We start from the raw sequence: 141,840 nt of genomic DNA on the forward strand, positions 1-141,840 counted from the left end.
TACTGTGGAACTGGGTACTGCACTGTTGAACTAGGTCCTAAACTGTGAAACTAGGTCCTGAACTGTGGAACTGGGTCCTGAACTGTGGAACTGGGTACTGCACTGTGGAACTAGGTCCTGAACTGTGGATTCTATGTGGAACTAGGAGCTGAATGATATGCATAATAGAAGTATACCTGTGAGTCAGTTGTAAGTGGGGTATAACCAGTCATCAGATAATGTAATCTCGGAGTAGGAATTAACGGAGCGATCAATCCGATCAGATCATTGTTCATGTAACCCGGGTAACGTAACGTCGTCGTACTAACGGACATCACCGTGGAAACGAGTTGATTGATTTGGGCGAACGTCGGGTTCTCGATGTGGAGCCGGTCGGCGGCGATACGGTGCAAAGCCGTGTTGTCCAATACTACCTGAAATACATTCAAACAAACATCTTCACTTCTGATCCTAGTACAGTAAACCATGCCTGAACTTGGGACTAACTGGGGCCGCCAATATTGGTTCTAGTTAAGCAAATATCGATAAGAAAAACAAGATAAGAAATAATCTTGTTTCTGAGATGGGCGAGGACTCCTGGGGCCGGTTGCACAGTCATGGCTTAGACTTAGAGAGACCAGTCTACGACCAACTTAGTTCTAAAGCCAATCTAACAACTTAAGACCAGTCTAAGACCAACTTAGTTCTATAGCCAATCTAACAACTTAAGACCAGTCTACGACCAACTTAGTTCTATAGCCAATCTAACAATTTAAGACCAGTCTACGACCAACTTAGTTCTATAGCCAATCTAACAACTTAAGACCAGTCTACGACCAACTTAGTTCTATAGCCAATCTAACAACTTAAGACCAGTCTTAAGATTTAAGACCACTTTGGGACTGAAGTCACGACTGTGCAACTGGGTCCAGTAATCTAAATTCTACGAAATTAACTATGGAATTGATTCTAGAACTATTTTTCTTAACTCAATTGAGTAGAAACTCAATTGTACAGCTTTAAAACGTATCGGTGCGGTTCTGATCCTAGAATTGGAAGTTATGTTTTCTTTCTTTGTAACAGCTCCGATATTGACACTTACGACACAGTCAGCGTTCAACGTCAATCGTTTAAGGGTTAATATTGAATTGTACGGCTGAACAACTACATCGCTCATTTCATCCTGATTCGGGAAAACTGAATACGCTTGAATCAACTTCTTCGGAAATCTGAATATATATACGAAATGACATCTAAACAATTCATACCAATACTCACGATAACTTTGGTCCCTAACGTATTTGACATAAAAAATAATAGTTTAATTGAATGTAATTAGTAATAATTCTAGGCCCAGTTGCTTTAAGATAGCCAGCCGATAAATACTTTAGTAACAATGAACTTTCAACTGTCATTATGTCAACTATCCACTGGTTTTAACTCTAACCGACAAATATCTTTATACTCAGAACTGTGGAACTGGATCAAAGCGTGCAGGGTTTCAGTATTAACCTGGACCCAGTTACACAGTTATGAGTTAACTAAGAGTTGAAATCAGTTCATTTTCAATGAGTTAATGTAATGCAGAGTCAAATCTTAAAATCTTCAAACCGTGGAAATGGATCTAGATCTGTCGAGGAACTGGGTATGGAAAATAATCTTACCTATCGTTTAGATTCTCAAGAATATATGATCCCATACCGGAGCCCGTACCACCGGCAATAGAATGACAAACCACAAAACCCTGAACAAAAAAAAATATAAAGCATTTCGACGTGATGACAGTTTGCAGCAGGTTTTTAAGAAAGGATAGGTTTAAATAATAGGAACCAGTAACCATTTAAGAAAACAGAAGGTGACAAATAGGATCTCATTAAAATCCGACCCAGGCTAAAGAATTGGTTTGAACCGTCAACCCAAAGGTCTGTTTCATCAAAAAGTCCAAGCATAAAACGGTTAAGTTCGAATTGTTGTCCTCATTCGACATAAGTAGTTTAACTGGACTGCGCCTGAACTAAGACAACCACCACAGGAATTTCAAACTAGGAACCTCAAGACTATCACATTTTACATGTTGTTTAACCCTTTCAGTGCTGACTAATCAATACCCTATAGTGCTGGAGATAAATTTGAAATTTCAAAAAATTCCACCCAAGCGTGCTGAATAACGGGAATACCTCTATAGTGCGTCTACACCGCGGCGCGGTATATCGTTAGTTACTAGTATTTCTCTATGTTTGACAGGTGCTGCCATCTTTTCAGGAGAGATAATTACTAATTACATCAATACACCGCAGTTTAGTATTTAGCAAAATAGCTAACTAACTAGCAAAATCCATCACTGATTAATTCACACTGAAAGGGTTAACCGGACTCCACCTAAATTAAAGAGATTTTCAAACTAAGAACCTCTAGACTGTCGCTGCCGTCTGCTTCGCGGTCAATAATATCGAACACCTCCTCGTGAAGTTTCCCGGCCTGACAGTAGCCGCTCGCCCAGTTATTACCGGCTCCACCGCCGTGTTTCGACAGGTAGATATTCTCGGGGTTATACAGATTCGCGTACGGCGAAGACATGATCGAATTGATAACACGTGGCTCGAGATCGAGAAGGACGGCGCGCGGGATATAGTGTTCATCATCGGCCTGAAATATAAACATTTACTAATTATTACTGGTTTAATTAATTTGAGGTTTAGATTTAAAACCAGTCCAAGCTTATTTTGGTTTTATAGCCAATATAACAACTTGAGACCAGTCTATGCTCATTTTAGTTATAGCCAATCTAATAACTTAAGACCAGTCTCTAAGCTCATTTTGGTTCTTTAGCCAATCTAACAACTCAAGACCAGTCTAAACTCATTCTGGTTCTATAACCAATCTAACAACCTAAGACCAGTCTGAGCTCATTCTGGTTCTATTATAGCCAATCTAACAACCTAAGACCAGTCTGAGCTCATTTTGGTTCTATCATAGCCAATCTAACAACCTAAGACCAGTCTGAGCTCATTTTGGTTTTATAGCCAATCTATAAACAACTTAAGCTCATTTCGGTGTATAACCACAACACAAGCCTGTTAGTTTATACCTGATAGAAGAAAACATCTTTACGATCAGTGCCTTCAGTAGCGTATGATTCTAATATTCCCTCTGAAATTCAATAACAAATATCATCGTTTTTCTCAGTAACAACAACAAACATTATATTCTCAAAACACAATAAGCGTCTATTTGTGGAATATCGGGTTTAAAAACGTTCCGAATTGTCTCTTACCTGGATTGATGCCGTGTTCAGCGCAAAGCTGCTTCCAAAATTCCATTCCAACTAAACAAAAAAAAAAATAATCACACAACATCATTAATTAACAAGTGGAAATAATTAATTGAATTGAATTGCGGAAGAAAATGACGGAGAAAGTTTAGAGTGAAGAAAGTTTTTTTTTTTTAAACTGACTTTGATTTCCACATTGTCCCAGTTGAAGGGTGATGATTTCACGCGGCATCTCGTTCAGAAAAGTCTCGCCGTTCGCGAGTTCCCTCTCAACTGTATCTTACTCCCGTTTCTAGATGAGTAAATTACGAATTGTCGCCTGAATTCTTCGCAAAACTTCGTTTGAACAGCAATATGGCGGGCTGAGCGCTAATTACCGATTGGAACCGTCGATGTATTCGATCTATTCCGAATGTGTAGATTAAGAAAATGCCGTTTTATTTCCTAGTTTTACAATCTGAAATCATAAATCTGTTGAAAGACGTCGAATTGATCTGAATAGAATTCGTAAGCTCGATAAATTTGGGTTTTGAAAAGTTTTAAATGTTATATCTGTGTGCGTTTGTACTTAGCATAACTAACCAGGAAGTGTTGGGTTGTTTCCCGATGCAATTCTTTATCGGTAGATTTTCGCTAGGTAGCGCTGCAAAAATCTTCGACGAAGCCTACGATGACGGAGCTCGAATCCTCCCGCCTAGACTACGATGGAGTACGAACATTTCGCGGGCTTGCGCGAAGTTCCACGTTAGTTAACTCTTCATCGATCTACAGTGCAAAAGGAGCGCACCACACCAGCTGTACACTACTGTTTAAAGATGGATCGTCTAAAATCGGTGAGTTCAACTTCGAACTCTTAAATCATAATTGAATTCTGACAGTTTTGTCTGAGGTAGGTCTTAAGCGTTGATGGAGGAGACAAACGAGAGTCGCTTCAACAGGTTTTCTGAACTTCGTTCCACCACAGGCACTTGAATATGGGCTTTGATAATGGATAAATATTTGATAATTTACCAGCGATACGTTAATCCTACTTTAATAGATCGCCATGTTTTATAATAAATTTACCCATGATGCAACGCGCGCCAGTCGTTTAGCTATACTATACAGAAAGGCTGGAAACGATCCTATCTCCGTAATGCTTTAATCTACCCGCAGTTATCGGGACAGATGACGTCACAGCAATCCCGAAGAGGCATCGCGAATTTTCAAAAATCAATTTTGTTGCCATTTAAAATCTTTAATGGAGCTAAAACAGTGTCAATGTTTCCAAAAAAATCATCTACAATTGAAATTATGGGCGCTCCTATATTTCAGGATTAAAATTGACACTAAGGACGTACTTCGGCAATCATCGGCAGTGTTCGGCTGTCCCGATAACTGCGGGTAGATTTAAGCATTACGGAGATAGGATCGTTTCCAGCCTTTCTGTATAGTATAGCTAAACGACCGGCGCGCGTTGCATCATGGGTAAATTTATTATAAAACATGGCGATCTATTAAAGTAGGATTAACGTATCGCTGGTAAATTATCAAATATTTATCCATTATCAAAGCCCATATTCAAGTGCCTGTGGTTCCACCTTGAATCATGAATGATAATAATCATAAGGGTTCACTTGTTAAATATTGATTGAAGAGAGATGTGTCTGCTGTGGCTTCCCTAATAAACTCCAGCCAAGTACTACTGCTAGTTAACTGCCCTGGGCCTGCTGTGGCACCTGGACCGTGGGCACTGACTGTGTTGTAATGTCTATTTATTAATTGATGAGACCTGTTTTTCTTGGATATTTTGCTTACTTTTTGGGGTACATACCTCATTTATGTCTTAACAGAATGCCAAAAATCGCGGACAACAACTGAATATCCGATATATTTCCAGATCTGTACAAATTAGATGGATTGGCAAAAAGACTCCTTAAGTCCAATTGAATGAGAGAGAAAATCCTCCATTTTGTCAAATTATTTAATTTTTTTCCATTGTCACCATGCCTACGAAATGAAGTTATTTTTCTTGTGGGGTCTCAACAACTAAATCAGGGTGGCGTAGGCATGGTAACAATGTTCAAATCCAAGAAATTTGACAAAATGGAGGATTTTCTCTCTCATTCAACTGGACTTAAGGAGTCTTTTTGCCAATCCATCTAATTGGTACAGAACTGGAAATATATCGGATATTCAGTTGTTGTCCGCGATTTTTGGCATTCTGTTAAGACATAAATGAGGTATGTACCCCAAAAAGTGAGCAAAATATCCAAGAAAAACAGGTCTCATCAATTAATAAATAGACATTAGTGTATCTCATTGCATGATGTGGTCATAGGTTTTTTAAATGTTTGACAAATGATGATTTTTTCCTCCTTTTTTCAGAAATTGAGCGAATATGAACTCGAACGTTTGGAAAATATTCGTGAAAATAAAGAATTGGTTCGTTGTCCATTATTCATATATTTATTGTGGTTCATAGTATTCACTTCTAGTCCTGATGTTGGTCTTTAATTGAATTGTGTATTTCGTTCTTATTTCTAGCTGTCGAGATTGATGGCTGATTTAGACACTTACGAGTTTAAACAAAGCGTAAGTTAATAGGAAAAAATTTTGAAACATTATTTCTTATTTTACTCTCACCACGTGCGGTTACAGCGTAGCTATAGGCGATCGTCAAAATCTCCTACGGGTGATGGGTACATGTCTGGTCCTGCTAATCTTTAAAATCATGACTAGATATCTACTCATCGTCTGTGGGCTAGATAGTAGTTACCACTGGACGAAATTCGAAACCATCATTCTAATGAGACCGTGGTGAAAATTGATGAATTTGGCCCCCACATTCTGATTTCTAGTTAAACGGGAGTAATTTCAAAGACTTCTTAAATGTGCCTTGAACTTTGATTTAAGCTAGAGACACCTTCATTTTTGAGATATGAAAAAATGCTTTATAGAAGATGTTTAGATTGGTACAGTTGGGACCAGGATTTGTGTTTATCCCCGATCAGACAGTTACCAAATTAGAATTACAATTTAGTTGTGTAAGGATGAAAATTTGCTTACAAACCGTACAGATTTTTTGGGAGCCTACGCCATTTGATTCATTGCAAAAAAAGTGATACCAACTCGCGGAAAATTTGAAGTTATCTCTTTGAAAACTTTTTATATCCAGAAATAACTGTAGGGAAACAGTTTTAAATCCCTTTGATTCTTCTACAGATGATGAAAGCGAAGCCGCAGAAAACTCAGAAACGTTCGAAGCGCGCGTCGTACGAAGCAGACGGACGAACGGCGTCTGCTCGTGTCCGTCGTCTCGTCATGACCGACCGCAGTCCGCCGAGAACCCGGTCCCGTGCGAAGAATCCCGATTTAAACGGCGACCATAGCGACGATCAATCCGATGAGAAAACTGAAAACGTGCGTTTAGATCAAAATTTTGAAATTCGGATTACAGAAAACTTCGGTTGAATAATTGGCGCACGTTGTATATTTTGAATTCTAGAGAATGGTGATTAAATTAGGATTTTTCGGTTCGACGAAGAGGAAATTCGATAGCGATGATGATAATTCGAATGATTCTTGGGACGGAGTGGTAAGTGGCCGTTATAAAGCTGTCGTCCTTAAAATTCCACACTTCACTCGACGCCAACATTTTTCAGCGAACAAAATTACTCGATCAAATCAGAATTTATTTTGAATTCGTTAATTTATGGCTTAATAACAGGACTTTTTCTCTGGATTAAAGAACAAGTTTTGATGGTTTCCATAGACAAGTGGCTGTCCAATATCAATAGTTGACAAAAACCCACGATAAAAAGAAAAACTATCTGATAGTTTGACGTTTCGACTCAAATCTATGAGCCATTTTCAAAAACTATTTTTTGAAAATGGCTCATAGATTTGAGTTGAAACGTCAAACTACCAGATAGTTTTTCTTTTTATTGTGGCTTTTTGTCAACTAACAAGTTTTCACTTGAAACTGAGAAACTGTTGACTTGCTTCATCATATTCTTTCACAGTTTGATGCGATGATCTATTAATAAATGAACTCGTTTAATTGTAGAGTCCCCCGAAGCGAATTCGTGTCACGATCGAACGCGACTTTCGATCGGCAGACGACATCACTCAGGACGACCTCGACATGGTCGCAGACGTCGTATCGGTAAAAAAATACGACCATATTCGCGTAAGTGTGCTAATTTAGAATTAGTTCATTTTCAATCAGTTAACTACGAGTCAAATCTTAACTCAAAACTGTGAAACTGAGTCCGTGGTATCCTCCTCAGGGAGTTGATCGTGTCCTTGGTATCCTCCTCAGGGAGTTGATCGTGTCCTTGGTATCCTCATCAGGGAGTTGATCGTGTCTTTGGTATCCTCATCAGGGAGTTGATCATGTCCTTGGTATCCTCCTCAGGGAGTTGATCGTGTCCTTGGTAGCCTCCTCAGGGTGTTGATCATTTGAATTGATTTTGATTATTTCAGGGTACGACTTGTCATCAATGTCGACAGAAAACGTTCGATATGAAAACGATTTGCAGATCTCCGCAATGCGTCGGCGTCCGAGGCCAGGTACGTGAGAGAGCGGAGAATTTTAAACTCGGTTATTGCGAGGAGAATTAAGCATTAGTAATGAATTTCAATGTGTTATTTTCAGTTTTGTGGAGTTTGTTTACGCAATAGATACGGTGAAGATGCGAAGGAAGCGTTGAAGAATTCAGTGAGTATTTTCTGACAACTACTTGCATTCACTAAGACCTTTTTAGTGAAGTGCATAGACTACTACATCTCAATCAATAGGGGCCAGGATTGCTGGCCAATTAGGCGGTTACCAAATTGAATAGAGGAATTTGCTTACAAAACCACCAAATTAATGGTTTAGCGAGGTAAAACCTGAGGAGTCTACTCAAATTGAGGCATGCTAGTGATGTAGATGCTTTGTCAAAATTTGAAATTTTCTCCTTTAAATCTCATTAAAAACTCCTTATATCCAGGAACGAGCGATCTGTAGAGACCCTGCGTTCATCTGAACTAACTTTTGAGTGGATTCTATTTTATTCGATAATGAACTCGCGAACTGTTGTGAAATCGACTAAATAGAATGAGTAATTATCGTGGTTTGTTTGTGTATTTATAAAAGGAATGGCATTGTCCGCCGTGTCGTGGTATTTGTAACTGTTCGATCTGTCGTCGTCGAGCTGGTGTTTGTTGTACCGGTATCCTAGTGCCGTTGGCGCGTGAACGAGGATTCAAAGACGTCAACGCTTACTTACAAAGGTACCGATCTTCTATCGCATTGTCTCTCTCATTAGAATATTATTTGATCGGACTTAACTAAACTGGGTGGCCTCTGACCTTGGAAACTAAGGGAATCAGAAAATTCGAGAAGAATTCGGATAATGTTATTGACCACGCGTTTCTAATCTTTATCAATGAAAAATGAATGAATTATAACATTTTACGTCTAGAATATTCTCTGATTCACTGTAATCAAACCAGGGAAAACTTAAGGGATTCGTGAGCTGGGCGGAAAGTGGCGCCACCCTGCTCGAATCAAATTAAATCTAGGTGCCTAGATGTATCTTGCTTGGTATTGGCTGATAAGTATGCCAAGTATTCTATTGGTGCTGTTCTATGTATCAATTAGGTTTTCGTTAAAAAATGACCCTCGAATTTGGTGATCATACCCTCAAAAGCCCCTCAAATTTCATATCGATGATTCTGTAGGAACCATGTATGTTGGAATTGATCAGATTTCTTCTCTTCTGACTGATTGAATTGTGTATTTATTCAACAGACCCCAAATTAATAATTCTTTCATATTTTCAGTTTAAGAGGTTGAAAAATCCGGAGACTTTAGCGGCTATTGGTGGATGATTAGTTACGGTTATTGATATTTTTGTCGTTAAGAGAATTGATCAATTATTGTTAAACGTTATACTCTCAAAAATGCACAAGCACGCAATTTGTATAGTTAGAGGCTATTCATGAAATACATAGACCGATAGTTTGGAAATATCCGGTATGAAATTACCAAAATCATCTGGACTCGGTATTCTAGGTTTGTAATAAGCGATGAATCGTTATAATGAGGTTCCACTGTCGTATTCTTTTAAACACAAGTCTTAGAACGCTGCATACAGAATGTGAATTAAAATTCCACTGTCTAAATCGAATAACATCGCAAATCACTGGGCCAAATTGATACGAGTTGAATGTACTTTAATGAATAGCCGTTTATTGCTTTTATGGTGATTAGTTTGATGCAAGCATTTATACTTAATTAATTAAACCTACCAGAACAATGCATTTCTTTATAGGTACTAGATTATATTGTATAGTTATGATTATAAGGGCTGGGAAGATTTTTGATCATAGGTAGTGTCGCGATATACTCCTTACTGATGAAATGAAATAAATATTTGGAGGAGTGTATAACTACAGCATAATGTTCGAGCTGGGCTTTGACTAAATATGATATATATAATGAGGTCTTGCACCGTTTAAATCAAGTGATTTTGTTTTTAAAAAAAAGATTTTAAATATGGAACAAATTTTGATAATTATTCCATTCGGACTTCGATGATTTATTTTACTCGTGTGATTATTATGCCACTATATTTTTGTACTTACGATTTTAAAAATCAGATGAAATAAATAATAAATTGTTAACGCTTATTAGAAAAGTCAGTTTTGTCATTCCTTTGGGATATTGTCGCCACCCATCCCTGATCTCTTGATGTGGCGATCTCTGTAGTCTGAATTCCTACAACCCGTTGTTTGGGGAGGGAACAACGGCTACGTACTAGACTAGCATCTATGGGGCTTAACTCGGGAACGTGCCGTCGCACCCATTACTTTAATCGGTAACCTATCTGTCGTGGTTTAGTTTCACGATCGGATATTTTCACAAACCACATATTGGTATAAGCCCATCCAATTATAAAAAGCTTACCACCAAAGATTAGGTAAATCGTTGGTGGTAAGCTTTTTATAATCGGATGGGCTTATACCAATATGTGGTTTGTGAAAATATCCGATCGTGAAACTAAACCACGACAAACAGGTTACTGACTATGACTACCATTACTTACTTAAGCCAGATCATCAAGTGCTTGACACAACTTAACTTGGCCCCTAATTAGTTCAGGCCTAATGGTACTGTCTCAGAAGGTCACCCAGTTCAGACAGACATTAGAAACATTTTCCCCAGGACACTGGCTACGATTCTGAATGAGGGAGTTACCAGTGCTTTTAGGCTAATAAAGTTTAATTTGAATTTTTTAGCAAGCCCTTGCACGCGAGGTTAATCATTTTCGGTTTCGAAGATTGAGTCACGCGATATTACCTATTCAGTGGGGGCATTATCATTGACTTCCGGGTTCGAAAATTGCGTAAGTGAAATTAACCTATTTCAGTTAATTTAGGTAATTAGGAGGGAACTAATTAGTGATTATTTGTGGATTTATGGAAGGCTATAGACGGGGAAGCAAACAGTCTGTCAGATTGTCACTGACAGTGACAAGCTGTCACTCTTCTGTCACTGACAGACTGTCAGTAGTGACAGTGACAAGTTCAAGTTGTCACTCTATCTAGACAGTCTGTCAGTGTTTTCTTTGCTTGTCGTTGTTGAAAAAGTAAATTTCTGCCATTTGTTGATAGCTTCACACCTCACAAAAATCATCTCACTTGTGGCTATGGTGACCGACAGACGCACCCTCGGCTCAACAACCAGTTAACTGATCATGTCACTTTCTCTTGAAGCCGATGTTTTGCTTGAAAAATGTGATGACTGGTTAAGTCTAATGTCTATTTCAACTTGACTTGAGAGGACATCAGGTGGCCTAGCTCGCTCAGTTTTGATTGATGTCTATTTCATCTTTGAATTTCACTTTCAGGTTTTTCAACTCACGTACAGATACTTCGGATAAAAGTCAATAAAGAGATGCGCGATGGCTTCCTACATCAGCAACATGCTGAAACGCCCGAAAAACCGGGAAGCAATCGCCGTAGTAACGAGATACCCGTCGCCGGGCTCGTGTAAAACGAAATTGATTCCTGCGATCGGCGGTCGAGGAGCGGCGAGAGCTCAGTTATTGATGGTCAGTTTATTTTAACTGGATTTACTTCGATTTAAGCAATCCACCCTGACAGCGGGAACAGGGTGGTGCCGATAATCTGGAGAACTCAAGGAATCAGAAAAATCCCGAATGAATCCAGGCTAACTCGGGGAATTCGACAAATTTAACCAAAAACTTGAAAAAACTCAGGGAATTTGGATAATGTTATTGACCACATGTTTCTTTATCAATACATGATTCAAAGAAAAATTAATGAATGCATTTTCAACCTGGAAATCTCTCTGGTTCACTCAGGGAAAATCGGATTTGTAAATAGGCAGAAAGTGGCGCCACCTTGAGGAAGTATCCTCACTTGCCGCAGTAGCTTACGATGTTCCCAACTAATTTCTGTTCTCATTTCAGACGGAACATCTTCTGTCGGAAGTCCAGACGGTGAAATTATCGAAACCCGATCTCCAAGTGTTCGTGTATTATTGCGGAGCGACCATTGATGACATGCGATATTGGTTCGATCGTAAATACCCGGGATTATCGCCGATCTTTAAACAACAAACCGGGCTAAACCTCGGTGAAATCATCGCGAATATCTTCAAACAGACTTTCGCAGCCGGCAATGAACGCACTATAGTCGTAGGTAACAACACCAAAAAACATTCGCTTTTCTGCTCTTCGTGTTTAGATTAGTTTTCATATTGATAGTTGTTTTATGTCTCGGAAAACGAGATGATTTTAACCCCTTTTCTGGTTTCCATTTTCCCATGGTTTCAATATAAATAAAATGTTTTCGTAAAAATTCTGCCGTACATGAAGCAGCTGTGGTTGTTTCGAATGAAGACCCTAACGATGACTCCTAGTGGATCCTCACTTGCCACTTGTGGAAACCTCTATCGCTATACAGTAGTTGATATCCTACTGCACACTAGCGACACCTGGTGGATCCTCACTTGCCACTTGTGGAAACCTCTATCGCTATACAGTAGTTGATATCCTACTGCACACTAGCGACACCTGGTGGATCCTCACTTGCCACTTGTGGAAACCTCTATCGCTATACAGTAGTTGATATCCTACTGCACACTAGCGACACCTGGTGAATCCCTGCTTGCCATGAGCAGAATCCTCTATTGTTGCAGTAGTTGGTGTCCTACTGCACACTAGCGACGCCTGGTGGATGGTCGCTGTAGCGTTCAAGTTTCCCCATTTCTAATCTGTTGTTGTTTTTGTTTTTTCTTGCAACGTAGGTAGTGACATTCCTGGAGTTAATTATAACATTCTCGAAGATGCGTTGAGTTTGTTGAAATGGGATGAAAACGACGTTACGATCGGTAAAGCGCTTGACGGAGGCTACTATCTGATTGGTTTAAACCGCAGAACCAGCGCGTTGATTGGTCAGTTTAAATTTTAACTAGTCATTTTTCGAAAAGTTTGAATTGTTTAGCTGTAAATGGTAGAATGGGGGGCAGATCCAGATGCCAATTTAAACTTGCTTGTTACATCCCAAAAAGGCACTTCGGTGTCCCAAAAGGCATTCTTAGGTATAGGCGTAATCCCACACTGATGGGCTAATTGTAAAGAATTTGTCAAGTTCCAAAGGGCACTTTGAGGTCCAAAAGGTAGTATTAAGTGCAGGCATACCCCTGCACTGAAATGCATGAATTATTGTTGTTGACAAAATTATCAAAAGGGCGCTAAAAAATTTGATGAACTTTGTACACAAGCTCATAAGTCTCCCTGGATCGGGCCCTGTGAGTGATTGTTGAGTCTCCCTGGATCGAGCCCTGTGAGTGATTGTTGAGTCTCCCTGGATCGGGCTCTGTGAGTGATTGTTGAGTCTCCCTGGATCGAGCCCTGTGAGTGATTGTTGAGTCTCCCTGGATCGAGCCCTGTGAGTGATTGTTGAGTCTCCCTGGATCGGGCCCTGTGAGTGATTGTTGAGTCTCCCTGGATCGGGCTCTGTGAGTGATTGTTGAGTCTCCCTGGATCGAGCCCTGTGAGTGATTGTTGAGTCTCCCTGGATCGGGCCCTGTGAGTGATTGTTGAGTCTCCCTGGATCGGGCCCTGTGAGTGATTGTTGAGTCTCCCTGGATCGGGCCCTGTGAGTGATTGTTGAGTCTCCCTGGATCGGGCCCAGTGAGTGATTGTTGAGTCTCCCTGGATCGGGCCCTGTGAGTGATTGTTAAGTCTCCCTGGATCGGGCCCTGTGAGTGATTGTTGAGTCTCCCTGGATCGAGCCCTGTGAGTGATTGTTGAGTCTTCCTGGATCGGGCCCAGTGAGTGATTGTTGAGTCTCCCTGGATCGAGCCCTGTGAGTGATTGTTGAGTCTCCCTGGATCGGGCCCTGTGAGTGATTGTTGAGTCTCCCTGGATCGGGCCCTGTGAGTGATTGTTGAGTCTCCCTGGATCGGGCCCTGTGAGTGATTGTTGAGTCTCCCTGGATCGGGCCCAGTGAGTGATTGTTGAGTCTCCCTGGATCGGGCCCTGTGAGTGATTGTTAAGTCTCCCTGGATCGAGCCCTGTGAGTGATTGTTGAGTCTCCCTGGATCGAGCCCTGTGAGTGATTGTTGAGTCTCCCTGGATCGGGCCCTGTGAGTGATTGTTGAGTCCCCCTGGATCGGGCTCTGTGAGTGATTGTTGAGTCTCCCTGGATCGAGCCCTGTGAGTGATTGTTGAGTCCCCCTGGATCGGGCTCTGTGAGTGATTGTTGAGTCTCCCTGGATCGAGCCCTGTGAGTGATTGTTGAGTCATCCTGGATCGGGCCCTGTGAGTGATTGTTGAGTCTCCCTGGATCGGGCTTTGTGAGTGATTGTTGAGTCTCCCTGGATCGGGCCCTGTGAGTGATTGTTGAGTCTCCCTGGATCGGGCCCTGTGAGTGATTGTTGAGTCTCCCTGGATCGGGCCCTGTGAGTGATTGTTGAGTCTCCCTGGATCGAGCCCTGTGAGTGATTGTTGAGTCTTCCTGGATCGGGCCCTGTGAGTGATTGTTAAGTCTCCCTGGATCGGGCCCTATGAGTGATTGTTAAGTCTCCCTGGATCGGGCCCTGTGAGTGATTGTTGAGTCTCCCTGGATCGGGCCCTGTGAGTGATTGTTGAGTCTTCCTGGATCGGGCCCTGTGAGTGATTGTTGATTTTCTCTGCTGTAGAACCGTTGTTCATGAAGGGGATAGAGTGGGGAACGGAACGCGTTTACACTCAACAGATCGAAGCCGCCGAATTCCTCTCGTTGAAAGTCGCCACTTTAGAACAGCAACTTTCAGACGTGGTAATTATTCACTAACGACTGAGAAATCATTACGAGATTCTGAGTTTGATATTGTTTCATACCTCAGGATCCAGTTCCAAAGTTCCGGGGCTGTGTTGCACAGACACGACCAGTCTAAAAGTACCCGCCAGTCTTAAATCTAGAGAACAGTGACTGCAATTAACTGATATCTATCTATCTCAGTGTAGAGTTAACAAATAAAAACCCACAGTTAGATCTATAAAAACAGTTTATTTTCCTTACAGTTTCGAGGCTTTAATTAAACCTCATCAGAGGAACAAGTGTTTTTTGTTCCTCTGATGATGAGGCTTAGTTGAAGCCTCAAAACTGTAAGGAAAATAAACTCTTTTAACAGATCTAACTTAGGGTTTTTATTTGTTAGCTGAAGAATGGTCTTTAAGTTCTTAGATTGGTTATAGAACCAAAGTGAGCTTAGACTGGTCTTTAAGTTGTTAGATTGGTTATAGAACCAAAGTGAGCTTAGACTGGTCTTTAAGTTGTTAGATTGGTTATAGAACTAAGATTGTCTTTAGACTGGTCTTTAGAATGTAAGCCATGACTGTGCAACAGACCCTGCGGATTATTACGACCTGATCTGTGAATCGTGTTCTAACTGTCGAACTGTGGTCCGTCGTGTCGTTTTGCAGGATGTCGCTGATGATTTGAGAGTTTTAGAGGATTGTTTATCGGTAACGACGGATGAATTAGTCAATCCTCAGTGGTCGATTATAATTCCTGTGTTCAACGAAGAAGACGTCATCGCCGAAACTCTGGATACGCTCTTTCAGGTATTTCGCAATACGTTCTTCTAAAACGATCGACCGACCCGTAAATTATTGATGCTTTAAGTTGAGCGTATTCATTGAGATTTTCCTAACTGATACGCAGTTAACTCTCCATCTTGTGTGAAGATTATGAATTCGCTGATCAGAGCAAGTGGTCAGATTGATCAAAAGCGATGAAAATGTGTGTAAAAATTTGAGAAATTTCATATGAAGACATATGATCAGTAACCGCTTGCGTTATTGTGCCTTGCTCATCGAAAAAAATCGAAAAATCCTGGGGCTGATTTTACAGACTGGTATTACCTTTTACTCGGGGGCTTGCTCAACTCATTTTCAATTGAGTTAGCCCCTGGTTTAAGGGTAATACCGGTCTATAAAACCGGGCCCTCGTATTATGTTGTTAACAAATGTGAATAAAGCTGATGAGAAGATGTGAGATCATCAATCTGAGTCTCGCAGTCAATTATAAAAAGGTAGTTCATCTTCGTCTGAATTCATGGTCAGCGTTGGTATCTATTGTCAGCAACGCTGTCTTGATTTTGTTCCACCCTAGCCACCCCTCTCCCTCCCCGCCCTTCTCTCCCTCCCCCACCTCTCTCTATTTTCACCCCTCTCACTTCCTGCCCCTCTCTCTCCCTGCCCCTCTCCCTCCCTGCCCCTCTCCCTCCCTGCCCTTCTCACCCTCCCCACCTCTCTCACTCCCTGCCCCTCTCTTTCCCTGCCCCTCTCCCTCCCCGCCCTGCTCTCCTTCCCCGCCTCTCTCACTCCCTGCCCCTCTCTTTCCCTGCCCCTCTCTCCCTGCCCCTCTCACTCCCTGCCCCTCTCTCCCTGCCCCTCTTTTTCCCTGCCCCTCTCTCTCCCTGCTGCTCTCCCCCTGTTTTCAGTGTATGATTTTGTTGATTGTTAGAATATCGATGGCAGTAACAGTATAGAAGTGATAGTAGCAGACGGAGGAAGCACGGACTCGACGATCGATAAAGTGAAACAAGTGATGAGTAATCATCCGGAAGCTAAATTCTCGCTCATGGAAACGAAAGCTTGTAAGTATTTTTCATACCGGTATCGTAGAGATGTGGAGACAGATAGCACGGCGGTCAATAATCGGTCTAACTCTCGTCTTGAAAATATGAACCGGTCTTATTACCTCAGAAAGATCATTTCATGTTTGTGCGAGTTAGTGAAAAGTCTGAGTTGGCTATGTCCGAGTAATTTTCATCGGAGTTGGCTATGTCTGAATAAGGCAAGACATTAGCAGGATTAGCAATCTTCTTATGCGTCTCAGTAGTTTTTCTCGTGCTGAGAACTTTAAACGTTATGTGTGTGTGTTTGTAGGTCGAGGTCACCAGCAGAAGATCGGAGCAGATGGCGCTACCGGTGATATTCTACTGTTTTTGCACGCTGATACGCTGTTACCGCCGAACTATAACACGCTGGCCAGCGATTGTCTGTGGACGCCGGGCAACGTCGCCGGAGCATTTCAATTCAGTGTTTCGAAAACTGAGTGAGTTTTGAAAATATCCGGGAATCAAAAGGACTAGGGGTCCAGGGACACCGTGCCCACTTGGGAAAAAATTTCTATATTCCATGCCCCCTGGTGAACATATACTAAACCAATGACCTGGAAACTCACCACAATCATAGAAAATATCATGAGCTACAATATGCAATGGATTGTGGTAACAAAATATGTATAGGTATCAATATAAATAGACACATAGTATATGACTCCAATATTTAACTGCCCCTGGCGGCAAGAGCAATAAATTTGGTGATCCCAGATTCCTTGTGAGGAGATGTATCCTATCACTCTGCTAATTGATAATCAAATATAAAGTCTATAAGTTAAAACATGTTGATTTTCCACCTACGACTGAGGACTGATGACACTAAGATGGCCGGCAATTACGTGATATTTGACTGATCACAAAACCCATCTCACTTGCTGAAGATCCCTTCTTGCCATTTTCTGATTTCAGATCATCTACCAAGTTCCAAGATTTTCAAATAAAAATGTTAGAATGGGGAACGAATTGCAGATCAAAGTATGTCGGTATGTGTTATCAGATTATCTTCTTCCTGAGACTTTCCGAGTCTGACTGACTTCTTCCTGAGACTTTCCGAGTCTGACTGACTTCTTCCTGAGACTTTCTGAGTCTGACTGATGTCTTCCTGAGACTTTCTGAGTCTGACTGACTTCTTCCTGAGACTTTCTGAGTCTGACTGACTTCTTCCTGAGACTTTCTGAGTCTGACTGACTTCTTCCTGAGACTTTCCCAGTCTGACTGACTTCTTCCTGAGACTTTTTGAGTCTGACTGACTTCTTCCTGAGACTTTCTGAGCCTGACTGAGACTATTGGACTGATATTGTTTCCGTTCTATACATGTTACTGCTAATTTTTTTTAGAATTACCGTATGGAGATCAAGCTCTGTTCATCCGTAGATGTTATTACGATAAAATCGGAGGAATCCCCGACCATCGGCTGTTCGAGGATTTTGTTATGGTGAGTTTATTGCAAACGTCGGAACAAACGAGCAAAAGAAATACGGGGTGGCGCCACTTACCTGGAGATCGGGGAACAGTCAGGGAATATTCTTTTCTTTTAAAAAGTCGGGGAATTTTGTAACAAAGGACTCGAAGTTAGGGAAATTTGCTGAGAAAGTTAGATTGCATGTAAAATCATTGCGAGTAAAATCAAACGGTCTCTGTCTATGTCTTACATGATGTTGATTGATTGAATTCTTAGCAGATCAAGTCAGGGAAAAGTCAGGGAATAGTCTGATCAAAAGTGGCTGACCTGAGAAAAGAATGATTTTAACATTTAACTGAATTCGTCCTGGCCTGCACCTCCCCTCTTCAGCAGCCTCAAAAACTCAGATTCAATGGATTTTGATTTTAGGTAGAAGCGGCAAAGAGAATCGGTCACATTGGAATAGTAGCTGCACCGTGTCAGACTTCCGCTCGTAGATATCAACGCAATGGCTTTTGGCGGGTGAGAATTTCTAATAAATGGCAATATGCTCGGTCTACTGTACAAAAAACCGCATTTCTTTGTGAATTTGGTCGTCAATGAGCAAAACTAACAGTCGATGAGGGATCATTTATTTATTCTGACATTTTTAAAGTTTTGATATTGGTAGAATTTTAATTTCATCGCGATTTATTTTCAGAACACATGTTTAAACAGCGCGATGATCGCGGCCTATAAATTCGGATATCACCCGAACGATATCGCTAACTGGTACTACGGGAAACCACCGACGGACACAGATCATCGCGAACTCGGCGAAGACAAATCCTCATCAGCAGACGATGACAGTCGTGGCGAGGAGGAGAGAGAGGAGACGACCGGTAGTCAGGTGACGGTAGACGCATCGACTCCAGATAGCCGGGTAGGGGAAGCAGACGTCAGCCGGGGTGGGCAAATTGATGTCAGCCGGGGAGGGGAAGCAGACGTTAGCCGGGTTGGGGAAACAGATGTCGTCCAGGGAGGGGAAGCAGACGTTAGCCGGGGTGGGGAAACAGATGTCGTCCAGGGAGGGGAAACAGACGTCAGCCGTGTAGGGGAAGCAGACGTCACTTCCAATTAATCTATTATTGTACTTAAACTAGAATTTCAAAAGATTGATCAGATTTGTTACCTGGGTCCGCAGACCCCTCATTGATTACCGACAAAATATATTTCAACTCGTAAACGATCACATTTTCCAAGCAATTGATCAAATGAAAAGGATGATTAATCAAGAGTTCAATGTAAAATGATACGAAGTGTTCACATGAAGAATTGGCATGGAATCAATTAACGGTACTAGTTTCAATTTCTCTTCTGCGATCAAATGTTGTGAAGATTGTTTGTTAGATGTAAATAGATGCATTCAGCAATATCTCGTCGATTTGAATACGGCCCCCCATCATGTTCAGCGGGAGTTTACGATATGCGCGTGGCATTTGCAATTCGCTGAACGTTTGATATCTAAAAATCTATTCCACAACAATTTCATGGCTTATCATTCGTAGTTCCCGACGTCCAATCTCGGTTGTGATTAACCTGCATTTTGTGGCCATCAAACCGCTCAAGATAATTACACCACTCAATAATTAGTTCAAAACTACAGCTTTTCTATACGTATGTTTGTATGTTTGTATGTGTGTTTTTTGTGCCATAAGGATTTTTGCTTGCAATTCGTCAAAGCTTTCCTTTTCACTCTACCGTGTATATCTGCCAACTATAGACTTATCGACCTACCATAGGCTTGTATGCCGACTTGTCTGCCTACTGGTACATTTCTGTTCGTACCTCGCTCAAAATTATGAAAAATACCCTTCGAATATTGAACTTGTTTCGACTAGTTTTACGTAAATGACAATAAACCCTGGCTCCTTGGGTTCCATGATGTAGCCTATTATGTATGTTCGCGTAGAAGGCAAGTCTCTGGAGCAAGGGGTCATTCATTTATTACGTACGCATTAGGGGGGGAGGGATCAGTGCTTTTGTGCACTGTAATGCTTAATGTAAACGAAAGAATGGTCGAATGGTATACGAAAGAATGCGTGCAGTGGGTGAGGGGGTGAAAAATTCAAATTTTATGCGTACGTAATAAATGAATGATCCCCGATCTGACAATTCTGCAAAAAATCATTCCTTAAAGACAGGAAAAAACGGTTAAAATCATGTTATTCTGATAATTAGATTATAATTTGATATCATTGTAAATATATGTAGTATATTTAATAATAATACGTGCTTTTCATTGATATTTTTATTAAGTTTATCGAAGAAATTTCGGGTCGTTTATTTAAATAAAGAAAAAATGACAAAATAATATAATTTTGTATATCGTATATTCGTGTAAATTGTTCACTCGTTAAAAATGGGAGAAATAAAGATTTAATTTAAATAGTTGAATGAATTTTTACGGATTATTTTCCTTCTTTCGAAGGGAGCCGGTTCAAATTTAACCGTTTAAACTTCAGATAGATTTTTGGACCACTGAATATTTGCAAGGAGGATTCGGACAATAGTTTATTAGATCTAGGGAAGCTGGGTGGAAGGGTGGAATAATGATGTCATATGGTGAATTACGATTCCTATCAACGTGGAAATAATAGATTGCAATGCATCGAGGTAAGTTTGAAAAATGGTTTCTGAACCATTAATTGTAAAGTCTATGCAGGTTTAATTGTGATATGTATTTTAATTTCAGAATGATAACATCATGCTGTAATCAAAGAGAATATAAGCATAGGGGCTCGTATCAGAGTTGTAGGTAATGTAAAAACGATAATCTGTTAATCCAATGTATATATAAAATAATTATTTTATATATACTATATACATTGGATTAACAGATTATCGTTTTTACATTACCAACAACTCTGATACGAGCCCCTGTGAATATAAGAATCAGCACTAGCTGTCATGAAATGAGATTCCAAATAACAGGCGGTGAAACTCCTTGATTCTGATAAACTCCGAGTACCAGGTAAATTATCAGCGGATTTATCTGATACTTACAGCAATTAATGTCTTGCCGTCCATTGTAAAGGGCAATTTTGATATCGCTCGAAGCTATGCAGATTCGAAGAGACGCCATCTTAACAAGGAAGTAACTTACTACTTTACATGTTTGGCCTTACTTGACAATTCAATTCAATATATCTTTATTATTCCGTAATGCTTTATATTATTGGTTTTGCACAATAAAGATGAGAAAAAAAGATGAAAAACAGTATAAAATATTAGAAATTCCTTAACAGTTTTTACTTTTTGTACATGATAGGAAATTATATACATATCTGGCATAGTTACTAGTAAGTGTGACCGGCCTTATTTCCTCTATCGAATGACAGCAACCGATCGATTTCGGGGTTCTGGAGATCCACTTCTACAGCTGTGTTTCGCCGACTCCTCACGGTCCGAGACCAACAATAGCCAAGACAACGATCGACAAACCTGCGGCAACAGGAATAAACAATATATAAGTTTATTAACACACATAGGTGTTGTCGGGGCTCCTACTAAAAGCCGACCAGCGCCGACCAGCGCCGACCAGCGCCGACCAGCGCCGACCAGCGCCGACCAGCTATCAAAAGCGCCGACCAGATACGCTTACCAAAACGGATAACAAATTCTTAAATTGAAATAATAACTTTTATTTTTATCTTTTTACTTTTATCTATTTAACACGATTAACTCGATTGATCGTTTAAACTAGTGTGTCGGCATCAAAAGTCAAAAACAAGATACTTAGAGCTACAATACATTTGCAAAGAAATACTTATTTAACTTTTTTCATTGAATTAAATAACAGAAATATACCAATATACAAATTTACATGTTAACAATTTACATTCAGGCTTATATTCACTATATTTCTCAGATCTGAAATTTACAACGGTTGATAGTCTGATAGTTTGAACTTTGTCATCAAAAACATGTTGAGCTACAATAGCAATACTTTAACTTTTTCAGTGAATTATTAATTACAAAAATATATACAAATTTACAAGTTTACAATTTACATTAGGACTATTTCACTATTATAGTGAAATAGTCCTAAAATTATACACGTTAACACATATCACTGATATTTCTATTAACCTAACCTTAATTTTCGACTTTTTGAATTTTCCGATTCGCCGTTCTTTCACTTTTTACGCGTTTCCTCTGACCTGGTTTTTTTGCAATATTTCCGGTTTTAGGAATAGTCAGCAGACCATCTGTTGATGTCATTGTATTAATTGGTTTTGTTGGCCTTATCGTGGCTTTCATGAATTTCTCAAATAGTTTTTTTTTTATCGTTTTCAGTTTTTTGAGTCCAAATGGCATGGCTGACAGTATAGCTTTTTAATTTTGATACGATTTCGAAGTTTCCTTGGTTGTGAATAGCTCTGCGAATATCGATATATTGTAGTTTCACCATTTTATGTAATTCCTCGATTAAGTCCGGAATCTTTAATATCTTCCATTTGGTTGAAAGTTTTATGATACTGTTAATTGTCTCGCAATTGTTGTTGGTCCAACCGATTGAATGGACCTTTTTCACGACTGACGGAAAGAACACATACTGCTTTAGTCGCGGTTCCAGTTTGTTGAAATAGGCTATAAACTCTGGTGCTGATTCCATTATGTCTGCCTTTGTTTCAATCATTTTTTGTTCGTATTTGAATTCGTCATCCTGATGCAGCGCTCTACTTTTACCGAATATCGCATCGACTATTCTATCTTTAACTTTATCGTTGACACCAGTTTTGTGCAACAAATGTCTTTTTACATTTTCGATAAGATGCCGGTAACACAATATTTGATTAGCGGAGGGGAATGCCTCTTTTACCGCCTTAAGCAACGCTTTTTCTTCATCAGAACCGAAAGTCAGAGATTCACTGTAGGCGATTTCAGTCGTTGTGACTTCCGAGTCAAGCTTCCCTTTGATGTGTGCGAAGAAATGCTGATAGGTTTCGGTTTCCCCGTCCCAATGTAAAAACAGAGGGCCGATGAATATCGGGTGTTCCTGAGTTTCCCGGCGAAGTAAATGTGTATTCTTAAAAACGGTAATTGTCAAAAAACACGCACCAACGTTAAATGTCCTGTCAACACCAAGGATAGATCCAGACTGTACACAGAATGTACGAATGTCTTTAATTTGTTGGTCTGTATATAGAATAGCCATTGGTGGTTTTCCTTTCAATGCGAACACTTCTCGTACAAAATCGTTTTCATGAAGCATATTAAAGAGTTGTTGAATGTCATCGGCGACATTTTTCCTAGTCAATTAGTCAATGGAATTGATATATTTATAAGTTTATTTTATGTCCATTAATCTTAAAGTCAATTGGTCAACGGGTCATTGTTTTAACAGATCAAAAGAATTACTCAATTGGTTTTTGATGACAAGCCCAGTAAAATTCAAACGGTTTAAGTAATTATATCTTAAAGTTGCGTGTGTCGAATGATTGCACACATCTAATTAGTGGATGATCACAGTTATTTTATTCCTTTCATCAGTAATTCCTTTCTTTTATTTAATTGAGAAGTGCGTTCTTGACTTCAGTTCACATGCTACTTCCCCTGGACCAATGATCAAAGCTGTTATGAACGTCCTTATTAATTTTAGCGCGTGTACGTGACGAGAGTAGTCTTGCGTAAAAATCTATTAGGCAAATATCATACGAGATGTATGATATACACATAAACATACATGAAAAAGAAAGAAAGATTTTAAGTTGTTTGCATTTTCTTTTATTTCAAATAACGATAGTATATGAAATCCCAGTCATATTTAATGCAAGCTTAACATGAAAAAATAAACCTGATCAATATACCAATTTCAATTTAATTTTGCCATATGAAATTATAAATCTAAAAGTACATCAGACAGCAGAATACATTTTAACGAATATTGTCTTGGACATGAAAACTCAGTAAAAAATTAACACGAACACAATGCAATCCAAGTAAATATAACCATTTGAATCTAATTTTGCATGTAGTCATAGGTAAGACAGCAGCATACATTTTTAACGAATTGTCTAGGAAATCGGGGCTTGGACGGCGCCGGTCGGCGCTTGGACGGCGCTGGTCGGCGCTTGGACGGCGCTGGTCGGCGCTAGTGGGCGCTGGTCGGCGCTGGTCGGCGCTAGTGGGCGCTGGTCGGCGCTGGTCGGCTTTTAGTAGGAGCGGTTGTCGGTAAGGACAACAAACAATGAATAATTGCCGCGAAAAACCAGAACGCCACCTACTTAGAAAAAGGATGGCAGCACTGTACGGAACGGTTTCCCCTACAAGTTCACCCGGTTACATAAGTATTGTTTCTTTATTTACAGCGGGTTTGTTTTGCTAAGCCAAATATATTTGCCAAGGTTATGAGGCATCAGGGGTGAAGACATAATGGTGATAAATTAGTTTTCAGGGGTTGTAAATTTCTGTTCGGAAAAATGGGTATCAAAACATTTAATTAGTTCAACTCTGTAGCTATCAAATTTGGTACACTGCATAATAAAATGACATGCATGGAACAAGCCCGGAGTTGTCTGGTTTCCAAACATGTAGACGTTGACCCTTGACTAATCCCTTAGGAATTTACTATTGTCTTGAAAACTAAATCCAAAATATTTCTAATTAATCCGAGACATACGTACACTGAACCTGTACCAAAAGCAAATTATGAAACGTTAAATGATCGTTAAGCCAAAACTTGTCCGTTTGTGAATTCCTAGTGAACAATAGCAAATATAAATCATTAGTCGAAACATGCCCGTTTAGGAATTCCCAGTGAATAGACTTGTATGTCTTATGAACATACAACTGCTATCGATTTACGCACGTTTTATAAATATCAAAATTTGCCTATCATAACAATACAGTCCTACTTTCATATTCGAGGGGATCACCGATTGATGTTATTACATATCGGGGAACTTTGGTTACTGATTGCCTTCAGCCAGTTTTGATTGCATTGACATAATGAAATGAAAATGGCGACGCGGTGTATTTGAGTGCAGCGTATAACAACATCAGACGATGAAGTTTTGGCCTTTACCATTTTCTAATATTCTTGCTTATCTTTTTCATTTCTGATCAATACCATCCGATAAATTAACTATTCAAGTGTGAAAAAACCATTTTTTTTTCAATTAAAATGAGTGTATCTAATGACCTATCGAAACTGGGATAGTGTACTAAGGAACATTTGCTGTTATGAACCGTATAGCAGAGCGGGTTCATTTCTGTTCGATCTGTCATTACACATCCCGATTACTATTCATTGGTTTCTGCTCCTTCGTTTTTCTCTTCCCGAGTAACTATAGAATGTTGCCGGAATAATGATTAAGAGGCGATGTTCAATCTTTATTCAACCCTGAAGCCGCTTAAACGTCAACACGCCAACGAATCCGATCTATCGTCGCCGGCACCAGTTGAGACAACGACACCAAGAGAATTTGCAATACGGAAGCGATAAGGGGCCTCGAGTTGTCGCGTTCCAACTCGACAAGTCGCCATATTTGTGTCGACATATCGCGATATATCGCATCAAGTCGACATGAATATGTCGACATATTGTGACGTTTACATGACAAATTTCGCTTTTTTGCCCATTTTCCTCGGGACAAGCCGTCATTTGAAGACATGTGTAAATGTAAGATGAGGACACCAGTAATATGACGACTGAGTTTCAAGTCGTCATGAATATGTCGACTTGTCGCGAGGAAAGTCGTCGAAAAAACGAAATATGTCGTGAAAACGTCACGATATATCGACATACTCATATCGACTTGACGCGATATATCGCGGTATGTCGACATAAATATGACGACTTGTCGAGTTGGAACGCGACATCTCGAGGCCCCTTATCGCTTCCGTTCCGTAATACATAAACAGCGATACATCACAATAATTATAATATGCATTCAATTTTATTATCCTAGTTTCTCGTAACATTCGTAACATTTCTTTAATATCTGTGTACATAATTCAGAATATGAATTAGTAGCATGGAGTAATTGCGTATAAAATCATATCCAGTAACATTTCGACACATTTCCCATACCGCGATATATGTAATCTCAACAACATTTTTTTCGTGTGTTTAAGGCCTTGAAAGTACGTGTTACAATGTACCTCCAATGATGTCTGAAGCGCCGAGAGCACTTCTGGTTTCGTTTTCATTATCGTTACCACAACTTTAAATTTAGACAGAATTCACGACTTAAGATTTAGACAGAATTTACCCGAATATACAGCTTTTTACGGAAGCGATAAGGGGCCTCGAGATGTCGCGTTCCAACTCGACAAGTCGCCATATTTATGTCGACATACCGCGATATATCGCGTCAAGTCGACATGAATATGTCGATATATCGTGACGTTTTGACGACATATTTCGTTTTCACGACCACTTTCCTCGCGACAAGTCGACATATTCATGACGACTTACAACTCAGTCGTCATATCACTGGTGTCCTCATCTTGCATTTAGACATGTCTTCAAATGACGGCTTGTCCCGTGGAAAATGGGCGAAAAAGCGAAATTTGTCGTGAAAACGTCACGATATGTCGACATATTCATGTCGACTTGACGCGATATATCGCGATATGTCGACATAAATATGACGACTTGTCGAGCTGGAACGCGACATCTCGAGGCCCTTTATCGCTTCCGTAGCTTTTCATAAATGTAAACAGCAGCATAGCAGATTCTAAATGGTATTGAATTTTAGTTGGATTCCTTTTTGACACATGTTTCTTGTACATGAATCTCATTTTCGATTTCCTGCAAACTCGATGGTGTACTATCGTTTTGACTAAAGGTACCGTATTCGTTTTTTAGAGATCCACCCGCTTTTTCGAATAATTTAATACGTTCAGTATAAACGTTTCCGTCGCAAGCGATCCAAATAATCCCACCTAAACAAACGATATAGATTGCTGCTTCAATGACAAACGCCATTCCCGGGAATATCTGGAAAGTTACGGAGTATAGATTTGTGAAGATGATTGCCCCTAGTAGATTCGAGGCCGTCTCGCCACTCGAAAGCAAAGAGAATATTTTACCAATTTCATCTTCATCAACCAACTTACTAATGATTGATTTTGAACCGGATACAATCATACCGCTGACTGAACCGACTATTACTCCAACAAAAATCATCCATGTTTGGTCGCTGACTGATACGAAAACTAACCGGGAAGTTTTGAAAACTATACCGATGATAACTAAATTCACATCTTGAATCCTAAATATAACCGATAATAGTGGTAAGAGCAAACACAAAGCTAACCCTAGACTTGCGTAATCGACGGCTAACAAGTAACCGTACAATGATTTGGACCAACTCAACGGGTAATATCTCACAAAAAGTAAAGTTACATCGATTTCTCCAGCTTTACAAATCTGATTCGCGATAACTACGAAAAAAACGACAACAAGGTGAAATCGCGAATGCCCCTGTCTCGGTTTGATAAGTACTTCCACCGAATCGCGAATGTTAACCGGGTTGAATAAGAATGGTTTACCGTTCTTCTTCGTCGGTTCTATTTCGGGATAAATGTCGTTAGATTCGATTCCGGGCACACTTTCCTTCAAAAACATAAGCAGTACTATTACGCACGCGGCCAATATAGCCATAACGATGAGGAAAATGAAGTTAAAACTGAGTCTATCCAGAAGTGAACCGGCCAACAATGACCCGAGAAAAAGTCCGAAAAAATTCATCGCCAAAAGTTTACTCAGTTTTTTGGTTCGGTTTTCCTTACTGCTCACATCCGAAACGTAGCTGTATACAGCCATACTAAGTACAGCGCTTTTTCCAAAACAGCCATTGATGGCCGCTCCGATTAAAACAAATGCAAGAGCGGACGATTGAGGTAGCATGCCAAACATATAAAACAAGCACGCAATGATGGCGCCTACGCAAGGAAGAATCATCAGCAACTTTCTTCCAACTATGTCGCTCCAAGCTCCGCAAAATAATCCAAGAACAATCGCTGGAAAATTTAGCAAAATCTTATAATACATTATGTAATATGCCGAGAGTATTTGGACGTGGGTCTCTTCAGTCGGGTGTTTGCGTAAACTATAACATAAGCCATGATCCTGATACTCGATTAAACATACTTCTTGATAAATGAGTAACTTGACAGTTGGTTCTAACAGTGACTCAGCCGATTTGTACATTAAAAACACCATTTCGGCAACGATTGCACCACTTTTTATGCACTCCATCGACGAACAAGGAAAGCACGATTTAGGCCTACTGTCCTTGGCGCCCATTTTCCCAAATTGGCGATAAGAGTTGAAATCCGCTTTTTATGAAGTATAAGCAACTTTGAGACGGATTCGGTAATATATCACAAGTTATATAATTCGTACGGCACAATCGAAATTTTCAGAAGAGATTTTCCAGTTATCGCCCAAAATCGACTACAGTAACAGTACGTCTACTGATGAATGCACACACGTTGGACGGTACTGATTTCCGTGTCGTTGGAGATTACTTGTCCAACAGCAATCTAATCTGATTTCCAGTTTGAAAGCTCTCGCGACGTGTCTGGTAGACTGGTCGCCTAGTAGACTAGTCTGCCCTTAATTGCTGGTCACTCAGATATTAGTACCAATTTAAATAATGGCTTTTCTCCACATAATTCCCTTCTTTCTAAGTATATTACTTCATGCCTCGCCAAACACTAATTATTTACTCACTCACCAATCAATTAACCTGTCCTCCTCTGTATATATACCCCTGTTTTTAATCTATATCCATAGAACTATAACGGAATATAGTTCGGTTATAGTTCTATGCTATATCTTACACCTGACGATGATCTCTAGGGTGAGATCGAAACGTCGTGTCTTTTATATATTTTTGATTGAATAAATGAATTCTGGTTTTTAAATTCGTTTAATCTGTAAATAGTGGGATTTTATCTTATTGGTCGCCGGTCTCTACCTTTCAGCTACTATTTTGACTGCGAATGCAGGTGGCGCAGAATTGGACAGGCGACCAGTCTAGTCTATGAAATACACTCGCTAGACTAGACTGGTTGCCTGTCCCATTTTGAAGCTAGATCAGTTGGGTGGCGGGCCGGGAATGGACTGAAAAATCCCAAAATTCTCACAATACTACGCACTGAAACTACGAAACTGCCATAATTAGTTTAACCATCTTTGAAAAGATAAATTCAGCAGGCTTTTTATTTTATAAGTATACTATAAGTCGTGCAGGAGGTGTCGCCTCTACCGGTCATTTCGAGCACTAAATCGCCATTACCAGGAAGTAAACTGTGATGGGAGTTGTTTGATAAAAAATTCGATTTATTTCACCGAAATTCTCAGAAATTCAGCGACCGCGAAACGAGATGAGAATCTCAGATTAATTAGCGAGATTCGATAGGGGATATCAGTAAAACAGGTGAGTGAGACAAGCCGTCACTAATCGGTGACTGAGACCTTAAACCCTGCCAAAAAGGCAAAAATCAACACAGTTGTGAACCAGGGTCGCAGCACCACAAGTCAGACATTGACGGCTCATCCCTATAGTTTCAATTACTGTTACTCTCAGCATGTTAGTAATCAGAAGGGTGATATTATTATTGTTCTCATATTGGATTTGTTTGTACTAATATTAGGCTTTTTAAAGCAGGCTATTAGTCCCGGGCTATTAGTCCCGGCCCATTAGTCCTCTGCGGTGTCTGTCAAACAGAGAGGTCATAAGTCAATCATATGAATAATGAACTCGGTCGGGTCCTGTGAGAAAGAGAGAGAGTTGGGCTTGTTTTTCACAACGGCCCCCTCTTCACCCCCTCTGCTGCATGCATGTCTAACTTATGTATAAAGGGTATATATGATATTTAAATGACTTGTTTTATCAATAGGCCTAGGCTATAGGTCTATAGTGAGGATTATGGGGGCCAAATGTTGCCTTATGTTTTCTTACTTTCTACATTAAGGCAGGATGTCAACATCTTTTCTTCCTAGTTGTAAAAGTAGCAAATAACGAAGTTAATTAGCCTAATTAGAATTTTCACCAATGGAAAGCTCTCCGCTTAACATAAGTCTGTTAGACCTAATTATGATAATTTAGGTCTATTTACATTCCTATTTACATAATGTATGTGGACGGTTCCGTACTTAATAACCTTCACGTCGTCCATTTCCATAGCAACAATTATTGAATTTCGTCTTATATTTTTTGTAGATTTCGATTTTGAGAAAAATTTGCCTGCGTTTTGCACCACGCCGGAGATCGGAATAGAGGAAGGACGACGACGACATGCCAGGGCCTCCTCCTCCGCCCCCGCCACCCCCGGGGCCACCACCGCCTCCAATGCCCGGTAAGGGCTCGTCCGGGCCGCCCTCGTCGAAGGATCGCAGCGCGTTGCTGTCGTCGATTCACGGAGGAATGAAATTGAAGAAAACCGTCACTAATGACCGCAGCTCTCCGCTCGTCGGAGGTAAGAATCTATCGCGAGTTTAAACATTTTTCCATTATTTATTCTTAATAGAAAATCAAGTCATCACCGATTTACAGCGGATTCGTTTATTCAGCTATCACTGGATCATACGTAGTTTAAAACCTCACCAGGGGCCAGTTGTACAGTCGTGACTTAAGTCAAAAAGTGGTCTTAAATCTTAAGACTGGCCTTAAGTTGTTAGATTGGCTATAGAGCTACGTTGGTCTTAGACTTGTCTTAAGTCTAAGTCATGACTATGCAACCGGCCCCTGAAACCATTCCCTACTAAAACAATTCATTCAAGTAATAACCATTTTAAAACTAGTTTCTCCATTAGATTCATTCTTAATCGAACTAGAGCTTGGATTTACGACGCGGCTGAGTTTCATAGATGTGACGGTAAAATAATCCGAGCTAGGAACGTTTCAAAATTTGTCCGATGTTATCATGGTTTCTCGTTGTTACTTCGGTTGAGAATTTATTCCGTGGGGTAACTTTGATTTGATACCCGATCGATGAAACTGGGCCCAGGTTCTGGATTTCCCCCCCCCGGGTTTAACTCTTAAATCGATTTAATTTCTTCATTAATTCAGTTTATCTTAAATCGATTTAGGCCTTTAATCCTTTTCGTGAAACTGGGCCCAGGCCCGGTTTGAGGATTTACCCGCGGTCTATGAAACCAGGCCGAGGTCTATTTCTTCAGCTTGTACCCTGCACCCTCTAAGACATCCATCCTTACATTTTCACATCGGTACTTCACCTGAGACTTCTTAAACTAAGCTACCAAGATAATGAACTACAAACACCAGACATCAGACATTTTATCTGCAAACTTTCAAAAACTAATCGTCAAGAACTCATGCTATAATTGTGAATGTTTCAATGGGTGCAGGTATCAGGCTTAATAAACCAGGTCCGCTTTTATTAACCGGTATTACCTTTAACCTGCGGGTTAACTCAATTCATTTTCAATAAATCTAGCCCCTGGGTTAAAGGTAATACCGATGTATAAAACTGGCTCCAGAATATCTTATAGCGGTTCGATATATTTTTCATCCTCTGCTGTTTATATATAACACAAATATTATATATTATATTATATATATATATATATATATATATATATATATATAACGAAGTCTATAGCGAATTTCTCTCTTATTCTTTATCATCGAACACGCGTACGTGCAGCTGCGGTGATCATCTCGACGCGACGCAGCAGCACCAGCGGCACCGGGGGCTGGGGCGGTAAGAAAAAACGCCCGGCGCCCCGCGTGCCGCTGAATAATAACTACGAAAAATACGACGATCATCATCATCACGACCTGCCTCGACCTATTAAATTCCTACCTCCCCGACATTCCTGGGCTGCAGGTATCAGCGCACTCTCTCTCGTCGTTCATCTCAATGTCTCTCTGTCTCAATGTCTCAATGCTTTATATGTCGTCCGCAGTTAGTAAATAGTAAACAGTAGTAGGCCTACAGTAGACCCCGCTTAAGTCAGATCCAATCAACTCAGAGATAACTGTTCAACCCTTTCAGTGCGTCTACACCGCAGTGCGATGTATGAATCCGTGATGGATGGTGTATTGATTTAATTAGTAATTAGTTTTTATCTCTATTGAAAGATGGCAGCACCTGTCAAACATAGTGAATTAACGATACACCGCGCCGCGGTGTATACGCACTATAGTGGTATTCCCGTTATTCAACACACTAGGGTGGAATTTTTCAAAATTTTCAAATTATCTCCAGCACTATAGGGTATTGACTAATGTCTATTTATTAATTGATGAGACTTGTTTTTCTGGGATATTTTGCTCACTTTTTGGGGTACATACCTCATTTATGTCTCAACAGAATGCCAAAAATCGCGGACAACAACTGAATATCCGATATATTTCCAGTTCTGTACCAATTAGATGGATTGGCAAAAAGACTCCTTAAGTCCAGTTGAATGAGAGAGAAAATCCTCCATTTTGTCAAATTTCTTGGATTTGAACATTGTTACCATGCCTACGCCACCCTGATTTAGTTGTTGAGACCCCACAAGAAAAATAACTTCATTTCGTAGGCATGGTGACAATGTAAAAATTCAAGAAATTTCACAAAATGGAGGATTTTCTCTCTCATTCAATTGGACTTAAGGAGTCTTTTTGCCAATCCATCTAATTGGTACAGAACTGGAAATATATCGGATATTCAGTTGTTGTCCGCGATTTTTGGCATTCTGTTAAGACATAAATGAGGTATGTACCCCAAAAAGTAAGCAAAATATCCAAGAAAAACAGGTCTCATCCATTAATAAATAGACATTAGTCAGCACTGAAAGGTTAATTAAATCATCAGAGATAACTGTTTAAGTTATCAGAGATAGCTGAGCAGAGATAACTTTAACTCAGATGATGTTAGTTGAAATATTTGTGTGACACCATAAATAGGCCTGGAATCTAACTTGAATATCACTATAGTCACGAGTTGAAGTCCTATTTGAGCGGAGTCTACTTTTCATCTACAGCGGAACTCGCTGCTTGCTCTGTGTAAAAAGTTTAACTGTTTCCTAGTAGCGGCCCATCTCTTCACCCATCGCGCCTCGTGGTGTGCCTGATGTGACTCAACAGAAAAAAAAAACGAATGAAAGATGAATGAAAAACTGTCACGAAATTGAGTCATGAGTGATGACAATTTAATAGGTTATAGTGATACGGATCAGAAGAGTTCGTTCAACTGATAACATATATTTCTCACTCCCCGGCTAGTTGTACAGTTGTGGGAAAGTCTAAAGCACAAGAACCAAAATTTAATTTTTGCGCATCTTCTTGGCCCCACTGGGATTTGAACCCGGATCTCTTACTCGCCAGCGTTTTGTCCTAACCACTAGACCAACGGCGTGTACTGATCGACTGAGTGTCCGGTCAATGTGGTGGTCGTTTTACTGTGCTGGCCAGTTATGCGCGTCTGGTTGGTTGTGTCACTATTTACTAACAGTTTCACTATCATTATCTGAAGAGCTCGCACTTGGTTTTAGAACCAAAACGAACATTGTAAGATCTAACCCGTTGACTAACTGTGCAGCTGTCTCCTCGACTTCTGCTGATAACCTAATGATGTTTTTTTTTTGTTGAAAGCATGATTGTGATGCATGTGATGTTGATACGTATAAGTGTTGAATATTCTCATAATTCAGGGGCTGATCCAGGAATTTTTAATAGTGCGGGGTGGGGTTAAAAAATCTGAGGCCTATGCGGTACTTAGTACATGAACGCGAGTGCCATAGACGCAGATTCTTTAAGCAGGTTTAAGGGGCCCCAAGGAAAATTTTGAAAATAACGGATCATTTGTAGGTTCTAGAAACAAAATGACCTGCAATTATTTGCCACTTGATGTGTAATTTTCTTAAGCCAAGTCGTGAAAATTGTGATGGGGGGAGTAGGGGACCACGGAAGAACCTCTTGGATCCTCCCCGTATGTTTCCCAGGGGCCGGTTGCGTAGTCGTGGCTTAGACCAATCTAAGACCAACTTAGTTCTATAGACAATCTAACAACTTAAGATCAGTCTTGAGATTTAAGACCACTTTTGGACTTAAGTCACGACTGTGCAACTGGGCCCCGATGAAAAAAGTGTCCTTGAATCAGAAATACATGGGTTGGAAACTGAGCGGCAGCAGCAGCGGCAGCAGCAGCAGCAGCAGCGGGGCTTGAGAATGAGATTGAATAATGCAGCATACATTCTCCTGCTCGGTTTGCTGCTCCTATTCTGTTACGAGATGCTTTCTTAACGTAAAAAACGTCGGTCTAAGGGGTACAGTTAGCAGCACCTACTCTAGTGTTAAGTGAGTCTATTCTGGGGATCTATTTACTCACGCGTGTACCACTGTGAAAGTCGAGTACCTTTAGTTTAATACATCTGCACTGTAATAATCATAATATTTGGGTTACGGTTTAATATGAATCTAGGTTTGAACAGTCTGAGAAAAAAGTGTGTTCTCTGAGTTCGGTCTTAGAAAATGTATGATTATCAAATTAGAGTCTACTGTATTTCACAAACTCTTACTCAGTATTTGACACCAACTCTGGGTAGAATTTTACCAGTTTCAACTTTACCGCAGTAAGAGACAGAGTCTACTGTATTTCACAAACTCTTACTCAGTATTTGACACCAACTCGGGGTAGAATTTTACCTGTCTCAACTTTACCGCAGTAAGAGACAGAGTCTACTGTATTTCACAAACTCTTACTCAGTATCTGACACCAACTCGGGGTAGAATTTTACCAGTTTCAACTTTACCGCAGTAAGAGACATAGTCTACTGTATTTCACAAACTCTTACTCAGTATTTGACACCAACTCTGGGTAGAATTTTACCAGTTTCAACTTAACCGCAGTAAGAGACAGAGTCTACTGTATTTCACAAACTCTTACTCAGTATTTGACACCAACTCGGGGTAGAATTTTACCAGTCTCAACTTTACCGCAGTAAGAGACTGAGTCTACTGTATTTCACAAACTCTTACTCAGTATCTGACACCAACTCGGGGTAGAATTTTACCAGTCTCAACTTTACCGCAGTAAGAGACAGAGTCTACTGTATTTCACAAACTCTCACTCAGTATCTGACACCAACTCGGGGTAGAATTCTACCAGTCTCAGTATTTTTACGGCAGTTAGAGAGAAAGAGCCTATTCGTGCCGATATTAGTCCTTGATACAGTTTTTAAACCTTGCATGAAAGTCAAGTATTAGCACAATATGATAATGAATTCATGGAAGAAATATATTTCTATCGGTCTCGTACAGTAGCGTTATCTGTTACCTGTTTACATTTATGAAATAAACCAAACAAAAAACTGAATATTTTATGGAACTTTTTTTTTTTTAAAGAAGTCAAGAGTCCACGTAACGTTAACCTCATGTATAGAATTTGCTTTTATTTTCTCTGCAGGGAAGTCATCGAGCAGCGCCTCCTCTGGCGGGGGAGGTGGTGGTGGCGGCGGTGGCGGTATGGGCGGCGGTCCACCGGGCCTCGGCGGTCTGTTCGCCGGCGGCATGCCGAAATTACGTTCAACCGGAAACCGATCGGCTACGGGTAGGTGTTCGATATTCGTGTAATTTTCGTCCCATTAACAATGCATGTAAATGAATTTACGTTCAGATTTTTTTACGATACTAATATCGTATTTCAATTTGTGTTACACAGTTCGCTAGGAGTCGTAACTAATTCAATGCAACTGGTTTTTGTCAAATGTTTATCGCGTTTTCTAACCGGCTTTTTACTAGTTTTTGCTTTCAAACCTGTCTCCTTGTTGCTTTGTATTGAAAACATTTTGATTTTTGTTGCTTTCATTTCGATCACTATTGAGTGAATTGTAGAAATTAATAGAAATGGATTCATATTCAAATTAAACCCACTCCACTGTGGAACTGGGTCCGGAGACAAATTAAACCCACACAACTGTGGAACTGGGTCCAGAGTCAAATTAAACCCACACAACTGTGGAACTGGGTCCAGAGTCAAATTAAACCCACACAACTGTGGAACTGGATTTAGAGACAAATTAAACCCACACAACTGCGCATACACAACTGTGGAACTGGGTTTAGAGACAAATTAAACCCACACAACTGCGGATACACAACTGTGGAACTGGATTTAGAGTCATATTGTATACTGACGAAACTGTGGAACTCGATTCCGAAAAAATTGAACCCATACAACTGTGGAACTGGGTTCAGTCAAATTAAACCCACCCGGTTTGTAGTTAGGCCTAAGCGGTAACAGTTTTTAAAACTGGAGTGGTGATTTTTCGGAACGGGAAGACAAACTTTTATGGAGAATCGAGAACTTGAATGGCGCAGAATAGAATGTGTAAGTATATGATGTATTATTGGAAGCATGTCACATAGCAACACAACAACAGCAGCGGCAGTTACACGTATTATAGCATGAGAACCTGGATGCTTATTCCGTTTAAAACTAACTACCATTAATATCATCACATCGAATCAATCAAATAAATAAGAACGACAATCCCCTAATTCCACGATAAAAAACCCAAAGCAAAAAAATATAGCTGCAAAGCAGCGATTTTGGGTTTTCTGCCTAGCAGCATCATTGATATGCCAACCTTTGGAAATTTTTTAGATACAAAATATAGTTGCAAAGCAACGATAACTGGTTTTCTGCCTAGTAGCATCATTAATATGCAAACCTTTGGAAATCATAAACATAAAATGTAGCTGCAAAGCAGCGATATTGGGTTTTCTGCCTAGCACTGTCCTTCAAATTCAGAATGTAGGGAATTATAGAAACAGAAAATATTTATATTATCCTTATATATGTTTTATGAGTCTTAAAATTACCCTCAAAATCTACAGGCTCCGATCTAGCGCTATACATATATCTGTTAAGAATATCACAATAAAACAAATTCGTTACTTAAGATTTCAATTCATTTCAAATCGTTCATTTTCAACGTCTAAATGACTTATTATTTTTGATTTCAGGTAAGCTGAAACTGCAGAAAAAAACCTACTAGACTCGACTGACAGCGAAGGGCAGCGCTTTTAAATATAGTTCATGACATTTATGATTCGCTAAATATTACAAATATATGATAATTTTTGTAAAATATTTCCGCTTCAGGTTCTTGTTGTTAAATGCTTTATTCGTGATTAAAACGTTACTAATTACCGCAGTTAATAATTAAGAAATGTTGATTAACGATTAATTAATTGCGTGTTGAATTCTAATGAAGTTATATTTCATTGTTTACAATAAAAAAAGATTTGAGAAATTTAATTTATCTGTTTTTTATTTGGTTCAAGCGGCTTATCAATTTATGGCTGCCATCAAATGATCTATAAACATTTTCATCAAAGATGGCTGCCTTACTATCTCCCTATGACACCATCAAATTGATAAGCTATCTAATTTGAATAAAGCCGAATGATCATTGATGTCAAAGGGGATTAGGGAAGGGGTGGGCATTATTCTTCAGTAGTTACGCGGTTTAGATATCCATAGAAACAGTTTCCCGGTTACCCGCGAGGGTAATACCACGGAAATAAAATACCAGTGAAATTAAAATCTGTCCGAGGGTTTGTTTTCTCTGTTATCGATGACTGGTGTTGGTCGCACAGCTGTTCTATGAGTATTGGATTCATTCAGGGATTCGTGATATCTCAGTATTCAATAGGGAGCTGTTTGTCTGCCACGCATCACTACAAAATCAAACTCGTAACTAAATCATCCTTCAGCGTAAGTTACAACATTTTTGCGGTATGTAGTTTAATTTCACTGAACACTTGCTTAGACTATATCTTCCAGTTCCACACTTGTGTGGGTTTAATTTGACTCTGGACCCAGTTCCACAGTTGTGTGGGTTTAATTTGTCTCTGGATCCAGTTCCACACTTGTGTGGGTTTAATTTGACTCTGGACCCAGTTCCACAGTTGTGTGGGTTTAATTTGTCTCTGGAACCAGTTCCACAGTTGTGTGGGTTTAATTTGTCTCTGGAACCAGTTCCACAGTTGTGTGGGTTTAATTTGACTCTGGACCCAGTTCCACAGTTGTGTGGGTTTAATTTGACTCTGGAACCAGTTCCACAGTTGTGTGGGTTTAATTTGTCTCTGGACCCAGTTCCCCAGTTGTGTGGGTTTAATTTGTCTCTGGAACCAGTTCCACAGTTGTGTGGGTTTAATTTGTCTCTGGAACCAGTTCCACAGTTGTGTAGGTTTAATTTGTCTCTGGACCCAGTTCCACAGTTGTGTGGGTTTGATTTGACTCTTAATTTGATAATGGATTTGTTTCCACTCTGGATCCGATTCCACAGTTTTGCAGGTTTCATTCTACATTCTGCGTGTATGACTCGAATCGAAAAAATTGGTATTTCTAAGTAATCTTTGTAATTTATATCGCTTTCAGGTAACAGTTCTACAGTTCCGCGTCCACTGAAACCACCTGTAACAAGTGATAAACCTTTCTCTACAGCCAATAATAGCGTGCCTAACAATAACAGGACTAATACGAGTAGTAGCGGTGGACAACCACCGCCGCCGCCACCTATGGGTGGTAGACCGAACTTTAATCGTATTAACAACACAGGTGCTAATAATGTGAAAGACGTGAATCAGAACTCGAAACCCGAACTACCGAATAAAGTGATACCGGGAATGAACTCCAGTCGACCGGGGGCGCCACCATCACCTACCGTAAACAACAGACCGGCTCCGACACGCGGTAAACCAGGACCACCTCCGGTACCTCCGCAGCAGCGTCGACCTCCAGCCCCTCCGGCGTGGAACAAACCCGATACATCTATACCGCCTCCCCCTCCTCCGAGCCGGCCTCCGACCGCTGCCATCACGCCGCCTCCACCCCCGATAGCTTCTATACCGCGCCAAACTAGCATGAAACGACCTACAAGTTCATCGGGCGGCCGACCTCTACCACCGCCGCCCCCGAATAGAAACGTACCGCCTCCACCCCTGCATAAAGCACCGCCTTCGAGTCATCGGCCGACAGCTGCCCCGCCCCCGAGACCGCCCTCGAGTCGGCCGCCGCCTCCTCCGCCGCATAGGGGCTCCAGTCAATCGACCGCGTTACCCCCTCCTCCCCCCTCACCGCGATTACCCCCTCCATCACCTACCACGCGAGCGGCGCCGAATGTACCCCCGCCGCCCCCGTCGAGGAACTCATGGGCTCCTGCGCCACCGCATCCTCACAACAACAACAACGCAATAAACGGTAATTCAGTTTTTATACTTTGAATTTTATGATGAAATTTTGTCGATCGTTTCGTGAATAATTTATTTTTCGTGTTTGTGCGTTTTGTAGATTTCGAATCACGGTTTTATTTCCATGACGTGAATGAATTTCCGGCTCCGGCCGATTATCGTAATAATCCGAAACATTACCCGAGTAAAAGCAGCCGGAAATCGGGTAAGTATTTATAGAATCTGGGTTTTCCCTCTATTCTAACCGAGTTTCACTTTCCATTGAGCCAGTTCCACGACCCTGTTCCCGCTGACCCTGTTCCCGCTGACCCTGTTCCCGCTGACCCTGTTCCCGCTGACCCTGTTCCCGCTGACCCTGTTCCCGCTGACCCTGTTCCCGCTGACCCTGTTCCCGCTGACCCTGTTCCCGCTGACCCTGTTCCCGCTGACCCTGTTGCCACTAAATGACTAATTAGTGTTTCTATTTTTCAGGTACGAACCAGCAGCCGCGTCCTCCACCCGGAGTCAGAGCTCCTCCACCTCCTCCGATGAGGTGAAGTCGTACTAATTACCAAAACGAATTATTTATAGGAAATTATTATGCAATAAAATTTCGAAAAAGCGTGTACCGCGCGCGCAGCACACGCCTGGCACACGCTCGGAGAAGGGGGCACACGCACCTGTTAGAAATTAAAAAGACACATTTATGAATTTTTAAAGATGATGATTGTAAGAGGCTCACGCCATTGTTAGAGAGCGTGTTGAACTATTATCGCACTTAGGGAACGTTCTTAAAGTACATACGCAAAAAATAGAGCTACCGGTATTTTTGAAGGCGCTACTTGGTGGCGCTTCAAACGATATTGCTAATGACCTCAAACCTTATGTATGCCAGTAGACGGATTACAAAAATTACGCACATGTCATGCGTGAATGTGGTCGCATGCAGAGCTGCCAACTGTTTACTGATTTTCAGAATTAATAATATTTTATGATAAGAAATACTGATTTGATTTATTTGAAATATGAAAGATGTTACCGAGGGTCTTACTGTTGATTACCGATTAATTTGAACAGAAATATGAAAGATGTTACCGAGGGTCTTACTGTTGATTACTGATTAATTTGAACAGAAATATGAAAGATGTTACCGAGGGTCTTACTGTTGATAACTGATTAATTTGAAAAGAAATATGAAAGATGTTCTTACTGTTGATTACCGATTAATTTGAAAAGAAATATGAAAGATGTTCTTACTGTTGATTACCGATTAATTTGAATATTTCTTTCATATTTCAATGAAATGTTACTGAAAAAATTAAATTCATTTCTGATGACACCACTTTTCAGATGTCGGCAGCCCTGCGCCATGACTTTTTTTGATGGCTACCTAGCTATGTACGCATATCGGGCGCTTTCGACGGCGAGGTCCTACCTACTGTTACTTGCATATGTACTTTACGGGCGGTTCCTTTCAAACGCGGTGATTTTATCATCAAGAATTAATTTATTAAGAGTACATGTGAACCCGTACTGTATACAGATCTGGTTTTATAGATGCCGTTTTTAGACGCTTAGTAATGTGCTATCGAGGACTTCGGTCGCTGCAAATTTGTTAATACTTCGTTTCTGAAATCGATATCTAGAGATGATTTTAATGTATGCGGTTTGAATATTGAGCTCGTTTACTGCGCAACTGTTGCCCGGCTCAAAGAACTACGTAATTCGGTCAAAAACTGTAGAACCTGTTCCTGTTCTGTAAAACTGTGTCCTGTTCTGTGGAACTTGGTTTTGTTGTCTGTTTTTATTGTATGAATCTTCCATCAATAGAGTCTTTATTTCTTTGTAATATTATCAATATCCGAGTGTTTAACTGTTTGATTTAAGCCAAACAGTTGAACTGTTTGAGTGAGGCCGCTCTGTGAGGCTGCTCTCATTCAAAACAGTTGAACTGTTTGAGTGAGGCCGCTCTGTGAGGCTGCTCACTCAAACAGTTGAACTGTTTGAGTGAGGCCGCTCTGTGAGGCTGCTCACTCAAATAGTTGAACTGTTTGAGTGAGGCCGCTCTGTGAGGCTGCTCACTCAAACAGTTGAACTGTTTGAGTGAAGCTGCTCTGTGAGGCTGCTCACTCAAAACGGTTAAACCGTTTGAGTGAGGCCGCTCTGTGAGGCTGCTCACTCAAACAGTTCAACTGTTTGAGTGAAGCTGCTCTGTGAGGCTGCTCACTCAAACAGTTGAACTGTTTGAGTGAGGCCGCTCTGTGAGGCTGCTCACTCAAATAGTTGAACTGTTTGAGTGAGGCCGCTCTGTGAGGCTGCTCACTCAAACAGTTGAACTGTTTGAGTGAAGCTGCTCTGTGAGGCTGCTCACTCAAAACGGTTAAACCGTTTGAGTGAGGCCGCTCTGTGAGGCTGCTCACTCAAACAGTTCAACTGTTTGAGTGAAGCTGCTCTGTGAGGCTGCTCACTCAAAACGGTTAAACCGTTTGAGTGAGGCCGCTCTGTGAGGCTGCTCACTCAAACAGTTCAACTGTTTGAGTGAAGCTGCTCTGTGAGGCTGCTCAGTGAGACTGCTCGCTCAATTCAACTATACTGCACTGTACATTCTCATTATAGTAATCTAGTGAATCATGTTAGAAAAGTTGAATGATTTAGTTGTTTACTCGCGACTTCTCGAAGATATACAGTGCACAGGGGCCGTATTTAAAGTTTGGAGGTGAACTCAAGATCATCTAGTATCCCTGATACTATCAGGGATACTGGATGAGCTAAGATAAAGTTCAGCCCCAAACTTTAAATATGTGCTCCTGTGATACAAAACCACTAAATTGGTGATGAACCGGGGGTATTGAATTGTAATTATTTTGGTTGCTTTCGTTTCCGCACTCGGTAATCTGAACACGTTCGGGGTTGGTTTATAAATCGCGCGTTGCGTCATCCGGAATAATGCGACGACAAGTTTTAAACATTTAAAAACGGCGCTTACCTGCGTTATTTCAAATATTCAGGTTTTGTTAATTTTAATTAATATAGATACAATTATTATTATTATTATTATTATTATATTATTAATATTAGAGAGAAAAGCTATTGTAATATTGTATAGCAGTGGATTTGATTAGTTCGATTGTTAATTAATTAAAGTAGATGATTGTATCGTAGTGTATAAATGTAAAGATATAACGAATGACTGATTTCTATTTGTTTAATTTGAAACGAATTATCGAAACGTAAAAATTGAAACGTATTATATTTAAACTGGAGAAGAATAAATTTTCATAAAGACAACGCATAATTCAGTGATATTCTTATCATGTACCAACGTGAAGACATGTAGTACAATGGAACCTCGTTACAACGATAGCCTCAACTTATACGATGAAATTCCCGGACATCCTTGCGTTCCAGCATTCTCTTAACATCCAAACTCATCCTCCCCCGGCAGGGATTCGAACCTGATGGCATCGAGATTATACAACGAGCAATCTGATTGATGCCGCCAGTTTTCGTTCGGAAAGCTGCGCATGTACCTGCGCACCCGGTCTACTGATGCAGGGGTTCGTGCCGTGGCTGAGTGTAGCGATGCCATCAGGTTCGAGTCCCTGCAGAGGGAGGATGATCAAAACTTGGAATATGCAACACTGTACTCGAAGTGCAGTGAAAATCCTCCAGAGGCGCTGAAATCCGAAATGGGCTTAACTGCACTAAAGTCACTTCATTTAAAATGTAGTGAAAATTCTATCAAAATCTTAACAAAGGATCGTTTATGATTTTAGTTCAGCAAAAACCCGGCAGAGGGCGTAAAACGTTGATATACCCTTTAGACCTTAGAGAAAGTTATAAAAACCTCCCGAATTGAAACTATACAGTGTTTGAAATATATCTGAGATTTCAAAACCAGTTCAAATTACTCGTAAATTAACTAATTAGGCAACGTAATTATTTGTCTAACGTATTTGAGGTATTTTAGAAACGACCGTTAATAGTCGCTGGATCACAGATTTCCACCCGAAATCCGTCAGCTACTGGTATCTGAGAATGTAGTACAGTCGTTTCTAAATAAGTTCAAATACGTTAAACAAATAATTACGTTGCCTAATTAACTAATTTACGAGTAATTTGAACTGGTTTTAAAATCATAGATATATTTCAAACACTTTATAGTTTCATTTCGGGAGGTTTTTGTTACTTTTTCTGGGGCCTAAAGGGTATTTCGATGTTTTGCGCCCTCTGTTAGATTTTCGCTGAACTAAAATCACAATAGATCCTTTGTTGAGATTTTGATAGAATTTTCAATACATTTTACATGAAGTGAATTAAACACTGTTTTAAACACTATATAACGAATTCTTGCCCCGGGTTTAGATCCGGAATTACATCACCGCTGATCCAGAGCCTTGTAGTGATGGATAGATTGAGGTCCTAGGTTCGAACCCAACTGAAAACTGATTCAGAGCCACTAAGAGGCTGTTTCCGTGATCTGGATGCTGAATAGATGATGTACAGGGGTGTCCCGGGTTCGAATCAAGTAATTACAGAAAGCGAATGTGAGTGATCCCGATGCTGAATGGACGATGTACAGGGGTGTCCCGGGTTCGAATCAAGTAATTACAGAAAGCGAATGTGAGTGATCCCGATGCTGAATGGACGATGTACAGGGGTGTCCCTGGTTCGAACCGGTAATCACTGATACTGATTCAGAGTGACACGGATGCTGAATAGAGGATGTACAGGGGTGCCCCGGGTTCGAACCCAGTAATCACTGACACTGTTGCTGAATAGAGGATGTACAGGGGTGTCCCGGGTTCGAACCTGGTAATCACTGATACTGATTCAGAGAAACACTGATGCTGACTAGAGGATGTGTTTAATTCACTTAAAATGTATCGGAAATTCTACCAAAATCTTTACAAAGGATCGTTTGTGATTTTAGTTCAGCAAAAATCCAACAGAGGGCGCAAAACACCGAAATACCCTTCAGACCCCAGAGAAAGTTACAAAAACCTCCCGAAATGAAACATTATAGTGTTTGAAATATATCTATGATTGCGAAACCAGTTCAAATTACTCGTAAATTAGTTAATTAGGCAACGTAATTATTTGTCTAACGTATTTGAGCTTATTTAGAAACGACTGAAATTTTCATTGCAAGTAGTTCCCTGAAATTCCGTGTGATGGCACCACTTTCTTTGACGATCGTTTTTCCTTCCCCGAAAAATTCAGTCGTTTCTAAATAAGTTCAAATACGTTAGACGAATAATTACGTTGCCTAATTAATTAATTTACGAGTAATTTGAACTTATTTTAAATTCATAGATATATTTCAAACACTGTACAGAAACATTTCGGGAGGTTTTTGTAACATTTTCTGAGGCCTAAAGGGTATTTCGATGTTTTACGCCCCCTGCCGGGTTCTTGCTGAAACTAAAATCACAATAGATCCTTTGTAAAGATTTTGATAGAATTTTCAATACATTTTACACGAAGTGAATTAAGCACTGTTTTAAACACTATATAACGAATTCTTGCCTCGGGTTTAGATCCGGGATTACATCACCACTCATCCAGACCCTTGTAGTGATGGATAGATTGAGGTCCTAGGTTCGAAATCAAACTCAGTAAACTGATTCCGAGCCACATAGAGGCTGTGATCTGGATGCTGAATAGAGGATCTACAGGGGTGTCCCGGGTTTGAACCCAGTAATCACTGACACTGATGCTGAATAGAGGATGTACAGGGGTGTCGCACGTTCGAAACAAAATCTTTACAAAGGGTCTTTTTTTGTGATGTCAGTTCAGCAAAATATTACTGAAATGAAACTTTAGTGTTTGAATTATATCTATGATTTCAAAACCAGTTCAAATTACTCGTAAATTAGTTAATTAGGAAACGTAATTATTTTCTAACGTATTTGAACTTATTTAGAAACGACCCGATAACCGCGTCTAATGCCCAGAAACCTTAGTTCAACGTATCGTCGATAGATGGCGCTTGTGAAATATGGTTCATTGTGCGAAAATCTGCGCTAATGTCAATCAGGAAATTTCGGTAGTTCAGTGAAATTCCAATAGATGGCGATCATGTCGTAATACGTAGACAATGTACCAGTGTATTCTACTAAGCAGTTTCCTCATTTGCTTTCCTTTTCAGCTTCTCTGAACTTATTCATTGCAACCAGTATCACAGAGGCTCGTATCAGAGTTTTGGGTACTGTAAAAACGATAATCTTCATCAGTAATCCAGTATCCAGTTGACGAGCATCCAGTTGAAAAAACCCAAACACTGAATTTTTTAAGATGACAGATGATTTATTTACTAATTTATCACTTCAGTTTCAACTAAAACACGGGAAAAACTAGAAAATGAAGAAACCAAGATTGCACAATAAACTCTATCTTTATAATTAAACCAATGACAGCTAGAAAGAAAGACCACGAATTTTATGGGAACTAAATAAATAAGTTCAAATACGTTAGACAAATAATAACGTTGCCTAATTAACTAATTTACGAGTAATTTCTGATTCTGAGTGGTCCTGATGCCGAGTAGAGGATAAATAGAGGTGGCCTAGGTTCAAACTCAGGTATTTCTGACTGATTTTGTATGATCCTCGTGATGGATGAGAAATGAATCGGAGTGACCTAGTAACTTAAAGCTAAATAGATGATAAATTACAGATTTTAAGTCGTACCCCAGGTTCAAAACCGGTAAGGAATACATAAAAGGTTTTTATCAAGCAAATGAATTATCGAGAGTAACAATATAATGCTTTTAAGAGAAAAAAAAATAAAAGCAGACATCAGATCGCAGATTCGAACCCGGGTCTACTATTCGTGAGGCCACCATTCAACCAATGAGCCATGGCACTTCGCGACCAAAACCAAGCGCATAGTCAATGTCGTTTCTAGGTTTCTGGGTATAGTCAAACTGCTCAGAAATATCGATCATTCAAGCTATTGTATTTTAGATTTCAGAGATTTGTTTCGAACCTGGGACCTCAATCTATCCATTACTTCAGGGCTCTGGTTGAGTGGTGATGTAATTCCGGATCTAAACCCGGGGCAAAAATGCGTTATATAGTGTTTAAAACAGTGTTTAATTCACTTCATATAAAATGTATTGAAAATTGTATCAAAATCCTAACAAAGGATCTATTGTGATTTTAGTTCAGCAAAAATCCAATAGAGGGCGCAAAACATCGAAATACCCTTAAGGCCCCAGAAAATGTTACAAAAACCTCCCGAAATGTTTCTTTACAGTGTTTGAAATATATCTATGAATTTAAAATAAGTTCAAATTACTCGTAAATTAGTTAATTAGGCAACGTAATTATTTGTCTAACGTATTTGAACTTATTTAGAAACGACTCAATAACCGCGTCTAATGCCTAGAAACCTTAGTTCAACATATCGTCGATAGATGGCGCTTGTGAAATATGGTTCATTGTGCGAAAATCTGCGCTAATGTCAATCAGGAAATTTCGGTAGTTCAGTGAAATTCCAATAGATGGCGATCATGTCGTAATACGAAGGCAATGTACCAGTGTATTCCACTAAGCAGTTTCCTCATTTGCTTTCCTTTTCAGCTTCTCTCAACTTATTCATTGTAACCAGTATCACAGAGGCTCGTATCAGAGTTTTGGGTACTGTAAAAACGATAATCTGCATCAGTAATCCAGTATCCAGTCGACGAGCATCCAGTTGAAAAAAAACCAAACACTGAATTTTTTAAGATTACAGATGATTTATTTACTAATTTATCACTTCAGTTTCAACTAAAACACGGGAAAAACTAGAAAATGAAGAAACCAAGATTGCACAATAAACTCTATCTTTATAATTAAACCAATGACAGCAAGAAAGAAAGACCACGAATTTTATGGGAACTAAATAAATAAGTTCAAATACGTTAGACAAATAATTACGTTGCCTAATCAACTAATTCACGAGTAATTTCTGATTCTGAGTGGTCCTGATGCCGAGTAGAGGATAAATAGAGGTGGCCTAGGTTCAAACTCAGGTATTTCTGAACCTGATTTTGTATGATCCTCGTGATGGATGAGAAATGAACCGGAGTGACCTAGTAACTTAAAGCTGAATAGATGATAAATTACATATTTTAAGCCGTACCCCAGGTTCGAAACCAGTAAGGAGTACCTCAAAGGTTTTTATCAAGCAAATGAATTATCGAGAGTAACAAAATAACGTTTTTAAGAGAAAAAAAATAAAAGCAGACATCAGATCGCAGATTCGAACTCGGGTCTACTATTCGTGAGGCCACCATTCAAACAATGAGCCATGGCACTTCGCGACCAAACGAAGCGCATAGTCAATGTCGTTTCTAGGTTTCAGGGTATAGTCAAACTGCTCAGAAATATCGGTCATTCAAGCTATTGTATTTTAGTTGTCAGAGATTTGTTTCGAACCTGGGACCTCAATCTATCCATTACTAAAGGGCTCTGGTTGAGTGGTGGTGTAATTCCGGATCTAAACCCGGGGCAAAAATGCGTTATATAGTGTTTAAAACAGTGTTTAATTCACTTCGTGTAAAATGTATTGAAAATTCTATCAAAATCTTAACAAAGGATCTATTGTGATTTTAGTTCAGCAAAAATCCAATAGAGGGCGCAAAACATCGAAATACCCTTTAGGGCCCAGAAAATGTTACAAAAATCCCCGAAATGTTTCTTTACAGTGTTTGAAATATATCTATGAATTTAAAATAAGTTCAAATTACTCGTAAATTAGTTAATTAGGCAACGTAATTATTTGTGTAACGTATTTGAACTTATTTAGAAACGACTCGATAACCGCGTCTAATGCCTAGAAACCTTAGTTTAACGTATCGTCGATAGATGGCGCTTGTGAAATATGGTTCATTGTGCGAAAATCTGCGCTAATGTCAATCAGGAAATTTCGATAGTTCAGTGAAATTCCAATAGATGGCGATCATGTCGTAATACGTAGGCAATGTACCAGTGTATTCCACAATAAGCAGTTTCCTCATTTGCTTTCCTTTTCAGCTTCTCTCAACTTATTCATTGTAACCAGTATCACAGAGGCTCGTATCAGAGTTTTGGGTACTGTAAAAACGATAATCTTCATCAGTAATCCAGTATCCAGTCGACGAGCATCCAGTTGAAAAAAACCGAACACTGAATTTCTTAAGATTACAGATGATTTATTTACTAATTTATCACTTCAGTTTCAACTAAAACACGGGAAAAACTAGAAAATGAAGAAACCAAGATTGCACAATAAACTCTATCTTTATAATTAAACCAATGACAGCAAGAAAGAAAGACCACGAATTTTATGGGAACTAAATAAATAAGTTCAAATACGTTAGACAAATAATTACGTTGCCTAATCAACTAATTCACGAGTAATTTCTGATTCTGAGTGGTCCTGATGCCGAGTAGAGGATAAATAGAGGTGGCCTAGGTTCAAACTCAGGTATTTCTGACTGATTTTGTATGATCCTCGTGATGGATGAGAAATGAACCGGAGTGACCTAGGTAACTTAAAGCTGAATAGATGATAAATTACAGATTTTAAGCCGTACCCCAGGTTCGAAACCAGTAAGGAGTACCTCAAAGGTTTTTATCAAGCAAATGAATTATCGAGAGTAACAAAATAACGTTTTGAAGAGAAAAAAAAATAAAAGCAGACATCAGATCGCAGATTCGAACCCGGGTCTACTATTCGTGAGGCCACCATTCAAACAATGAGCCATGGCACTCCGCGACCAAACCAAGCGCATAGTCAATTTGGTTTCTAGGTTTCAGGGTATAGTCAAACTGCTCAGAAATATCGGTCATTCAAGCTATTGCATTTTAGTTTTCAGAGATTTGTTTCGAACCTGGGACCTCAATCTATCCATTACTTCAGGGCTCCGGTTGAGTGGTGATGTAATTCCGGATCTAAACCCGGGGCAAAAATGCGTTATATAGTGTTTTAAACAGTGTTTAATTCACTTCGTGTAAAATGTATTGAAAATTCTATCAAAATCTTAACAAAGGATCTATTGTGATTTTAATTCAGCAAAAATCCAATAGAGGGTGCAAAACATCGAAATACTCTTTAGGGCCCAGAAAATGTTACAACAATCCCCGAAATGTTTCTTTACAGTGTTTGAAATATATCTATGAATTTAAAATAAGTTCAAATTACTCGTAAATTAGTTAATTAGGCAACGTAATTATTTGTGTAACGTATTTGAACTTATTTAGAAACGACTCGATAACCGCGTCTAATGCCTAGAAACCTTAGTTCAACATATCGTCGATAGATGGCGCTGTGAAATATGGTTCATTGTGAGAAAATCTGCGCTAATGTCGATCAGGAAATTTCGATAGTTCAGTGAAATTCCAATAGATGGCGATCATGTCGTTATACGTAGGCAATGTACCAGTGTATTCCACTAAGCAGTTTCCTCATTTGCTTTCCTTTTCAGCTTCTCTCAACTTATTCATTGTAACCAGTATCACAGAGGCTCGTATCAGAGTTTTGGGTACTGTAAAAACGACAATCTTCATCAGTAATCCGGTATCCAGTTGACGAGCATTCAGTTAAAAAAAACCAAATAAGTTAATTAGGCGTCGTGATTATTCGTCTAACGTATTTAAACTTATGGAGAAACGACTGAATTGTTCTTCGTTAACAGTTCCCCGATATTCCGGGTGAGGGCGCAAACTCCTTTAATTTGATATAAGGATTTTTTTAATCATCTGCCTATCCTCTATTCAGCATCGGTATCAGTATCAACCTTAATCGGTATCAGTAATTATCAGGTTCGAATCCAGACACTCCTGTTCATCCTCTATTCAGCATCGGTATCACTAAAGCCCTACTATAAGACCGGGCTCGAACCCGGGATGCCCCTGTTTCATCCTCTATTCGGCATCAGGACCACTCCGAATCAGTACCAGTGATTACCGAGATTGAACCCGGGACACCCCCTGTACATCCTCTATTCAGCATCCAGATCACTCTTAATCAGTGCCAGTGATTAACGGGTTCGAACCCGGGACATCCCAGTACATCTACTATCCGGCAACAACCCTAATCACTACTAGGAGACCGGGTAGGAGACCACTCAAAAAAGGAACTAACGACAAATATGTATCAATTATTGCATAAAGGTTTATTATGCCGTCACGTGACAGAATGAAACAAATAACATAAAGAGATTTAGCCCCAGAAACCAATATTTTCTCATCAAAATATCCGCCTTTCTTCTGCGACACTTCTAACAAGATATAATGTATATACTTCGCCCCCGAACGTTTTCTTTACTTTAAACACACAACTAATTAACACATGTAACTAATTAACAATTAATCTTATAACAGCAGTTTTGCATATATCACAGTTAAACGTTATATCTATCATTTCAAAAATATATACATTAAATCTTTCCTTTTCGACGCACTTTTGATTCAGACTATGTTTTATGTAGTAACTATTTTCTCCTAGTTTTATCGTTTTTATTGTCAATTTTTTTTTTAAAGTTTTTTTTTCTATTTTGCATAAGATAGAAGAGCGTGTCACGTGACAAAAATGTAGAATTCTCTTAGTCCGTTATTTCGTTTTGCATTATTGTCGGTAGGTGTCTCTGATATGCCATAATTTACATATTCAAATTTAAGGAGCCGAGAAATTTCTTTGCGAGATTTCGGCTGGCTGATCGCTTTCCACGTCCTCCTGGTCCATTCTGTGCTCCTGGTCCATTTTGCGCTCCTGGTCCATTCTGTGCTCCTGGTCCATTTTGCGCTCCTGGTCCATTCTGCGCTCCTGGTCCATTCACCGCTCCTGGTCCATTCTGTGCTCCTTTAGGAGGTATTCCAGGGTTCGAGCAGCCCGTACAAGTACACGAGTCCGGGACTTCGTATTGAATCGATTTCGTCGAGCCATCGGCTGGAAAACAGAATATGACAACATTTCACCAACTGCTTCCTTGCTATTGCTATGATTATGATTTAAGATCGTTAGATATTACAAGAAAATAGCGCTGTGTAGGATGATAAAATTTACAATATATAAAGGGTTTTGAATTAGCAAGGTGGGAGAACACGTCCTTCCGAGGAAGGAAGACGTTCAGTATCATAAATAAAGCGAGTTATCTCAACTTAATCATTCGAGTTTATTACGATTTATTCAATCTAAAAACATCTAATAAGGTTTATACGCATGAATCCAGGGATGGAAATCCGACACAGCAGTATTTACGTCAATACATTTTAGTCAGCGTTCTAGAATCATGTTTACTTACTACAAGTAAGTTGCAATGATTTCTTGGACGTTGTTAACGGTTGGCAACATTTGCAGTCTGCTACAAGTTTGAATACTCCTCCTGCCGGTCCAGCGGCGAAGTCTACGGCAGCACCGCCCGCGCATGTACCCGCGCAGGATATTACATCTACAGGACCGCTTGATTTACATTTACCGACTTTGACTTCGATGCTCTGTGTTTTCGGTTGACAAGTTGGCACTACAACAACGATTAGTGGACCATTTATTCCCGTTATACTACATCAATGCCGTTTAATTGTGAATATTTGATATACTTTTACTTACCGCAGACCGGGCAGCATTTACCGACTACATGTTCCAGACGACCCTGAATAGATGAATACAACTTTTCAATCAATGTTGTTCAATAAGAACGAATAATGAAACACCCGATTATAATTTGATATGTTCAAAAGGCTATCTTCCCACACAATACCTAGATTAAGACCGTTCTTAGACTTTCAGGTTTCATTGCCACTGATTAAATTAACCAAACTAACATAACGCAAGCTTTAGGAATGTGTGGGTCATTCTAAGTATGACCGAGTGCACATAGCCCTGTTCATGTAATGGTAGTATAACGTACATTATCACAAGTTGTGTTACAAGTATCTCGTTTGTCTGTACAGACGATATTTCTATCAGAGTTACAAGTGCAGTGGTCACACGTCGAGTTGCCTTCGTTCCAAGTTTCGTTGACCTGAAACATACGAGAAAAATTGCAATAGTGTAATAATCATTTACAATGAACTAATTGATGAACCACAATCGATGATATAACGCCAGGAGAAGATGGACACCTTCGTACAATCCCCTAAGTGACATCACTGGTAGAGCGCTATTACATAAAATTGCGTATGATTAACCAGGGCATTGAAACTGCAGGGGTAAGTGGAAGTCAATGATTACGTCAATAAGCAATTTGATGCTGACAAAGGTTGTTTCTCATCCTTTTATGAAGTTTAGGTAAAACTCGTATTTCGAACCGTCCTCCGTTTAATCACATACCTTTCGAACTTTCTGGTTATTGTCAACGCAATATCCTGCAGTAGGCGTAACTGAAAAAGAAAATTGATTTCTATAAAATGCCCACGACAAGATCAAAATGCAAAACGAATACTCTCAAACACGCCTACCTGGAGTTGAAGACGGTGACGTGGTTGTAACGCTAGGTGTTGTACCAGGCGTTGTGACGGTAGATGGCGTGGCCGGTCTTGACGGGCCGGTTGTTGGTGGAGAGGCAGAAGATGGTGAAGGTGATGTCGCAACGGATGGCGTTGTCGGCTGAGACGAAGGCGCTGAATAGTAAATTAAATAAAGCAAATATAAATGTGGATGCAAGAGGTTATTGCCGTTTTACCAGAAGATAGGAAATGAACTCTATAGGAAACGAACTAACAACATCGTGGCAAAATTGATCAATGTTATCCAAGCACGAAACCTTTACATTTGAATATGGTTGATATACCAGAAGGTTTAGTCTAGAGATTAGAGTAAGGTCGTCGGATAGCATTTCGTCCTTGTATACATTTCATCAAACAGGAAAAGATTTATTCGGGTCACAAAACACATGAACATAGAATGCGAGGTTTATTTTTATTGTGATGTGCTTCATGTTTGGTTCAACACATTTCGACAATGTGTTTTACAAAGTGCTTCTTCGTGTTGAAAGTTTTGTTTTTTTCTAATTGAAGTGTATATTCCTGAAATGAAATAAGCAATTCGAATGTGAAAAAACTGGACGATGTCAATGCAAATGAACTAGTGCAACACAATAATTGCGATTGCAATTTGAAATTATGTTTTAAATATTAGTGAATCATTTACTGCGTGATTATGAATATGATTACCTGGCTGTACGGTTGTTGTAGCTCCAGCTTTACCTACACAGGCGGCAAACACTTCCAAATGATTGATAGCATACATCGTTTCAGTCGGGTCATAGGTTAATTTGGGAACGAACAACAGTTCAGCGACATTTGTCAATGGTGGACTGAATGAAATGCTGGCATTCATGTTATCAAAAGATTCATTTGTCGCAACTTTTGTAAACGATGTCTGTCCTGTTTTCTTGACGAATACATCGGCAGTAAATACGTTTCCATCTATTATGATTTCGTGAACCTCTGCAGCTCCATTAGAACTAGGAGGAAGGATAAACGTTAGATTTGCATTCGTTTTGGACTTCGGAACTTCCCATCCATTTCCACTTCCAGATAATAGAGATTTCACATCAGTGTTCGGGTCCGTAATAATTCCAGATTCAGTGACAATTTTATTTGATATGACATCTTTTACCGGTTCCTTACAAACAGCTATAAAAAGGAAGAAAAGGTAAAATGTTCATAAATTTGTAGGAAAAAATTGAAAATTATTTTCCTTCAGATATAATTCAATAAACCATGACTCACGTGGTATCGTAGTAGGCTTGACACTTGGTGTTGTAGATGGTGTGCCTGGTGGAGTCGTAGTTGTAACAGGGGGTACTATGGGTGTTGTAGCAGGAGTTCCCGGTGTGCCTGGTGGAGTCGTAGTTGTAACAGGGGGTACTATGGGTGTTGTACCAGGAGTTCCCGGTGTGCCTGGTGGAGTCGTAGTTGTAACAGGAGGTACTATGGGTGTTGTAGCAGGAGTTCCCGGTGTGCCTGGTGGAGTCGTAGTTGTAACAGGAGGTACTATGGGTGTTGTACCAGGAGTTCCCGGTGTGCCTGGTGGAGTCGTAGTTGTAACAGGAGGTACTATGGGTGTTGTAGCAGGAGTTCCCGGTGTGCCTGGTGGAGTCGTAGTTGTAACAGGAGGTACTATGGGTGTTGTACCAGGAGTTCCCGGTGTGCCTGGTGGAGTCGTAGTTGTAACAGGAGGTACTATGGGTGTTGTAGCAGGAGTTCCCGGTGTGCCTGGTGGAGTCGTAGTTGTAACAGGAGGTACTATGGGTGTTGTACCAGGAGTTCCCGGTGTGCCTGGTGGAGTTGTAGTTGTTATAGGAGGTACTATGGGTGTAGTAGTAGCACCAGCTTTGCCCACACATGCGGCAAACACTTCCAAATGATTGATAGCATACATCGTTTCAGTCGGGTCATAGGTTAATTTGGGAACGAACAACAGTTCAGCCACATTTGTCAATGGTGGACTGAATGAAATGCTGGCATTCATGTTATCAAAAGATTCATTTGTCGCAACCTTTGTAAACGATGTCTGTCCTGTTTTCTTGACGAATACATCGGCAGTAAATACGTTTCCATCTATTATGATTTCGTGAACCTCTGCAGCTCCATTAGAACTAGGAGGAAGGATAAACGTTAGATTTGCATTCGTTTTGGACTTCGGAACTTCCCATCCATTTCCACTTCCAGATAATAGAGATTTCACATCAGTGCTCGGGTCCGTTATGATTCCAGATTCAGTGACAATTTTATTTGATATGACATCTTTTACGGGTTCCTTACAAACAGCTATAAAAAGGAAGAAAAGGTAAAATGTTCATAAATTTGTAGGAAAAAATTGAAAATTATTTTCCTTCAGATATAATTCAATAAACCATGACTCACGTGGTATCGTAGTAGGCTTGACACTTGGTGTTGTAGATGGTGTGCCTGGTGGAGTCGTAGTTGTAACAGGGGGTACTATGGGTGTTGTACCAGGAGTTCCCGGTGTGCCTGGTGGAGCCGTAGTTGTAACAGGAGGTACTATGGGTGTTGTACCAGGAGTTCCCGGTGTGCCTGGTGGAGTTGTAGTTGTAACAGGAGGTACTATGGGTGTTGTAGCAGGAGTTCCCGGTGTGCCTGGTGGAGTCGTAGTTGTAACAGGAGGTACTATGGGTGTTGTACCAGGAGTTCCCGGTGTGCCTGGTGGAGTCGTCGTTGTAACAGGAGGTACTATGGGTGTTGTACCAGGAGTTCCCGGTGTGCCTGGTGGAGTCGTAGTTGTAACAGGAGGTACTATGGGTGTTGTACCAGGAGTTCCCGGTGTGCCTGGTGGAGTTGTAGTTGTTATAGGAGGTACTATGGGTGTAGTAGTAGCACCAGCTTTGCCCACACATGCGGCAAACACTTCCAAATGATTGATAGCATACACCGTTTCAGTCGGGTCATAGGTTAATTTGGGAACGAACAACAGTTCAGCCACATTTGTCAATGGTGGACTGAATGAAATGCTGGCATTCATGTTATCAAAAGATTCATTTGTCGCAACCTTTGTAAACGATGTCTGTCCTGTTTTCTTGACGAATACATCGGCAGTAAATACGTTTCCATCTATTATGATTTCGTGAACCTCTGCAGCTCCATTAGAACTAGGAGGAAGGATAAACGTTAGATTTGCATTCGTTTTGGACTTCGGAACTTCCCATCCATTTCCACTTCCAGATAATAGAGATTTCACATCAGTGTTCGGGTCCGTAATAATTCCAGATTCAGTGACAATTTTATTTGATATGACATCTTTTACGGGTTCCTTACAAACAGCTATAAAGGAAAAAAGGTAAAATGTACATTAATTTGTAGGAAAAAATTGAAAATTATTTTCCTTCAAACATAATTTAATAAACCATGACTCACGTGGTATCGTAGTAGGCTTGACACTTGGTGTTGTAGATGGTGTGCCTGGTGGAGTCGTAGTTGTAACAGGGGGAACTATGGGTGTTGTACCAGGAGTTCCCGGTGTGCCTGGTGGAGTCGTAGTTGTAACAGGAGGTACTATGGGTGTTGTAGCAGGAGTTCCCGGTGTGCCTGGTGGAGTCGTAGTTGTAACAGGAGGTACTATGGGTGTTGTACCAGGAGTTCCCGGTGTGCCTGGTGGAGTCGTTGTTGTAACAGGAGGTACTATGGGTGTTGTACCAGGAGTTCCCGGTGTGCCTGGTGGAGTCGTAGTTGTAACAGGAGGTACTATGGGTGTTGTAGCAGGAGTTCCCGGTATGCCTGGTGGAGTCGTAGTTGTAACAGGAGGTACTATGGGTGTTGTACCAGGAGTTCCCGGTGTGCCTGGTGGAGTTGTAGTTGTTATAGGAGGTACTATGGGTGTAGTAGTAGCACCAGCTTTGCCCACACATGCGGCAAAAACTTCTAAATGATTGATAGCATACACCGTTTCAGTCGGGTCGAAAGTCAATTTGGGAACGAACAACAGTTCAGCCACATTTGTCAATGGTGGACTGAATGAAATGCTGGCATCTATGTTATCAAAAGATTCATTTGTCGCAACCTTTGTAAACGATGTCTGTCCTGTTTTCTTGACGAATACATCGGCAGTAAATACGTTTCCATCTATTATAATTTTGTGAACCTCTGCAGCTCCATTAGAACTAGGAGGAAGGATAAACGTTAGATTTGCATTCGTTTTGGATTTCGGAATTTCCCATCCATTTCCACTTCCAGTTAGTAGAGATTTCACATCTGTGTTCGGGTCCGTAATGATTCCAGATTCAGTGACGATTTTATTTGATATGACATCTTTTACAGGTTCCTTACAAACAGCTTCAAAAGAAAACAGATAAATCGTTCGTACATTTGTGAGGTAAGATAATTATCTACAAATGAAAATGATCTACAAATACGATTCAATAAACCATGACTCACGTGGTATCGTAGTAGGCTTGACACTTGGTGTTGTAGATGGTGTGCCTGGTGGAGTCGTAGTTGTAACAGGAGGTACTATGGGTGTTGTAGCAGGAGTTCCCGGTGTGCCTGATGGAGTCGTAGTTGTTATAGGAGGTACTATGGGTGTTGTAGCAGGAGTTCCCGGTGTGCCTGGTGGAGTCGTAGTTGTAACAGGAGGTACTATGGGTGTTGTAGCAGGAGTTCCCGGTGTGCCTGGTGGAGTCGTAGTTGTAACAGGAGGTACTATGGGTGTTGTAGCAGGAGTTCCCGGTGTGCCTGGTGGAGTCGTAGTTGTTATAGGAGGTACTATGGGTGTTGTAGCAGGAGTTCCCGGTGTGCCTGGTGGAGTCGTAGTTGTAACAGGGGGTACTATGGGTGTTGTAGCAGGAGTTCCCGGTGTGCCTGGTGGAGTCGTAGTTGTAACAGGGGGTACTATGGGTGTTGTACCAGGAGTTCCCGGTGTGCCTGGTGGAGTCGTAGTTGTAACAGGAGGTACTATGGGTGTTGTAGCAGGAGTTCCCGGTGTGCCTGGTGGAGTCGTAGTTGTAACAGGAGGTACTATGGGTGTAGTACCAGGAGTTCCCGGTGTGCCTGGTGGAGTCGTAGTTGTAACAGGAGGTACTATGGGTGTAGTACCAGGAGTTCCCGGTGTGCCTGGTGGAGTCGTAGTTGTAACAGGAGGTACTATGGGTGTTGTACCAGGAGTTCCCGGTGTGCCTGGTGGAGTCGTAGTTGTAACAGGAGGTACTATGGGTGTTGTAGCAGGAGTTCCCGGTGTGCCTGGTGGAGTCGTAGTTGTAACAGGAGGTACTATGGGTGTTGTACCAGGAGTTCCCGGTGTAGTCACAGTTGATTGTACGGGTCCTGTAAAGTCAAGCAATTTCTTGTTACCTTAAACGTTATTTACCTTCAATTGAATTTAAATTCCCGATGAAAATGCACTTCGAAATATCCTGTTTATTTATTCAGATTTTGATTCACTGTTTATGATTTATAGTGTAAGCATTAGTGCTCAGAGAGGTTTATCGTCAATATGTCAATATGTAGTACAAGTCATATATAGTTAAAGCGTTATATGAATATATGTCATCGGAGATTTGAACTTACCTTTGCATCAACGCATTCTTTATTAATTCTTGGTTTTTGTTTGTCGATCGACAGCGTACGGCAAGTTGCCAGTAAAAAAAGCACGCTTAATAATTGTCCATTCTTAGAGCCGAATGACAGCCGAATTTATCGATATTTTCGATCCGAGTAAAGTGCAGTGTATTCGTGCTATATCGTTTTGTGTGCTAGTGTTAGTGTGCATTTTCGGCAGTGCATTTGATTATGCAAATCAATGACAAATATATGAAACATAAGAGTGAAAAATCTTACCGGTAGTTGTCGTTCCTGGAAAATAAAACATAAAACACAATATTAGAAAAGTAATTGACGATTGGGCGTGACCCAGGTCCAGTTACACAGTCAAGTGGCATTGGTCTAAAAATTGTCGTAAGCCATAGTTCATAGTGTGCAGGTGATATCTTAAAAGACCAGAAAGATAAACTGATTTCCGGTGTTTGATGCATGTCGTTTTGGTGCTTTGGTGCTTCCGTGTAACTCCGATATAGAAAACATAGATAAAAAACTAGATACGCATAATGACTTTAGAGTGGAAGCAATCAAGGAATGTCGTGTTGTGGCAAGCAACCTTCATAGGTTCCCTTCATCTAATAAGGTCATGTCTTGGCAGTTCATATTCTAATATTCGTGTCCGTATAATCCATAAATCATTAGAAACGCTTAGTTCCCTTCATCTTTGATATACACTTTTGAGGAATTTAATCTGTGTTTTTGTGGGGCATTGTTTGTTTCTAGGCATTCGAGATAGATTTAGCAAATAGTAGCAGAAACAATAACCGTTCATGATACCTCGATAGAGGATGCTGCTACTCAAGATCTAATAGGTTAAAATCCTGTCATTAGATGTCGCTTATTGGCAAGTTACCAATTTTCAGTCGATTGACCTCTAAAGAAAATATTCTATACAGATGTATCGTGGTAGACAAAAAAGAGACAAACTTCGAATGATTCATATGTTAATCTCAAAAGACCGTGTCAACCTCTTCCAGTTTTTTTTTCAATTTCTGAGAGTTATTTAATGGTGCAATGTGCAATCAAGATTCAGTGCATAATAGCATTCTGCTCTTCCCTAAATGAGCAAATTCATTTTCATCTAAAAACATATTAAATAATATGTACTTTTTATCGTTGCTCGATAATGAAATTGCTCTGGGCTGAGGACACCAAAAGATATATATATATATATGTATATATATACTGTAAAACGACTAAAGGACATACGTTTATAACATGCTGATATTTGCACAGTGAAGTACAGTGTGTCCTCGCCAGGGTACCAAGGTTCCTTCGGCATCAGCTTAACCTCTTTTACATTGGATAACAGTGGAGTGAAAGTGATCGGGGCAACAAGAATTGTATTGGTTTTTACTGGTGTGAAGACATTGCTTCCATTGTATTTAACCAGAATATCCATAGACTTTACATTTCCATCAATCTTCGTAATGCGATAGATTGCTGGTGTGACTGTATAAGTCGAATTGGGTAGTAAGTCTATGATTAGATATGGTTTTGGCTGATTGGTCTTTGCTTTGTAAACCTCCCATCCCATGCCTGATGGGTAAATTTCAGATGGGGGTGTTAGTGGATTACTGGGGAAAGAGGTTAGCTGGGAGGGATGCACTATTTGCTTCGTCATAATGTCAGTCAATTCTCCTTCCTCACAAACTAATTGAAATAGAAATCAATTGCAATGAATTGATTTAGAATTGGAATATCTCAAGGCATTCGAATGTCAATCAATTTATCATTCAATGGTAGATAAGCTTTACCTGGTGCCGTTGTAGTAGATCCTGGTGCTGTTGAAGATACTCCTGGTGGCGCTGTTGTAGTAGTTCCCGGTAATGTTGTAGTTGATCCTGGTGGCGCTGGTGTAGTAGTTCCTGGTAATGTTGTAGTTGATCCTGGTGGCGCTGTTGTAGTAGTTCCCGGTAATGTTGTAGTTGATCCTGGTGGCGCTGGTGTAGTAGTTCCTGGTAATGTTGTAGTTGATCCTGGTGGCGCTGGTGTAGTAGTTCCTGGTAATGTTGTAGTTGATCCTGGTGGCGCTGGTGTAGTAGTTCCTGGTAATGTTGTAGTTAATCCTGGTGGCGCTGGTGTAGTAGTTCCTGGTAATGTTGTAGTTAATCCTGGTGGCGCTGGTGTAGTAGTTCCTGGTAATGTTGTAGTTAATCCTGGTGGCGCTGGTGTAGTAGTTCCCGGTAATGTTGTAGTTGATCCTGGTGGCGCTGGTGTAGTAGTTCCTGGTAATGTTGTAGTTGATCCTGGTGGCGCTGTTGTAGTAGTTCCCGGTAATGTTGTAGTTGATCCTGGTGGCGCTGGTGTAGTAGTTCCTGGTAATGTTGTAGTTGATCCTGGTGGCGCTGGTGTAGTAGTTCCTGGTAATGTTGTAGTTGATCCTGGTGGCGCTGGTGTAGTAGTTCCTGGTAATGTTGTAGTTAATCCTGGTGGCGCTGGTGTAGTAGTTCCTGGTAATGTTGTAGTTAATCCTGGTGGCGCTGGTGTAGTAGTTCCTGGTAATGTTGTAGTTAATCCTGGTGGCGCTGGTGTAGTAGTTCCCGGTAATGTTGTAGTTGATCCTGGTGGCGCTGGTGTAGTAGTTCCTGGTAATGTTGTAGTTGATCCTGGTGGCGCTGGTGTAGTAGTTCCCGGTAATGTTGTAGTTAATCCTGGTGGCGCTGGTGTAGTAGTTCCTGGTAATGTTGTAGTTGATCCTGGTGGCGCTGGTGTAGTAGTTCCCGGTAATGTTGTAGTTATTCCTGGTGTTGTTGCTGTAGTAGTTCCTGGTAATGTTGTAGTTATTCCTGGTGGTGCTGTAGTAGTAGTTTCTGTGTAGAATCAGGAAAGTACGAAGTTATCAGATATTTCTAGAAGACAACATCTAAAAACTACTTTCATAGTGATCCGATTCCATAATGAAAATATAACTTGAAGCACAGGAAACAATCATCACTCAAACGAAACGATGCTTGAATATAAACGTAATACGAATACCGATGAACAGAAAAGACTAGGATAGTTTGGAAAATTTGAAATTCCACGAAACGGTTAAACACTTGTCATCACCGGATATAATTTCATGTTACATGTATACCATTGGTATAAGACAATACGAATATGCAGTAACGATGCATTTGGACCTCTTGAATAGTAGACAGATGCTAAATATTTGTACTGCTATTTCCTTTCTACTGAAAAAGCCAAAAGACGCGCATGTATCTGAACTATTATCTAAAGATATCTAATGGTAACTAAAGTCTACATGTCTAACTAAGATGATATACCTTTTGATGTGGAATAGGTGAATGGTGGGAATGTTTCTGGTGCAATACTTATTGTTGTCGATCCTTGTGTACCAATTGTTGTGGTGCTACCTAATAGTCAAACGTAAAATATTTGAGGATTTGCTATTCAGATGAGGTGCTGATTGTCTCCGATATTCAATTGAACCGCAAAGTAAACTAGAAATGCTAATCTGGTTTTATTCGGTAAAATATACGCAAGTACTCATATATATATAGCTGTCAATGTAAGAACTCAGGCTATTATAGACTAGTGCTTACAATAAAGAATACAAAAATAAAATGTATACATTTAGTAATATATGGGATCCATACAGATACGGATGTTTAACTAAACGTAACTGTTCCTCTACGTATAACATGTGTAAATTATTTCATCAAACAGGAGAATGTATTATGCATTGTGAGTGTGAAATGATCACAATTCGTCATCGAGAAGCTGTTGTTACTAGCATACCTACAGTTGATGTCGATCCTGGTGTACCTACAGTAGTTGTTTGTCCAGTTGTAGTTATCGGTCCAGATGATCCTACGGTTTGTTCTGTCCCTACAGTTGAATGGTGTCCAGGAGTTCCTACAGTAGTTGTTGGTTCTGGTGTTGCTACATTAGTTGTTGTAGTCGTGTATCCTGTGAATTCAGGTGGAGTTTGTGGTGCAATAATAGCCGTAGTAGTTGTACCTGGTGTTCCTACAGTAGTTGTACCTGGTGTTCCTACAGTAGTTGTACCTGGTGTTCCTACAGTAGTTGTGCCTGGTGTTCCAACAGTAGTTGTACCTGGTGTTCCTACAGTAGTTGTACCTGGTGTTCCTACAGTAGTTGTACCTGGTGTTCCTACAGTAGTTATACCTGGTGTTCCTACAGTAGTTGTACCTGGCGTTCCTATAGTAGTTGTGCCTGGTGTTCCTATAGTAGTTGTACCTGGTGTTCCTATAGTAGTTGTACCCGGCGTTGCTACAGTAGTTGTACCTGGTGTTCCTACAGTAGTTATACCTGGTGTTCCTACAGTAGTTGTACCTGGTGTTGTTACAGTAGTTGTACCTGGTGTTGCGACAGTAGTTGTACCCGGCGTTGCTACAGTAGTTGTACCCAGTGTTGCTACAGTAGTTGTGCCTGGTGTCCCTACAGTAGTTGTTAGTCCTGGTGTTCCTACAGTAGTTGTACCTGGTGTTCCCACAGTTGTTGTTATTCCTGGTGTTCCTACGGTAGTTGTTGGTACCGGTGTTCCTACAGTAGTTGATGCTCCTGGTGTTCCTATAATAGTTGATGCTCCGGGTGTTTCTACAGTAGTTGTTGGTTCTGGTGTTTCTACAGTAGTTGAAGCTCCTGGTTTTCCTACAGTAGTTGAAGCTGCTGGTGTTCCGACACTAGTTGTCTGTCCTCGTGTTACTGGAGTAGCTGTTGGGCCTTGTGTTCCTAAAGTTGTTGATGGTCCTGGTGTTCCTACAGTAGTTGAAACTCCTGGTGTTCCTACAGTAGTTGAAACTCCTGGTGTTCCTACAGTAAATGTTTGTTCTGGTGTTCCTGCACTAGTTGTTGGTCCTGGTGTTCCTACAGTAGTTGTTGGTCTTGGTGTTCCTACAGTAGTTGAAGGACCAGGTGTTCCTAAACTAGTTGTTTGACCTGGTGTTCCTACAGTTGTTGATGGTCCTGGTGTTCCTACAGTAGTTGTTGGTCCTGGTGTTCCTACAGTAGTTGAAGGACCAGGTGTTCCTATGGTGGTTATTTGTGCTGGTGTTCCTACAATTGTTGATGGTCCTGTTGTTCCTGCAGTAGTTGCGCCTGATGTTGCTACAGTAGTTGATGCTCCTGGTGTTCCTACGGTAGTTGCGCCTGATGTTGCTACAGTAGTTGTTGGTGCTGGCGTACCTACGGAAGTTGTTAGTTCTGGTGTTGCTACAGTTGTTGTTGTAGTCGTGTATCCTGTAAATTCAGGTGGGGTTTCTGCTGCAATACTAGGTGTATTCGTTGTGCCTAGTGTTCCCACATTAGTTGCTGGACCTGATGTGCCTATAGTTGTGAAAGATTTAGGTGTTCCCACAGTAGTTGTTTGTCCTAGTGTTCCTACAGTAGTTGTTGCTCCGGCTGTTCCCACAGTAGTTGTTTGTTCTAGTGTTCCTACAGTTGTTGATGCTCCTGGTGTTCCTACAGTTGTTAGTGCTGGTATAACGACATTTGTTGTTGTTCCAACAGTACCTAGAGTAGTAGATGTGCCTACTGTTCCTATAGTAGTTGCTAGTCCTGGTGTGCCAACAGTAGTTGTTGGTGCTGGTGTTCCTAAAGTAGTTGTCAGTTCACGGGTAACTCCAGTAGTAACACTCGTTGTGGATACAGTGATTTCAGGAGGAGTCTCGGGTGCAATGATATTAGTGGTTGTTGTACCTGAAGTTTCCACAGTTGTAGAACCGGTAACTGTTACTTCTTTGGGGGTTGCAGGTCCGGTGTAAATTGTAGTAATTTCGGGAGTAGGTAGTGCTATAGTTGTGGTAGGCCCTTGCGGTCCTTAAGTAAGATTATAATGGTCACGATTACATTGTAGTCTAGGTCGATATTTTAAATGTTCTTTGATCTTTTCTGTCCAAAATGTCAATTGGTAATGACATTTTAAATGAACACACTAAATCACTAAAAATATTGTGAAAATTGACAGTTGGGTTTTTTCAATTAATCTTCCCACCCCAAGTATGCTAATATGACCTACAAAATCAAGCTACCAATATCGCTTTTAAGGGTAAGGGTTTGTATGAATATCTTCATATGGACCTCAGAGCTGTTGAAAGTCCGAACAAGTTACATTTTAAATCAAAAACAAACCTGGTATAAGTGGTGATGTTGTTGTTGCTCCAGGTGTTGTTACTACGGTGGTTGTTGGTCCTTGTGTTCCAACAGTTGTTGTAATTCCTGGTGTTCCTACATTTGTTGTTGCTGCGGGTGTACCAGTTATGATTGGTGTTGTTATAATTACTATTGGAGATGTAGTGCTGATTGTTGTTGATGTTGTACCTATAATTTTTCAGCAGTGAATCTTGTAAAAAAATGCTATAAATCGACTCCATTTAGATTTTTAAAATGTGCTTTCGAGTTCGTCGTTGATCTTGTAGCTAGGTAATACGTTATAATTCACAGTAACCTATATACGCTATATCATAAACATTATTGAAATGTATTTAATTTTCGCAATGAGGATTGCGCACAACTATATCATGTTAATGGGCATCCTCATATTGCCTTGTTTAGAAGTTAGTGTACATGTAGGAATGTTGAAGAATAATGAAACAAACCTGGTAGGGTAGTTGAAACTCCTGGTGTTCCTACAGTAGTTGAAACTGCTGGTGTTCCTACAGTAGTTGAAACTGCTGGTGTTCCTACAGGAGTTGAAACTCCTGGTGTTCCTACAGTAGTTGAAGCTGCTGGTTTTCCTACAGTAGTTGAAGCTGCTGGTGTTCCTACAGGAGTTGAAACTCCTGGTGTTCCTATAGGAGTTGATACTCCTGGTGTTCCTACAGTAGTTGTTGGTCTTGGTGATCCTACAGTAGTAGAAACTGCTGGTGTTCCTGCAGTAGTTGAAGCTGCTGGTGTTCCTACAGTAGTTGAAACTCCTGGTGTTCCTACAGTAGTTGAAGCTGCTGGTTTTCCTACAGTAGTTGAAGCTGCTGGTGTTCCTACAGAAGTTGAAGCTGCTGGTGTCCCTACAGTAGTTGAAACTCCTGGTGTTCCTACAGTAGTTGTGCCTGGTGTTCCTACAGTAGTTGAAACTGCTGGTGTTCCTACAGGAGTTGAAACTCCTGGTGTTCCTACAGTAGTTGAAGCTGCTGGTTTTCCTACAGTAGTTGAAGCTGCTGGTGTTCCTACAGGAGTTGAAACTCCTGGTGTTCCTATAGGAGTTGATACTCCTGGTGTTCCTACAGTAGTTGTTGGTCTTGGTGATCCTACAGTAGTAGAAACTGCTGGTGTTCCTGCAGTAGTTGAAGCTGCTGGTGTTCCTACAGTAGTTGAAACTCCTGGTGTTCCTACAGTAGTTGAAGCTGCTGGTTTTCCTACAGTAGTTGAAGCTGCTGGTGTTCCTACAGAAGTTGAAGCTGCTGGTGTCCCTACAGTAGTTGAAACTCCTGGTGTTCCTACAGTAGTTGTGCCTGGTGTTCCTACAGTAGTTGAAACTGCTGGTGTTCCAACAGTAGTTGTTGCTGCCGGTGTTCCTACAGTAGTTGAAGCTGCTGGTGTTCCTACAGTAGTTGAAGCTGCTGGTTTTCCTACAGTAGTTGAAGCTGCTGGTGTTCCTACAGAAGTTGAAGCTGCTGGTGTCCCTACAGTAGTTGAAACTCCTGGTGTTCCTACAGTAGTTGTGCCTGGTGTTCCTATAGTAGTTGAAACTCCTGGTGTTCCTACAGTAGTTGTGCCTGGTGTTCCTACAGTAGTTGAAACTGCTGGTGTTCCAACAGTAGTTGTTGCTGCCGGTGTTCCTACAGTAGTTGAAGCTGCTGGTGTTCCTACAGTAGTTGAAGCTGCTGGTGTCCCTACAGTAGTTGAAACTCCTGGTGTTCCTACAGTAGTTGTGCCTGGTGTTCCTATAGTAGTTGAAACTCCTGGTGTTCCTACAGTAGTTGTGCCTGGTGTTCCTACAGTAGTTGAAACTGCTGGTGTTCCAACAGTAGTTGTTGCTGCCGGTGTTCCTACAGTAGTTGAAGCTGCTGGTGTTCCTACAGTAGTTGAAGCTGCTGGTGTTCCTACAGTAGTTGAAGCTGCTGGAGTTCCTACAGTAGTTGATGCTCCTGGTGTTCCTACAGTAGATGAAACTCCTGGTATTCCTACAGTAGTTGAAGCTGCTGGTTTTCCTACAGTAGTTGAAGCTGCTGGTGTTCCTACAGAAGTTGAAGCTGCTGGTGTCCCTACAGTAGTTGAAACTCCTGGTGTTCCTACAGTAGTTGTGCCTGGTGTTCCTACAGTAGTTGAAACTGCTGGTGTTCCAACAGTAGTTGTTGCTGCCGGTGTTCCTACAGTAGTTGAAGCTGCTGGTGTTCCTACAGTAGTTGAAGCTGCTGGTTTTCCTACAGTAGTTGAAGCTGCTGGTGTTCCTACAGAAGTTGAAGCTGCTGGTGTCCCTACAGTAGTTGAAACTCCTGGTGTTCCTACAGTAGTTGTGCCTGGTGTTCCTATAGTAGTTGAAACTCCTGGTGTTCCTACAGTAGTTGTGCCTGGTGTTCCTACAGTAGTTGAAACTGCTGGTGTTCCAACAGTAGTTGTTGCTGCCGGTGTTCCTACAGTAGTTGAAGCTGCTGGTGTTCCTACAGTAGTTGAAGCTGCTGGTGTCCCTACAGTAGTTGAAACTCCTGGTGTTCCTACAGTAGTTGTGCCTGGTGTTCCTATAGTAGTTGAAACTCCTGGTGTTCCTACAGTAGTTGTGCCTGGTGTTCCTACAGTAGTTGAAACTGCTGGTGTTCCAACAGTAGTTGTTGCTGCCGGTGTTCCTACAGTAGTTGAAGCTGCTGGTGTTCCTACAGTAGTTGAAGCTGCTGGTGTTCCTACAGTAGTTGAAGCTGCTGGAGTTCCTACAGTAGTTGATGCTCCTGGTGTTCCTACAGTAGATGAAACTCCTGGTATTCCTACAGTAGTTGAAGCTGCTGGAGTTCCTACAGTAGTTGAAGCTGCTGGAGTTCCTACAGTAGTTGATGCTCCTGTTGTTCCTACTGGTGTTGATGGTCCTGGAGTACCAACAGTAGTTGATTGTCCTGGTGTTGTGATCGGTGTTGTCACAATTACTATCGGAGATGTTGTGCTGATTGTAGTTGATGTTGATCCTAGAATAATTATCTATGTTTTATGAATATTGGTTCTTATTAAATCGCACCAAATCATAAACTTCTGTTTATCATTATACAACACTGAACATTGAATTTGGTTTTTTGGTCATTACAATTTCACATTTGACATGAGTAGTAAATTCCCTTCCGATCATTCATTAAACTTATTGCCACACTTCGAAAAAATATCGATTTGGAAAGGAGTACTCAATGGTACAAAAAAAGTGATGAAATTATTTTTTGTCAACGGGTACACCATGAATGTCCCAAGAGAAGGTATGTATTATTTAGGACAAATCGTAACAATGACAATCTAACCTGGTGGTCCAGATGTTGGCGTTCCTGGTGTTCCTACAATTGTTGTTGATCCTGATGGCAGAACAGTTGTTGACGCTGGTGGTCCAGTGGATATTTCTACTGTTGATTGTGCTGGTTGCCCTGATGTTGTTGAACCTGTTGTTCCAACAGTAGTTTTAAAATTTAAGATATGATTGCGTGTCAGGTTAATTCAAGCAACTTGATCAACTGATTGTGAATTATTTACCATAAGAAGTGGATGCTGTGATCATTGGTGTGGTCGAGGTTATCTCTCGGCATTCAGGACAGCATTTCTCGGGTGGTGTGTAAAGCTCTTCACCAGGCGGGCAAGTTGTGCTTGTACATTCAGTCTTACTTTTGACTACGTTGCCATTGTCTTTGCATTCTAGATACTCACAAGTACTTATTACAACTGTTTCCGCGGGCTAAAATACATCACAAGGTTGACGATTATAAAATCGTGAAGTGAAGATATCGGTCAAAATATCTGTTTCTAATTTCTCACCTGTTAGTAGTTTGTATTAAAAAGTTGTTTTAATATGGTTCTAATGATTAGTTAGATGCAAAAAGTAGAAATACGTACGTCGATGAAAATTAGTGTTCCATTTGGAAGTTGGTATTCACATCCTTCATAGCAGGAACAACATACTCCATCTTCAGTGTCTGCGTTTAAGAATTTCTTGCCCTAAATAAAGAGTGAACGTTAATAGTCGAATTGTAGCACATGTTCGTGTTATACAACGGGTATAATCCTACGGGAAATTCTTAATTCTAAACGTTACTTATATTCGCAGCAAAGCAAACGTATTTTTTCAATGATGTTATGAAACATAGGCGTCAGCGGTATTCGGGCTCGAATTGAACTCCGAAGTCAACATGAGTTAGTTCCCATTGCATTTTGGATATGTAGTATCGAGGGCCAATGGCTAAATTTGTCGTACGAAAGCTTTTCCAATTCCGACCCCGTTCCTCGGTTCCTCGGTCATTGTGAAGGTCGTGTCACTGAAAAAACAGTGTTGGTGCCTAGTTCCACCGCTAGGTGGTACACTGGGCCCATTTTTTGCACTGCACAATTGGACCCCACACTAACATTGTACCCAATTCCTATCACGGTCGACCCAGTATTACCGAAGCTAAGTAACTCGAACATTATTAGCATACTTTAGATTTGTGAGACATTTATGTTCACGGCAGCTCATACTGAACGCTAGCTGTGGATGGTTTTAAAAAAGTTAAGAAGTGGTAAACAGTTATACGTAAAATTCATCATTAGAAAAGATAATTAGCAACGAAAGTAATAACAGCGCTTGAAAACAACTATAATAAGGGAATTTCGATATCTATGGGGCAGCTATTCATCGTTCAGTTTGTTGATAATCAAATGTTTAGATGGGCCATTTGTGTACCAGATACTCATCGAACCTATGCATCAACCGCACAGAAACAACTACTCACCTCTTTCTTACAGTCTTCCTCTTTGATATGGCAGTATTCGGTGCATTCCTTTTGAGGCATTCCGTTGTTTGGATTAGTTTTACATTCGCACTCGGTACAAGTGTCCGAAACGTTCCATCTTTCTCCGAGCTGTTTAGTAGTGTTGGTGACGTCTTCGATGCACGGGCAGGTGTCTACGCACTGGTCAGTACCGTCGAGGAGAAGCTGGTTTGGTGGACAGACGCAACCGTCCGTGCAGTAGTCGGAAGAATATGTGCATTTACCATCAGGATGATTACACGTTCTCTGACATTCAACGCAATCCGTGTAGACTAACGGTGGTGTACAATCTGAAGCACAATTTGAAATAATTTGAAATATGTTTATACAGCTACATCATAGTTTCCAGAGACAAGTGTCAACCTGGACCCCGCAATAATGAACAAAACCGAAAACTGATACGAATACTGATGTTTAGACTCGATTCTCGGGGCCATTTTCAAAACTAAGAGAGTAGTTACGTTTAGACTCAATTCTATCGACCATCAATTGATTTCGAATATCGATGGACAATAACTTTAGGCAATGCTTCAATGATATTGATAGAAAAGATCTCAACACAAGAAATTGTTTATCTACACTTACTTGTTGTACACTCTGCTGATGTGTTAGTGAGCTCACCACTCATACCGGCTACAGTACACTGTTTGTACTTACAAGGAGAACCATCAATCGGAATAATGTCATCGACCTAAAACAAAAAAATAACGACGTGTTAGATCATTTTGCTCAACGTCATTCAGATTTTTAATGGTTTGCCAAGACCTAACATTAGATTGTTCACCAAACCTTACACGGGGCAGCCCCCACACCGTAAGCAACCAGCAGGACTCGAACCTGCTGGTCAACCGGGATTTGAAGGAGAGATGAATCTTAACCTTATTATAGAAACTACGAATAACAAATCAGCCAACGCACCTTATATACTTTTTGCGTTTTCGGATCGTAACATTTACAGTCGGTTATTTTCTTACACTCGCCATCTTCAGTGACCATGTTGGTTGGGCATTGACAACCCATGAGGCACTCGCTGGAACCTGGTTTCGGACACGTCGGTTCCGATCTATCGGCGATATGATCGCAGGTCTTCTCGCAGAAACAGTAGGACTTGTATTCTGGTTCCCGGCATCCCTTTGCTGCTCATCGATATATAAATGTAACACAGATTAGATAGAGATTGCAGCAGCAGCAGCAGCGAACCACTGCTATTGTCGGTGACGCGAAAGCGGCAATATTCTATTCCTTATGTCTATTCAATAAATATCGCAGGAATCATGACTCTTTTAGTGAGTGAAATGTATAAGATGTTCATTATATCGTAGATTACGCCTCGATGAATTCAAAACCTAAAACCTTACGATGACTGAACTGATATTGTGTAGAAGATGACCATCTACTTACCGCAACCACGCACGACAATTTTGATGGTTGGATTATTGGTGACTTGCATCACAGTGAAGCTGACGTATTGGACGTAGTCGGTCTCGTTGTAGTCTGGCGTATTCAGGAGTTCCACAGTTACATTCCCGTCGGACGAAGTCGCATTGAATATCTGACGATAAAGAATAGCGTTTACTTTATCCATACTGGTTTAATTCTTGTAACGAAAATAACACCTGTGACTGAATAAGATACCTTAGGAGAAGAGGTTTCTTTGTAGGTGTTATAGTTTGTGCCATCATCGCTGCTCTGCACCAGGTATGTGATGTCGTCCGTTGTCTTGATATCAAATCCGGCGAACCTCGTTTCACCGATGAACATATATGTTATAGTGTCCTGAGATGCGGTAGGGCGCCATCCAGTCGCGTCAACCTGATTTGCCGGTGTGGTAGTAACCTTCTTCAGCAGCTTAGTCTCGGAAACCGGTTCCTGGCATGGTGCTGTAAAAAAGGTTTATAATTTTTTACCGATCTGATTAGTGACGTAGACCGTTCCTTACTTGACTGGGAGTCAAGTTACGGTACATACAACTTGTTTTTTTCATAACCAATATACCACCAATCCAGGGAGAAACACACTAGATAATAGGATGGTTATATCAAAGCTGTTGGTAGTTGGGTGTTGTGAAAGGAGGTAATAAGAAATTCAGTTTATTCCTATCATACATCAGCGTTATCATATATGGAATCTTTTAAACGTCTCTCGTATATTGGTAGGATTGTTCTTCGAAATGAGTCTCACCCATCCACACATTTCGGAAGCGACGCTTTAATTGTTAATACGCCTCCAGATGTATATACAATAATATGTTATAAGATATGCCGCAAAACTACCTTTTGAAGTCTATTTCACCTCATTTAGCCGTATAGTATACTGTATTTGCCAACCCCGTGATCGGCCGTTTATCAGAGCTCGTTTCCAAATATCGATACTCTACTTTTCTCATTGTATATCTGCCGATGAATGTGTACTTACGTAGAACGGGCGGTGTCGTTGATGTCGGCGAAGTGGTTGTGATCACTGAAAACGGATTTGTATGAAAGAAATCATCATCACAATAATTTAGCATAATCGTTACAATTGAAATGAACACCAGAGTTTACCCTGTTCTAGGATTTAAGAGTCTTACGATTCAGTTACTTTAAGAGATCTTGTTATTTGTGTCAGTTCACCAAGTACCCCAGATATGGACCAATGAGAATCGTCTTAACATTTAGGACACTCGTCCCATGACTCAGATCTAATGATCTCTAAATACTCACCGATATATGACTTCTGTGTTAGAATTACGTTATTGTTCAAATTTCAAACATGATCACATTGATTCCTTTTCAAGAAATAATTACAATGATGATTCTCTGGTTGGTTCGGAACTGTGAGATCATTTTTGCATGCAAAGCACGATGGATGACACCGGCAATAGATTATACAGTTAAGCATGCAATATAGCGCAAATACCATATTTAGGAGAGTGGGTAGGCCTACTAACATAGACCTATAGGATACCGCGTTACGTCGAGAAGATATGATTTATTCTTAAAATCTTCAGGCATAGCAATGTCAAACCAAAACATTCATTCCGCCTAAGACAGCAAGTCGGAAAGAATGTATATACACAATCTTTAAATAGACTGCACTGTCATTTCTTCTTTATATTCATTTCTTCCGCCAATTAATGATACAGGTAAACAATGGTGTAAATATACTGGAATGAAGAAAATTCAAGGACGGTGATTGAAATGAAATGTGGTTCTAAAAGTGTGCTTTTCTAAAGAATCCACTAGGTGCAAAAGACAGGATTATATAATGTGTTGCCCTCTGCCACTACTGACTGTGCTCGCGGATGGATGGATCTGAGGAGCGTGAACGAAGCGGTGTCCAATGATAAAAAAGTGGTGGTTGGGAATCAATCTAGTGCAAATGTGCTGCCCTATACCACTACTGACTGTGCACTTGGAAGGATTGGTATGGCAAAACCGTGGAGCGTGAACGAAGCGGTGCGCAATGACAAAACATGGTGGTTGGGAATCTATCTGGTGCAAAGCTGACATTATATATGTGCTGCCTATACCGCTACTGGCTGTGCTCGTGGAAGGATGGATCCAAGGACCGTGAACGAAGCGGTGCTCAATTTAGTCAGGAACCTCTACTAGGTTACTAGGTGCAAAAGCTGATATGATACATGTGCTGCCCTCTGCCATCAATAACTGTGCATGTCGTGTGATGTATATAATACCTGGCGAGGTCTCAGTCGAGATTGGTGTTGAATGTGGCACTGACGGCGTTGAAACTGGGCGTGTTGTATGTGGAGTCGTTTCAGGCGCTGGTGTGGAGGTCACAGGTGGCGTTGTTGTAGGCTTGGTCGTGACAGGTGGCGTTGTAGTTGGCGGCGTTGTAGTTGGCGGCGTTGTAGTTGGCGGTAATGTCGTCGGAGGTGGTGTTGTAGTTAAACATTTGGGTAAGATCAGGCAGTTGATCCATTCGGATACTCCCGCTGAATTACTCGCCGATGCAGCTTTACATTCGCACTGATAACATTCATTCATAGTACAATTTTCGCCGCTCTGCATGTGAAGAGATGAGACACGATCTGATCAAAAATCGAAAATTCGGCCGCCTATAATATTGTCATCATACACGACGGCTCTATACTTACGAATATTCGCGTTCCGTTACATATACACTTGTCGTCGCATTGTTTCTGCGTAGCGTCGACCCTGACGCAATAGCCATGCTCGACAGCGTAACCAGATGGACACAGGCAAGAATCAGTTTGTACCTTGCATTGCGCCATGGAATCTTTGCCAGGAATAGCAATTTCCCACCAGTTCTTAGTCGGCGTCGATGGATTTCCAAAGAAGTTGAATGCGCCTACGCCGCCACCCGTGTTAAACATGTTATTACCACCGAAGGGATTATTACCGCCAAACGGATTACTTGGACCTCCAGGTCCAGGGGGAGATTTTTCCGCGATGACCTTCCAGAAATCGCAATCCTGCTCCAGCTGGCAATTCTTAGTTACTCGACCTTGTAATTTCAAAATTCGATTAGAAATTTTTACCAGTGACCGTCGTTTAGAAGCAAATAAATCATGCATTTATGTACATGCATCTTAAAGATACAGTAGACTTCCCTCTGCCGTACCTGCTCAATACCAGAACCATCCTACCTCGACAGGGATCGAACCTGGTGGCATCACGAGACTCCGCCATGGCACGAACCCGCCCGACTAGCCCGACTTCGCAGGAACACGTGAAGCTTAGCCGAAGATGTCGTTTTAGCCAATCAGAAATCATGTTTTATTTTAGTGCTGTTTATTCCATGTGTAACTGTGAATTTGCCTTAGCAATAATAAAACGGGCAATCTGATTGGCAAGTTTTCGTTTGGTAAACCTTAATATTTACCAGCCGGTCACTGGGGCTGGTCAGGCAGGGTTTTTGCCGCGGCTGAGTCTATCGATGCCATTGCGTTCGAACCCCTTCCGAAGGAGGATGTACCGCCGAAAGGAATTCGTTTAATCATCAGAATCCTGTCGGGTCGTATAGAATTTTAATTAATTTGATTTCGGCACGGCGCAGCGAATGGCTAGGAAAGGCTAAAGTAACTGCAATCAAGAAACACGACATTCACACCAAGAATAACAAAACAAGCAATAGACTCAAGATCGAATATTCAATGTTTCAGTTAGAATCACGAGGTATCATCGACTTGAATTTTCCTGTGATACGCATAGATGCTAGAATTGTGTATATGGTTTAATATTTGAAAGTCGTACTAGCGATGAACAAGACCTAACAGTCACCAGAGTACAGGGTATCAACGCATGTATAGCACACAAACGGGTATTGTTACGGGAATAATTTCGTTATAGTAGATCGTTTCGATCTTGAAATAGGGATAGCCCCTGTTATTTATTTGATTGATAGATTTCGTCTCAATTTTTTGATTTGGTATCCCTTACAAACCCACCACACCTGCCGGGAACGAAACAGGGGTTTGATTCATAGTATGTCTTAAAGCTCGCACAACGAGCAATTTTCGATTATATGGCGGGATACAGCCTCGCCACCGCTAGAACTTTACTTGTCGATGAACGAAGCTTCAATAGGATCCCCTTATTTTGGGTGTGCGGAAGATTACATTTCATGTCCGAACAAACGTTCAAATTGAATCTAGAGGCGGCAATGTCTCATAACATTCTGGAGGAGGATCAACGCACCCGCACTGTCCCTCTGCCGAGCATTACTCAGGGAATTTGACTGGACCCGTCTCTAGATCCAACACATTTTTGGCAGGGTGATGGGTCTCGTACACGGGATGCAATCAGGAATGATACGTGCTATACGTGTGTGTTTGTAGCGCGCGTATTTCATCTCTATTTGTTCCTTTTGGGGTGCCTGATCTTACAAGCTCTGCTTTTCTCTGGTTGCCCTGCTGTTATTGTACATCAGTTTATATATGTTTGTGTGAATCAAATTAATCATCTATTGTCATTTTGTTTGGTATTTATGGTATTTATTTATTGATGTGAATTATTCAGGAAATAAATAAATAAATAGATAAATACTTACATTGAGTTGTGGTTGGTACGGGAGTTGTCGTTACTGGTGGCACAGTGGTCGTGCATACCGGTGTTTTGGCGCATCGGTTATTGACTCTGGTTGCTGTCGTGTCGGCGCACTTGCAGGCAGCGTCACAGCCAGCGATCGGTGTACAGTCACCCGGACTTCCATCACAAGCAGGTGTACAAGAACACAACGCGTTGCAAACTGAAATCATTTCAACAGAGGTGTCACTGAAGGGGGTCGGAATTGATACCGGCGGTTCTCAAATAGTCCTGATCGTTTAGATTCGAAGCTCGAGAGAGGCGTTTTCTGGCAAAATATTTGTGAAATTTCCGGAATGAGAAAAAAACAACACTTGGAAGTAAAAGAAGATTTTTTAGACAAGGTTTTCTTTCTGATAAGCGGGGTTGTTTCTATATTGCAAATACTCTATTCGACGCGGTTTGCTTTATGGGACTATTTCGACTGCATATTAAACGGTTGTTCTTGTCCTTGTAAAATTGTTTATAAAATCCTCTAATTTTCGACATTATTCAACGCTTCTTTCGTGTCTATTTTAACTCACCTCGTTCTGTTGTTGTGACAACAACCGTTGTAGTCCGAACGATAGCTGTAGATAAATAGATAACAAATCATGTTATTTATTGATTAGTTGCGCGACTGAATTGAAGGATCATTTTGATTTCAAAGTGGAGTCAAATTGTGACTTGTTTAACAGCAGTTGTTACCAAAGTTGTAGGAGAACCCGTACAATTTTGATGAGAAAATGTTTTGGTAGCAACCGTGTCCAGAGTAAAAACTTTATCTTATTAGAAATGGAATTCATGCTTTCAATTATCCCTTAGAAGATTGTTTTTTGCTTAGGTTGTATTTACATGGTGTTGGTGAGCCTGTAATCAGTTCCTTCGTTGTTGTTGCTGGAGGTGTAGAAGCCGTTTGAGTTATTGCTTGAAAAAATGAATAGATTAAAATATGATTTTTAATTCAATTTCGATTCAAGTTGGTGCTGGAATTTGTATAGCAATGTCTTAGGTTGTATTTACATGGTGTTGGTGAGCCTGTAATGAGTTCCTTCGTTGTTGTTGCTGGAGGTGTAGAAGCCGTTTGAGTTATTGCTTGAAAAAATGAATAGATTAAAATATGATTTTTAATTCAATTTCGATTCAAGTTGGTGCTGGAATTTGTATAGCAATGTCTTAAGTTGTATTTACATGGTGTTGGTGAGCCTGTAATCAGTTCCTTCGTTGTTGTTGCTGGAGGTGTAGAAGTCGATGGAGTAATTGCTTGAAAAAATGAAGAGATTGAGTATGATTTTTAATTCAATTTCGATTCGAATTCACGCTGAAATTTGTAGCAATGTCTTAAGTTGTATTTACATGGTGTTGGTGAGCCTGAAATCAGTTCCTTCGTTGTTGTTGCTGGAGGTGTAGAAGTCGATGGAGTTATTGCTTGAAAAAAATGATTAGATTAAAGTATGATTTTTAATTCAATTTAAATTGATGCTGGAATTTGTAGCAATGTCTTAAGTTGTATTTACATGGTGTTGGTGAGCCTGTAATCAGTTCCTTCGTTGTTGTTGCTGGAGGTGTAGAAGTCGATGGAGTTATTGCTTGAAAAAATGAATAGATTAAAGTATGATTTTTAATTCAATTTCGATTCGAATTCACGCTGAAATTTGTAGCAATGTCTTAAGTTGTATTTACATGGTGTTGGTGAGCCTGAAATCAGTTCCTTCGTTGTTGTTGCTGGAGGTGTAGAAGCCGTTTGAGTTATTGCTTGAAAAAAATGATTAGATTAAAGTATGATTTTTAATTCAATTTAGATTCAAATTGGTGCTGGAATTTGTAGCAATGTCTTAAGTTGTATTTACATGGTGTTGGTGAGCCTGAAATCAGTTCCGTCGTTGTTGTTGCTGGAGGTGTAGAAGTCGATGGAGTTATTGCTTGAAAAAATGAAAGGATTAAGATATGATTTTTAATTCAATTTCGATTCGAATTCACGCTGAAATTTGTAGCAATGTCTTAAGTTGTATTTACATGGTGTTGGTGAGCCTGAAATCAGTTCCTTCGTTGTTGTTGCTGGAGGTGTAGAAGTCGATGGAGTTATTGCTTGAAAAAAATGATTAGATTAAAGTTTGATTTTTAATTCAATTTAGATTCAAATTGATGCTGGAATTTGTAGCAATGTTTTAAGTTGTATTTACATGGTGTTGGTGAGCCTGTAATGAGTTCCTTCGTTGTTGTTGCTGGAGGTGTAGAAGCCGTTTGAGTTATTGCTTGAAAAAATGATTAGATTAAAGTATGATTTTTAATTCAATTTCGATTCGAATTCACGCTGAAATTTGTATAGCAATGTCTTAAGTTGTATTTACATGGTGTTGGTGAGCCTGAAATCAGTTCCTTCGTTGTTGTTGCTGGAGGTGTAGAAGCCGTTTGAGTTATTGCTTGAAAAAATGAATAGATTAAAGTATGATTTTTAATTCAATCTCGATTCAAATTGATGCTGTGTCTTAAATCATATTTACATGGTGTTGGTGAGCCTGTAATCAGTTCCGTCGTTGTTTGCATTGGTGGAGCCGTTGAAGTTTGTGCTTGAAAATCAAAATTAACAACAAGTTTTACTTTTCAGTTTTCAGTGCGTAAATCCTTAAATGCAATATTGTGACAGTAGACAGCGCTCGCTAAGGACCTGATTGCGCTTCACGAGAATATATCTAAAAACGTTGCTACTCCCATTCATAACGATGACGACCCATCCCTGTTTTGACTACCCCGGAATTCGTGTAGAATTCTGAGTAAATTCACTGTCCTTGCGAGATCCGAGCCAAGCGTGCAGTTATCAAAAGCAATGAGATAGGAGAGATTGCAGGGAAGTGGTTCGTTTCTTCTACCCCAGCTACCCGCGAATCTAATCTTCCATTTCAAATACATCTGTAACAGTGTCATCACCAAAGTGAAAATAGTTCATTCTTTTTCTAATGTCATGCTTCATTTTACATCGTCATTCGTGCGATTTTAGTATTCGAATTTGCAATCGTTATCGAGAATAGATTTACTGATTGAGGCAGGTCTCGACGGAAGAAAGCGTTCTCGTTTATAGCTTCGGCGAAACATATTGGATTGAAGCGCGAATAACTATTGCGCTACCACGCGGCCTAGCATTGAACTACGGACGGTATTCCAGAATGTTCTAAGTGTGTAATCTAATCAAAACGAAGAACAATATCGACCAACCGAAACATGCCTCAACCTGACTTCATTCAAATGATTGTACAAACACATGCTTGGGGCTAAATTAGGAAAAACTCTGTTGCAAAAATATGCAAACAACAGTTTGAGTTGAAAACAACAGACGGGTCATGTAACGCGGCTAAGTCTTAAGAATTGATACATGCACCATCGATCAAAAATTATTAAATACCAATAATAATGAAAAACATGCTTCCATCGTTAATATCATGCACGTTGAAAAAGTAACCATGCATCGATAACAAGATACAAGGCTTACCGGTAGGAGGTCTTGTTGTAGGGCCAGTAGGAGGTCCAGTTGTGGGGCCAGTAGGAGGTCTAGTTGTGGGGCCAGTAGGAGGTCCAGTTGTAGGGCCAGTAGGAGGTCCTGTTGTAGGGCCAGTAGGAGGTCCTGTTGTAGGGCCAGTAGGAGGTCCTGTTGTAGGTCCAGTAGGAGGTCCCGTTGTAGGGCCAGTAGGAGGTCCTGTTGTAGGGCCAGTAGGAGGTCCTGTTGTAGGGCCAGTAGGAGGTCCTGTTGTAGGTCCAGTAGGAGGTCCTGTTGTAGGTCCAGTAGGAGGTCCTGTTGTAGGGCCAGTAGGAGGTCCTGTTGTAGGTCCAGTAGGAGGTCCTGTTGTAGGGCCAGTAGGAGGTCCTGTTGTAGGTCCAGTAGGAGGTCCTGTTGTAGGTCCAGTAGGAGGTCCTGTTGTAGGTCCAGTAGGAGGTCCTGTTGTAGGGCCAGTAGGAGGTCCTGTTGTAGGTCCAGTAGGAGGTCCTGTTGTGGGGCCAGTAGGAGGTCCTGTTGTAGGTCCAGTAGGAGGTCCTGTTGTAGGTCCAGTAGGAGGTCCTGTTGTAGGTCCAGTGGCAGGTCCAGTTGTGGGGCTAGTAGGAGGTCCTGTTGTAGGTCCAGTGGCAGGTCCTGTTGTAGGTCCAGTAGGAGGTCCTGTTGTAGGTCCAGTAGGAGGTCCTGTTGTGGGGCCAGTAGGAGGTCCTGTTGTAGGTCCAGTAGGAGGTCCTGTTGTAGGTCCAGTAGGAGGTCCTGTTGTAGGTCCAGTGGCAGGTCCAGTTGTGGGGCCAGTAGGAGGTCCTGTTGTAGGTCCAGTGGCAGGTCCTGTTGTAGGTCCAGTAGGAGGTCCTGTTGTAGGGCCAGTAGGAGGTCCTGTTGTAGGTCCAGTAGGAGGTCCTGTTGTAGGTCCAGTAGGAGGTCTTGTAGTAGGTCCAGTAGGAGGTCTTGTTGTAGGGCCAGTAGGAGGTCCAGTTGTGGGGCCAGTAGGAGGTCCAGTTGTGGGGCCAGTAGGAGGTCCAGTTGTAGGGCCAGTAGGAGGTCCTGTTGTAGGGCCAGTAGGAGGTCCTGTTGTAGGGCCAGTAGGAGGTCCTGTTGTAGGTCCAGTAGGAGGTCCCGTTGTAGGGCCAGTAGGAGGTCCTGTTGTAGGGCCAGTAGGAGGTCCTGTTGTAGGTCCAGTAGGAGGTCCTGTTGTAGGTCCAGTGGCAGGTCCTGTTGTAGGTCCAGTAGGAGGTCCTGTTGTAGGGCCAGTAGGAGGTCCTGTTGTAGGGCCAGTAGGAGGTCCTGTTGTAGGTCCAGTAGGAGGTCCTGTTGTAGGTCCAGTAGGAGGTCCTGTTGTAGGGCCAGTAGGAGGTCCTGTTGTAGGTCCAGTAGGAGGTCCTGTTGTAGGGCCAGTAGGAGGTCCTGTTGTAGGGCCAGTAGGAGGTCCAGTTGTAGGGCCAGTAGGAGGTCCTGTTGTAGGTCCAGTAGGAGGTCCTGTTGTAGGTCCAGTAGGAGGTCCTGTTGTAGGTCCAGTAGGAGGTCCTGTTGTGGGGCCAGTAGGAGGTCCTGTTGAAGGGCCAGTAGGAGGTTTTGTTTGAGGTCGTGTAGGTGTTCCCGTTATTGGTGGACTAGTCGGCATGACAGTGGTTAATTCTGACGTTTTTCGTTGGCTCGTAGGTGAAACAGTTGACATCACAGTAATAGGGCTGGTAATTGGTTTTTTAGTCGGATGGGCGGTAGTCTCAGTGTGTGGCCTGGTTGGATGTCGGCCAGTCGGTGTTCCAGAAGGTGGACCAGTCGGTGTTCCAGATGGTGGACCAGTCGGTGTTCCAGATGGTGGACCAGTCGGTGTCCCAGAAGGTGGACCAGTCGGTGTTCCAGAAGGTGGACCAGTCGGTGTTCCAGATGGTGGACCAGTCGGTGTCCCAGAGGGTGGACCAGTCGGTGTTCCAGAAGGTGGACCAGTCGGTGTTCCAGAAGGTGGACCAGTCGGTGTTCCAGAAGGTGGACCAGTCGGTGTTCCAGAGGGAGGCCCAGTCGGTGTCCCAGAAGGTGGACCCGTCGGTGTTCCAGAGGGAGGGCCAGTAGGTGTTCCAGAAGGTGGACCAGTCGGTGTTCCAGAAGGTGGACCAGTCGGTGTTCCAGATGGTGGACCAGTCGGTGTTCCAGATGGCGGACCAGTCGGTGTTCCAGAAGGTGGACCAGTCGGTGTTCCAGAGGGTGGACCAGTCGGTGTTTCAGATGGTGGACCAGTCGGTGTTCCAGATGGTGGACCAGTCGGTGTTCCAGAGGGAGGGCCAGTAGGTGTTCCAGAGGGTGGACCAGTCGGTGTTTCAGATGGTGGACCAGTCGGTGTTCCAGATGGTGGACCAGTCGGTGTTCCAGAGGGAGGGCCAGTCGGTGTTCCAGAGGGTGGGCCAGTCGGTGTTCCAGAGGGAGGACCAGTAGGTGTTCCAGATGGTGGGCCAGTCGGTGTACCAGAGGGTGGACCAGTCGGTGTTCCAGAGGGTGGACCAGTCGGTGTTCCAGAGGGTGGACCAGTCGGTGTTCCAGATGGAGGACCAGTCGGTGTTTCAGAGGGAGGACCAGTAGGTGTTCCAGAGGGTGGACCAGTCGGTGTTCCAGAGGGTGGACCAGTCGGTGTTCCAGAGGGTGGACCAGTCGGTGTTCCAGAAGGTGGACCAGTCGGTGTTCCAGATGGAGGCACAGTCGGTGTCCCAGAGGGTGGACCAGTCGGTGTTCCAGAGGGTGGACCAGTCGGTGTTCCAGAAGGTGGACCAGTCGGTGTTCCAGATGGAGGCCCAGTCGGTGTCCCAGAGGGTGGACCAGTCGGTGTTCCAGAGGGAGGGCCAGTCGGTGTTCCAGAGGGTGGACCAGTCGGTGTTCCAGAGGGTGGACCAGTCGGTGTTCCAGATGGAGGCCCAGTCGGTGTCCCAGAGGGTGGACCAGTTGGTGTTCCAGAAGGTGGACCAGTCGGTGTTCCAGATGGAGGCCCAGTCGGTGTTCCAGAAGGTGGACCAGTCGGTGTTCCAGATGGAGGCCCAGTCGGTGTCCCAGAGGGTGGACCAGTCGGTGTTCCAGAGGGAGGGCCAGTCGGTGTTCCAGAGGGTGGACCAGTCGGTGTTCCAGAGGGTGGACCAGTCGGTGTTCCAGAGGGTGGACCAGTCGGTGTTCCAGATGGTGGACCAGTCGGTGTTCCAGATGGTGGACCAGTCGGTGTTCCTGAGGGTGGACCAGTCGGTGTTCCAGAGGGTGGACCAGTCGGTGTTCCAGATGGTGGACCAGTCGGTGTTCCAGAGGGTGGACCAGTCGGTGTCCCAGACGGTGGGCCAGTCGGTGTTCCAGAGGGAGGGCCAGTAGGTGTTCCAGAAGGTGGACCAGTTGGTGTTCCAGAGGGTGGACCAGTTGGTGTCCCAGAGGGAGGACCAGTAGGTGTTCCAGAGGGTGGACCAGTCGGTGTTCCAGATGGAGGACCAGTCGGTGTTCCAGAGGGAGGACCAGTAGGTGTTCCAGAGGGAGGGCCAGTAGGTGTTCCAGAGGGAGGGCCAGTAGGTGTTCCAGAAGGTGGACCAGTAGGTGTTCCAGAGGGTGGACCAGTTGGTGTTCCAGAGGGAGGAACAGTCGGTGTTCCAGATGGTGGACCAGTCGGTGTTCCAGAGGGTGGACCAGTCGGTGTTCTAGAAGGTGGACTTGTCGGTGTCCCAGAGGGTGGACCAGTCGGTGTTCCAGAGGGTGGACCAGTCGGTGTTCTAGAAGGTGGACTTGTCGGTGTTCCAGAAGGTGGACCAGTCGGTGTTCTAGAAGGTGGACTTGTCGGTGTTCCAGAGGGTGGACTAGTCGGTGTTCCAGATGGTGGATTTGTCGGTGTTCCAGAGGGTGGACCAGTCGGTGTTCCAGAAGGTGGACCAGTAGGTGTTCCAGAAGGTGGGCCAGTCGGCGTTCTAGATGATGGGCCAGTCGGTGTTCCAGAGGGAGGGCCAGTCGGTGTTCCAGAGGGTGGACCAGTCGGTGTTCCCGAGGGTTTACCAGTCGGTGTTCCAGATGGTGGGCTACTCGGTGTTCCAGAGGATGGCCTAATCGATGAACCAGTCGTTGGGGTTCCAACAGATGTCGTTGGTCCTGTTCCTACAGTTGTTGGTCTCACTACAATAGTAGTTGCTGGTCCCGTCCCTATAGTAGTTTGTGGCCCAGGGGTTCCTACGGTAGTTGTTGGTCCTGTTCGTTCAGTCGACGGTCCAGTCAGAGGTCCAGTTGTTTGTCTAGTCGAATATGTAAGGGTAGATGATACAGATGGTGTGGGTGTTAGAGGCGGTGAGGTCGGGGTACTCTGTAAAACTGTTGAGCCTGATGTAGGTTCTGTGAAAGCATGTAAAGTATGTCAATCAATTTATCATATCTATTCGCAGAAAATGTTGTCGTTACTTAATACGTTTAACTTCATCTTAAAGATCGCGCCATCATATTCGATATAGGTTTTAACTTTGCGCCTTTATTTCTAGTGATGAAATACATACATTAATGTTTAAGTAAAGTGTTTTGTGAACAAACGCTTGAGAGTAATTTTCAACTTACTTCCTGGACATATGTAAACCATCCAATTTAGTTTGAAGTTGGGCACATCTTTCTGAACTGTCGTTTTTGGAACCACTTTGATCATTTTAACCTCGGTCTCTTTACCGACTACTGTGCTGTTCGCTACATTACTAAACTCGGCCCATACTTCGTACTCATTCGTATTTGGCTTCATGATATAAACGGTTCCCGTATCAACGTTCCCGTCGAATTTGATTTTCTCCAGTAAAGGATTCGGGGACACGCCATTCGATTGAATTTCGACTTCTATGTATGGGTTATTCGCCGTAACCGGCACAACCCAACTCGTGCCTTTTCCGGTTTTAGATTGTGCTGGATTGCTGTTTGCGATGCTTGATGTAAATGCATTATCACTTATTTCAGTTTCGGGATTAGATCCCATCACTTCGATAATGTCTTCTTTTTGACATTTCTTTGCTGAAAAATTGCATATTTATGATGTAGTGATAATGTGTTCGCATGGTGAGTGAGTAAGTTATCTCTGTAAAGGTTAAGCTTCGAGTGATATATGAGACTCTACTGCGACCCACTCGCGAGTTGTGAGAATTGACCATATTGCAAGTTGGTGATGGAAAATACGTTGGGTTGATGACGACGGCCGAGTTTTGAAGAGTTTACAGTGCCATCTTTGTTATTTAAGTAAATGTTATATTCGGTGGTATAATGATCCCCGAATACGAAGATTCGACAACCTAAATCTGTTGACCTGTAGTCTAAAAGAAGACGATTTTATTTGTTGAATCGTCATATTGTGGGATTTTTATACACGCCTCATTATAGACGGTGACTATAGTCTGAATTGATTTTGATGTAATGGATGAATTTGAGTTATTTTCTACTCTCCTTTAAAGCCATCCCTGTTATTAGTACAATTTTACTTACGTGGTGGTGAAGTGGTCGTGATTGGCGCCGTGGAACCTATATCGCAGAAAGGTAAGATATGAAAAACAACGTTAGAAAGTAATCAAAATAATCATTTCAAATACAACTGTCTTATTGACTTGATGTTCAGCGAATGTACAGCCTTGCTTAAACTAGAATCGATCTATGTATAAAGATGGAGTCGGTTTGAAGTGTCTAGTGTAGGCAAGGCGTTTGGTGCTTTGACGATTATGCGAGAAGCCGAATCGCAATTCTGTTTGTTGATACGTCGATGAAACCTTTTCTTATTCAAAAACAAAGGGCCATTTAATAGACTGATTTTACCTTTAAACCGCAGGCAAACTTCATTCATTTTCGATCGGGTTAGCTCCTCGGTAAAGGCATATAAAACAATTCTATAAAACTGGCCCCACTGGTACGGAAGAGTCGAAGACATGTATAAATTCTGTCTGTCAGATTCAATACGTTACAACTAAACGTATCTTACATCGGAAAAAAATACATCCTAAATGTGTGTAACTGCATATTATTGAAACGGGTTTACCACAGCATACCGCTGTACAAAAGGACGAATTCAGAACGATTGACCAAACCGTTGAATATAAATCGACACAAACAGTTTTAATGGATAACGAGAGAAAATCGAACGAACAGACGAAGTATTTTACAGGACACTGTAAGACCAGCCCGAGTAGCAAGAAGACGTAGGTAACGTGTGATTTATCCTACAATTCTACAATGCTGCAATAAAGAATAGCTGAAAGTTTATGAAATGATTGTGTTGTAAGCATTAACAATACATCGACGAAGAATGCATTATAATATATATATATATATATATATATATATATATATATATATATATATATATATATATATATATATATATATATATATATATATATATATATATATATATATATATATATATATATATATATATATATATATATATATATATATATATATATATATATATATATATATATATATATATATATATATATATATATATATATATATATATATATATATATATATATATATATATATATATTTTAAAGATGGTATTTATCAACCAACAAACAGCCACTGCCGAGTCCGAAACGGATAATACACAAACGCATCTATCTGACTTTGAACTGGCGAAAGCGATATAATACGAAGCGGACATTACATTTTTGACTTACTAACACAACTGGGTTCGGTAGTGTTTTGGCAATAAGTTCTACCGTTAAACTCAAAACCTTCAAAACCATTTGGGCATTTACAGAACCTGCAGAGCTCGTTATACGTGACGTCACCCAAGCATTTGCATCCGGTGCAAATGCAAAAAGTTTTACATTCTATACAAAATGAATATAACACAGGAAACTTTAACAATTGATGAAATGTACACGTCCCTGAGCGATGTCATTAAACGGTGCAGCAAACAACTCACGTCCATAGGTAACTGTTGTAGAAGTTGTTGTAACTGCGAATTCGCTAACACCCCCTGTTAAATAATTTTGAAACAGATTACTCGCCTGATCTTGTAAACAGGTGTTTAGAGATTTGAATCATAATTTTGTAAAACCATAGCAGCTTTTGCGAAAACTAACAGTTTTGGAAGAGAACACATTTTTAATTACGCAGAGGCAAAGAGAAAATACATTATTCGAATGTCAATGAATTGACAAGGTTGATGTAGAATTGCTGCTGAAGTGAAGTGAAAGATGTTAGATATTGTTTCGGGTACCAGAATCGGGAGATTTTTGCCTACCTACAGTAGTTGTTGTCCCTACAGTAGCTGTTGGTGCTGGTGTGGCCAAAGTAGTTGTTGTTCCTAGTGTCCCTATAACTGTTGTTGTTCCTGGTGTACTGGTGGTAGTACTAGGTTTTAGTGTTCCTACAGTTGTTGTTGGTGCGCGGGTACTTTCAGTAGGTTGAATACCGATGCATGCATTGATTACAACATCAGATATTATTGGTTGTGTTTTCTTCTTTCCAACGATCGAAATCCTTATGAATGGTTCGTTAACATCCGATCCGAAAGAGTACACGATGCTTCCATTGAATTGTTTCCATTTGTGTTCCCTTTTGTACTTGCTTCCGTCTTTGCTAGTGAGCAGTTGAACTTTGGCCACCGATTGAGGTTTAAATGAAATCCATCTCAGTTGTACTTTTGTGGCAGATTTGATTTCGTAGGTGATATCACCTGTTTTCTTGTTTGTTGGTGGTGACCACAACCCCCCTACGCTTTTTAGTGACTTGTAGCCATCTTTTGGGTCATTTATTTGAAAATTAGTCGAGACAGAATCGAAAGTTGTTGGTATACAAAGCTCGGGGCTTGTCGTTATTTTAGTCGTCGTTTGCGTGGTTGTTGCAGCTGGTTTTGTCGGTTTCGTAGGAGTAGTATTCGTAGTTGATGGTGTAATCGTGGATGTTTCTATCAGGAAAACGAACAGAACATTATCTCAAAAGTAAATCTAGTTACACACACGTCTATTCGAGATCATCACATATGAATAAAACAAAATGAGATATTGCAAAATTACCGGGTGTTGTTACAATAGTTGTACCCGGTGTTGCTACAGTAGTTGTACCTGGTGTTGCTACAGTAGTTGTACCTGGTGTTGCTACAGTAGTTGTACCCAGTGTTGTTACGGTAGTTGTACCTGGTGTTCCTACAGTAGTTGTGCCTGGTATTTCTACAATAGTTGTGCCTGGTGTTTCTACGGTAGTTGTACTTGGTGTTCCTACAGTAGTTGTACCCAGTGTTGCTACGGTAGTTGTTGTAGTTGTGGATCCTGTGAATTCAGGTGGAGTTTGTGGTGCCACACTAGGTGTTGTAGTAGTTGTACCTGGTGTTCCTACAGTAGTTGTACCTGGTGTTCCTACAGTAGTTGTACCTGGTGTTCCTACAATTGTTGTTGTAGTTGTGGATCCTGTGAATCCAGGTGGAGTTTGTGGTGCCACACTAGGTGTAGTAGTTGTACCTGGTGGTGCTACAGTAGTTATACCTGGTGTTTCTACGGTAGTTGTACCTGGTGTTCCTACAATTGTTGTTGTAGTCGTCGATTCTGTGAATTCAGGTGGAGTTTGTGGTGCCACAATAGGTGTTGTAGTAGTTGTACCTGGTGTTCCTACAGTAGTTGTACCTGGTGTTCCTACAATTGTTGTTGTAGTTGTGGATACTGTGAATCCAGGTGGAGTTTGTGGTGCCACACTAGGTGTAGTAGTTGTACCTGGTGGTGCTACAGTAGTTGTACCTGGTGGTGCTACAGTAGTTGTACCTGGTGGTGCTACAATAGTTGTACCTGGTGTTGCTACAGTAGTTGTACCTGGTGTTCCTACAGTAGTTGTTCCTGGTGGTGCTACAGTAGTTGTTGTAGTTGTGGATCCTGTGAATTCAGGTGGAGTTTGTGGTGCCACAATAGGTGTAGTATTTGTACCTGGTGTTGCTACAGTAGTTGTACCTGGTGTTGCTACAGTAGTTGTACCTGGCGTTGCTACAGTAGTTGTACCTGGTGTTGCTACAGTAGTTGTACCTGGTGTTCCTACAGTAGTTGTTCCTGGTGGTGCTACAGTAGTTGTGGTTCCTGTGAATTCAGGTGGAGTTTGTGGTGCCACAATAGGTGTAGTATTTGTACCTGGTGTTGCTACAGTAGTTGTACCTGGTGTTCCTACAGTAGTTGTACCTGGTGTTGCTACAGTAGTTGTACCTGGCGTTGCTACAGTAGTTGTACCTGGTGTTGCTACAGTAGTTGTACCTGGTGTTCCTACAATTGTTGTTGTAGTCGTCGATTCTGTGAATTCAGGTGGAGTTTGTGGTGCCACAATAGGTGTAGTATTTGTACCTGGTGTTGCTACAGTAGTTGTACCTGGTGTTGCTACAGTAGTTGTACCTGGTGTTCCTACAATTGTTGTTGTAGTCGTCGATTCTGTGAATTCAGGTGGAGTTTGTGGTGCCACAATAGGTGTAGTATTTGTACCTGGTGTTGCTACAGTAGTTGTACCTGGCGTTGCTACAGTAGTTGTACCTGGTGTTGCTACAGTAGTTGTACCTGGTGGTGCTACAGTAGTTGTTTGTGCAGGTGTTCCTACAGTAGTTATACCTGGTGTTCTTACAATTGTTGTTGTAGTCGTCGATTCTGTGAATTCAGGTGGAGTTTGTGGTGCCACAATAGGTGTAGTTATACCTGGTGTTCCTACAGTAGTTGTACCAGGTGTTCCTACAGTAGTTATACCTGGTGTTCCTACAGTAGTTGTACCTGGTGTTCCTACAATTGTTGTTGTAGTCGTCGATTCTGTGAATTCAGGTGGAGTTTGTGGTGCCACAATAGGTGTAGTATTTGTACCTGGTGTTGCTACAGTAGTTGTACCTGGTGTTGCTACAGTAGTTGTACCTGGCGTTCCTACAGTTGTTGCACCTGGTGTTCTTACAGTCGTTGTGCCTGGTGTTGCTGCAGTCGTTATTAGTTCACGGGTTATCCCGGTAGTGACACTTGTCGTGGACACAGTGATTTCAGGGGGAGTCTCGGGTGCAATGAAATAAGGAGTTGTTGTGCCTGGTGTTCCTACGATGGTTGTTTGTTCTGGTACTACTGTAGTTGTTTTTGGTCCGGCTGTTGGTACCGATGCTTCTGCGTTAGTGGTTGGTTTCTGGGTGACTATGGCAGTTGTTGGTCTCGGGGAGCCTACAGTTAGGGATATGGTAACTTGGTTTAATATGTCAGAATCGATTATGGGATAAAATCTACTACATATATTTGTATAAACTATTGCGACAAATCGAATACTTGCAATCGAATTTTTCTTTATTCCATTCAGGATTAGAAGCTTTCTAAATATCTTTTAAATCAAAATCTCAAGTCCAACACATTTTTCAGGGGAAAAACACCGAAACGCTCATAAAAAATACAATGTTTAGTTTGAAGAAGCGGTTTCCCTGTTTGCAAAAACTATCTTAACGATGCCTCTGCCGTTCCCGGTGCCATGCGTGTTAAACGTACGACTTGGCAGTACGTACGATCAGAATTGGCAAATATCATTGGAAATCTCAATATGAAATTCCATGATTCACCTACTAAAATGAGAGAACAGTGCTAGGTGATCTGGCAAGTGCAGGAAATTGTGTATAGTCTAGAACCATCCCATTAAGAAATTTCACCGCTGAACTGAACGAAGTGCTTAAATATCAGCTATCTCCTTCTTAATAGGCCTTTATGCAGATGAGGTATCTTATGCATAGCGTTTCTTGTTCATCTGTTAGATCACTTAAATAGAAAATTATCCCAGCTCAAGTCTCACGACCATTGGAAGAGAAGAAATATATAGAACATCAGGCAAGTGGTTTGTCACTAGGCCACGAAATGTCTGCGTTACTATAATAGTCTTCAGAATGTTTTGAATTTTACATCTTGATTTACGTTGAATGTTTCACATCGGTCCGGAACTGATCATGAAATGTATCTAACGTTGAACTGACAGAAACAATAAGCAGGAAGCGGGCAATACATTTGACTTACTAATACAACTGGTTTCTGTAATGCTCTGGCAGTAGGTTCTGTTATTATATTCAACGCTTTTCAAACCACTGGGGCATTTACAGTACTTGCAGAGCTCATCATATGTAGCGTCGCTCAGACATTTGCATCCATTGCAGATGCATTTCTTTGAACATGCTATACAAAATGAATGTTGCACAAGCAATTTCAATTATAGTTGGAATTTACGAATGTATCACCAATGACATCAAACGGTTCAACAGACAACTCACGTGAATAGGTAACTGTTGTGGGAGCTGTTGTGACTGTAAATTCGCTTACACCTCCTGTTGGATATATAGCTGTTAGTTGCTTAGGTAAGTTCAAAAAGTAACTCTTACACATCAATTACATGCAAAATGTTGTCATTTCGAAAGGAATAATATTTTCTAAACAATATTCTTCGTTAGTTGTCGAATAAACACTATAATCCGTGTAAACTGTAGATAAATGAAGAAATCCAACACTTCGAATTTGAAATTATACTATCAAATTTATTATTACGAAACCACAACGTTTCGGCTGTTGACTAACAGACATCATCATTCCACCTGATGATGGCTGTTAGTCAACAGCCGAAACGTTGTGGTTTCGTAATAATAAATTTGATAGTATAATTTCAAATTCGAAGTGTGGGATTTCTTCATTTATTTAATATTCTTCGTCTTTAAAAAAGTGAAGATGATGAACATTTTGAAAATCATGACACAGGGAGATTATGTTCGCAGCAAGTCGGTGGATGGGCGCAATAATGAAAAGGAAAACTTGCACTGCAAATCCTAAAATTATTGAAATTGAAATCTATTTTCATTAAAATTTCACATTATTTGACGATATTGCAAATATGAGTTAACGAAGAAAAATGAAACAGGATAATGGGGCTATACGGAGAGACTGAAACGGATAGACTGAGTCTATCTAGGCCGTATCACCCGGAAGCATCCACACTACATTCCCCACACTCACACATCCCGCACGAGAGTAAGAAACAGACGATAGAAACGGAAAAATGTTTACACATTACGAACATCATTAACGGTTTGTACAGAATAGAATTGACGGAGTATTGTATAACGATTTGATATCAGTAACGCTTGATGGCAGGTTTACTTTGTAATGATCGAATTGATTCTGAGAGAGTATTCCATAATAGGGAAACAGATATTTTAACGGAAGATTTTCTAGTTGAAGTTCTAAAATTAAGCACTCTTAGTTTAAACATATTATTCGTGTAGGCTGACTTGGTAATTGAAGGTCCAATAGTTGTTAAAGGTTTCGGGTAGTTTTGAATTGACGAATTAATGTACAAAAATTGCTAGTTGGAGTTTGTTAATATTATTAATCTTTAGAGCGAAAATCGGATCAGTGTGTTCTAAATTATGGGATTTCCTGATCAAACGGACAGCACGTTTTTGTAGGATTATTAATGGATGCAGTTTATAATCAGAAGTTCTTCCCCAAATAATGTTACAATATAGATCTATTAAAGACAGATACAATGTACGTAAAGGATTAGAAGACAACTTGTGTTTAACACGATGTAGTTGTAGCAACAAGTTTCGAATGTTCAGTATTGATTGTATCTACTAGGCGATCGATGATGAGATGATCACTGTGAAAAGCATTCGTGTCATCAGCAAATAAGATTAACTTTAGACCACAAGATGCACGAGTTTAGTCACTAATATATAACATAAATAGCAATGGACCTAACATAGAACCCTGAGGTACTCCGATATTAATATTCAAAGCGGTAGATTTGATATCGTTGATCTGAACTATGTGTTTGCGACCATCTGAATAATTTTGAAACCAACTGAGTGCCCTGCCTTTGATACCATGATAATTAAGTTCTTCCAAAAGAATACGGTGATCTACTGTATTGAAAGCTTTAGACAAATTCAAAAATATTCCAATCGGTGTTTTTCTTTTATCAATATTCGCTACTATCTCATCAGATATGCGAGTTAATGCTATTGATGTTGAATATTTTTTTCTGAATCCAAATTGGTTATGATAAATAATTTCCAATTTATCACAAAAAGCGACTACACGTTTATGAACGAGATTTTCTATGGTAAAATAGATAAGACTAGTGCGAAAATTGTCAAAGGAATCGCATTCACCCGAGCATTTTTCAGTTCAGCAGGGACAACTCCAGATTGGAGGCTATTGTTTAATATATGAGTAAGTGGATATCTAATCACATCGATAATTCTTATAACTATTTCCATAGAGATTCCTTCAATGCCAATACCTTTATTACCGGATGATTTATTTACTATTTCATCAATTTCTAGCGAGTTTGTTGGAAAGAGGAAGAAGTTTTCAATATTAGGACGACTTAGATAAGAGCTGATATGCTTCTCAGACTCGGGGATCATATTTGCTAATTGATTTCCAATATTAACAAAAAAAAAATCAAATTCATTTGCAATGTTTAGACTACCACTGACAGTTAAATTACTTAGCTTAAAAGAAGTTGGTAATCTTTCTTTGACGGTTGAACTTCGAATAACTGTTTTTAAAATTTTAAAATTTTAAAATTATCCACGTAGCTTTCACATTATTCCTGACACCAAATAACTGAGTATCATAATGATCTTTTCCAGCAGTTGTTAGTAATCGTGATAATATTCGATTATATTCTAGATAAATTGTTTTAAAAGCAATATCTTAATCGTAAAGTGTTTTCCATTATAAGCGAGTTTAACAAAACCGTAGTTAGCCAAGGTTTACTTATTCGATTTTGCATTCACACGTTTAATCAAAGGAAAACATGCGTCATACAAATGAATGTATAAGACGTTTGTGGGTCGTGTTCATTATAATTAAGTGCTAGGTGAAGAGTGCTGAATTTATAGATACCATGAACTATTACCTGGTTTTGTTGTTCCTACAGTAGGCGTAGGTCCTGTTACAACAGTAGTTGATACTGCTGGTGTTCCTACAGTAGTTGAAGCTGCTGGTGTTCCTACAGTAGTTGAAACTCCTGGTGTTCCTACAGTAGTTGAAACTGCTGATGTTCCTACAGGAGTTGATACTCCTGGTGTTCCTACAGTAGTTGTTGGTCTTGGTGATCCTACAGTAGTAGAAACTGCTGGTGTTCCTACAGGAGTTGAAACTCCTGGTGTTCCTACAGTAGTTGAAGCTGCTGGTTTTCCTACAGTAGTTGAAGCTGCTGGTGTTCCTACAGAAGTTGAAGCTGCTGGTGTTCCTGCAGTAGTTGAAACTCCTGGTGTTCCTACAGGAGTTGATACTCCTGGTGTTCCTACAGTAGTTGTTGGTCTTGGTGATCCTACAGTAGTAGAAACTGCTGGTGTTCCTGCAGTAGTTGAAGCTGCTGGTGTTCCTACAGTAGTTGAAACTCCTGGTGTTCCTACAGTAGTTGAAGCTGCTGGTTTTCCTACAGTAGTTGAAGCTGCTGGTGTTCCTACAGAAGTTGAAGCTGCTGGTGTTCCTACAGTAGTTGAAACTCCGGGTGTTCCTACAGTAGTTGTGCCTGGTGTTCCTATAGTAGTTGAAACTCCTGGTGTTCCTACAGTAGTTGTGCCTGGTGTTCCTACAGTAGTTGAAACTGCTGGTGTTCCAACAGTAGTTGTTGCTGCCGGTGTTCCTACAGTAGTTGAAGCTGCTGGTGTTCCTACAGTAGTTGAAGCTGCTGGTGTTCCTACAGTAGATGAAACTCCTGGTGTTCCTACAGTAGTTGAAGCTGCTGGTGTTCCTACAGTAGTTGTACCTGGTGTTCCTACAGTAGTTGAAACTCCTGGTGTTCCTACAGTAGTTGTGCCTGGTGTTCCTATAGTAGTTGAAACTCCTGGTGTTCCTACAGTAGTTGTGCCTGGTGTTCCTACAGTAGTTGAAACTGCTGGTGTTGCAACAGTAGTTGTTGCTGCCGGTGTTCCTACAGAAGTTGAAGCTGCTGGTGTTCCTACAGTAGTTGAAGCTGCTGGTGTTCCTACAGTAGTTGAAGCTGCTGGTGTTCCTACAGTAGTTGAAACTCCTGGTGTTCCTACAGTAGTTGAAGCTGCTGGTTTTCCTACAGTAGTTGAAGCTGCTGGTGTTCCTACAGAAGTTGAAGCTGCTGGTGTTCCTACAGTAGTTGAAACTCCTGGTGTTCCTACAGTAGTTGTGCCTGGTGTTCCTATGGTAGTTGAAACTCCTGGTGTTCCTACAGTAGTTGCTGCCGGTGTTCCTACAGTAGTTGAAACTGCTGGTGTTGCTACAGTAGTTGTTGCTGCCGGTGTTCCTACAGAAGTTAAAGCTGCTGGTGTTCCTACAGTAGTTGAAGCTGCTGGTGTTCCTACAGTAGATGAAACTCCTGGTGTTCCTACAGTAGTTGAAGCTGCTGGTGTTCCTACAGTAGTTGTACCTGGTGTTCCTACAGTAGTTGAAACTCCTGGTGTTCCTACAGTAGTTGTGCCTGGTGTTCCTATCGTAGTTGAAACTCCTGGTGTTCCTACAGTAGTTGTACCTGGTGTTCCTACAGTAGTTGTGCCTGGTGTTCCTATAGTAGTTGAAACTCCTGGTGTTCCTACAGTAGTTGTGCCTGGTGTTCCTACAGTAGTTGAAACTGCTGGTGTTGCAACAGTAGTTGTTGCTGCCGGTGTTCCTACAGAAGTTGAAGCTGCTGGTGTTCCTACAGTAGTTGAAGCTGCTGGTGTTCCTACAGTAGTTGAAGCTGCTGGTGTTCCTACAGTAGTTGAAACTCCTGGTGTTCCTACAGTAGTTGTGCCTGGTGTTCCTACAGTAGTTGAAACTGCTGGTGTTCCAACAGTAGTTGTTGCTGCCGGTGTTCCTACAGTAGTTGAAACTGCTGGAGTTCCTACAGTAGTTGAAACTCCTGGTGTTCCTACCGTAGTTGAAGCTGCTGGTTTTCCTACAGTAGTTGAAGCTGCTGGTGTTCCTACAGTAGTTGAAACTCCTGGTGTTCCTACAGTAGTTGTGCCTGGTGTTCCTACAGTAGTTGAAGCTGCTGGTGTTCCTACAGTAGTTGAAGCTGCTGGTGTTCCTACAGTAGTTGAAACTCCTGGTGTTCCTACAGTAGTTGTGCCTGGTGTTCCTACAGTAGTTGAAACTCCTGGTGTTCCTACAGTAGTTGAAACTCCTGGTCTTCCTACAGTAGTTGTGCCTGGTGTTCCTATAGTAGTTGAAGCTGCTGGTGTTCCTACAGTAGTTGAAACTCGTGGAGTTCCTACAGTAGTTGAAACTCCTGGTGTTCCTACAGTAGTTGTGCCTGGTGTTCCTACAGTAGTTGAAACTGCTGGTGTTCCAACAGTAGTTGTTGCTGCCGGTGTTCCTACAGTAGTTGAAGCTGCTGGTGTTCCTACAGTAGTTGAAGCTGCTGGTGTTCCTACAGTAGATGAAACTCCTGGTGTTCCTACAGTAGTTGAAGCTGCTGGTGTTCCTACAGTAGTTGAAGCTGCTGGGGTTCCTACAGTAGATGAAACTCCTGGTGTTCCTACAGTAGTTGTGCCTGGTGTTCCTATAGTAGTTGAAACTCCTGGTGTTCCTACAGTAGTTGTACCTGGTGTTCCTACAGTAGTTGAAACTTCTGGTGTTCCTGCAGTAGTTGAAGCTGCTGGTGTTCCTACAGTAGTTGTGCCTGGTGTTCCTACAGTAGTTGAAACTGCTGGTGTTCCAACAGTAGTTGTTGCTGCCGGTGTTCCTACAGTAGTTGAAGCTGCTGGTGTTCCTACAGTAGTTGAAGCTGCTGGTGTTCCTACAGTAGATGAAACTCCTGGTGTTCCTACAGTAGTTGTGCCTGGTGTTCCTACAGTAGTTGAAACTGCTGGTGTTCCAACAGTAGTTGTTGCTGCCGGTGTTCCTACAGTAGTTGAAGCTGCTGGTGTTCCTACAGTAGTTGAAGCTGCTGGTGTTCCTACAGTAGATGAAACTCCTGGTGTTCCTACAGTAGTTGAAGCTGCTGGTGTTCCTACAGTAGTTGTACCTGGTGTTCCTACAGTAGTTGAAACTCCTGGTGTTCCTACAGTAGTTGTGCCTGGTGTTCCTATCGTAGTTGAAACTCCTGGTGTTCCTACAGTAGTTGTACCTGGTGTTCCTACAGTAGTTGTGCCTGGTGTTCCTATAGTAGTTGAAACTCCTGGTGTTCCTACAGTAGTTGTACCTGGTGTTCCTACAGTAGTTGAAACTTCTGGTGTTCCTGCAGTAGTTGAAGCTGCTGGTGTTCCTACAGTAGTTGTGCCTGGTGTTCCTACAGTAGTTGAAACTGCTGGTGTTCCAACAGTAGTTGTTGCTGCCGGTGTTCCTACAGTAGTTGAAGCTGCTGGTGTTCCTACAGTAGTTGAAGCTGCTGGTGTTCCTACAGTAGATGAAACTCCTGGTGTTCCTACAGTAGTTGAAGCTGCTGGTGTTCCTACAGTAGTTGTACCTGGTGTTCCTACAGTAGTTAAAACTCCTGGTGTTCCTACAGTAGTTGTGCCTGGTGTTCCTATGGTAGTTGAAACTCCTGGTGTTCCTACAGTAGTTGTGCCTGGTGTTCCTACAGTAGTTGAAACTCCTGGTGTTCCTACAGTAGTTGAAGCTGATGGAGTTCCTACAGTAGTTGATACTCCTGTTGTTCCTACAGTAGTTGAATGTCCAGGTGTTCCTATAGTAGTTGTCACTTTTGGAGATGTTGTTCCTAAACATTTCAAAATAACATTATTGTGATGATATCCTGACAATTATGTATTTGCATTGTTTGTTATTAGTTTGATGGTTTAGTTTGATGGTGTTTTGAAAATATTCCCGCATACCGTTGATACAGTAATTACTATATGTAGAACTTACTCAAAAATATAAAAACCTTACCTGGAGTTCCGGGTGTCCCTGTAACGAAACAAATATTAGAATAATTTCATTATTGAATTAGAATAATTTCATCATTGAACATTTAAATTTCATTAAAAAATGACACATTTTTTGAATGGTATTGGACATTGTCATTCATAAGAATTTCTAATAATTATTGGACAAAATACACCAGATCTCATATTCATGATACCAAAAGGTATCGTAGCCCAAAAGCCTTGTAATATTCCTTGACAACATTCATCGTTGCAGAAAAATAGACGAATTTCCATTAGTTAGTCCACTAGTATCATTGATATCCACTAGTTTCATAGATATGAAATACAACACCAGTCGGTACATGATCGGTATAAGATTTATTGATGTTTACTTCCTAAAAAAGGTGATATTTTGATAAATATTAAGCCAATTTTGTACTAATGAATGTGGTACGAATTCTAGTATCTTTATGCATTGTTTTGTCTGCCGTGTGCGTCGATTGATGTCATTCGGTTTTTGTGATCCTCGCCAATTTTCGTGTTAGTGATTTTTATTTTTAACATTGTCGCTGCAATGAAATAAGAAAAAATGATATATAAATCGTTAATGTTGATCACTACAAAATTCAAGCACAATCGCGTATAAAAGTACGTTCTAAACAAGTACGATTGTTTAAGATCGGCTTTCGGTAAGCCCATCGTTTGTAACTTGTTCGGGACACCGGCGAGCAATTCCGTTTAAAGTATGAACTTTGGTCGCCGATTTGAAAGTCTCTTGATTTTTTGTAATTTTTCGTATAGAAAACCAAATATACACGATTATCTAGAACTATAAAGCACAACGATGTACGTTCTATGTAAAGACTGACTGTCCATTCATTAATCCCTGTAGATGGATAGAACAAATGTCCGAAACATCCGTGAAAGAGAAATCGTCTGTTGTAGTTGTAATTTCGGTTTTTTTATATATTTGATCGAACGGTTGAGAAGCTAAGAAATGTTTATCATTTTGTAAAACTAGTAACGATGATTATATCAAATTAGATTTAGATAAAATGTAACGCAGGTATCAAAATGCCATTAGCTTGAATGCAGCAGAGGTTAGAATTAAATAAATTTTTTTTTAAATAAATGAAAGTTTGAAGTATCAAGAATAAATGATATGAATTCAGCATATAGTCAACAGCATTTAAATAGGGAATCGGATGAGTTCAAGTAATCGAAACTTGTACTTTAGAAGAAGCAATGTTAAAGCAGAAAAGCAGTTTCAACAGAATACAGAATAAATCTTCTTGTGGTTAATTTGTCATCCAGTCCCTACGATGATTTGAACTGTCAAAATTCTATCAGTTGCGATATGAGTATTTGTATGATGTATACTTTAAAAAGATTCAATGATCAATTCAATAATTGATTCAACCCTAAGTTAGCATGAAAATCCTGTACACATTTACATTATACTATGAAGTCTAGTCAAAATAGTGTTGTTACCTGGTCGGGATATTGGCCCAGTAGTTGTTGGTCTGCTTGTCGTTTGTGTTGTTTTTGCTTCAGAGGTGGGCCCAGATGGTGCTGGCTGGGGTTTTGTGGTACTTAGACCCATTGTACCAGTGGTTGCTGGTCCGGTAGTTGGTGGTCCAGTCGTTGCTGGTCCGGTAGTTGCAGGTCCAGTAGTTGCTGGTCCAGTAGTTGTTGGACTAGTAGGCCCAGTGGTTGCGGGTCCAGTGGTTGCTGGTCCGGTAGTTGGTGGTCCAGTGGTTGCTTGTCCGGTAGTTGCGGGTCCTGTAGTTGCTGGTCCAGTAGTTGTTCGACTAGTAGGCCCAGTGGTTGCGGGTCCAGTGGTTGCTGGTCCGGTAGTTTTTGGACCAGTGGTTGCCGGCCCAGTGGTTGCTGGTCCAGTAGTTGCCGGTCCAGTGGTTGCTGGTCCGGTAGTTTTTGGACCAGTAGGCCCGGTGGTACTCGGACTAGTTGGCGAAGTAACAGTTGTTTTACCAGGGCCAACTTCTGTAAGTGAAACCATGTAGTTTTTAATGACTATGAGTCAATTCTTTCTGACGTAGTTTCAAATAGAATGTGAAATGGTAAACCAGACAAATATCAGTGAAGTGACCTACAACTTACTTTCTACACATGCTGCAAATACCTGGAACACGCCGTAGTAATCATTTGTGTCTCTCGGGACTACAGGTACAATTTTCACTTCTGTGATTCCTCCTTTATCGAATACATGCGGCTGTTGATTAAGATTTGTTCCCAAATTTTTACCAACAAGTTCAAATGTTGTCGAACCAATCGGTTTGACGTAAACGTCATACTCGGCTATGTTTCCATCGACGGCTATTTTGTTTAACAGTGGTGGTTTGGCAGGATTTGCCGATGATAGACGATAAATCAGGTAAGCTTGCCCGTTTGGCTTTTGAGGTGCCTTCCAGCCATAAGCGTCAACATCGCTTGGTGAATTTGAACCGGGAGATATAATCAATTGAGAAATATCAATGATTCCTTTCTGGTAATCAGCTATGTTCTCAATCGGCTCGTTACATACACCTGTGATAAAATTGAAACTGCGCTTAATCTTTAGATTTAGAAATAATATTGATAGTTTGATTAAAATATAGAATCTCGCTTACCAATGGTAGTGGTCTGTCCAGGCGATCCTGATGGCCAAGTTGTTGGACTTGTTGGTCCAGTGGTTGCTGGTCCAGTAGTTTTTGGCCCAGTGGTTGCTGGTCCAGTAGTTGCTGGTCCAGTGGTTGCTGGTCCAGTAGTAGCCGGTCCAGTAGTTGCCGGTCCAGTGGTTGCTGGTCCAGTAGTTGCCGGTCCAGTGGTTGCTGGTCCAGTAGTTGCCGGTCCAGTAGTTGCTGGTCCAGTAGTTGCTGGTCCAGTGGTTGCTGGTCCAGTAGTTGCCGGTCCAGTGGTTGCTGGTCCAGTAGTTGCCGGTCCAGTAGTTGCTGGTCCAGTAGTTGCTGGTCCAGTGGTTACTGGTCCAGTAGTTGCTGGTCCAGTAGTTGCCGGTCCAGTAGTTGCTGGTCCAGTGGTTACTGGTCCAGTAGTTGCCGGTCCAGTGGTTGCTGGTCCAGTGGTTGCTGGTCCAGTAGTTGCCGGTCCAGTAGTTGCTGGTCCAGTAGTTGCTGGTCCAGTGGTTACTGGTCCAGTAGTTGCCGGTCCAGTGGTTGCTGGTCCAGTGGTTGCTGGTCCAGTAGTTTTTGGTCCAGTAGTTGCTGGTCCAGAAGGTGCTGGCTGGGGTTTCGTGGTACTCAGACCTGTTGTCCCAGTGGTTGCTGGTCCGGTAGTTGGTGGTCCAGTAGTTGCCGGTCCAGTGGTTGCTGGTCCGGTAGTTTTTGGCCCAGTGGTTGCTGGCCCAGTGGTTGCTGGTCCAGTAGTTGCAGGTCCAGTGGTTGCTGGTCCAGTAGTTTTTGGCCCAGTGGTTGCTGGTCCAGTGGTTGCTGGTCCAGTAGTAGCCGGTCCAGTAGTTGCCGGTCCAGTGGTTGCTGGTCCAGTAGTTGCCGGTCCAGTGGTTGCTGGTCCAGTAGTTGCCGGTCCAGTAGTTGCTGGTCCAGTAGTTGCTGGTCCAGTGGTTGCTGGTCCAGTAGTTGCCGGTCCAGTGGTTGCTGGTCCAGTAGTTGCCGGTCCAGTAGTTGCTGGTCCAGTAGTTGCTGGTCCAGTGGTTACTGGTCCAGTAGTTGCTGGTCCAGTAGTTGCCGGTCCAGTAGTTGCTGGTCCAGTGGTTACTGGTCCAGTAGTTGCCGGTCCAGTGGTTGCTGGTCCAGTGGTTGCTGGTCCAGTAGTTGCCGGTCCAGTAGTTGCTGGTCCAGTAGTTGCTGGTCCAGTGGTTACTGGTCCAGTAGTTGCCGGTCCAGTGGTTGCTGGTCCAGTGGTTGCTGGTCCAGTAGTTTTTGGTCCAGTAGTTGCTGGTCCAGAAGGTGCTGGCTGGGGTTTCGTGGTACTCAGACCTGTTGTCCCAGTGGTTGCTGGTCCGGTAGTTGGTGGTCCAGTAGTTGCCGGTCCAGTGGTTGCTGGTCCGGTAGTTTTTGGCCCAGTGGTTGCTGGCCCAGTGGTTGCTGGTCCAGTAGTTGCAGGTCCAGTGGTTGCTGGTCCAGTAGTTTTTGGTCCAGTGGTTGCTGGTCCAGTGGTTGCTGGTCCGGTAGTTTTTGGCCCAGTGGTTGCTGGTCCTGTGGTTGCTGGTCCAGTAGTTGCTGGTCCAGTGGTTGCTGGCCCAGTGGTTGCTGGTCCAGTAGTTGCTGGTCCAGTGGTTGCAGGTCCAGTAGTTTTTGGCCCAGTGGTTGCTGGTCCAGTAGTTATAGGTCCAGTGGTTGCTGGAGCAGTAGTTGTTGGTCCTGTTGGCGAAGTAACAGTAGTTTTACCAGGGCCAACTTCTGTAAATGAAACAGGTACATTTCTAATCAGTCAGCTCTTTCTGATAATTTCAAATTGAATGCAAAATGGTAAACCAGACAAATATCAGTGAAGTGACCTACAACTTACTTTCTACACATGCTGCAAATACCTGGAACACGCCGTAGTAATCATTTGTGTCTCTCGGGACTACAGGTACAATTTTCACTTCTGTGATTCCTCCTTTATCGAATACATGCGGCTGTTGATTAAGATTTGTTCCCAAATTTTTACCAACAAGTTCAAATGTTGTCGAACCAATCGGTTTGACGTAAACGTCATACTCGGCTATGTTTCCATCGACGGCTATTTTGTTTAACAATGGTGGTTTGGCAGGATTTGCCGACGATAGACGATAAATCAGGTAAGCTTGTCCCTGTGGCTTTTGAGGTGCCTTCCAGCCATAGGCGTCAATGTTGCTTGGTGGATTTGAACCGGGAGATATAATCAATTGAGAAATATCAATGATTCCTTTCTGGTAATCAGCGATGTTCTTAATCGGCTCGTTACATACACCTGTGATAAAATTGAAAGTATGCTTCATCTAAAATTTTAAGAATCGATTTTGATAGTTTAAACAGAATATAGAATCTTGCTTACCAATGGTAGTTGTCTGTCCAGGCGTTCCTGTTGGGCCAGTAGTCGGTCTTGTAGGTCCGGTAGTTGTGGGTCTAGTTGAAAAAGTAGTTGTCTGACCTATTGGCTTAGTGGTTATTGGTCCCGTTGTTGTTTGACCTGGCGGCACAGTGGTTACTGGTCCAGTAGTTGGTGGACCTGTTGGGGCAGTGGTTGCTGGTCCAGTAGTTGTTTGACTTGGTGGCCCAGTGGTGATGGGTCCAGTCGTTGTTATTCCCGATGGTCCAGTAGTTGTTGTTCCTATTGGCCCAGTGGTAATTGGTCCAGTAGTTGCTGGGCCTGTTGGCCCAGTGGTGATTGGTCCAGTAGTTGTTGGTCCTGTCGATACTGTGGTTGTTGGTATTATTGATACAGTAGTAGTTGGACGTATTACCACAGTGGTTGCTGGCCCAGTGGTAACTGGTCCAGTAGTTGTTGGTCCTATTGGCCCAGTTGTTGCTGGACCAGTGGTTGCTGGCCCAGTCGTTACTGGTCCAGTGGTTACTGGTCCAGTAGTTGTTGGTCCTGTTGGCCCAGTCGTTGCTGGCCCAGTGGTTACTGGTCCAGTAGTTGTTGATCCAGTTGGCCCAGTGGTTGCTGGCCCAGTCGTTACTGGTCCAGTAGTTGTTGGTCCTACTGGCCCAGTTGTTGCTGGACCAGTGGTTACTGGTCCTGTAGTTGTTGGACCCGTTGGCCCGGTAGTTGCTGGTCCAGTGGTTGCTGGTCCAGTTGTTTTTGGACCTGTTGGCCCAGTTGTTGCTTGTCCAGTGGTTGCTGGTCCAGTTGTTTTTGGACCTGTTGGCCCAGTGGTTGCTGGCCCAGTTGTTGCTGGTCCAGTGGTTGCTGGTCCAGTTGTTTTTGGACCTGTTGGCCCAGTGGTTGCTGGCCCAGTTGTTGCTGGTCCAGTGGTTGCTGGTCCAGTTGTTTTTGGACCTGTTGGCCCAGTAGTTGTTGTTGGACTAGTTAGCGAAGTAACAGGGGTTGTAGCAGGGCCAACTTCTGCAAATGAAACCGGTTAATCAGTCAGTTCTTTGTGATATGATTTCAAATTGAATGCAAAATGCAAACAAGGCAAATATCAGTGAAGTGACCTACAACTTACTTTCTACACATGCTGCAAATACCTGGAACACGCCGTAGTAATCCTGTGTGTCTCTCGGGACTACAGGTACAATTTTCACTTCTGTGATTCCGCCTTTATCGAATACATGCGGCTGTTGATTAAGATTTGTTCCCAAATTTTTACCAACAAGTTCAAATGTTGTCGAACCAATCGGTTTAACGTAAACGTCATACTCGGCTATGTTTCCATCGACGGCTATTTTGTTTAACAATGGTGGTTTGGCAGGATTTGCCGACGATAGACGATAAATCAGGTAAGCTTGTCCCTGTGGCTTTTGAGGTGCCTTCCAGCCATAGGCGTCAATATTGCTTGGTGGATTTGAACCGGGAGAAACAATCAATTGAGAAATATCAATGATTCCTTTCTGGTAATCAGCGATGTTCTTAATCGGCTCGTTACATACACCTGTGATAAAATTGAAAGTATGCTTAATCTAAAATTTTAAGAATCGATTTTGATAGTTTGATTAAAATATAGAATCTCGCTTACCAATGGTAGTTGTCTGTCCAGGCGTTCCTGTTGGGCCAGTAGTTTTTGGCCCAGTTGTTGCTGGTCCAGTGGTTGCTGGCCCAGTGGTTGCTGGTCCAGTGGTTGCTGGCCCAGTGGTTGCTGGTCCAGTAGTTTTTGGCCCAGTGGTTGCTGGCCCAGTGGTTGCTGGTCCAGTGGTTGCTGGTCCAGTGGTTGCTGGCCCAGTGGTTGCTGGTCCAGTGGTTGCTGGTCCAGTAGTTTTTGGCCCAGTCGTTGCTGGCCCAGTGGTTGCTGGCCCAGTGGTTGCTGGTCCAGTGGTTGCTGGTCCTGTGGTGGCTGGTCCAGTAGTTGCTGGTCCAGTAGTTTTTGGCCTAGTAGTTGCTGGTCCAGTAGTTTTTGGCCCAGTGGTTGCTGGTCCAGTAGTTGCTGGTCCAGTGGTTGCTGGTCCAGTGGTTGCTGGCCCAGTGGTTGCTGGTCCAGTGGTTGCTGGTCCAGTGGTTGCTGGCCCAGTGGTTGCTGGTCCAGTGGTTACTGGTCCAGTGGTTGCTGGTCCAGTAGTTTTTGGCCCAGTCGTTGCTGGTCCAGTAGTTTTTGGCCCAGTCGTTGCTGGCCCAGTGGTTGCTGGCCCAGTGGTTGCTGGTCCAGTAGTTGCCGGTCCAGTGGTTGCTGGTCCAGTAGTTGCCGGTCCAGTGGTTGCTGGTCCAGTAGTTGCCGGTCCAGTGGTTGCTGGTCCAGTAGTTTTTGGCCCAGTGGTTGCTGGTCCAGTAGTTGCTGGTCCAGTGGTTGCTGGTCCAGTGGTTGCTGGCCCAGTGGTTGCTGGTCCAGTGGTTACTGGTCCAGTGGTTGCTGGTCCAGTAGTTTTTGGCCCAGTCGTTGCTGGTCCAGTAGTTTTTGGCCCAGTCGTTGCTGGCCCAGTGGTTGCTGGCCCAGTGGTTGCTGGTCCAGTAGTTGCCGGTCCAGTGGTTGCTGGTCCAGTAGTTGCCGGTCCAGTGGTTGCTGGTCCAGTAGTTGCCGGTCCAGTGGTTGCTGGTCCAGTAGTTGCCGGTCCAGTGGTTGCTGGTCCAGTAGTTGCCGGTCCAGTAGTTGCCGGTCCAGTAGTTGCTTGTCCAGTGGTTACTGGTCCAGTGGTTGCCGGTCCAGTGGTTGCTGGTCCAGTAGTTGCTGGTCCAGTAGTTGCTGGGCCAGTGGTTGCTGGTCCAGTAGTTGCCGGTCCAGTGGTTGCTGGTCCCGTAGTTGCTGGGCCAGTGGTTGCTGGTCCAGTAGTTTTTGGTCCAGTAGTTGCTGGTCCAGTGGTTGTTGGTCCAGTGGTTGCTGGTCCAGATGGTGCTGGCTGGGGTTTCGTGGTACTCAGACCTGTTGTCCCAGTGGTTGCTGGTCCGGTAGTTGGTGGTCCAGTGGTTGGTGGTCCGGTGGTTGCTGGTCCGGTAGTTGCTGGCCCAGTGGTTGCTGGCCCAGTGGTTGCCGGTCCAGAAGTTGTTGGTCCAGTGGTTGCTGGTCCAGTAGTTGCTGGTCCAGTAGTTGCTGGTCCAGTAGTTTTTGGCCCAGTGGTTGCTGGTCCAGTAGTTGCTGGTCCAGTGGTTGCTGGTCCGGTAGTTGGTGGTCCGGTAATTGGTGGTCCAGTGGTTGGTGGTCCAGAAGTTGCTGGTCCAGTAGTTGCTGGTCCAGTGGTTTCTGGTCCAGTAGTTTTTGGCCCAGTGGTTGCTGGTCCAGTAGTTGCTGGTCCAGTGGTTGCTGGTCCAGTCGTTGCTGGCCCAGTGGTTGCTGTTCCAGAAGTTGTTGGTCCAGTGGTTGCTGGTCCAGTAGTTGCTGGTCCAGTGGTTGCTGGTCCAGTAGTTTTTGGCCCAGTGGTTGCTGGTCCAGTAGTTGCTGGTCCAGTAGTTGCTGGTCCAGTGGTTGCTGGTCCAGTAGTTGCTGGTCCAGTGGTTGCTGGTCCAGTAGTTTTTGGCCCAGTGGTTGCTGGCCCAGTGGTTGCTGGCCCAGTGGTTGCTGGTCCAGTAGTTTTTGGCCCAGTGGTTGCTGGCCCAGTGGTTGCTGGTCCAGTAGTTGCCGGTCCAGTGGTTGCTGGTCCAGTAGTTGCCGGTCCAGTGGTTGCTGGTCCAGTAGTTGCCGGTCCAGTGGTTGCTGGTCCAGTAGTTGCCGGTCCAGTGGTTGCTGGTCCAGAGGTTGCTGGTCTAGTAGTTGCTGGTCCAGTGGTTGCTGGTCCAGTAGTTGCCGGTCCAGTGGTTGCCGGTCCAGTGGTTGCTGGTCCAGTAGTTGCTGGTCCAGTGGTTACTGGTCCGGTAGTTATTGGTCCTGTTGGCCAAGTCGTTACGGTTCCAGTGGTTGCTGGTCCAGTGGTTACTGGTCTGGTAAATATTGGTCCTGTTGGCCAAGTCGTTACGGTTCCAGTGGTTGCTGGTCCAGTGGTTACTGGTCTGGTAGTTATTGGTCCTGTTGGCCAAGTCGTTACGGTTCCAGTGGTTGCTGGTCCAGTGGTTACTGGTCTGGTAAATATTGGTCCTGTTGGCCAAGTCGTTACGGTTCCAGTGGTTGCTGGTCCAGTGGTTACTGGTCTGGTAGTTATTGGTCCTGTTGGCCAAGTCGTCACGGTTCCAGTGGTTGCTGGTCCAGTGGTTACTGGTCTGGTAAATATTGGTCCTGTTGGCCAAGTCGTTACGGTTCCAGTGGTTGCTGGAGCAGTAGTTGTTGGTCCTGTTGGCAAAGTAAGAGTTGTTGTACCAGGGCCAACTTCTGTAAGTGAAACCATGTAGTATTTAATGACTAGGAGTCAATTCTTTCTGACGTAGTTTCAAATAGAATGTGAAATGGTAAACCAGACATATATCAGTGAAGTGACCTACAACTTACTTTCTACACATGCTGCAAATACCTGGAACACGCCGTAGTAATCCTGTGTGTCTCTCGGGACTACAGGTACAATTTTCACTTCTGTGATTCCTCCTTTATCAAATACATGCGGCTGTTGATTCAGATTTGTTCCCAAATTTTTACCAACAAGTTCAAATGTTGTCGAACCAATCGGTTTAACGTAAACGTCATACTCGGCTATGTTTCCATCGACGGCTATTTTGTTTAACAGTGGTGGTTTGGCAGGATTTGCCGATGATAGACGATAAATCAGGTAAGCTTGTCCATTTGGCTTTTGAGGTGCCTTCCAGCCATAAGCGTCAACATAGCTTGGTGGATTTGAACCGGGAGATACGATCAATTGAGAAATATCAATGATTCCTTTCGTGAAATCAGCGATGTTCTCAATCGGCTCGTTACATACACCTAGAAATAGAATCATCACACGTCACTAAAATGGCAAGTGAAAGCAAGAAGATCGCCTAATACGACTTAATCTCAAGACTTTAATAATTATTGTTTTTTCATTGAATTGATGTAATCATTACTTGTAAATATTGAAATGTCACTTACTAGCTGCTAAGTGTTGTTGGTACGTAAGATTGATGATGGATATGCAAATGTAGTCGCTTCAAAATGTGTGTTGTGTTAAGAGATGATTTTGAATCGTCTGTTGCGGGGAAATTCCGAGAAAATTATCGTATTGTTTATTACTCGTTATTTGGATTTTATTTAGAGAAACTGCTGACGTTCTGGTCCTCGCCAGGTGGAACTTATGTTGTTGACCATGTTTCTGTTGTAATTACAGCGAATATCAATGTCATTGTCGCTAATGCATCAAACTCAATTCGTATATAGCCTTTAACCTCTGCAAAATGTGTAGCGATAGGATACCAGATGCTCCATTATCATTATCCCATTGTTTCAAGTTTGGTTGGCATCCCTATTTATCTTTGTTTTAAGTTTCTGTCCAGGAAATATTTATGCCAATGGCAAAAACAGAAGTTTCTTGTATCCTGTCGGGATAGTTCCATTTCAATGTTCAGTATCCGAACAAAAAATCTAGTACACTGCGGATACTGTCAAAATCTAGCCCTGAAAATCTCAAGAATACTTTGCAAAGACAGTAGGCTCGATAGCGCAAAGTGATAGAGCGTATGCTTGAAACATTACAGTACTGTACAAAACGACTGACCGATACAGTCGTTGAAAACTGCTCAACAACGTCCAAATACAAAGACTCACCACAAGAAGTTTACACGGAAAGATAAAGCCTCAAACTACCAAAATCGGGGGAGAGTTTTTGGAAGATATCCGTAATCTCAGTAAACGGGTTAGAATTTGACCGTTAATGATTTTGACATTCACTCCATTTCCAGCTTTCGATATCCAGATCATAGCGAAGGATTTGGCAGTGATGGATTTAACTACAAAACTATAAACAGCGAAATCTAACTCGTTACCGGAAATATAAAATGAAGTGAAAACCGTGTAGTTTTTGTTGAAGTTTTGAAATCGTGACATTGTAAGGCACGTCGAGATTAATATTCTGCACTTACGTTCTTCGCAAATCAAAAATTTGATTAATTTCAAAGCGAACTCCAAATCCGACGGTGAAAGTGTCTCGATAAGTTCCAGTCTTATTTTATCGGCTCTGACGTGCGGTAGGAGAAACGTTTCCGTGTTCGGGTCGAGTGTAACGACTATTCTTCTAAAGTTTGTTACGGCTTTTGTATTAATGTATATGTTCATTTTCTTAACGTTGCCCAGTAAAGTGATATCCATCAGGTACGGTGACCGGAAATCGGCCAAATCGAATTCGATGTAAGGTTTCGAAGTCTTGTCGACCGCGATAAATTTTTTGAAAATGTCCGTTACATCGGAGATGCCCAAGTTGCTGGTAAGGCGATTATTGGTGATGTGTTTTGTGATATCAACAGACGTCCCAGTACATTGCGCTAGAATAGGTGGATAGCAGTGTAAGGGAATACTTTAATAATTTCTCTATTTTCATTACAGTTTGAGCACAAAGTGCTAGAATAAATGCATAAGTAATGATGTGAATCAGAGACTAGTATTCTACAAAAAAATCTGTGGCAAGTTTAGATTGTTCTGCACCGATTCTGGAATTCTCTTCTGGTGCGTTCGTTTCGACCAGAATACCTATTCCGGAATAGCATAATCTGTGAGCTTGACAAAAGCGCCCGGTAGAGAGGCTCTACGTGTATACCTATTCCGGAATAGTATCGTCTGTAAACCTGGTAGAAGCGGCCCCGGTAGAGAGAATTGATCAATTGATTGGACTGCCTCAATTGAAGAGTTGACGAATCGGAATAAGATCATATTCAGCGAGTAGGGAACTGTGCGTTTGTGAAATCACGAGTGCAAAAAACCCAAAACCGAATAAATCAGCATTTCTGCTAGATGGTGATAGTACTTGGTCCATTCAGTATGCTATTTGGGGTACAAGTCTCTTCAACGGGTTTTTTTCTTACCTGGCGTCGTCGAAGCTGTAAAGATATAAAGATAACATGTTCAACATCGTGTTCTTGAATCTGTCCCGTATAGGTCGTAGGTTGTGACTTAACGTATCATCGATATATGTAGGTTAGCATTGTTTAATGATTTAGAATATATTTACTTGGCAGACTTGTCGAGGACGCTGGTCCCGGCGTTGATGCAGTTACTGAAAATGTAGAAGAATTCGACCGTTACGACTTTCCAGTTTATTTCATTTCTATTCGATTATATTTAACAACTTCGTGTCAAAAAAATAATGGAAAGATCGTGCTATGTGTTTTTGCGTACCGATTGGTGACGTGGTTTTTGACGGTTTGGTCGTTGACGTACCTGAATCAAATGAAATGAAGCCAAATTAGATGGTGCTGATTTTAAAGATGCGCGGTGACATCATACCGCGCGTAGCTAACCGGTATTGGTAGCAAATGATATAATATACAGGTATCGCCATTCTGCATCTACGAATCGACCCTTCGGGACATTCACAGCTTTTTTGCGTGAAGCTTTTCGATATTTCAACCTTATACGAAATAAATTCCTTCCCGACATTTCACAATGTAAGTACACGGTTCAGTTCTACGAAGTCGTAGAACTGACCTTCAAGACTTTCACCTTAAGCGAGTCTAAAAATGTTGACTTACTCGGGGTATAACACGCTGCGAACACTTTCAGGTTTATAGTGAATTCTCTATCAGCCCTGCCGTCGAATGTAGTTAACAGTTCGATTTTCAACTCTTTTACATTTTGTATGCGCTGCGCGAACTTATTTGCACTAGTTTGAATACTGGTGGTCCCGTAGCGCACCCATTTCCCGGTGTAAGGCACCAGTGTTTTTATGTACAGGTTATAGGTCTCGACGTTGCCGCTTAATTTCAGCTGGTCGACCGCCGGCGCTGGAAGCTGCTGCTGCGAGCCGCTGGGCGCGAGATCGATAGTCATAGTCGGCGCATTAGCTATCGATTTATCAACCACCCAACCGGTTTTGCCCGGATATACCGCGGAAATGTTAGGTTGCGATGGTACGGAAGATATTTGACTAAGTGAAATTAGTTTGCCCGTCATCAGTTCAACGGCTGTATCTGTGCAAAGCTGTGGCGCGCTGGTGGTTTTGGGCTGCGCGGTGGTAGCGGTGGTTGTGCTTGGTATAGTTGTTGGTATTGTGCTCTTCGTCGAAGCTGAAAAAGCATTCAGCATCATTTGTATTAAGAGTGAAAACAGATTTAGTAGAGTGATGATTGGAATGAGAAATTTCGGTAGGCTCCGCCTTACTAGGCACCGAAGAAAGCAGAACTTCCGACGAAAATATTTCGAAATTGCAAAATGTGACGATCAAATTTCACCGAGTAAGGCGGAGTCACTGTTTTAGTATAGATTTGATTATATCGTGATCGGACATGGTAGAAGTGCCGCGACGAAAAGTGGTAACTAAAACTATAGCAGCGCGCACTCGGGAAACCTCGCAGGCGATGGGCAGAGCGACGGGAATGTAGCCCCAGCAAGGGGATATCAACGGACGAGATCACGGGTTATGTGCCATTATAACGCAACTACACAAAAACCATGACATTATGGATGCTTATGTAAGGACTGATCGTGCAACATTTTAATAACCTGCTCCCATAAATCATATGTTTTGAATATGATACATGACAACGCGCATTTGACGAGTGATATATACCTGTATAAACACAATTCCCGTTCACAAGCGCATTCATATCATACGTCAAACACCACCTGGTGTCTAACTATCTAACTAACAGTAAGTCATACAATTCGAATACAGACATTGAGTACCTTTGTTACTAAATAGATTTCAATTCAACACGTATGAAAAAAGCAAAGTTTGTAGTTAAAATGCTGTTTTTATCTATTCTACACCTGCAAACACATTTACAAATAACCAACACAATTCTACAAAGAGAACCACCTACACAGTGTGCTAACGAAACAGTCTACAATTAAGACGAGTAGATGGATTGAATTATAAAAGCAATCTAAATCATAGATGTACTAAAGCCATCTTTACGCCTTAGTCACAATTGAGCAGATGGTTTGAAGTATCGGACACGAGAATGCTCTCGTTCTGGTGAACATTGGAGACTGTTTCGTAAGCCGACGTTACTATGACATAGCGGGAGACCTCATTCACAAAGTGGCGTCGCTCGACGGCGTTTTGAGAGTTAGATTAGCAGCAATATTGCTACGTAGAATTCATGATTCTTCGACGCTTTGAAACGACGCTGGTTTGAATGAGGAAACCGGACACGAAGAAGCAAATCTATTCCTGTTCCCCGTTCGATACAACATCTATAACCTAAAATCCTCGCAAAACAACTTACTCTTACTCGGGAAACAGCCGACTATGTCGACTATATTCAACGTCGCTTCGGGTGACTTATTATCAACGTACTTAAATACGTTGATAGAAATGTACCGGGCAGCGGCTGGGACTGTTACCGAACCCGAAAATGTTTGCGTATCGAAAAAGTCAACGTTAGCTTTGAACATCTAGAAAATAATCACAGCAACAAATACATAGTCATTTTCAAGTTTGCGTCGTGTTTAATGCTCCGCCGAATGCCGAATGTAAACATACCTTTACCGCACCATTTTCACGAATACTCGTGAAGAAATTACCATCGCTGCTATATTTGATCGTGAATTGCTCAATGTTAGTTGGAATCAACGTAAGACCGGTAACGTTTATGGGCACGGTAAATTTGAACACAAGACTTGGTTTGTTTTCTTTCGTAGATACGGTCAATCCATTTTTGACAATATCGCTGAGCGTAAAGGTATTGATGATTTTGTTGTTGTTGGCTTTTAGTACAACACTTTCAATGAGGTTGTCGTTTATATTGACGAGTGAATCCGTGCATTTTTCTGTTAATTGAAAGTAAAAGGAAATAGTAATTTTTGTTACATGCTATATAGATACATCTAACGCAACTGTAAACAATAGTAAAATATTACCTTGACTTCGGGGAACTGTTGTTGTTGTTTGAACTGTTGTCGATGGATATGTAACTATTGTTGATTTTGTGGAATGAGAAAATGGCGGAAACGTCTCAGGAGCAACCGAACCTGTAGTAGATATGGAAGTTCCTATAGTAGTTGTTGGTCCTGTTCCTACGGTAGTTGTGCCAGGTATTCCAACAGTAGTTGAAACTCCTGGAGTTCCTACAGTAGTTGAAACTCCTGGTGTTCCTACAGTAGTTGAAGCTGCTGGTGTTCCTACAGTAGTTGAAGCTGCTGGTGTTCCTATAGTAGTTGTTGGTCCTATTCCTACGGTAGTTGTGCCTGGTATTCCAACAGTAGTTGAAACTCCTGGAGTTCCTACAGTAGTTGAAACTGCTGGTGTTCCTACAGTAGTTGAAACTGCTGGTGTTCCTACAGTAGTTGTTGCTGCTGGTGTTCCTACAGTAGTTGAAGCTGCTGGTGTTCCTACAGTAGTTGAAACTCCTGGTGGTCCTGCAGTAGTTGTTGGTCCAGGTGTTCCAACAGTAGTTGAAGGTCTAGAAGTTCCCACAGTAGTTGTTGGTCGAGGTGTTCCAGTTATAGTTGGGGTTGTGACAATTACTAGAGCTGATGTTGTGCTGATTGTTGTTGATGTTGTACCTAAAATGTTTCACCGTTTGTTGTATATGAATATCGTATTTAATCTGTTTCTTTGTTATTAAAGTGAATATTTGCTATGTTATGATATAATGCAATACGAAGGAAAAACTTAGATGAATACGACTCGATGTATTTGTAACAAACCTGATGTGGTTAGAGCTGGTGTTCCAACAGTAGTTGTCGGCACAGCTGTTCCTATGGTGGTTGTTTGTCTTGGTGTTCCAACTGTGGTCGTACCTGAAGGTGTTCCTACAGTAGTTGAAACTCCTGGTGTTCCTACAGTAGTTGTGCCTGGTGTTCCTACAGTAGTTGAAACTCCTGGTGTTCCTACAGTAGTTGTGCCTGGTGTTCCTATAGTAGTTGAAGCTGCTGGTGTTCCTACAGTAGTTGAAACTCCTGGTGTTCCTACAGTAGTTGTGCCTGGTGTTCCTGCAGTAGTTGAAGCTGCTGGTGTTCCTACAGTAGTTGTGCCTGGTGTTCCTATAGTAGTTGAAGCTGCTGGTGTTCCTACAGTAGTTGTGCCTGGTGTTCCTATAGTAGTTGAAGCTGCTGGTGTTCCTGCAGTAGTTGTAGCTGCTGGTATTCCTACAGTAGTTGAAACTCCTGGTGTTCCTACAGTAGTTGTGCCTGGTGTTCCTATAGTAGTTGAAACTCCTGGTGTTCCTACAGTAGTTGTGCCTGGTGTTCCTACAGTAGTTGAAACTGCTGGTGTTCCAACAGTAGTTGTTGCTGCCGGTGTTCCTACAGTAGTTGAAACTCCTGGTGTTCCTACAGTAGTTGTGCCTGGTGTTCCTATAGTAGTTGAAGCTGCTGGTATTCCTACAGTAGTTGAAACTCCTGGTGTTCCTACAGTAGTTGTGCCTGGTGTTCCTATAGTAGTTGAAACTCCTGGTGTTCCTACAGTAGTTGTTGCTGCCGGTGTTCCTACAGTAGTTGAAACTCCTGGTGTTCCTACAGTAGTTGAAGCTGCTGGTATTCCTACAGAAGTTGAAGCTGCTGGTGTTCCTACAGTAGTTGAAACTCCTGGTGTTCCTACAGTAGTTGTGCCTGGTGTTCCTATAGTAGTTGAAACTCCTGGTGTTCCTACGGTAGTTGTTGCTGCTGTTGTTCCTACAGTAGTTGAAGCTGCTGGTGTTCCTACAGTAGTTGAAGCTGCTGGTGTTCCTACGGTAGTTGTGCCTGGTGTTCCTATAGTAGTTGAAGCTGCTGGTGTTCCTACAGTAGTTGTGCCTGGTGTTCCTATAGTAGTTGAAGCTGCTGGTGTTCCTACAGTAGTTGTACCTGGTGTTCCTACAGTAGTTGAAACTGCTGGTGTTCCAACAGTAGTTGAAACTGCTGGTGTTCCAACAGTAGTTATTGCTGCCGGTGTTCCTACAGTAGTTGAAACTCCTGGTGTTCCTACAGTAGTTGTGCCTGGTGTTCCTATAGTAGTTGAAGCTGCTGGTGTTCCTACAGTAGTTGAAGCTGCTGGTGTTCCTATAGTAGTTGAAGCTGCTGGTGTTCCTACAGTAGTTGAAGCTGCTGGTGTTCCTACAGTAGTTGAAACTCCTGGTGTTCCTACAGTAGTTGTGCCTGGTGTTCCTACAGTAGTTGTACCTGGTGTTCCTATAGTAGTTGAAACTCCTGGTGTTCCTACAGTAGTTGTACCTGGTGTTCCTACAGTAGTTGAAACTGCTGGTGTTCCAACAGTAGTTGAAACTGCTGGTGTTCCAACAGTAGTTGTTGCTGCCGGTGTTCCTACAGTAGTTGAAACTCCTGGTGTTCCTACAGTAGTTGTGCCTGGTGTTCCTATAGTAGTTGAAGCTGCTGGTGTTCCTACAGTAGTTGTACCTGGTGTTCCTACAGTAGTTGAAACTCCTGGTGTTCCTACAGTAGTTGTGCCTGGTGTTCCTATAGTAGTTGAAACTCCTGGTGTTCCTACAGTAGTTGTACCTGGTGTTCCTACAGTAGTTGAAACTGCTGGTGTTCCAACAGTAGTTGTTGCTGCCGGTGTTCCTACAGTAGTTGAAACTCCTGGTGTTCCTACAGTAGTTGTGCCTGGTGTTCCTATAGTAGTTGAAGCTGCTGGTGTTCCTACAGTAGTTGAAGCTGCTGGTGTTCCTAATGTAGTTGAAGCTGCTGGTGTTCCTACAGTAGTTGTAGCTGCTGGTATTCCTACAGTAGTTGAAACTCCTGGTGTTCCTACAGTAGTTGTGCCTGGTGTTCCTACAGTAGTTGAAACTGCTGGTGTTCCTACAGTAGTTGAAGCTGCTGGTATTCCTACAGTAGTTGAAACTCCTGGTGTTCCTACAGTAGTTGTGCCTGGTGTTCCTACAGTAGTTGTGCCTGGTGTTCCTATAGTAGTTGAAACTCCTGGTGTTCCTACAGTAGTTGTACCTGGTGTTCCTACAGTAGTTGAAACTGCTGGTGTTCCAACAGTAGTTGAAACTGCTGGTGTTCCAACAGTAGTTGTTGCTGCCGGTGTTCCTACAGTAGTTGAAACTCCTGGTGTTCCTACAGTAGTTGTGCCTGGTGTTCCTATAGTAGTTGAAGCTGCTGGTGTTCCTACAGTAGTTGAAGCTGCTGGTGTTCCTATAGTAGTTGAAGCTGCTGGTGTTCCTACAGTAGTTGAAACTCCTGGTGTTCCTACAGTAGTTGTACCTGGTGTTCCTACAGTAGTTGAAACTCCTGGTGTTCCTACAGTAGTTGTGCCTGGTGTTCCTATAGTAGTTGAAACTCCTGGTGTTCCTACAGTAGTTGTACCTGGTGTTCCTACAGTAGTTGAAACTGCTGGTGTTCCAACAGTAGTTGTTGCTGCCGGTGTTCCTACAGTAGTTGAAACTCCTGGTGTTCCTACAGTAGTTGTGCCTGGTGTTCCTATAGTAGTTGAAGCTGCTGGTGTTCCTACAGTAGTTGAAGCTGCTGGTGTTCCTATAGTAGTTGAAGCTGCTGGTGTTCCTACAGTAGTTGTAGCTGCTGGTATTCCTACAGTAGTTGAAACTCCTGGTGTTCCTACAGTAGTTGTGCCTGGTGTTCCTACAGTAGTTGAAACTGCTGGTGTTCCTACAGTAGTTGAAGCTGCTGGTATTCCTACAGTAGTTGAAACTCCTGGTGTTCCAACAGTAGTTGTGCCTGGTGTTCCTACAGTAGTTGAAACTGCTGGTGTTCCTACAGTAGTTGTGCCTGGTGTTCCTACAGTAGTTGAAACTGCTGGTGTTCCTACAGTAGTTGAAGCTGCTGGTGTTCCTACAGTAGTTGTGCCTGGTGTTCCTACAGTAGTTGAAACTGCTGGTGTTCCTACAGTAGTTGAAGCTGCTGGTATTCCTACAGTAGTTGAAACTCCTGGTGTTCCAACAGTAGTTGTGCCTGGTGTTCCTACAGTAGTTGAAACTGCTGGTGTTCCTACAGTAGTTGTGCCTGGTGTTCCTACAGTAGTTGAAACTGCTGGTGTTCCTACAGTAGTTGTGCCTGGTGTTCCTACAGTAGTTGAAACTGCTGGTGTTCCTACAGTAGTTGTGCCTGGTGTTCCTACAGTAGTTGAAACTGCTGGTATTCCTACAGTAGTTGTTGCTGCCGGTGTTCCTACAGTAGTTGAAGCTGCTGGTGTTCCTACAGTAGTTGAAGCTGCTGGTGTTCCTACAGTAGTTGTGCCTGGTGTTCCTACAGTAGTTGAAACTGCTGGTGTTCCTACAGTAGTTGTGCCTGGTGTTCCTACAGTAGTTGAAACTGCTGGTGTTCCTACAGTAGTTGATGCTGCTGGTATTCCTACAGTAGTTGAAACTCCTGGTGTTCCTACAGTAGTTGTGCCTGGTGTTCCTACAGTAGTTGAAACTGCTGGTGTTCCTACAGTAGTTGTGCCTGGTGTTCCTACAGTAGTTGAAACTGCTGGTGTTCCTACAGTAGTTGTGCCTGGTGTTCCTACAGTAGTTGAAACTGCTGGTGTTCCTACAGTAGTTGATGCTGCTGGTATTCCTACAGTAGTTGAAACTCCTGGTGTTCCTACAGTAGTTGTGCCTGGTGTTCCTATAGTAGTTGAAACTGCTGGTGTTCCTACTGTAGTTGTTACTCCTGGTGTTCCTATAGTAGTAGCAGGCCCATGTGTTGTACCTAGAGGTGTTGATAAGACCGATTATGAGATAGTTTGTGAGCTTATTCTTTATGTCAAGTGCCGTTTAAACTTTGTTTTAACTATGAATTTTGTAATTTGATCGTATTTTCCATTTTTGTGAATCAGGTCGATAAGATTTGTACGGAAGCCCCTAGGTGACATACGAGAAAGTTTTTTCACAATTTCTGGTGTTCATAATAAGTCGAATTTCGACATAATAAGTCGAATTTCGTGTTAATTAAGTCGAATTTTGACTTAATAAGTCGAAATTCGACATAACAAGTCGAATTTCGTGTTAATCAAGTCGAATTTCGAGTTAATTAAGTCGAATTTCGAGTTTTATTTTCATGTCGAATTTGGACTTATTAAGTCGAAATTCGACTTGATTAACACGAAATTCGACTTATTAAGTCGAAATTCGACTTAATTAACACGAAATTCGACTTATTAAGTCGAAATTCGACTTAATAAGTCGAAATTATGAAAAAAATTATCTCATATGTCACCTAGGGGCTTCCGTAGATTTGAGCATGAATTCGGAAAAAGATTAATCGAACTAAATTAACCTGAAACAACCACTCAAATTAACAACCGAATTCATCTCGAAGTGGAGAATAAGGTTATGGCAAATTGGATTCAGATCCACTAAGTTGATTCCAGTTGACCGTGCCATCGAGACAAATTAGTAACGAACTGTGGAACCGGATCTTGGTTTTTATGGTAAAAGTTATAGAGCAATTCTAAACGCATATATATATATATATATCAATCGCTACAGTAATAAGCACTAATAATAAGCACTAGAAAGAGAAACGACATCTTTAATACTAGGACAATTCATTTCAGTCACAGATATCTATAAGCAAAAGATCCAGTTATATTTCTGAACCATTTAAACCACTGAAATCATTGAGACGATGCACGATAGATCATAAATCGCATTCGATTGACGTAACTTCTCCATCCACCCAAGAAACACGTATTGTACTCAGAGAATTAAACATAGCCTTTCCAAGTCCGACATATTATCTATAGCAAGTGATTGGACAACTATATCATTTGAAATAGATTGATTATATAAATGAGACTCGGCGACCTAATCTGCCAGCGCTGGACGCGAAACGGATAATACAAAAATCTATATAACTTTTTACTGACGAAAGCGATAAGCAAGAAGCGGACATTACATTTGACTTACTAACATAACAACAAATCTATTGATGAATTATATAGATGGTATTTGTCAACAACAAGCAGCCACCGCTGAGTCCGAAACGGATAATACACAAACGCATCTATCTGACTTTGAACTGGCGAAAGCGACAATAATACCAAAGCGGACATTACATTTTTGACTTACTAACACAACTGGGTTCGGTAGTGTTTTGGCAATAAGTTCTACCGTTAAACTCAAAACCTTCAAAACCATTTGGGCATTTACAGAACCTGCAGAGCTCGTTATACGTGACGTCACCCAAGCATTTGCATCCGGTGCAAATGCAAAAAGTTTTACATTCTATACAAAATGAATATAACACAGGAAACTTTAACAATTGATGAAATGTACACGTCCCTGAGCGATGTCATTAAACGGTGCAGCAAACAACTCACGTCCATAGGTAACTGTTGTAGAAGTTGTTGTAACTGCGAATTCGCTAACACCCCCTGTTAAATAATTTTGAAACAGATTACTCGCCTGATCTTGTAAACAGGTGTTTAGAGATTTGAATCATAATTTTGTAAAACCATAGCAGCTTTTGCGAAAACTAACAGTTTTGGAAGAGAACACATTGTTAATCACGCAGTGGCAAAGAGAAAATACATTATTCGAATATCAATGAATTGACAAGGTTGATGTAGAATTGCTGCTGAAGTGAAGTAAAAGATGTTAGATATTGTTTCGGGTACCAGAATCGGGAGATTTTTGCCTACCTACAGTAGTTGTTGTCCCTACAGTAGTTGTTGGTGCTGGTGTGGCCAAAGTAGTTGTTGTTCCTAGTGTCCCTATAACTGTTGTAGTTCCTGGTGTACTGGTGGTAGTACTAGGTTTTAGTGTTCCTACAGTTGTTGTTGGTGCGCGGGTACTTTCAGTAGGTTGAATACCGATGCATGCATTGATTACAACATCAGATATTATTGGTTGTGTTTTCTTGTTTCCAACGATCGAAATCCTTATGAATGGTTCGTTAACATCCGGTCCGAAATGGTACACGATGCTTCCATTGAATTGTTTCCATTTGTGTTCCCTTTTGTACTTGCTTCCGTCTTTGCTAGTGAGCAGTTGAACTTTGGCCACCGATTGAGGTTTAAATGAAATCCATCTCAGTTGTACTTTTGTTGCAGATTTGATTTCGTAGGTGATATCCCCTTTTTTATTGTTTGTTGGTGGTGACCACAACCCCCCTACGCTTTTTAGTGACTTGTAGCCATCTTTTGGGTCATTTATTTGAAAATTAGTCGAGACAGAATCGAAAGTTGTTGGTATACAAAGCTCGGGGCTTGTCGTTATTTTAGTCGTCGTTTGCGTGGTTGTTGCAGCTGGTTTTGTCGGTTTCGTAGGAGTAGTATTCGTAGTTGATGGTGTAATCGTGGATGTTTCTATCAGGAAAACGAACAGAACATTATCTCAAAAGTAAATCTAGTTACACACACGTCTATTCTAGATCATCACAAATGAATAAAACAAAATGAGATATTGCAAAAGGAATCAAACATACGGTATGAATTAATCTTTTTTAAAAGGTTTATAAATGTCATATGCTATGTAGGTACAATATGAATACACATAATACAAATATCATTGAATTAGTGATGCTACAATGTCTGTTTATCTACAGTGGAAAAGTGTATGATGTTGGGGATACTGTTATAATCAATCATCCAGGAGTGTTTGCATACCTAAAATTGTAGTTGACCCTAACGTTCCTACAGTAGTCGTAGGTCCTGGAGCTCTTAGAGTAGTTGTACCTGGTGTTCCTATAGTAGTTGTACCTGGTGTTCCTACACTAGTTGTACCTGGTGTTCCTATAGTAGTTGTTGGTGCAGGTGTTCCTACAGTAGTTATACCTGGTGTTCCTACAGTAGTTGTACCTGGTGTTCCTACAATTGTTGTTGTAGTCGTCGATTCTGTGAATTCAGGTGGAGTTTGTGGTGCCACAATAGGTGTAGTAGCTGTACCTGGTGTTCCTACAGTAGTTGTACCTGGTGTTCGTACAGTAGTTGTACCTGGTGTTCGTACAGTAGTTGTACCTGGTGTTCGTACAGTAGTTGTACCTGGTGTTCGTACAGTAGTTGTACCTGGTGTTCCTACAATTGTTGTTGTAGTCGTCGATTCTGTGAATTCAGGTGGAGTTTGTGGTGCCACAATAGGTGTTGTAGTAGTTGTACCTGGTGTTCCTACAGTAGTTATACCTGGTGTTCCTACAGTAGTTGTACCTGGTGTTCCTACAGTAGTTGTACCTGGTGTTCCTACAGTAGTTGTACCTGGTGTTCCTATAGTAGTTGTACCTGGTGTTCCTACAGTAGTTATACCTGGTGTTCCTACAGTAGTTATACCTGGTGTTCCTACAGTAGTTGTACCTGGTGTTCCTATAGTAGTTGTACCTGGTGTTCCTACACTAGTTGTACCTGGTGTTCCTATAGTAGTTGTTGGTGCAGGTGTTCCTACAGTAGTTGTACCTGGTGTTCCTACACTAGTTGTACCTGGTGTTCCTATAGTAGTTGTTGGTGCAGGTGTTCCTACAGTAGTTATACCTGGTGTTCCTACAGTAGTTGTACCTGATGTTGCTACAGTAGTTGTACCTGGTGTTCCTACAATTGTTGTTGTAGTCGTCGATTCTGTGAATTCAGGTGGAGTTTGTGGTGCCACACTAGGTGTTGTAGTAGTTGTACCTGGTGTTCCTACAGTAGTTGTACCTGGTGTTCCTACAGTAGTTGTACCTGGTGTTCCTACAGTAGTTGTACCTGGTGTTCCTACAATTGTTGTTGTAGTCGTCGATTCTGTGAATTCAGGTGGAGTTTGTGGTGCCACACTAGGTGTTGTAGTAGTTGTACCTGGTGTTCCTACAGTAGTTATACCTGGTGTTCCTACAGTAGTTGTACCTGGTGTTCCTATAGTAGTTGTACTTGGTGATCCTACAGTAGTTGTACCTGGTGTTCCTACAATTGTTGTTGTAGTCGTTGATTCTGTGAATTCAGGTGGAGTTTGTGGTGCCACAATAGGTGTGGTAGTAGTTATACCTGGTGTTCCTACGGTAGTTGTACCTGGTGTTCCTACAGCAGTTGTACCTGGTGTTCCTACAGTAGTTGTACCTGGTGTTCCTACAGTAGTTGTACCTGGTGTTCCTACAGTAGTTGTACCTGGTGTTCCTACAGTAGTTGTACCTTGTGTTCCTACAATTGTTGTTGTAGTCGTCGATTCTGAGAATTCAGGTGGAGTTTGTGGTGCCACAATAGGTGTAGTAGCTGTACCTGGCGTTCCAACAGTAGTTGTACCTGGCGTTCCTATAGTAGTTGTGCCTGGTGTTCCTATAGTAGTTGTACCTGGTGTTCCTACAGTAGTTATACCTGGTGTTCCTACAGTAGTTGTACCTGGTGTTCCTACAGTAGTTATACCTGGTGTTCCTATAGTAGTTGTACCTGGTGTTCCTACAGTAGTTATACCTGGTGTTCCTACAGTAGTTGTACTTGGTGTTCCTACAGTAGTTGTACCTGGTGTTCCTACAATTGTTGTTGTAGTCGTCGATTCTGTGAATTCAGGTGGAGTTTGTGGTGCCACACTAGGTGTTGTAGTAGTTGTACCTGGTGTTCCTACAGTAGTTATACCTGGTGTTCCTATAGTAGTTGTACCTGGTGTTCCTACAGTAGTTGTACCTGGTGTTCCTACAATTGTTGTTGTAGTCGTCGATTCAGTGAATTCAGGTGGAGTTTGTGGTGCCACACTAGGTGTAGTAGTTGTACCTGGTGTTCCTACAGTAGTTGTACCTGGTGTTGCTACAGTAGTTGTACCTGGTGTTCCTACAGTAGTTGTACCTGGTGTTCCTACAATTGTTGTTGTAGTCGTCGATTCAGTGAATTCAGGTGGAGTTTGTGGTGCCACAATAGGTGTAGTAGCTGTACCTGGTGTTCCTACAGTAGTTATACCTGGTGTTCCTATAGTAGTTGTGCCTGGTGTTCCTACAGTAGTTGTACCTGGTGTTCCTATAGTAGTTGTACCCGGTGTTCCTACAGTAGTTGTACCTGGTGTTCCTACAGTAGTTGTACCTGGTGTTCCTATAGTAGTTGTACCCGGTGTTCCTACAGTAGTTGTACCTGGTGTTCCTACAGTAGTTGTACCTGGTGTTCCTACAATTGTTGTTGTAGTCGTCGATTCAGTGAATTCAGGTGGAGTTTGTGGTGCCACACTAGGTGTTGTAGTAGTTGTACCTGGTGTTCCTACAGTAGTTATACCTGGTGTTCCTACAGTAGTTGTACCTGGTGTTCGTACAGTAGTTGTACCTGGTGTTCCTACAGTAGTTGTACCTGGTGTTCCTACATTAGTTGTTGTAGTCGTCGATTCTGTGAATTCAGGTGGAGTTTGTGGTGCCACACTAGGTGTTGTAGTAGTTGTACCTGGTGTTCCTAAAGTAGTTGTTGATCCTTGGCTGCCTAGTTGGGTAGTAGTTGGTATTATTGATGTTCCTAAATTATATGCCAAATTTCTTGTTGCAGTTATATCGTGGGGTGACTATTTGTCATTGAAAGTCATATTTGGTCAAAAGCTCTTTGTGACAGAGGAAACATTGTCATGAAGACTTGAAATACTTTATAGCGAAAATAGTCAGATGATTATCTTGTAGCGTTACTTCTTAGGTCACCAAAAGCTTCACACTTTACACGAGTCACTGTTACTACATGTATGTTAACTTTAACTGCCTCATTGCTATCGATATAAAAAATCTTCGGTTGCTTCAAAGGCAAAAACGCCTAATGTTTACCCACTGTTTTAGATGATTAGCTTAGCCCAAAGTGTACTAGCAATTCCACGCGTAAGCTGCGTTTATATTTTTACCATACGTATGATATACAGGGCGCATATGCACTATTACTTCAAGTGGCTACACTTTATTTCAGATTTAAAGTATAAAATTTGATGTACTTACCAATCGTGGTTGGTGTTGTAACCGGTGTCGTTACTAAAATTGAATATAAGAAACTAAATGTCAGTACATCAAAAAGTTTGACTTCGATGAACGTCTTTATACATTTTATGGATGAATTTGCATCCTTTGTCAAAGCTGTGCATTTAAGTTATCATTGGAATAATCCAATATGAGAGTTGTACATACTAATACAATAGTAAACATCATTACCGCGATGGCAATTCTGATTACCATCGTGCCAGGAATGAAGCAGGTATGTTGGTGGACCAGCTTCGCTAGTGTTTCACAAAGGTGCTAAGGAAAACGTTACGGTTTCCCAATTGCTTTGGCTTTTTCTGCGAGCATTGCACAGGATAGCGCAAGGACTTACCTGATTTAGATGTGTCCGCTAAATGAGCAAAGATAAATTGTCTAAGAAGTCGCAGGGTTCGCATAAATAGCAATTCATTTTCGTTATCAATGAGAAAATAAGAATAATGAGACCATTACCTTTTATAAAGATCAGATTAAAGAGAGTCCAAATAGAAATCAAAATGACAACCAAATACCTGTAGGTTGGATGTCAACACATGCTTTTATTACGACATCGGATAACTTCGGTGATTTCTTACTAACTCCTACGAGCTTTATCTTTATAAATGGCGTGTTATTGTACGGCTTGAATTTGTACTTGATCGTTCCTTTGCAGTTATTCCACACTTTTTCACGGTTGTACTTGCTTCCGTCTTCGCTAGTGTACAGAAAAACTTTACGCACGGAACTAGGTTTAAACCAAATCCGGTTCAGTTGAACATTTGTTGCAGATTTGATTTTGTAGATGATTTCTCCACTTTTCCCTCGTGGCGACCACGACCCTCTTTCTCCTTTCAGTGACTCGTAACCGTTATTCGGCTTACTAGTTATTTGCAAATCAGTCGTGCGTGAATTGAACTTTTTTTGTTTACAAGGTCGAGGACTGGTCGTTGTTCGAATTGTCGTTTTTGTGGTTGTTGCAGTTGGTTCTGTCGGCGTCGCGGGAGAAGTAGGCGTAGCTGCTGGTGACACCGTGGATGTTTCTATCGGGGCAACAAACAGAGCATTATGCACTGTATGTATCAGTTACGCATTTGTCTATTCTGGATAGCCGTTTTCATCTGATTATCGACGCGCGAACAAAATTATTCGAGCATCTATGTATGAAATGGCAATAATTCATCAATCCGATTTCTGCCGAACACGTTTTTTAATTGGTTACTCGACCTGAGCATCAAGTCATTAATAGGGGTCCGATGCCCATTCTCGAATTGGCAAAACAACATGGCCACCGTTTTGAGCTGGATTACGGCACTTATCATCAAATTGCCCACTTTCAATGTGCCAGACAGGAACATGAAATCCTTAGAGCGTTTGGAAAACCTATAGACGCCAGAATGATTTTGCTCGTCACGCCCGTTCATGCATGCAATATGTAAAAAAATAGTGGAGGTATCATGCAATATATAAATATATATATATAGTTTAGGTACAAAATAATTGATACAAAACGTTACTTTTGGTATCAATATTTGAATCATAGTATAAGTTACGCTTAGTAGCGATTGCTGATCAGATAGGATATGAGTTATTTTTTCATGCAACATGCAACACCATCATCCTCGCCTCGAGAGAACAAATATTCTAATAAATGACTTACCTTTGTGGCAAACCTCTAAGGTTACATCGGTAGCGGGACTGCCAGCATTTACTGCTATTTCAACGAGCGAAGCCTCGAAACGTTTTAAGATATCTGCACTGCCGGATGGCAAATCAATTTTCTGAAAAATGACGGGAGCCCAGATTAGGCGAAACGTTTGAACTACAAATTTATTGCTGATTTGGCTGATTGTGACGCCTGCATCTGGCAGTTCTCTTCGGTCTAGTCATGATCCTACTATTCGCCCTAGTCAACATCATTTTTCACGAAATTATGGAAGCAGTGCTTTTAAAATCTTAGCTGCAGCAAATCTATGGAATTTTATTCGACGAAAAAAAAAACAGGTTAGGTTCGCCCTTTCACTCCTTTGAACGTTGTCTTAAAATGTACCTCTTTATAGAATAGCATTTGCAGTGTATATATCTTTTTGATATCTAATCAATATCTCATCATAATCAACGTATCTTAAAGATTTTTATTTTCTTGTTTACATTTTGTGTAACGCACCGTGATCGATTTCAATTAGTGTAGGGCGATATACAAGAAATAAGAAGATAGATTATTATTATTATTATTTCTGGCATTACTCTGAATTTCTGGTGATTTTTTTTACCTCAGTGAGCGTCAGTTGTTTCGGGCTCGAAGGTTGATCGTATTTGACCGTTATCGACGATACCGCCGACGAGTAGGTCGTAAACTTTTCGATGAAGACGAACTCGGCGAAGGTGATCACGATACTGGTTCCAGCCTTCAATACAGTGCCGGTCGAGTTGTATTTAGCCGGGCTAATTTGCGTCAGGGATGGCTTTGAAACGACGCTCGTTACAAGACCAGGGATTCCGTAGATAGCCTGCAAAGTTCCCTCCGTACAAACTAGAGAAAACACAATCTCAAAAATACATTTTTGGTTGAATTCGACAATCTTTCTATCTCTATATCGATAATGATAATAATGATGATAGAATGATGCAATTTTACAAACAAAAGTAGCCTTATAAAGGATGCAATTATAAGTATGATATTCTGGTTGAGATGGAAGGGAAATGTTCTCGAAGAAGCAAATATATCTTTTACCAACAAGGCCTTATCACCTAGATCGTTTGAATAACAATTATTTCTCTTCTTTCTTCTTTACTTCTTTCTTTTTGAGGGCCCTATTTCATATTAACTGTTTCTCAGTTACTACAGGCCCAGTCGAGTTTAGTTTACTGTATTTCGTATTTTGTATCAATGTATACATTACGATGTAGATGATATTTGAAAATGAAGGCATTCGATACCGATATCAAAACAGAAAAGAAATTCAACTTCAAATTGGGAAGAAATCTTCTATTTTCAACTGATTTCCGAGTTGGGGTTAATAACGAGACGCGTATTAAACCTACCGTGTGTCGGTAGTGTTGTTCCTGGAACGGTTGTTGTCGGTGTTGGTGTACCGGGTGTCGTACGAGGTGATGACACAGACGAAGACGGTGAGATTACTGTTGTTGTGGCTGTAATGTAAGACATTAAATGAAAATCGAAACGTAGTTTTTCACGTCATTTCAACTTCCCTCGTTTGAGCGCCACGTTTATTAGCTGGCTTGATATTTGTTTTCTCGATTAAGAGGGAGGGGGGACAAAGAAGAAGTTCCTTTCGATTAGCGGCTTTTTATTCTCTAAATTTTTTTTCGTTTATAACCCAACCCACGTTGAAATTTCAATGAAAATTCCAAATTACCTTTTTCCGTATTCATTTATCATATTGTCAAAAGTCAGGCCAAATATATCGTACCGAATTCGAAATCTTTAATCGAAACTTTGCCATCTGTTAGTCACTACGCCTGTCTGGTCACAACATTGACCAGACAAACGATCAAACTTGATTTGTCGCTAGAGCTTATTGGTCTCGTGGCTAGCGTGTTCCGCTTATATGCTGAAGGTTCCGAGTTCGAATCCTTTGAAGAGTTAGGACTGGGATTGGAAATATTTTTGTTTGGGTTGTTTTCGAATATTGCCGCGAAGATATTTTCTAGCAAAAAGGTCTGGTCTAAGAATTTTGCAATTTTGAGAATTTAGAATTTTCTAACTTACAGCAAATCTGTTGCAGGACGCAGCGATTGTCAATAATCTTGTACTGATCTGGACATACGTAATTCGGACAACATTGCGGGTGGTTCTTGCAATGTGAGGTTGCATCAGCGTTACATGGAACCAAACAGTTGCACGTAATGTTCTCAACACAGTCTGTAAAAAATATTTAAAATACGTTACTCATAAATTGCCCGCATCGTATCATGATTTATTATGGCGAACCGCTGGGATTCAAGATTTGATTCAATTTGTTTTTCTTCAATTTCACTATTCGTTCACGTTTGAGTCGGAAATCGGTCCTTGAAATTTAAGCCGCGATCACACGGAGATGATTTGGCCCGGGCCAAATTGGCACGGATCAGGCGCTCTCGGGCCAAATTTGGCCCGTGCCTAATTAGAGAGCGCGCTCACACGCAAACCATTCAAACGCAATCATTTGTCTGGTGCTAAAATTTGGCTCGGGCCTGGTCCGACGTTTTTGGTCGGGCCAAATTTGGCACCCGTGTGAATAGTTGTTCCGGGCCAAATTTGGCACGGGCCAAAAATGTTCGTGTGATCGCGGCTTTAGTATATATGGAAAGAACGGAAACTGAAAACTTACAAACGGGAGTCGTGGGCGGTCCTGATGGTGTAGCGAATGGTGTCGTCGGCGGGGGTATAGTTGTTGTTAGAACCTCTTCGCAGATGAACTGCGGGCCTGTTAAAGACAAAAATCCATACATTTACTACATATGAAATACGCGGAACAAAATAATGGAATCGAATTAAATGAGGGGCTTCTCCCTTTTAGTATGATTAGTAAGCGTACTAGTCCACGGTTTGGTTATACTTACTTGGTTGTGTACCGTCAGTGCAGTTCTTTACCAAAATCTTACAGCATGGTTTTTCCGGATCTTGAGTTAGATATTCTCCCTAAAATGACGAAAAACGTAGAGAGATCATTGGCATGAGAAGAACGCATAATAGCTAATCTGCTTCCACCGCCAACCGGTCGGTAAGGTACCGTTCCGAGGAGGAGGCGTTCTCTCTTTCCAGCCGGACGTCGGCGCAACCGCCAACAATCTAGAATGGTATCTGGAAACAAAGATATCGACGGCACTGAACAAGATCTAGACAAACAGATAATCAGATATGATTACCTTTTCTGGATCTGGTGTTGGCAGCTGTGGACACGTGGATGCGTTGTTCTTCGTTATGATTTTACCGTCCTTGCAGAAGCGGTAGGTACATTCCGTCAACGAGTCGATGATCTTATTTGCTTCGTGAGTTGTGTTGGTTTCCGGATCGACACACTTACATTCAGTTCGGTGAATACAAGTCGTGCCATCGTATACTTTTCCACCATCGCATTCGCAGCATCTTCCGTCGGGAGAGGTTACGCAGTCTCCCGTTTCCAGGAGTCCCGGACACACGTGTTTTCTGCAACATTCTTTAGTCGGTATGTCGACCTTACGTTCGTTAGTGTCGCAGACTACAAATCAGAAAATAAGGGGATATGAATAGAATACAAAATCATTGTGACAAGAGAAATCGAAGTTTAAAAAGACACAATGTTTCGGATTCTATCAATATAGGTCATCGCACAATTTTGAGGAGGACTGCTTTCTACTACCACCAGGATTCAAACACATGAATCCTGGATTGATGAGAGACCAGTGAAAGACTGACTGCCTGCTACCACCAGGATTCAATCACATGAAACCTGGATTGATGAGAGACCAGTGAAAGACTGACTGACTGCTACCACCAGGATTCAATCACATGAAACCTGGATTGATGAGAGACCAGTGAAAGACTGACTGCCTGCTACCACCAGGATTCAAACACATGAATCCTGGATTGATGAGAGACCAGTGAAAGACTGACTGACTGCTACCACCAGGATTCAATCACATGAAACCTGGATTGATGAGAGACCAGTGAAAGACTGACTGACTGCTACCACCAGGATTCAATCACATGAACCCCGGATTGATGAGGACTGAGCAGGAATAATTCTTTAAACTTACCGCATCGAGTGTTGCAACAATCCGTTGCGTTGTATAGGCTGTAACGTTCTGGAAGTAGGATCGTTTCACCTAAGTCGCAATTCAAAACCGGACAAGTTTCGTTATTACACTTCAGATTATTCGGACTTTCACAAATGCACCTCGAGCAAGAATCTGCTTTGACCGTTTCATTTACCTACAAAACAATAGTTTATCGGAATCAGAATATTTACGGCGGCGTTTGTTTTAATAAATCGGAGCATTGGACAGGTCTCAGGTAAGCTTTGATTATTTAGGCGCAGGCGTCTATAATCAACTAATCAGTAAGAAATCTGTTACGTACTTTGATGCATGCACCGTTTTCCAGCAGGCAACCGCTACAAGGTGGCACTGTAGTACTGACGGTGGTTAAAACTGGAGTGGTGGTCAGAATAACGGTGCTCGAGGCAAACGATGTAACTGTCGTGTGAACTATTGTAGTTATTGTCGTAACGCTGAAATATAGTGCAATAATGAACAATCAACAGAGATATACCTATATACCTGTCCGTCAACTTCTAAAGTGCTATCAAATTCATTCCTGGCATCTTCCACGAATTACGTTTTCGGACATGGCTTATTGCAGCGACTCCCGTAGCGCGACGGAAACCCGGCTGGGCGCGTTATTAACTCACTTGTAGCCGAAAGGAGTCTGATTTTGAAAGTGTGATGCGCAGATATTGCCATTCGAGTTGAAAATGATCGGAATTTAACTTTTGCGAGAGGTTCGAACCCTCCTTCCCGATTACTATTTACTCGTGTGTAATAATCGAATTCGCAGAGGGTCACGAAAGTTGAGGCGAATGTATATAATTTCCAGTTGATGTAGTTCGGAAAGATATATCGAACGAAATACTTACCAACCGGTTGAGGTAGTATCCAAACCGCATTTTATACTGAGATCTTGCATGCATTCACATGTTCGGCACGGAATCTGTTTGTTGTCTGGTCCAATTTCAGGGAATATCGTTCCGACCTGACGGGGAAAAATGGCATCCATTCTTTGAACTATTCGTCCGATCAATGAAGATAATCATATACGATAAACGAACATAGGTGCGGCAAGGTGACGGGTAGAAATATACAATAGAAATTGTTTTAAAAAAATGTGGAGGAAAAGATCATCAATTTATTAGCAGTTATATTATGCCCATTCCTACAGAATACATCAAATAAAACATTGCACAAAGAAGTCAGACATTAGTTCATTGACAAAGATGTTTGTGTAACTGTTGATGAGATGAATTGAAGCCGCACGCTGAGGCGTAGGCTGACCATTATGTATGCCCGAACTTAGTGTAGAGAATGCGACCTCGGTATCTTCTTTGGAAATTTGCCCAAGTGCGAGTTCTGCTGTTTACACAACACAGGCATCGGTGATTCGTGAGATTATTTCAGTGTATAACTGTTCCTGTTATGTTTTGTTTTTGTTTTAAAAACATGCTTTGTGTCTTTATTGCAACTGCTGCATTTGCTCTCTGTTTGTTCGCATCTCGTCTGCATTCCTCTTTATCTCTGCTCTTATTTGCATATCCACCTCTTCTCTCATTAGCACTATCTGGTTTGTTCTGGTTGGTGTTCATTTTTTCTCTATCCGCTCTTTTCTGGTTTGTATACGCTCCCCTAGTGTTTTGTATCTTGAAGCATGTGATATATCAGTTTGTTAGCACATCGTTTGATACGTATAATCAGTTCCTCATTCGTATTTATGTTTCTGATAATGAGTACAATATTGTGCTGTGTTTTATGCTTGTTTTAGTTCCGCTTGTGTCTTGAGTGAATGTAGTAAGTAATACGTCTGGTATTTCGGTGTACTTGCCACACTACTATCACAAACAACTTACAACATGGGTATTTCCGTTTTTCATGCAGCGGCGTTCGCATTTCTTCCCGCCGCTGTGAACGTTGCAAAGATACGTGTCACCGTATTGCGCTGACGTGATGGTTTTCTCATAGTATTGTCCCGGTAGACATCTTTGAGTCACGTCACTGATGCATTGGCTTAGCTGCTCATTTTTTACAGTAGCGGTGCCATCTTGGATGAAACCGGACGAATATTCACAAGTCATCACTTTCACGGGAGCGTCGCAAGGGAAAGTGCACGTTCTACGGGCGCACGATTTTTCTGTAACATTCAATTTCTTCCGTTTTATTCGAGTTTACTTCATTCTCTTGTCGATTTACATCAAAAAAGCAGTGGATACATCAATGAAAAGATTGGATACAATCTACCGGTGGACGAATGCCATTTCGATTTTCGCTGGCATTTATACACCAGGGGCCGGTTCCATAGTCGAGACTTAAGACCAAAATTGGTCTTAAATTTTATAACTTGTCTTTAGTTGTTAGATTGGGTATGGAACTAAGTTGGTGTTAGAACGGTCTTAAGTCTAAGCCCTTACTATGTAACTGGCCCCAGTTACTTACGATCGCAACTATTCAGCCACTGGCTCCCGGATTATCAAGTGCACAATATAAACAATGCGGTACATAAAATCGTTATATTCAAGGAACGAAATAATCATGGACACAAAAAAACACAAATTTTTTTGTCGTTGATCGAAAATATTTGTACGAAGAAAGTTTCGATTGCATGGAGTGAATGAGTTGTATTGATATAAATATGACATGCCGGAAATCATCGTAATAAACAGGTTTCGTGTTGAACCTAATCGTATTGACAAGGTTCAAATGTAAAAGCATCCGAATCATCGACAGTTTGTGTGTACTTACGAGATGTGTACTTTGTGTGTTGTTGTCTGTGCATACTTCCGTAGGTGGACAGGTATTTTGTTTTTGACAGAAAAGACGATTCGTTTTACCAACTGCCCGTATGCCTTCAGATACCTCGTCCGGGTTGCATTGCGCATCGCAACGAGACGGTCGAAAATCGAAGTTACCGATAAGTTTAGCTCGAAGGTCTTTATTGAGAAGAGCGTCGTAGCACGTGAACTTTTGTTCATTCGGCTTAAAGCATGGGAGCTTGCAACTGATGACACCGTAGGTGCCCGTGGGACATGCTGAAAAGTATATAGTGTGTATGTAATGAAATGTTGTTCTGTATAGTACGAAGTAATCGTGGTTGATTCATAGATTAGGCTGACTAAGGGGGTGCTTGGGAGCCCTGCCTTCCCATAGAGGTTTGCCATTATCGTCAAAGACCTGGAAATTTGACTCCAGTCCCATCGAAAATTTCATCCTTTCGGAATATCAGTTCAGGTGCTAAGACAACTGCTATCAATCCATGGTCACGTTAAGGATTAAATGGAATCTACCATATGCTGTGTACGTCTCAACAGCCTTATTTTAAATATCATTTCTGATATCAATTACATCTGATGTTTCAGGTTCAGAATGAACTTTCGTAACGGATTGTAATCTAATCATCCCGCGAGCTAAGAGGAAAAGTTTATCTATGGACGGATTCAAGTGTTATTTAGTTTACGAAAAGTATGGACTTTGTGAATGGACCTTCCAGATTTTCAGCGTATTCGGGTACCGGCACACGAGCTATTCCGTCAGGCCATCACTTAAGCTTCAGGCGTATGTTCTAATCCAAAATAAGAACAAAACTAGCGACACCTGGTTGATTCCGGAGGAATTTCGCCTGCTGCAGTAGCGTTGCGAGTAGCCCCAATTCAAATAAGTAATGTTTGAAACGGTTGATAACTAGCATGACTTGTAAGGTCATCAAGTCATGTTCAATTAAGGGTTGTTTGCTATGTAGCAGTTATGTTTGATTGAGGGTTATTTGCAATGTAGCAGTTATGTTCAATTAAGGGTTATTTGCAAATGTAGCAGTTATGTTCAATAAAGGATTATTTGCTGTTTAGTAGTTACGTATTTTTCACTTACGCTTAGTAGTTGTTTGTGGAGGATTCGTCGGTGGAGAGTAGCAATCACAACATCCGGTAACATTATTCACTGTGTAATGATGCTGAAAAACGAGCAAAGAAAATTTCAAAATTCAAATTCCCAGTTCATTTTGGTTACTCTTAAGGGATCTAGTATTTTTTTAACATCCATTCGGTTGACTAATAGTATATAAGTCGTGCCACTCGGTCATGTCGGTTTACCGATTCTGCCAAACTCTTTCAGTATATCGATCTATTCTGATGGTCTTTATTTCCAATTTTGCCAACTGAAGTGAAGTCTGTAGTCTTTGATGATGCAGTAGACACGTGTTTGCCTCGGGACCAGAAAGTTTTGCGAATTCCAGGGCAGTCGGAGTAGGGACGGGTCGCTAACACGATGAATTGGAGTATATGACAATTTGTAATTTATTATCCAGAGTACGCGATATTCCGAGGCAATCGACTCCAGGATAAAACGAAATCTATAATTTTGATTTACCTGAGCACATTCTATAGCACAGAATGATTCGTTTGCTAACGTAGCCTTATTTCCTAATGTTCCATCAGGCAGACATTGTTGCTGGGAACAGCAGTGAGTGCTCGGGGTGCCTCCTGATGTACATTTTACTATAAGCTCTCCGGTAGTGTACGATTTTCCGTCAATTACGCATTCTATTTGAATTACGAAACAAGAATAAAGCATTTTGAATTATAAGAGAAGGTCTAATGATTGTTGATGGACATTTAGTGCCAATCCGTTACGAACACCGGATATAACGTTTCAAAAAGGCTGACTTACGGTTCACGTTTATTGTAGAAGTACCTAGATCAAAAAATATATGATCGCGTTGAAATGGCAATTTATTCAACCACTCTTAACAATTTGACTTATAGCTTTTGAAATTCGAATGTAATTTCATTCGTCTTGAACAGGAGTTGTGAGATGTTTATTCTAAATTGTAGATAATGTAATGACCAAGTCTTACCAGTTGGCGGAGTTGTTCCTGGCGCCGGTGTTCCTGGAGAGGTTGTTCCAGGCGGAGTTGTACTAGGTGTGGCTGTTACTGGAGTAGTTCCAACTGCAAGTGAAAATTGGATTTTATGGAGTTGATTGAAATGAAATATTCATCGATATATCAGAAGATTATCAGTGAATCAAACCTTGTTTTTCGTAACACGCTTTCACTGTAGTTTCAGATACTTCTGGGGTATTTCCTGTTTTAGACGGCGTTATGGTTATTCGAATGTATGAACCAGGTACGCCATCTGGTGTCATCGTAGTTGTGTAATCTAGCTCAACTGGGCTTGATGTGTTTGGATCGGTTGGTGTGGTGACCTATATTAAAAGAAAATGGGTGAAAATTGGGTTGATTTCCATTCAAACGAACTTAGCATAAGATAGAGAGCAATTCAAGTCTAAAGTCAATACACGTTCGCTTCAACATACCTTCCTGTTTTTCCAAGTCGTTTTATCAAGACTCGTTTCGACGACAACTTCATCAACATTCTTTACAACAACCGAAACATTGACAATTGTAATCGGAGTACCAGGCTTGTTTTCAATCTCCAATGTTACGGTTGGTTTTTTATCAGCAGGTGTTGGTGACCAGACTTTTGGGCTTTTCTCAAAAACATCAGTTGATGTTTGTTGATTCGATGTTGTTGTCACTTTGACATCAGGACTGTTTGCATCGATGACAGTTTTCGTACAACGTTTTGCTAGATTGAGAACATTTTCAATTAGTTTTGATACAACTATTTTCTCTTATTTGTTGTTTGTACTCAATTGTCAATGTGCAAAGCTTACGTGTAGTTGTTGCTGGGGTTGAACCTGGAGGGGTTGTCCCTGGTGGGGTAGTCCCTGGTAGAGTAGTCCCTGGTGGGGTCGTTCCTGGTGAGGTAGTCCCTGGTGGGATTGTCCCTGGTGGGGTTGTCCCTGGAGGTGTTGTGCCTGGACTAGTTCCAACTGCAAGTGAGAATGAAGACACCACACAGTGGATTTAATGGTGTGGATGGGGATGAAATATTCAATATCAGATAAATGTCAGTGAATCAAACCTTGTTTTTCGTAACACGCTTTCACTGTAGTTTCAGATACTTCTGGGGTATTTCCTGTTTTAGACGGCGTTATGGTTATTCGAATGTATGAACCAGGTACGCCATCTGGTGTCATCGTAGTTGTGTAATCTAGCTCAACTGGGCTTGATGTGTTTGGATCGGTTGGTGTGGTGACCTATATTAAAAGAAAATGGGTGAAAATTGGGTTGATTTCCATTCAAACGAACTTAGCATAAGATAGAGAGCAATTCAAGTCTAAAGTCAATACACGTTCGCTTCAACATACCTTCCTGTTTTTCCAAGTCGTTTTATCAACACTCGTTTCGACGACAACTTCATCAACATTCTTTACAACAACCGAAACATTGACAATTGTAATCGGAGTACCAGGCTTGTTTTCAATCTCCAATGTTACGGTTGGTGTTTTATCAGCAGGTGTTGGTGACCAGACTTTTGGACTTTTCTCAAAAACATCAGTTGATGTTTGTTGATTCGATGTTGTTGTCACTTTGACATCAGGACTGTTTGCATCGATGACAGTTTTCGTACAACGTTTTGCTAGATTGAGAACATTTTCAATTAGTTTTGATACAACTATTTTCTCTTATTTGTTGTTTGTACTCAATTGTCAATGTGCAAAGCTTACGTGTTGTTGTTGCTGGGGTTGAACCTGGAGGGGTTGTCCCTGGTGGGGTAGTCCCTGGTAGAGTAGTCCCTGGTGGGGTCGTTCCTGGTGAGGTAGTCCCTGGTGGGATTGTCCCTGGTGGGGTTGTCCCTGGAGGTGTTGTGCCTGGACTAGTTCCAACTGCAAGTGAGAATGAAGACACCACACAGTGGATTTAATGGTGTGGATGGGGATGAAATATTCAATATCAGATAAATGTCAGTGAATCAAACCTTGTTTTTCGTAACACGCTTTCACTGTAGTTTCAGATACTTCTGGGGTATTTCCTGTTTTAGACGGCGTTATGGTTATTCGAATGTATGAACCAGGTACGCCATCTGGTGTCATCGTAGTTGTGTAATCTAGCTCAACTGGGCTTGATGTGTTTGGATCGGTTGGTGTGGTGACCTATATTAAAAGAAAATTGGGTTGATTTCCATTCAAACGAACTTAGCATAAGATAGAGAGCAATTCAAGTCTAAAGTCAACACACGTTCGCTTCAACATACCTTCCTGTTTTTCCAAGTCGTTTTATCAAGACTCGTTTCGACGACAACTTCATCAACATTCTTTACAACAACCGAAACATTGACAATTGTAATCGGAGTACCAGGCTTGTTTTCAATCTCCAATGTTACGGTTGGTTTTTTATCAGCCGGTGTTGGTGACCAGACTTTTGGGCTTTTCTCAAAAACATCAGTTGATGTTTGTTGATTCGATGTTGTTGTCACTTTGACATCAGGACTGTTTGCATCGATGACAGTTTTCGTACAACGTTTTGCTAGATTGAGAACATTTTCAATTAGTAATGATTCAATTCGCCGCTCTTATCTGGTTCCTATATTCAATTGACATTTTGCAAAGCTTACGCTGTGTTGTTGCTGGAGTTGAACTTGGAATAGTGGTTCCAGGCGTGGTTGTCCCTTGTGGGGTTGTTCCTGGAGTAGTTCCAACTGCAATTTAGAATGAATAGACCACACCGCGTAATATTTTATATCGATGATTGGAATTAAATATTCATTGATATATCAGAAAAATGTCCGTAAATCAAACCTTGTTTTTCGTAACACGCTTTCACTGTAGTTTCAGATACTTCTGGTGTATTTCCTGTTTTAGACGGCGTTATGGTTATTCGAATGTATGAACCGGTTTCGCCATCTGGTGGTGAAGTAGATCCATAACCAACGTCAACTGTGTTTGATGTGGTTGAATCTGTAGGTGTGACGACCTACATTAAAACAGATAGGTGAAAATTAGGTTAATTTTTATTTTAACGAACTTAGATTAAGATAGAGAGTAATTTATGTCTAAAGTCAGTGAAAGTTCGCTTCAAAATACCTTCTTGTTTTTCCAATTCAATCCATCAGGACTCGTTTCGACTACAACTTCATCAACATTCTTTACAACAACCGAAACCTTGACAACTTTTACCGGAGTACCAGGCTTGTTTTGAATTTCCAATATTACGGTTGGTTTTGTATCAGCAGGTGTTGGGGACCAGACTTTTGGGCTTTTCTCAAAAACATCGGTTGAATTTGGTGAATTCGATGATGTTTCAACTTTGACATCAGTACTGGTAGCATCGATAACAGTGTGTTTACAATGTAATGCTAGATTTAGAATATTTTCAATTAGTTTTGATACAACTATTTTCTCTTATTTGTTGTTTGTACTCAATTGTCAATGTGCAAAGCTTACGTGTTGTTGTTGCTGGGGTTGAACCTGGAGGGGTTGTCCCTGGTGGGGTAGTCCCTGGTAGAGTAGTCCCTGGTGGGGTCGTTCCTGGTGAGGTAGTCCCTGGTGGGATTGTCCCTGGTGGGGTTGTCCTTGGAGGTGTTGTGCCTGGACTAGTTCCAACTGCAAGTGAGAATGAAGACACCACACAGTGGATTTAATGGTGTGGATGGGGATGAAATATTCAATATCAGATAAATGTTAGTGAATCAAACCTTGTTTTTCGTAACACGCTTTCACTGTAGTTTCAGATACTTCTGGGGTATTTCCTGTTTTAGACGGCGTTATGGTTATTCGAATGTATGAACCAGGTACGCCATCTGGTGTCATCGTAGTTGTGTAATCTAGCTCAACTGGGCTTGATGTGTTTGGATCGGTTGGTGTGGTGACCTATATTAAAAGAAAATGGGTGAAAATTGGGTTGATTTCCATTCAAACGAACTTAGCATAAGATAGAGAGCAATTCAAGTCTAAAGTCAATACACGTTCGCTTCAACATACCTTCCTGTTTTTCCAAGTCGTTTTATCAACACTCGTTTCGACGACAACTTCATCAACATTCTTTACAACAACCGAAACATTGACAATTGTAATCGGAGTACCAGGCTTGTTTTCAATCTCCAATGTTACGGTTGGTTTTTTATCAGCAGGTGTTGGTGACCAGACTTTTGGGCTTTTCTCAAAAACATCAGTTGATGTTTGTTGATTCGATGTTGTTGTCACTTTGACATCAGGACTGTTTGCATCGATGACAGTTTTCGTACAACGTTTTGCTAGATTGAGAACATTTTCAATTAGTTTTGATACAACTATTTTCTCTTATTTGTTGTTTGTACTCAATTGTCAATGTGCAAAGCTTACGTGTAGTTGTTGCTGGGGTTGAACCTGGAGGGGTTGTCCCTGGTGGGGTAGTCCCTGGTAGAGTAGTCCCTGGTGGGGTCGTTCCTGGTGAGGTAGTCCCTGGTGGGATTGTCCCTGGTGGGGTTGTCCCTGGAGGTGTTGTGCCTGGACTAGTTCCAACTGCAAGTGAGAATGAAGACACCACACAGTGGATTTAATGGTGTGGATGGGGATGAAATATTCAATATCAGATAAATGTCAGTGAATCAAACCTTGTTTTTCGTAACACGCTTTCACTGTAGTTTCAGATACTTCTGGGGTATTTCCTGTTTTAGACGGCGTTATGGTTATTCGAATGTATGAACCAGGTACGCCATCTGGTGTCATCGTAGTTGTGTAATCTAGCTCAACTGGGCTTGATGTGTTTGGATCGGTTGGTGTGGTGACCTATATTAAAAGAAAATGGGTGAAAATTGGGTTGATTTCCATTCAAACGAACTTAGCATAAGATAGAGAGCAATTCAAGTCTAAAGTCAATACACGTTCGCTTCAACATACCTTCCTGTTTTTCCAAGTCGTTTTATCAACACTCGTTTCGACGACAACTTCATCAACATTCTTTACAACAACCGAAACATTGACAATTGTAATCGGAGTACCAGGCTTGTTTTCAATCTCCAATGTTACGGTTGGTGTTTTATCAGCAGGTGTTGGTGACCAGACTTTTGGACTTTTCTCAAAAACATCAGTTGATGTTTGTTGATTCGATGTTGTTGTCACTTTGACATCAGGACTGTTTGCATCGATGACAGTTTTCGTACAACGTTTTGCTAGATTGAGAACATTTTCAATTAGTTTTGATACAACTATTTTCTCTTATTTGTTGTTTGTACTCAATTGTCAATGTGCAAAGCTTACGTGTTGTTGTTGCTGGGGTTGAACCTGGAGGGGTTGTCCCTGGTGGGGTCGTTCCTGGTGAGGTAGTCCCTGGTGGGGTTGTCCCTGGTGGGGTTGTCCCTGGAGGAGTTGTGCCTGGAGTAGTTCCAACTGCAAGTGAGAATGAAGACACCACACAGTGGATTTAATGGTGTGGATGGGGATGAAATATTCAATATCAGATAAATGTCAGTGAATCAAACCTTGTTTTTCGTAACACGCTTTCACTGTAGTTTCAGATACTTCTGGGGTATTTCCTGTTTTAGAAGGCGTTATGGTTATTCGAATGTATGAACCAGGTACGCCATCTGGTGTGATCGTAGTTGTGTAATCTAGCTCAACTGGGCTTGATGTGTTTGGATCGGTTGGTGTGGTGACCTATATTAAAAGAAAATGGGTGAAAATTGGGTTGATTTCCATTCAAACGAACTTAGCATAAGATAGAGAGCAATTCAAGTCTAAAGTCAATACACGTTCGCTTCAACATACCTTCCTGTTTTTCCAAGTCGTTTTATCAAGACTCGTTTCGACGACAACTTCATCAACATTCTTTACAACAACCGAAACATTGACAATTGTAATCGGAGTACCAGGCTTGTTTTCAATCTCCAATGTTACGGTTGGTGTTTTATCAGCAGGTGTTGGTGACCAGACTTTTGGACTTTTCTCAAAAACATCAGTTGATGTTTGTTGATTCGATGTTGTTGTCACTTTGACATCAGGACTGTTTGCATCGATGACAGTTTTCGTACAACGTTTTGCTAGATTGAGAACATTTTCAATTAGTTATGATTCAATCATTTTCTCTTATTTGCTTTATAGATTTAACTGTTAATGTGCAAAGCTTACGTGTTGTTGTTGCTGGAGTTGAACGAGGAGGAGTTGTCCCTGGTGGGGTTGTCCCTCGAGGTGTTGTGCCTGGAGTAGTTCCAACTGCAAGTGAGAATGAAGACACCACACAGTGGATTTAATGGTGTGGATGGGGATGAAATATTCAATATCAGATAAATGTCAGTGAATCAAACCTTGTTTTTCGTAACACGCTTTCACTGTAGTTTCAGATACTTCTGGGGTATTTCCTGTTTTAGACGGCGTTATGGTTATTCGAATGTATGAACCAGGTACGCCATCTGGTGTCATCGTAGTTGTGTAATCTAGCTCAACTGGGCTTGATGTGTTTGGATCGGTTGGTGTGGTGACCTATATTAAAAGAAAATGGGTGAAAATTGGGTTGATTTCCATTCAAACGAACTTAGCATAAGATAGAGAGCAATTCAAGTCTAAAGTCAATACACGTTCGCTTCAACATACCTTCCTGTTTTTCCAAGTCGTTTTATCAACACTCGTTTCGACGACAACTTCATCAACATTCTTTACAACAACCGAAACATTGACAATTGTAATCGGAGTACCAGGCTTGTTTTCAATCTCCAATGTTACGGTTGGTTTTTTATCAGCCGGTGTTGGTGACCAGACTTTTGGGCTTTTCTCAAAAACATCAGTTGATGTTTGTTGATTCGATGTTGTTGTCACTTTGACATCAGGACTGTTTGCATCGATGACAGTTTTCGTACAACGTTTTGCTAGATTGAGAACATTTTCAATTAGTTTTGATACAACTATTTTCTCTTATTTGTTGTTTGTACTCAATTGTCAATGTGCAAAGCTTACGTGTAGTTGTTGCTGGGGTTGAACCTGGAGGGGTTGTCCCTGGTGGGGTAGTCCCTGGTAGAGTAGTCCCTGGTGGGGTCGTTCCTGGTGAGGTAGTCCCTGGTGGGGTTGTCCCTGGTGGGGTTGTCCCTGGAGGTGTTGTGCCTGGACTAGTTCCAACTGCAAGTGAGAATGAAGACACCACACAGTGGATTTAATGGTGTGGATGGGGATGAAATATTCAATATCAGATAAATGTCAGTGAATCAAACCTTGTTTTTCGTAACACGCTTTCACTGTAGTTTCAGATACTTCTGGGGTATTTCCTGTTTTAGACGGCGTTATGGTTATTCGAATGTATGAACCAGGTACGCCATCTGGTGTCATCGTAGTTGTGTAATCTAGCTCAACTGGGCTTGATGTGTTTGGATCGGTTGGTGTGGTGACCTATATTAAAAGAAAATGGGTGAAAATTGGGTTGATTTCCATTCAAACGAACTTAGCATAAGATAGAGAGCAATTCAAGTCTAAAGTCAATACACGTTCGCTTCAACATACCTTCCTGTTTTTCCAAGTCGTTTTATCAACACTCGTTTCGACGACAACTTCATCAACATTCTTTACAACAACCGAAACATTGACAATTGTAATCGGAGTACCAGGCTTGTTTTCAATCTCCAATGTTACGGTTGGTTTTTTATCAGCAGGTGTTGGTGACCAGACTTTTGGACTTTTCTCAAAAACATCAGTTGATGTTTGTTGATTCGATGTTGTTGTCACTTTGACATCAGGACTGTTTGCATCGATGACAGTTTTCGTACAACGTTTTGCTAGATTTAAAGAATATTTTGTGTTAAATCAATTTCAACCTAAACGTAATTCCATAATTACTGCAAAAATTCGTACGCGCTGTTGTTGCTGGCGTTGTTACTGAAGGAGTGGTCCCAGGAGGACTTGTTCCAGGGCGAGTTGTTCCGGGAGACGTCGTTCCTGGAGGTGTCACAGATGGTCCTGGAGAACCACTTGTTGCTGGAAGATTTAAATGGTGATACATTAGAACAAAACTAATTATCTATTTCAGGATGTAATCTTTGTGCTAAAACGATAGGATATCAAAAATGGAAAATACCCATGCTAAAATGTATCCACACACCATAAAAATACGAATTCTGAAAATTTGCAGTCCACCTAAACATCCGATATGCTGTTTCGATGGATGATATACAACAATGTACGGTGAAAAAATACGAAACCACGAAAATAAATACGGTTCAGGTTATCAGTTTATGGACAACCATTATATGCAATGAGACGGGTAAGGGCTATGTAGAGTAAGTGATGGTGCGTTATACCAAATGGTACTTACGACGCTCGAATATGCAAGCCCAAACATACGCTTGAAGGTTCCAAGCACTGATGCCGAAATAGAACCTACGAGCCAGGAATCGAACCTTACTCGCACGAGTCTCCGGACTAAAATGTACTGTATTCGATACTTCCGTGTCGATCGATTTCACTAGATTCCATGACTTTGTGTCGACATCAAACCGTTCGATATCGATTAGTTTTGCACTAGTGTCTATTTGAAGTTTCACAACACCGGGTATTTCAGAAGTGGTATTGCTAAGGTCAATAGTAATAGATGGATGGACTGGACCCACCTGACTCAAAGGAATGCTAAAGGGAGCTGAACCGCGACCTAGGGCATTTGATGCACGAACTGTATCGATATTAGGATTCGACGTTATAGCTGAATCGGGAACAAGGTCTTTCCTATCATTGATTAACACCGTTTTGTCATTGCATTCTGAAGTTGTGGCAGATGGCGATGTGTTTTGTAAAGTTACTAAAACTGAACCTACTGTTGATGGATTTTTAATAGTGCTACTGACCAAATCTAAGGTTGCTGAGGTGTAGGCATTTGTAATGCTGGAAGCACTATTTGTTGTTGATTCTTGGTCATGTCCAATCGTACTTGAAGTAATCGATGGGGTTGGCAGGGACGCAGATGAACTTACAAATATTGATCCATGTGCACCAATAGTAGTGGGAGTACCTTGGGAATGAGGAGACGGAGTAAATATAATCCTTGGTGTAGACGGACCAGAAAATGAACTTCCTGGTAAGTTGGGTTGCGGCAATGAAGTTGAACCAGTTACCGATGGTTCACCAGTTACAGATGTGACTGGCGTTGTTCCGCCTGGTGTATTTCTAACAGGGATTATAGTACCAGGAGATGTAGTAACAGATATAACTGGTGGTGTTGTGCTTGCTGTAGTACTAACAGTGG

The 141,840-nt window shown here is 41.6% G+C and overlaps 9 protein-coding genes across 10 annotated transcripts in view; 3 read left to right on the forward strand and 6 right to left on the reverse strand.

Moving 5' to 3' along the window:
- The window catches only part of LOC141911672 (tubulin gamma-1 chain), an 8,054-nt gene extending 4,440 nt beyond the window's left edge, over window positions 1-3,614 (reverse strand). Inside the window, exons 1-7 of the mRNA XM_074802671.1 lie at window positions 3,434-3,614; window positions 3,254-3,304; window positions 3,068-3,129; window positions 2,389-2,625; window positions 1,644-1,723; window positions 1,082-1,208; window positions 177-413 (exon numbers count right to left, since the gene is read on the reverse strand). Coding sequence (XP_074658772.1) covers window positions 177-413; window positions 1,082-1,208; window positions 1,644-1,723; window positions 2,389-2,625; window positions 3,068-3,129; window positions 3,254-3,304; window positions 3,434-3,482 — 843 coding nt within the window. The 5' untranslated portion in view covers window positions 3,483-3,614. The remainder of the gene's footprint in view (window positions 1-176; window positions 414-1,081; window positions 1,209-1,643; window positions 1,724-2,388; window positions 2,626-3,067; window positions 3,130-3,253; window positions 3,305-3,433) is intronic.
- Window positions 3,615-3,963: 349 nt separating this feature from the next.
- LOC141911985 (cell division cycle-associated protein 7-like) lies at window positions 3,964-9,881 on the forward strand. The gene is made up of 10 exons (XM_074803125.1): window positions 3,964-4,083; window positions 5,618-5,674; window positions 5,777-5,824; window positions 6,455-6,652; window positions 6,738-6,827; window positions 7,299-7,421; window positions 7,718-7,804; window positions 7,890-7,952; window positions 8,373-8,509; window positions 9,062-9,881. Exons 1-10 carry the CDS (start codon window positions 4,066-4,068, stop codon window positions 9,072-9,074), a joined length of 834 nt encoding a protein of 277 aa, XP_074659226.1. The 5' UTR covers window positions 3,964-4,065; the 3' UTR covers window positions 9,075-9,881.
- A 709-nt stretch (window positions 9,882-10,590) lies between these two features.
- LOC141912113 (uncharacterized) lies at window positions 10,591-20,249 on the forward strand. Of its 2 annotated transcripts, none has more exons than XM_074803331.1 (12): window positions 10,591-10,626; window positions 11,131-11,334; window positions 11,716-11,947; window positions 12,555-12,701; window positions 14,454-14,572; window positions 15,220-15,360; window positions 16,265-16,397; window positions 16,690-16,858; window positions 17,334-17,407; window positions 17,762-17,859; window positions 18,256-18,348; window positions 18,527-20,249. In XM_074803331.1, the coding sequence occupies exons 2-12, from the start codon at window positions 11,185-11,187 to the stop codon at window positions 18,944-18,946; spliced, it is 1,776 nt and encodes a 591-aa protein (XP_074659432.1). In that variant the 5' UTR covers window positions 10,591-10,626; window positions 11,131-11,184; the 3' UTR covers window positions 18,947-20,249. The 2 variants fall into 2 exon arrangements, with proteins under 2 accessions (XP_074659432.1, XP_074659433.1); XM_074803332.1 differs by lacking the exon at window positions 10,591-10,626 and adding an exon at window positions 10,630-10,659.
- Window positions 20,250-26,569: 6,320 nt separating this feature from the next.
- Window positions 26,570-28,126, reverse strand: LOC141911610 (lysosomal proton-coupled steroid conjugate and bile acid symporter SLC46A3-like). The gene has a single exon (XM_074802598.1). It carries the CDS (start codon window positions 28,124-28,126, stop codon window positions 26,570-26,572), a length of 1,557 nt encoding a protein of 518 aa, XP_074658699.1.
- Window positions 28,127-29,120: 994 nt separating this feature from the next.
- Window positions 29,121-42,279, forward strand: LOC141912023 (uncharacterized). Its single transcript, XM_074803185.1, has 6 exons — window positions 29,121-29,264; window positions 30,051-30,306; window positions 35,248-35,391; window positions 38,230-39,051; window positions 39,142-39,246; window positions 39,513-42,279. Exons 2-6 carry the CDS (start codon window positions 30,126-30,128, stop codon window positions 39,575-39,577), a joined length of 1,317 nt encoding a protein of 438 aa, XP_074659286.1. The 5' UTR covers window positions 29,121-29,264; window positions 30,051-30,125; the 3' UTR covers window positions 39,578-42,279.
- Window positions 42,280-50,147: 7,868 nt separating this feature from the next.
- Window positions 50,148-109,136, reverse strand: LOC141911611 (uncharacterized). Its single transcript, XM_074802599.1, has 38 exons — window positions 108,839-109,136; window positions 108,319-108,363; window positions 108,173-108,187; window positions 96,252-96,269; window positions 83,911-83,946; window positions 83,008-83,445; window positions 77,471-77,536; window positions 77,318-77,389; window positions 77,150-77,221; window positions 76,983-77,054; window positions 76,817-76,888; window positions 76,650-76,721; window positions 76,484-76,555; window positions 76,323-76,394; window positions 76,158-76,229; window positions 75,990-76,061; window positions 75,822-75,893; window positions 75,512-75,556; window positions 74,953-75,150; window positions 73,037-73,407; window positions 72,617-72,944; window positions 71,356-71,400; window positions 70,576-70,820; window positions 70,342-70,492; window positions 69,859-70,076; window positions 69,526-69,631; window positions 68,902-69,230; window positions 68,030-68,131; window positions 67,673-67,871; window positions 67,447-67,581; window positions 59,803-60,858; window positions 58,286-58,300; window positions 52,451-52,612; window positions 52,323-52,372; window positions 51,901-52,014; window positions 51,600-51,642; window positions 51,295-51,513; window positions 50,148-50,939 (listed from the first exon to the last, which is right to left on the reverse strand). Exons 1-38 carry the CDS (start codon window positions 109,134-109,136, stop codon window positions 50,653-50,655), a joined length of 6,054 nt encoding a protein of 2,017 aa, XP_074658700.1. The 3' UTR covers window positions 50,148-50,652.
- Window positions 98,340-101,168, reverse strand: LOC141912162 (uncharacterized). The gene is made up of 3 exons (XM_074803377.1): window positions 100,715-101,168; window positions 98,860-100,605; window positions 98,340-98,776 (listed from the first exon to the last, which is right to left on the reverse strand). The coding sequence occupies exons 1-3, from the start codon at window positions 101,166-101,168 to the stop codon at window positions 98,340-98,342; spliced, it is 2,637 nt and encodes an 878-aa protein (XP_074659478.1).
- LOC141912163 (uncharacterized) lies at window positions 101,903-107,462 on the reverse strand. The gene is made up of 5 exons (XM_074803378.1): window positions 107,237-107,462; window positions 105,678-106,103; window positions 102,852-105,560; window positions 102,342-102,767; window positions 101,903-102,198 (listed from the first exon to the last, which is right to left on the reverse strand). The coding sequence occupies exons 1-5, from the start codon at window positions 107,460-107,462 to the stop codon at window positions 101,903-101,905; spliced, it is 4,083 nt and encodes a 1,360-aa protein (XP_074659479.1).
- Window positions 109,137-128,958: 19,822 nt separating the features above from the next.
- Window positions 128,959-139,040, reverse strand: LOC141911612 (uncharacterized). The gene is made up of 24 exons (XM_074802600.1): window positions 138,926-139,040; window positions 138,750-138,833; window positions 138,390-138,661; window positions 138,104-138,278; window positions 137,523-137,794; window positions 137,237-137,411; window positions 136,986-137,144; window positions 136,626-136,897; window positions 136,340-136,514; window positions 136,089-136,247; window positions 135,729-136,000; window positions 135,444-135,618; window positions 134,900-135,171; window positions 134,624-134,798; window positions 134,013-134,284; window positions 133,727-133,901; window positions 133,476-133,634; window positions 133,116-133,387; window positions 132,830-133,004; window positions 132,655-132,747; window positions 132,168-132,340; window positions 131,670-131,751; window positions 129,659-129,939; window positions 128,959-128,970 (listed from the first exon to the last, which is right to left on the reverse strand). Exons 1-24 carry the CDS (start codon window positions 139,038-139,040, stop codon window positions 128,959-128,961), a joined length of 4,446 nt encoding a protein of 1,481 aa, XP_074658701.1.
- Between the last annotated feature and the right edge of the window lie 2,800 nt (window positions 139,041-141,840).

This window comes from Tubulanus polymorphus, chromosome 10, assembly GCF_964204645.1.
Source record: "Tubulanus polymorphus chromosome 10, tnTubPoly1.2, whole genome shotgun sequence".
Classification (NCBI taxonomy): Eukaryota; Metazoa; Nemertea; class Palaeonemertea; order Tubulaniformes; family Tubulanidae; genus Tubulanus; species Tubulanus polymorphus.

Coding starts and splice junctions, on each gene's coding strand:
- LOC141911985 (XM_074803125.1), top strand. Junction 5,825..6,454: donor CTTACGAGTTTAAACAAAGC/GTAAGTTAATAG, acceptor ATTCTTCTACAG/ATGATGAAAGCGAAGCCGCA. Junction 6,828..7,298: donor ATGATTCTTGGGACGGAGTG/GTAAGTGGCCGT, acceptor GTTTAATTGTAG/AGTCCCCCGAAGCGAATTCG.
- LOC141912113 (XM_074803331.1), top strand. CDS start 11,185: ATGGCTTCCTACATCAGCAACATGCTGAAACGCCCGAAAAACCGGGAA. Junction 11,948..12,554: donor TGAACGCACTATAGTCGTAG/GTAACAACACCA, acceptor CTTGCAACGTAG/GTAGTGACATTCCTGGAGTT. Junction 17,408..17,761: donor TTGCAGATCAAAGTATGTCG/GTATGTGTTATC, acceptor AATTTTTTTTAG/AATTACCGTATGGAGATCAA.
- LOC141911610 (XM_074802598.1), bottom strand. CDS start 28,126: ATGGGCGCCAAGGACAGTAGGCCTAAATCGTGCTTTCCTTGTTCGTCG.
- LOC141912023 (XM_074803185.1), top strand. CDS start 30,126: ATGCCAGGGCCTCCTCCTCCGCCCCCGCCACCCCCGGGGCCACCACCG. Junction 35,392..38,229: donor CGGAAACCGATCGGCTACGG/GTAGGTGTTCGA, acceptor TATCGCTTTCAG/GTAACAGTTCTACAGTTCCG. Junction 39,052..39,141: donor CAACAACAACGCAATAAACG/GTAATTCAGTTT, acceptor TGCGTTTTGTAG/ATTTCGAATCACGGTTTTAT.
- LOC141912162 (XM_074803377.1), bottom strand. CDS start 101,168: ATGAAGCATACTTTCAATTTTATCACAGGTGTATGTAACGAGCCGATT. Junction 100,606..100,714: donor ATTTGCAGCATGTGTAGAAA/GTAAGTTGTAGG, acceptor TTTCATTTACAG/AAGTTGGCCCTGGTAAAACT. Junction 98,777..98,859: donor TGGACAGACCACTACCATTG/GTAAGCGAGATT, acceptor ATTTTATCACAG/GTGTATGTAACGAGCCGATT.
- LOC141912163 (XM_074803378.1), bottom strand. CDS start 107,462: ATGGATATCACTTTACTGGGCAACGTTAAGAAAATGAACATATACATT. Junction 105,561..105,677: donor ATTTGCAGCATGTGTAGAAA/GTAAGTTGTAGG, acceptor TTTCACTTACAG/AAGTTGGCCCTGGTACAACA. Junction 102,199..102,341: donor ATTTGCAGCATGTGTAGAAA/GTAAGTTGTAGG, acceptor TTCGCTAACTAG/TCCAACAACAACTACTGGGC.
- LOC141911611 (XM_074802599.1), bottom strand. CDS start 109,136: ATGACTATCGATCTCGCGCCCAGCGGCTCGCAGCAGCAGCTTCCAGCG. Junction 76,889..76,982: donor TTCAGGCTCACCAACACCAT/GTAAATACAACT, acceptor CATTTTTTCAAG/CAATAACTCCATCGACTTCT. Junction 69,632..69,858: donor AAACGCAAAAAGTATATAAG/GTGCGTTGGCTG, acceptor TTTTTGTTTTAG/GTCGATGACATTATTCCGAT.
- LOC141911612 (XM_074802600.1), bottom strand. CDS start 139,040: ATGACACCAGATGGCGTACCTGGTTCATACATTCGAATAACCATAACG. Junction 133,388..133,475: donor AACCCCAGCAACAACTACAC/GTAAGCTTTGCA, acceptor TTCTCAATCTAG/CAAAACGTTGTACGAAAACT. Junction 132,748..132,829: donor AGCGTGTTACGAAAAACAAG/GTTTGATTCACT, acceptor TTTCACTTGCAG/TTGGAACTACTCCAGTAACA.